Source organism: Mytilus californianus, unplaced genomic scaffold (genome assembly GCF_021869535.1).
Source record: "Mytilus californianus isolate M0D057914Y unplaced genomic scaffold, xbMytCali1.0.p SCAF_3, whole genome shotgun sequence".
Classification (NCBI taxonomy): Eukaryota; Metazoa; Mollusca; class Bivalvia; order Mytilida; family Mytilidae; genus Mytilus; species Mytilus californianus.
In genome coordinates, this window is record NW_026262679.1 from 38,697,373 (window position 1) to 38,833,902 (window position 136,530).

General features: G+C 32.3%; 2 protein-coding genes and 1 long non-coding RNA gene across 4 annotated transcripts in view; all 3 read right to left on the reverse strand.

Annotated features, from left to right (window-relative positions):
• Nucleotides 1-2,044, reverse strand: part of LOC127734530 (uncharacterized) — a 2,831-nt gene extending 787 nt beyond the window's left edge. The window contains exon 1 of the long non-coding RNA XR_007997645.1: nt 1,421-2,044. This is a non-coding gene — a long non-coding RNA (uncharacterized LOC127734530). The remainder of the gene's footprint in view (nt 1-1,420) is intronic.
• Nucleotides 2,045-20,907: 18,863 nt separating this feature from the next.
• Nucleotides 20,908-27,279, reverse strand: LOC127734524 (glycosyl hydrolase YngK-like). Its single transcript, XM_052244440.1, has 2 exons — nt 27,235-27,279; nt 20,908-23,248 (listed from the first exon to the last, which is right to left on the reverse strand). Exons 1-2 carry the CDS (start codon nt 27,275-27,277, stop codon nt 21,834-21,836), a joined length of 1,458 nt encoding a protein of 485 aa, XP_052100400.1. The 5' UTR covers nt 27,278-27,279; the 3' UTR covers nt 20,908-21,833.
• Nucleotides 27,280-39,870: 12,591 nt separating this feature from the next.
• On the reverse strand, nt 39,871-104,455 carry LOC127734531 (nuclear hormone receptor HR96-like). Of its 2 annotated transcripts, none has more exons than XM_052244450.1 (4): nt 104,341-104,455; nt 75,249-75,530; nt 66,489-66,606; nt 39,871-53,651 (listed from the first exon to the last, which is right to left on the reverse strand). In XM_052244450.1, the coding sequence occupies exons 1-4, from the start codon at nt 104,380-104,382 to the stop codon at nt 52,702-52,704; spliced, it is 1,392 nt and encodes a 463-aa protein (XP_052100410.1). In that variant the 5' UTR covers nt 104,383-104,455; the 3' UTR covers nt 39,871-52,701. The 2 variants fall into 2 exon arrangements, with proteins under 2 accessions (XP_052100410.1, XP_052100411.1); XM_052244451.1 differs by lacking the exon at nt 104,341-104,455 and adding an exon at nt 92,856-92,982.
• Nucleotides 104,456-136,530: the final 32,075 nt, after the last annotated feature.

Below are 136,530 nucleotides of genomic sequence, written 5' to 3' on the forward strand. Positions count from 1 at the left end.
CTATTTTATCATATTTATGTACATTTTGATAAAAATTTCATTTGAATATTTAAAATTGTAAGAACTCTTATTTCAGTGCTTTGTGTCTATGGTTTTCATATTAGTTGTTTTTTGTGTCTTGTTGCAGTCTTTCGAGTTAAGCCAATTGCAACAAATGTTTACAGTTTGTTCAAATGTTGTGCTGTTATTAAAACCACTGTCCCAGGTTAGGGGTGGGTTGGGTGTTCACTAAATGTTTATTTTATTAGTTGATATTTGCTTTGAATTAGCTGTCAGTAACTGTGAGTACTAATAGATCTGTATGTTGAGTCTTTTTTGTTAAAGGGAAAGAATAAATTTCCAGCCACATCCGGTCTGTGTTTTTGGTAGCTGTTTTTCTGCTTTGTTGCATTCTAATGAGTTAATAAAATTGAGAATGAAAACGGGAATGTATCAAAATAATTCAATTTTGGATGTAACGCATCTTCTGATTGGCTGACGTTGTTTTGTTTATCAGCTCATAGACATAATTTTGTCATGTGACTGTGACGTCATCAACGTTTTTTCATGGTTTACTCCAGTTTAAAATGGAATTTAGAATTAAATTATTAGAAATGACTGTAATATTTTTTCTGTCTATTCGAAAAAACATAAAAAATGTGGTGCACACTTTAAAATAACCCGCTACGCGGGTTATTCAGTGTGCACCACATTTTTGATTTTATTTCTTCATAGACAGAAAAAATATTATAGTCATTCCTTAAATAACCTGACCCAAGAGCAGAAAAAAACCCTTTTCAACTGATTTTATAGTTTTTATATTGAACTGACACTTACACCACTGTCCTTAATTAGAGGAGGATTTGGCGCCAGCAAACATGTTAAACCATGCCACATTTTGTAAGTGTCTGTCCCAAGTCAGGGGTCTATTATTCAGTGGTTGTAAATTGTTGCTATATATCATATTTGTTTTTTGTTTATTGTTTTGTGCAAAAATCAGGCACTTAGCTTTCACCTTTATGGTGTTTCCCCCAAGCATGTTTAGCATGGAATAGACACCATGCCCTTTTTAAATGACCCATGCCCTTATTGAATTGTTTTACATTTGTTATTTCATGGCATTTTATGGATTACTATGCAGTATAGGGTTTGCTCATTGTCGAAGGCTGTACAGTGAACTAATTTTGTTAAATTTAATGTCATTTGATCTCTATTGGAGAAAAGTCTCATTGGCAATCGTACCGCTTCTTATTTTTATATCAACCCTGCCATATTTTGCCTGTCATTATTTACAGGTCATCATTGGCCTCTAATAAGTAACTGCATTGCTTACATCCACTTAATTGAACTCTGGTGGATAGTTTTCTCATTTATCATACCACATCTTATTTTCATAATAATCATTATTCAAGGGCAATAACTTTTATAGAAGTGGACTTACCATTTAGGCTTTGTTGATGTCTGTGAATCTATTTTTGTTGATAATTTCTTTTGTTTATAGTTTCCCTTTATCTTTAATGTTCTTGCCCTACACATAAAAGGGTAAACATTATCATTTAATGACAATAACTACTATTACATAATGAGTAGGCAACTGACAATTTTGGATCATTTGTATCTTGTCTTGCTCATCATTTTTGCTTGATATTATCAATATTCTATGAAATTGAGGTCACAGTAATATTAAACTTGGCAGACAGACATCTTCTTATTTTTATATGACACCTTGTAGTCATTCCATACACCAACAAGTAGACATATGCTTATAATATCTGATAAAATGAATAAAATGCTCCGCTGGGCGCAGCTTGATACGACCGCAGAGGTCGAACCCTGAACAGTTGGGGCAAGTATGGACACAACATTCAAGCTTGATACAGTACTGAATTTGGATTGTGATTAAATATTTGACACAGCATAGGTTTCTGACACAGAATGAATGTGGTCTAAGAACTTAAAAGTTTTTAATTTACCTATTCAAACCATATCATTATTATTTGCTTTTATATATAAATCAGAAATAACCAATTTAAAATGGAAAATTTTAAAGAAAAAAAAAGGAAAAAAAGGGAACCCCCCCCCCCAATTTTTTGAACCCCCTTATGATTCATCACCCCAAACTCAATCCCAGCCTTCCCTTTGTGGTATGGTACCTTGCAGTACAATTTTAGAGAGATCCATACACTTATACACAAGTTATTGTCTGGAAACTAGAAAAATGCTTGTTTTTTTTGCCCCTTTTTGGCCCCTATTCCTAAAATTTTGAGGCAATTACCCCCAAACTCAAACCCAGCTTTCCCTTTGTGATATGGAACCTTGTAGTACAATTTCATAAAGATCCATACACTTACACACAAGTTATTGTCCTGAAACTAGAAAAATGCTTGTTTTTTGCCCCTTTTTGGCCCCTTATTCCTAAAATTTTGAGGCAATTACCCCCAAAATCAATCCCAGCCTTCCCTTTGTGGTATGGTACCTTGCAGTACAATTTCAGAGAGATCCATACACTTGAACACAAGTTATTGTCTGGAAACTAGAAAAATGCTTATTTTTGGCCCCTTTTTGCTAAACATTTTGGGCAATTACCCCCAAACTCAATTCCAGCTTTCCCTTTGTGATATGGAACCTTGTAGTACAATTTCAGAAAGATCCATACACTTACACACAAGTTATTGTCATGAAACTAGAAAAATGCTTGTTTTTTGCCCCTTTTTTGGCCCCTAATTCCTAATATTTTGAGGCAATTACCCCCAAAATCAATCCCAGCATTCCCTGTGTGATATGGAACCTTGTGGTACAATGTCAGAGAGATCCATACACTAACACACAAGTTTTGTCTGGAAGTTACAAAAATGCTTATTTTTGGCCCCTTTTTGGCCCCTAATTCCTTAACTGTTGGTACCATAACCCCCAAAATCAATCCTTATGGTAAAATTTCATAGAGATCCATTCACTTAAACTAAAGTTAGAGTGCGAAAACCAATGTGTCTTCGGACGACGATAACGCCAACGTCATACCAATATATGACCGTATAAAAAACTAAGAAAACTTAGCATTGACCAAAGAACCATAAATGCGATCATGGTTATATGAATCTGCCAGACAGACATGCACACCTTACAATCGTTACATCCGCCAAATATAATTTACCTGTTGCTTAAAGCATATGATAAACTGACAAAACAATGCATAAACTTTTCATTGACCAATGAACCATGAAAATGAGGTCAAGGTCATATAAAACATGCCAGACAGACTGTGCATCTCACAATCATTCCATTCACCAAATATAGGGGCCTTATTCATGTTATTACCTAGGAATAGTGATGTCATGGACTAGGAAAATTAGTCTGGGGACATAAATTACTGACATCGGACTAAATATACTAGTAAATTCTGTATCCATGGACTTTTTATACTAGTTATATTTGTCTGACCAGACAATTTATCTCTTACACTAGTTCTCAGAGAGACATGTCACCTTACCTTGACACATTATTCTGACTCTGAACAAACCAGTATTTGCTCTTACTCCTTAATAATACTGCATGCTTAAGGGAGAAGCAGCAAATACCAACTTTAAAGTATTTGGTTTTACCCGGTTGGGTTCAAAATAAACAACCTTCTGCACGTGAGGTGAACACGCTACCACGAGACCAGGCAGTATAATATAAGGAGTTTACCCAAGATTTAAAGTTTCCATGTTTTTGCAAAAACTGGATCAAAATCATCATTGAAAAGCAATAACTTTTTAATAAGATTTAAGTTTCTCTTTAATTATTACAGTTTTCAAGATAAAAAGGCAAATTCAAGAAATATGAAGAAAAAAAAATGGTTAAAATCTGTATTTAAGGCAACAACTCCTATGAGTCAGCTGCTAGTTTTGATGCAAATGGACAGTAAATTTTTTTTTCAACATTCTGAACATTTCTACCCTTGTCAGATATTGTCTATCTATTTTAGCCTTTTGTAGCTTATTACGCAGTTTGGCTTTTTAGCCCATTGTTGAAATCTGTACGGTGACCTATATAGTTGTTAACTTCTACGGTTTAAGTTTCTGTTGAAGAGCCGTCACATTGGCAATGATACCATATTTGTATATGTTTTTGTCATGTACCTGTAAGGAGACAACCTTTTGATTTTCTGGTGGGATAAAAAGGGGAGACAGATTTATTATCACCTGGCCTGGTAAGTTTTTCAGGGTTCGTAAGGATAGAAAACCCGGCAAATTGTAACAAACCCCTGTGGTACGACCATATTTGCCAAAAGATTAGTCCAAATAATTATGACGTCTTGCAAGGCTATTTTAACTTTTTTCTGGGCACGTAATAGTCAAAGTTGTGACTGAGTGCGGAAATATGAAGATAGATAGATAGAAAAATTATAAAGGGACATAACTGAAGAACGGTAAAAGTGACGCTACCCAAATTTGAACTTGATCTGAGTTTTGTGGTAATAAGCATTGTGTGTAAGTCTCATAACATTTGGTTGAGGCTAACTTAAGTAGAGAACAGAAACTAAAAATTCAGCAATTTTTCTATTTGTAAACATGCATAACTCTAGAACGGTTGTGTATAAGTTTTATAACATTTGGTTGAGACAAACTAAAGTTAGAGAACGGAAACGAAAAATTCAGCAATTTTTATGTTTATAAAGGGACATTACTCAAGAATGGTAATTTTTCGCCACCTAATTTCGTACTTAATCTGTATTATGTACTAATAAGCATTGTGTATAAGTTTCATTACATTTGGTTGAGGCAAACTAAAGTTAGAAAACGGAAACAAAAAATTTGTACTTGATCTTAGTTTTGTGGTAATGAATATTGGGTATAGGTTTCATAATGATTGGTTGAGGCAAACTTAAGTTACAGAATGGAAACTAAAAATTTGCAATCGTTCAATTTATAAAGGGGCATAACTCAATAATGGTTAAAGTGACACTACCCAAATTCAACTTGATCTGTGTTTTATCAGTGGAAGTCAAAATTAAACATTGCATTGTATAAAGCATTGATTGTAGTTGATTCAACTATAATAATGGACAAAGGGAGATAATTCCAATTTTAAAAATTACTTGATATTTAGAAGAAAATAAAAATTTTGCAATTTTTCCATTTATAAAGGGGCATGACTCTAGAACAGTTTAAAGTGACGCCACAAAAATTCAAACTTGATCTGTGTTTTGTGGTAATAAGCATTGTGTATAAGTTTTATAACATTTGGTTGAGGCAAACTTAAGTTAGAGAACGGAAACTAAAAATTTTGCAATTTTTCCATTTATAAAGGGGCATAACTCTAGAACGGTTAAAGTGACGCCACCAAAATTCAAACTTGATCTGTGTTTTGTGGTAATAAGCATTGTGTATAAGTTTTTACTTTAACATTTGGTTGAGGCTAACTCAAGTTAGAGAACGGAAACCAATTTTGGGACGTACGGACGTATGTACGTACAGACGGACAAGGGTAAAACTTAATGCCCCCACCGCTACGGCGGGGGCATAAAAAAAAAAAAATAGCCTTGCTAGACCGAGTAGACGTCATAATTATTTGGACTACCAAAAGATGTAACCTAATTCTTACTTGTTTGGGGAAGAGGGGATTAACCGAACCACTATTCAATCTAAATCAGTGAACTGAATTATTGTCTTCTGCAGTAGTCCGAGTCGACATCTGTAACTAATCATGCAAATTAATAGTCAACAGTATACCTTCAGAATGTCAGTTCACAAAGAATCACTGGTGATAGGGGAGTGTAACCGATAAATTGATCCTGAATCAGATAAGATTTTCCAAGGACGTATAACTAACACAATACGTCCTTGGATTTTCCCAGTAACGGAGAACCCCTTTCTTTGAGTGAATATAAAAAGTGACGGGGGTCTCACAAATAAATTTAAATCTGAATTACAGGAACATCGATTAGCAAAGTAAACTTACATATTAATCTCGAAGTTATTTACGGTAAAGACAGACTGCTCCTGAATTAAGGTATTATACATTTGTGTATTTTACTCGGGGGGGGGGGGGGGGGGGGGGGCACTTCCTATATACAAGGTGATATGACGTGCCGCTGGAATAGGTCACTTTTTCCAGCTTGAAAATATGGGAATAGGTGGGGAAAACTATCAGAAATATATGATAAGGTCGATAAAGTTCCAATTACTTGTATATGAAAAGCCCTGTCATTTTTTCACAGCCGAAAGTCTCACCGTAAGTAAACATTACATACAGAATCTTAGCCTTAAATATTCCACTTTTCCAACACACCCCACGAAAACCAACCAATATTGGAAAAGGTTACAATTTTACCCTCGCAATATATGAAAAGGTATAATACATTTTTAAGATCTAAATTATATGAATAGGGTGGGGTAACAGAACCCCAGCGACACCCCCTATCAATTAAGTATTGAACGTTTTTTCGGATATTTTTTTAGGACCGTTGTCAACTTGACATTGTCAAATCCGATCGCGACCTGCCACTTTGCAACCTGACCTGCAAAAACATAATTCGACTAAAAACAATGCCAGTCAAAATTGCTTTTTGAGACTGGGCGACTGAAAAAGTTTTAAAATGTGACCTTGTGACCCTACTTGGAATTCTTCATTCATCGGCGTGTGTCGGTTTGGCTAAAAAGGGGGCATTGTTTTTTTTTCTTGGGACAAAAAATTGTTTCTATCTTTATTAAAAAAAAAAAATTAAGACCAATCATAAACTCTTTTTTCAAAACTCAGTGTCGTATTTTATTGTTTTCCCAACAATTTTTAATAAAAGCTTAAAATGTTTGTTTCACTTCCCTCTGACTTCCCTCCTGATTTTTTTTCTCAAGAAATTATAGAATTAGTAAATGGATATATATATATATATGTCTGTGGTCACCGTCATGCAGTTAGATAAGAAATTCCAGCATGCATCATCAAATAATTCATGTGTATTTGTGACATCAACATAACTGAAACATTATATTATTTCCCAGTAATTATATTAATCATTTTGATTTACAATTATATATGTCTGGGACTTATGCATGCATATATCTCACAGGCACTTGTCTCAGAAAAAAAAATCCTATATACTTTAATAAAAGTATATAGGAAAAAAATTCTGATACAAGTGCCTGTGATATATCTGTCAGTCCCAGAATAATAAATATAATTGTATCTTAATCTTTGGGAAAATCCGATTTTTAAATTGTTAAATTCTTTAACGTCATAATTATATCAAAGTTTACTTTTTAAAGTTTTAAATTTTAAAGTTAAAATGAATATTCCGTTTTGATCTGAGGAAAAACTTTTTAAACTGTAATGACATGGTCAGTCAACTGATTTGTTGCATGGCTGATTACAGGTAATTAAAGCATGCAGTAATTTTCCATTACGACAGTGCGTGTACCCTAGGGTGTGTATAACGTATTAGAAATATCATAGTTTTCTAGAGAACATCCTGTCTATGTGTAATACAGATTGATGACATTACACAAATTTTTTTTCGTTAAATGTAGTTAAGTATCTGTGTCCATTCCCTATTGCAACACTACAATTCTTTCGAAGAAAAAAATGTTAAAATTTAAAAAAAAAAAATCATTTATATAAAATAAAGAAGAAAAAAGTAGGAAATAAACTTATGTAACTACGCATTGAGTAAACATAATTTCACTTTACATGTACAAACCCTTGAGAAAACGTATATATAGATGTGTTTAAAAAGGCCAATTCCCAGTGGATTTATTTCACACTAGGACCACAGGCACTTGTCTCAGAATTTTGTTTCCTATATACCTTAATACAGGGACTTTCTATACTAACTTAGTATAGAAAGTCCCTGCTTAATATAACATTAAAAGTATATAGGACATTTTTTTTCTGAGACAAGTGCCTGTGACTAGGAACTAAGATAACTAGAACTAAGTTCATTGGAAATTTTTTTTGTCTGATACATGTATACCTATAGATAATGTACATAATTAAGAAAAGCTTCAAATATATGCCTGTAAATTAACGGTACGTCTATAAACCGCTCAGGACCTCCTGAGTGCAGACAGGACATAAAAAGTCACTCAGGACATGTATATATGTTTTAGTGAGCGTTGAGGGTATACATTCGATAGATAATTTAATATTTGATCTTATAATTTTGGTTTTGATAAAATCAAACCAACATTAAAGAAGTTATTTGGGATACGTCATGCATGACCGATGATCATATTCAATACCAATCATCATTTTGATTACAACGTTTGATCTTTAATAATTAGGACTGATTGGTGATGGTTATAAACACACACAAGTAAACTTTGCAAACAAACAAAAAAAAAACACGTTTCCTTGGAAAAAATATAAAAATACATGAATATTGTTTTTACAAAAAAAGTTAAATAAATTTTTCGTTTTGTATGTAATAATTGAAGCCATTTAGAAATATAAGAAATCTTCACATAGTCGGGAAATTTTCAATTCAAGTTATTTCATTTGAAAACGTTAACAAATATAGATCTTATTCGATGTAAAATGTGGCGTCCTTGGAGATCAAAACCCCGTTTAAATAGGGTTTGTCTACTTTCGTCTATTGCCGAACATTCTATAATATAATGAATCGCGTCGCCAATATCACCACAATTACATAAAGTACAAATACAATCTTCTCCTAAATATTTGGCATCTAACAATTACAATAGGAAATTTTGAGTCGAAACTGAAGTACCAAATCTACAAAAAGAATCACTATTTTTTGTAGTAGTAGGCGTTGAAAACTAAACTGTTTATAATCTTTTTTTTCTCCTAATTTAATTGAAACTCCTGAAATAATTTAACATTATCTATAGACAGCTTACATATGCAAATCTTTTTAGAAGTATGTGAGTGTATAGTAATAATTTGTTCATTAACCCCCCTTTTTCCTTCTATAGAATTATATTGTAATCGATTTTATTTCCAAATTTTTGTTTGCTAGGATTGACACTTAGAACGTACAACAAAAAGTAACAAGTAAAAAGTCACGATTCAGTTTTGGGATATTTTTTTCTTTGAATAAACTTAATTTTAAAAACGTTTCAGTATTTTTCTGAAACATTTTTAAAAGGAAACGGACTTGTAAACAATATTTATTTTTGAATATTAATATGAACAATGATTGTTAAGAAAACAATCTGCAAAAGTGGTTTGGTAATTAACTGAAGTCATGCTGTCAAAAATGTCTCCTTTTTATAAGTTATTGATAAAAAAAAAACTATTTGAAGGCGAATTAATCATTTCCTCAACTAAATACATTTATCTATAAATAAAGTCAATTCATCAAGAACTTTCTCTCATATATTTAAACAATTGTAAAATAATTAATCTAAACCTTTGTCCTGCGACTTTCTGTCCGTTTACCAATACTTATTCCTTGTTAAGTTTTTTCATATCCATTTACGAATACTTATAACGTGATAATTAATTTTTCCGGATGCTTTTTATCCTATTTTCATATCAAACAACCATGTTACCCGTAGAACGGAGTTAAGTACAAATTTAGGAATTTAGTACTTAAAATTTTCAACAACACAATTTTACACTTTCATTTACCTGGATTTTTTTCTACGCTTCGAAGCCGCCACCCTATATCAAACTTATCCAACACCTCGCATGGCGTATTCACGATGTGGAGGGATTGACAATATACAATCAAAGTTAGCAATATACAGCAAGTAAGTAATTGGGTGTTGAATGCCAGTAGATCTGAATTTGTAAATTTTTAAATTGAATTTAACCTGTTTAGAACGTGTATTGTTGAATTGTTCAATAAAATTACACACATAATCTGGGCTGATATGCATAAAACCACTTTAAGTTCAAGGTATCAATAAAACTGGGTCTGCATGAAAAAATGACTTATCACATAATACTAGAACCTATGTTTAGCCGATAAGAAAATATAGCTGTAGGCCTAGTTGAAAATCTTTACAAATTATTTATTCTTTTAATTTCTGTTTGACTGTCTGGGTGCTTCTTATGTGTTTTAAATGCTATAGTCAAGTTTTATATACTGTTGTAAGTCATTTGGTCGTTTTTAAGTTTTTGCCATGGCGTTTGTCAGTATGTCTTCGACTTATAAGTTTTATCAAGGATTTGTATAGTTAGATTGGTTTTACATAATCTGCATCTCTTGTGCTGTATTTTAAAATGTATTACAATTGCTGCATCTTTACACATTCATCAATACACCAAAAAATATGAATAAAGCTTTCGTATATATATATAAATAAGGAGATGTGGTACGATTGGTAATGAAACAATTATCCGCCAGTTCAAGTCAAAAACCTGATATAAGCAAATGTGACTTACTTACTTACTTTTGTCAGAGAGATCTTGAATCTGAATTCAAGGATACGAAGTGGGAAGGGTTTAGAGGTGGATTAAGGTGAGGGCATGGGGGGCCGCCCCTTTTTTGGAAAAAAAATTGGTTGATTATTTGCCCCCTCTTTATGCATGACAGTTAGTGCCTCCTTGTGACATTTTTTGGATCCGCAACTGGTGAGGACTTCATAAAAAAATATTTAGTAAGTTTTTGTTTTGTGGTAAATAATGTATTTAGACAGAAATAGAATAAAATAAACTACCGAAAGCTTAAGTATGGATGGGGGTTAACAGAATAGAGAATAACGGGCAAACAATAAAGATTAAAGAATAATGAAATGCTAAAATATGAGGAAAGAGAGTAATGAGCAAAAAGTGTAAGTTTGAAGAAATATCGCAAAAAAAAAAAAAAAAATAAAGAACACAGAAAAAGAAGACCCCCCCCCCCCCCCCCCAAGGATCCTGACTTCAACTTTGACGCTGCCGGGATATTTTTTAGACAAAGTGCACGTATTAGTAGTCAGCCGAAACCACTAAGCGTTTTGCATCCATACGTTTTTTTTTTCGGGATACTGACTGCATAGTAAACTATCAATGTACTAGTTAATGTTCTCGAGGGATGACCCTATTACAGAGACATATATACACATATGTGTAAATATGTCTCTGCCCTATTACGTGTCAGCAGAGACATATATACACATATATATGTCTCTGGTGTCAGTAACCTCCTCGACTAGGTTCATTTTTACGGCGGCTCAGTTTTGTCTTAAGAATAAACATAATTGATAAGTTTCTTTCCCCTGCATTTCTCGATCGCACTTGTAAATAGCACATTGGTCTCAAGACATTGGTTACAACACTTGCCGTCAGTACTCAAAATTGGAAAAATATTAAATAAGAAGGTATAGAAAATTAAATTAATGCACACACACTTTTATCAACCACAGACATGATGTTTTTCTCAATTTGCCTAAATCGTTATTCCGCAATACTGTGAATACAACGAGGGTGAAAACCCACCACTTTGAACACAGTCACAGGCACCGGCATGCTGTGAACTTGTAAGTTTCCCAAATGAGTAACTATCCATTACTTTTCTAGTGTAAAGTTTTATTTAATACACATTTGATTTGAAATGGCATATCAGAGAGATATATGAACATATATCATAGGCTGATTTGGGGGGGGGGGGGGGTTCTTTGGAAAAATTTGGTTGATTATATAGGGATCACTGAAGCATGACTGGAGCCGGCCCTCCCTTATGAAAAGTTCTGGATCTGCCACTCTATATTCATAAAATAAACCAACAAATTATCCAAAAGATGAATATTACTTAATACTTACGACTAAGATTGATTATAAGTATACTTGAGTCGGTTTTACAAAAAAAAAACTTACAATTTATCGTAAGTATAATGTATTGTACATGACTTAATTACTATCAATATTATTTGTAAGTTTTTTTGTGAAACTGACTGCTGAATTGTTTTTCCATGCTTATGGTACATCTAAGTCGTATGCTTTTTTTAAAACCACCTCCAGGGTATAATGTCTGCTCGCCCATAGAATCTGTTTGTAGATATAGGAAGATGTGGTATGAGTGCCAATGAGACAACTCTCCATCCAAGTCCCACAATTTATAAAAGTAAACCATTATAGGTCAAGGTATGGTCTTCAACACAGAGCCTAGTTTTTATCAAAAATGAAATATATTGATATTAATAGTATACAGGTTAAATAATTTATTCATACATTTTTAATTGACTGACTAGAATTATCATGATTATTGAGGAATTTGAACCATTCCTATTTTTAAAAAGGGACAAAAATAAAATTTATATATAATAACAGGGTGATACAAATGAGAAAAACTCAAGAAATTGTTTTCAATTAAGATAAATACATGGTTTTCAGTTGATTTTTAAAGCAGAGGCAGATTTAGTTTAAAGTTGGAAAAAATTGTTTGTACCAACAAAAATAAATACAGAAAGTTAATCCAGAATTATGTGTTTATCATTTTTTTTTATGTTTAGGTTGCCAGCAAGATGAAAAGAACAATGCAGTTCAAAAGTCAAAATGTGGATAAGCTGCGGTACAAGGTCCTACTTTTGCAGATTTTCATATTTTGCATGAATGAATTTGAAGTTTATATCCTGGAGGGCAGAGAAAGAAAAGAAACACTTCAGTTTTCCTGCTTCTGAAGGATAAATGTAAAACATCTTGTTTGGTAAGTTTTATGCTCTGTTATGATAGTGTTTGTGCATCCATCTGTCTTTCTCTTAATTGTATTCACTTTAAGTTTTTGGTTACAGTTCACCATGAACTTCAGTTTGTAACTTGTGGTTTTATATGTATATACTCAAAATTTAGTACTTTAAAATATTCATGTATTTTTGTCGAGCCTGCAACTTTTGTCGCAGAAAGCTCGACATAGGGATAGTGATCCGGTGGCGGCTACGGCGGTGGCGTTAGCAGTGGGCGTTAGCTAACTTCCTAAAAGCTTTATATTTTAGAAGGTGGAAGACCTGGATGCTTCATACTTTGTATATAGATGCCTCATGATACGAATTCTGTCTGAAACATGTCCATTGTCCTTGACCTCATTTTCATGGTTCAGTGACTACTTGAAAAAAAAGTTCAGATTTTTTGTAGTGTTAATTTCTCCCATATTATGAGTAATAGGATAACTATATTTGGTATGTGCGTACCTTGCAAGGTCCTCATGCTCGTCAGAGAGTTTTCACTTGACCTAGACCTCATTTCATGGATCAGTGAACAAGAACTTAGTCTTAGATGCATGATTTTTTTTATTAGTTGTTAGTGGCTTTGTACTAGCTGTCAGTAACTGCGAGTACTCTCAGATCTGTACTTAGTGTCTTTTTGTTGTTTGGATGTACAAGTACCCGGCCACGTCCACTTGTATTTGTAGTATTTGTATTTTTATCCATCTGATGAGTTAAGCCTCTTTCAACTGATTTTTTTTGCGGTCGTATATTGGTATGATGTTGGCGTCGTCGTCGTCGTCGTCCGAAGACACATTGGTTTTCGCACTCTTACTTTAGTTTAAGTGAATGGATCTCTATGAAATTTTACCATAAGGTTCAATACCACAAAAGAAAGGTTGGGATTGATTTTGGGGGTTATGGTACCAACAGTTAAGGAATTAGGGGCCAAAAAGGGGCCAAAAATAAGCATTTTTGTAACTTCCAGACATAACTTGTGTGTTAGTGTATGGATCTCTGACATTGTACCACAAGGTTCCATATCACAAAGGGAATGCTGGGATTGATTTTGGGGGGTAATTGCCTCAAAATATTAGGAATTAGGGGCCAAAAACAAGCATTTTTCTAGTTTCATGACAATAATTTGTGTGTGAGTGTATGGATCTTTCTGAATTTGTACTACAAGGTTCCATATCACAAAGAGAAAGCTGGAATTGAGTTTGGGGGTAATTGCCCAAAACGTTTAGGAAAAAGGGGCCAAAAATAAGCATTTTTCTAGTTTCCAGACAATAACTTGTGTTCAAGTGTATGGATCTCTCTGAAATTGTACTGCAAGGTACCATACCACTAAGGGAAGGCTGGGATTGATTTTGGGGGTAATTGCCTCAAAATTTTAGGAATTAGGGGCCAAAAAGGGACAAAAAACAAGCATTTTTCTAGTTTCAGGACAATAACTTGTGTGTAAGTGTATGGATCTTTATGACAAGGTTCCATATCACAAAGGGAAAGCTGGGTTTGAGTTTGGGGTTAATTGCCCTAAACGTTTAGGAATTTGGGGCCAAAAAGGGACCAAAAAACAAGCATTTTTCTAGTTTCCAGACAATAACTTGTGTTCAAGTGTATTAATCTCTCTGAAATTGTACTGCAAGGTACCATACCACAAAGGGAAGGCTGTTATTGAGTTTTGGGGTGATGAATCATAAGGGGGTTCAAAAAATTTGGGGGGGAGGATTTTTTTTCCTTTTTTTTTCTTTAAAATTTTCCATTTTAAATTGGTTATTTCTGATTTATATATAAAAGCAAATCATTATGATATGGTTTGAATAGGTAAATTAAAATTTTTTAAGTTCTTAGACCACATTCTTTCTGTGTCAGAAACCTATGCTGTGTCAAATATTTAATCACAATCCAAATTCAGAGCTGTATCAAGCTTGAATGTTGTGTCCATACTTGCCCCAACTGTTCAGGGTTCGACCTCTGCGGTCGTATCAAGCTGCGCCCCAGCGGAGCATTTTATTATTGTTCGTTCTTATGTTGTACTGTCACACCACTGTCCCAGGTTAGGGGGAGGGTTTGGATCCCGCTAACATGTTTAACCCCGCCACATTCTGTATGTATGTGCCTGTCCCAAGTCAGGAGCCTGTAATTCAGTGGTTGTCGTTTGTTTATGTGTTACATATTTGTTTTTCGTTCATTTTTTGTACATGAATTAGGCCGTTAGTTTTTCGTTTGAATTGTTTTACATTGCGATTTCGGGGCCTTTTATAGATGACTGTGCGGTATGGGCATTGCTCATTGTTGAAGGCTGTACGGTGACCTATAGTTGTTAATTTCTGTGTCATTTGGTCTCTTGTGTAGAGTTGTTGTCTCATTGGCAATCATACCACATCTTCTTTTTTATATTTAAGGTTAAGTTTTGGTGGTCAAGTCCATATCTCAGATACTATAAGCAATAGGTCTAGTATATTCGGTGTATGGAAGGACTGTAAGGTGTACATGACCAACTGGCAGGTGTCATCTGACCTTGACCTCATTTTCATGGTTCAGTAGTTATAGTTAAGTTTTTGTGTTTTGGTCTGTTTTTCTTATACTGTATGCAATAGGTCTACTATATTTGGTGTATGGAATGATTGTAAGGTGTACATGTCTAGCTGGCAGGTGTCATCTGACCATGACCTCATTTTCATGGTTCAGTAGTCAAAGTTAAATTTTTGAGTTTTGGTCTTTTTTTATAACACTAAATGCAATAGGTCAACTATATTTGGTGTATGGAAACATTTTATGATGTACATGTCAGTCCCTCAGGTTTAATTTGACCATGACCTTATTTTCACGGTTCATTGCTCAGTGTTAAGTTTTTGTGTTTTGGTCTGTTTTTCTTAATCTATAAGCAATAGGTCAACTATATGTGTTGTATGGAAGGATTGTAAGCTGTACATGTCTGCCTGGCATGGTTCATCTGATGTTCACCTCATTTCCATGGTTCATTGGTCAATGTTTAGTTTTCTTGGTTAAGTCTGCTTCTTAGAAACTATAAGCAATACCGGTAGGTCAACTGTATTTAGTAATTTGAATGATTGTAAGGTGTACATATATTTCTTGTCAGGTTTATATGACCTTGAATTCATTTTCTTGGATCATGTTGAGTTTATGTGATAGTTGTAGTAAAGCTTTATATTTAGGACTATCAACATAATATCAATGATTAGTAAAGAAGGTGCAACATTTCAGTGTGTGCACTCTTGTGTATACATTAAACACCACATTTACTGTTTTTACCCTGATTTTATGGATCACTGAACATAGAAATGTCATAATGTGAAATTATAGTACATTCTTAGGTTAAAGTTTTAGGTTAAGGTACATAGCTTACCATGAAGTTGAATTTCATGCACATGTTCATTATGTGGTGAATTTTTAAATTCAGTGCCAAACTTAAGATTTTGAGCCTGATTACATGATTGACTAGACATTGACACATGCTAGTGTTTGCCAGGCATTGTGTCCTGTACTAGGAATTTGTCCTGTACTAAGAACTTTAATAGTACTCGCTGATTATGGAGTTTTTGTGAAAGTTTAATATTAGTGAGATTTTTGCATGACATCCTGTCAACTGCTTGTTGATCATGTTTATACATGTCTTAAAATTAATATCTGACACATTGGTGTTTTGTGAACTTGGAAATAAGTTATTTGATAGAATAATAATGTTTTGAGTTTATCAAAATAAAAAATATCCCATTTTTACTACATTGTGTATTAATGATTAAGTATATAAAAAAGAAGATTTAGGATATACATGATATATGTATAACCATATATAAAAATGAGACAGCAACCGAACAACACAAAAATAAGAAAAAAAAACCAATATAATTTTTTGTATCAATGTTATAATTTCCATCATGTCCAAAGAGTTCAATGTATTTTCTAATTGAAATATAACACAAGTGGAACTCTTTCAGAACTTCAGAACTTCAGATGCTTAAAGAAGTGCTGTTTCTATTGTTGGCTTTCTGTATAATATATTGCAAATTCTTGTGAAAAATGGAATTTTATTGTAATTGCCTAAAGTATTTACATTGATCTATATATATATAACTGGGGAAAATACCCAAATGTTATAAAGAAGAAAACATAAATTGATTGTTATATAATAATAGAATAGGAAGATGTGGTATAGTGCTAATTTGACAACTCTCCATCAGAGACCAAAGGATGTAGGAGGTTAGCAACTGATGACACTGGACAACCTTCAACAATCAGTAAAATCCATACCGCATAGCTATTTTTATTGAAAATCATATGTTCTTGCTACATGTATGTATACAATTTTTTATTATCCATAACTTCGGATTTTATTGGTTCTTTTTCAGAAGGATTGGAGAATAGAAGGAGAAAACACAGAAACAAGACCAAAATGAATTCAAAGACAAAAGTCAGATCAGTTATTATTTTCATCACTCAGCCAATGAATTGCAGTTCTATTAAATATCTAAAGATATTAAAACCACAATAATGACAATGTTCTGTGCTGAATGGCAAAAAAGTGGACTATACATTACGATCACACAATGCTGGATGATAAGAAACTATTAATTTTTTGGGTGGAGGAATATCCTGAAAAAAAAATAGATTTATGTAAAAAGCTACTAGTATGTTAAGCATATTAATAGAGTTTTCATTGATTTCAAATGGGAAAAAATTGTGTTTCAAAAAAGTGTTCTAGAATTCATAAATAAACATATATTGATACTTACATTATCTGCTTTGTTGTTTAAAAGTTTAGTTTTGAACAGTTATAGAACAATATAATTGCATTAACATTTCCAAGGAACAAAAAAGATATTCAAATAAAAAGATTCATCTTAAAACAATTTACTACCAAACAGAATTCATTGTAACATACACATTTATTTACTGTATATTTATAATTTGAATCATAGGATTTTATTTTGTCCCATGGGATATTAAAAATCCCATGGGATAATTATAGTCCCATGGGATTTTTTTTGTCCCATGGGACAACAAATATCCCATGGGACTACAATTATCCCATGGGACCCAAAAAAATCCCATGGGATTTAACCAAAATCCCATGGGATAATGGTCAATCCCATGGGATTTGCCTTATCCCATGGGATATTGAAAATCCCATGTTTTTCTAAATCAAATTACAAAATATATATAATAATAACAGCAGAAAAGCAATGAAATTATTGAATCCCATGTAATTCCGCACATTTTGGTTATTTACACGACACTGTAGGTCTAAGGAGAGGCGGCGGCGGATTTGCAAATGAGTGTTTTGCAAATTAAAAGTGTCCAGTGTTAATATATGAAACTGTTTTGATCAGGTCAGTCATATTAACAATTCATTTGAATTCTTTAGAATATCACAAGTACAACAGGGTTAACGCAAGTTTAACGATTCTTAATATGTAAAGTCAGGCAACATGAGAATACTTATTGATAAAAGGTATCTAGAGGTCAATATACGGTCAACAGCAATAGACAATGTCAGCTCTTAATCGTCTCCAGTTTAGGAAAGATATGAATTGATTTGATTTAACAAGGAGAATCAAACGTGATCAAAGTTAATTCTGTCATGTTTATCAAATTACAAAAAACTAAAAACACTGCCGCTTAACAAATGCTCGCAGTTATTGAAAGCAAGCTCATAGCACGTAACCTGCTGATATAAAATCATGCCGTTCCTACACTTCAATATAGATGGCTGTATTTAACAAAATGATTTCAGGCAGCAACGCCAGAACCAGTAACCAAGGAATACAAAATCTTGATCAAATGCACAACATTGCAATGCAGTAAAAACATAAAAGACATATTTAATTCTTTTCGAACTATAAATATGCGAATTGAAATTGATAATCATTGAAATCAATATTAGACACAATGATTGCAAACGGTATAATTAAAACCGTTTCCAGTAAGTCTATTTAATCAGAAATGGTGGAATCATTCCTTCACGATAAGATCTATATATGTGATATCCCTCTTGTAAAGGTTATGAAAATATTACGGTCATTGAAATCTCAGACGTCGATGGAAACACGCGCATAAAGAACAAAATAAGAAATGTACATCGCATAAGGAGTTAAGTGAACAGAACGCATTAAGAAATGTACATCCCATTAGAAGGAGCCAACGGAACAGAACTCAATAAGAAAATATACACCCCATAAGGAGCCTTCGGGACAGAACACAATAAGAAATGTGCACCCCATAAGGAGCCTTCTGAACAGAACACAATAAGAAATGTGCCTCTCTGCTGTACTGTGTACATTGTAGTACAGTTCTCTGCTGTACTGTGTACACTGTAGTACAGTGCTCTGCTATACTGTATACATTGTAAAAACTATCAATAACACACTATTTCAACAGAGACAAATATATGAAACTGGTTTGATCAGGTCAGTCATATTAACAATTCATTTGAATTCTTTAGAATATCACAAGTACAACAGGGTTAACGCAAGTTTAACGATTCTTAATATGTAAAGTCAGGCAACATGAGAATACTTATTGATAAAAGGTATCTAGAGGTCAATATACGGTCAACAGCAATAGACAATGTCAGCTCTTAATCGTCTCCTGTTTAGGAAAGATATGAATTGATTTGATTTAACAAGGAGAATCAAACGTGATCAAAGTTAAGTCTGTCATGTTTATCAAATTACAAAAAACTAAAAACACTGCCGCTTAACAAATGCTCGCAGTTATTGAAAGCAAGCTCATAGCACGTAACCTGCTGATATAAAATCATGCCGTTCCTACACTTCAATATAGATGGCTGTATTTAACAAAATGATTTCAGGCAGCAACGCCAGAACCAGTAACCAAGGAATACAAAATCTTGATCAAATGCACAACATTGCAATGCAGTAAAAACATAAAAGACATATTTCATTCTTTTCGAACTATAAATATGCGAATTGAAATTGATAATCATTGAAATCAATATTAGACACAATGATTGCAAACGGTATAATTAAAACCGTTTCCAGTAAGTCTATTTAATCAGAAATGGTGGAATCATTCCTTCACGATAAGGTCTATATATGTGATATCCCTCTTGTAAAGGTTATGAAAATATTACGGTCATTGAAATCTCAGACGTCGATGGAAACACGCGCATAAAGAACAAAATAAGAAATGTACATCGCATAAGGAGTTAAGTGAACAGAACGCATTAAGAAATGTACATCCCATTAGAAGGTGCCAACGGAACAGAACTCAATAAGAAATATACACCCCATAAGGAGCCTTCGGGGCAGAACACAATAAGAAATGTGCACCCCATACGGAGCCTTCTGGACAGAACGCAATAAGAAATGTGCACCCCATAAGGAGGAGCAAACAGAACAGAACTCAATAAGAAATATACACCCCATAAGGAGCCTTCTGGACAGAACACAATAAGAAATGTACACCCCATCAGGAAAAGTCAGCGGAACAGAACACAATAAGAAATGTACATCCCATAAGGAGCCAATGGAACAGAACACAATGTGAAATGTACACACTTTAAGAAGGAGCCAACGGAACAGAACACAATAAGCAATGTACACCCAATAAGGAGCCAATTCAACGGAACAGAACACATACACCCCATAAGGAGCCAACGGAACAAAAGACAATAAGAAATGTACACCCAATAAGGAGGTGCCAACGAAACAGAAAACGATAAGAAATGTGCATCCCATAAGGAGCCATCGGATCAGAACACAATAAGAAATGTACACCCCAAAAGGAGCCAACGGAACAAAACACAATAAGAAATGTGCACCCCATAAGGAGACAGCGGAATACTAGTATCACCAAGAAAAAATAAATAGCAACAAGGAAGGACAAAATGTTCCGTTTGTCTTACATTTTGTTATGAGGATTTTCATTAGATAATCTTATACCAATTAGAAATCGTATTTCAAGATATAGTTTTATTTTAAATGTTTGAATCATCACATTACTTATAATTATGGATCGCCTAATCTCATTCTTACCGATATCTAACGTTTATAGTAATCGTCGTTGTCTATTGTAGATCTTGATATACGATTTCTAATTGATATAATACTATCGAATGATAATCCTATGTTGTTTGACCTTGTTGACTATACGATATGACCATTGTTACTATAATTGAATCTCGGCATCTGGATATAAATGAAAAAAATATAATCCTTAGTTCTTGGAGTAAAACAGACAAAAAGAATCTCGTTTACGAAGAAGATTTCAAAAGATTCTAGTCATCAATCCAAGATTGCAAAGCCAAATATTTTATGAATATTAAATATATATTTATTTTGCAAAATGTAAAAGATACATAAATTGGATTATTTAAACAATGTAAATTTTAAGCAGGGATGCTCCTCATGTTACACCACCTTTGGTGACCAAAAAATCTATCAAAAATGGGTGTCAGTTTAACACAGATCTATCTAAAACACATGAAAATAGACTATGTCAATGAGATGGGAACCCAACGACGCACACATAGCAAAACAATATCTAGTGGTCAGCATGAGATCTTCAACAATAGAAAAGTGCCAAAACAATATCTAGTGGTCAGCATGCGATCTTCAACAATAGAAAAGTGCCAAAACAATATCTAGTGGTCAGCAGGAGATCTTCAACAATAGAAAAGTGCCAAAACAATATCTAGTGGTCAGCATGAGATCTTCAACAATAGAAAAGTGCCAAAACAATAAATTAGGCTCCAAATCATCCAAATTGTAGAAAGTTTTAAATAGATTAAACAGAGACTTTCAAATTAAACATCTACTATCAACACCAAACAAACTATATATTATGCGTGTTACATATGTAATAGCATAAGCTCAAATTAACTTTTATATGAAATAGCGAACAACATGAAACTACTTGACTATAGTCAATTGTGTTATCCTCCTTTTATTTGTATGGTGAATTTTTGAAACTACACCAGCTCGTTCAGTACAGTGGTGATAGCGTTTTGATTTTAAAATCCTGTATTAGAAAAATAGAACCTTTAGTCATTGTGTACTAGTAATTTTTTTTCTTGTTGCTTTCAGTGATATTATTATACGAACATTACATTTCCATCGTGTTTTGTGATTGGTTTTGGTGACCTCTCTCATCCTTTCTGTCAAAATAAATCATTAAACTCTGTTTTCATATCATATGATAAAATGGGCAATTGTCATGAAAATCCTGAAGTATATAAAAGTGGGTCAGAAAGGGGTTTGCAAAATAGAGAACTATGGGCAAAATTAAATTTTATGCAAAGTTTTAACCGATAACCGAAGAGGTACTAAGCCCAATTGTAAAGCTTTCTTCCAGGCTCTGAATTCCGATCCTATTTACTGAAACAATAACATAACTTCCAATTTCAGTAACGGTGAATGATGAAGAATCTTTAGGCAGCACAGTAACAAGACCAAAAACTTCCGCTATGAAATGGAAAATTGCGTACGATCTTACATGACCACTTGTTTCTGGGGTCCAAGAAACATTATATCCATGTGTTTTAACATTTGACGGTTTAGGTGGGTTAGGGCAGGAAAGCCATGACATTTCGGGTGTCAGAGCTGGTGAGGTATATACCTTTGTATGAAAAACGTCACTCATCCCGTGCATATTCTCAACGAAAACTTTTGCACTAAAATGGATATTTCCATAACTTTTCCTGCTATCTTTTGAACGAGATATTTCTACCTGCCTTTCCAGCTCATGCGTAGACCAGTGTTTTGTAAATACAGCGGATGCATAATTTGATATGTAAACATGATGTTGATGTGTGTTTTGTTCTAGCCACCAATCCAAAAGTGCAGGATAGCTTTGGGCAGGAGGGTCTATTTGCCAATACAGTTGTGGTGCAAGATAGTCAAGCCATCCTTCTTTAAACCATTTTCTCGAATCAGCATACAATGATGTAAATGAATTGAATCCATGTATGCCATGAGGGTAACCGGGTTGCCATATACCAAAAGGGCTAATACCGAACTTGACATAAGGTTTGATAGTTTTGATACGCGTCGATAAATTTTGTATTAAAGTATTGATATTGTTACGCCGCCAGTCAGAAAGTCCCAAGTTACCACCATTTGTTTTGTATGATGAATAAGTATGAGAGTCCGGAAAGTCTGTGCCTGAAACTGGGTAAGGATAGAAGTAATCATCTATGTGAACCCCATCAATATCATATCTGGTGACCACATCAAGGAAGACTTTAACAGCGTGATCCTGAATGACGCTGGCACCTGGATCCATCCATAAATCATGGCCATACTTATACACGTACTGTGGATAGATATGAGCAACATGATTTTGTGCTAATCCAACACTAGAAGTACTTCCTGATCGCGCTCTGTACGGATTAAACCAAGCATGGACTTCAATGTTTCTTTTGTGAGCTTCAGTAATGGCAAATTCAAGTGGATCGTAAAACGGAGACGGAGGTTTTCCTTGTTCTCCCGTTAAATAGTAACTCCATGGTTCTAGTTTTGAACTGTATAATGCATCACCAGCCGGACGAACTTGTAGTACAATTGCATTGAAATTAAGTTTTTGTAATTTGTCAAGTAGGTTTATTAGTTCGTTTTTCTGCTGATGTGTCGTTAAATGTCGCGAAGATGGCCAATCAATGTTTGCAACTGTTGCTACAAAGGCACCCCTGAACTCCCTGGCAGGCCATGTAGAATCTTCTGTAAGGATATAAAAGAATTATCTTTTTACCTTCACCTTCATAGAACAAAATTTGCAAGCCCGACCGGGGATACAAATATTTATTGAAATATTAGATTCTTTGAATAAAGCTTAAAGTTTTATGGATTTGTGTATGTTTTTTAATCAAATTTTATTTCAGAAGGGAAGTAAAACAAGAGGCTCATGAGAGCCTGATATCGCTCACCTGTAATTTCAGTATCAGGCAATTGACTTATTTGTAGATCTTACTTTGCTGAACAATTTTGTTATTTACACTTTATCTCTTTCTATAATAATATTAAAGATACTAGTAATACATAACCCAAAACTAAAATTTCCTAAAAATTAACTATTTCTGGACAGTAACCCAACAATAAGTTTCCAATTGGTCTGAAGATTACTTGACAGGTAGATCTAAACCTGTTTAACACTTTCACCTGTGTCAGTTTTGCTCTTACTGCTTTAGTTTTTGATGAAAGCCAAAAACTTCATTTGACCCCTATATTCTATTTTTAGAAACTGCCGCCATGTTTTTGAATGGATCAAATCCCCGAATACAATCTATAAACTAGATACCCTAAAGAACATCAAATTAAAGATTTTAAGTATTTGGCCAAGCATTTTCAGAGAAGAAGATTTTCGAAAAAGTAATATGACTTTCACAAAAAATGTATAAAAAAAAACCGTTTTAAGGGCAATAACTCCATAAGGGGTCAATTGACTATTTTGATCGTGTTGACTTATTTGTAGATCTTACTTAGCTGAACATTTATACTTTCTCTCTACCTATTATAATATTAAAGAAAATAACCGAAAACAGTAAACTTCAATAGAAATAAACTTTTCCCAACAATGGGTTGTCGAACTTGTCTGAAAATTTTATAACATATAGATCATGACCCATTTATCACTTTAAACTCCCTTTCACTTTTGCTCTAACTGCTGTAGTTTTTGAAATGTAAGCCAAAAACTGCTTTTGACCCCTATGTTCTATTTTCAGCCATGGCAGCCATGTTTATTGGTGGATCAAAACTTCGGCTACAATTTATAAACTAGATACACTAAGGAACATCCTTTTAAAGTTTGGAAGTGCTTGGCCAAGTAGTTTCAGAGAAGAAGATTTTTGAAAAAGTAATAGACTTGCACGAAAAAATGTAAAAAATAAACTTTTCAAGGGCAATAAATCAATTGACTATTTTGATCATTTGACTTATTTGTAGATCCTACTTAGCTGAACATTTTTGCTATTTACACTTTCTCTCTATCTATTATAATATTAAAGATAATAACCAAAAACAGTAAAATTTCATAAAAATAAACTATGTCGGACAGTAACCCTACAATGGGTGGTCCAATTGGTCTAAAATTTCATAGCAGATAGATTTTGACTTATTCATCACTTAAGTCCATGTCACTTTTGCTCTAACTGCTATACTGCTATAGTTTTTGAGATAAAAGCCAAAAACTGCATTTGACCCCTATGTTCTATTTTTAGCCATGGCGGCCATGTTTGTTGATGGATCAAAATTTCGGATACAATTTACAAACCAGTTACTCTAAGGAATATTCAGTTAAAGTTTAGAAGTATTAGGTCTAGCAGTTTCTGAGGAGAAGATTTTTAAATGTTAGCATACAAGATGAACAAATTGTGTAAAATTGTCTTTAAAGGGCAATAACTCCTTGAGGGGTCAATTGACAATTTTGGTCATATTAACTTTTTTGTAGATCCTACTTTGTTGAACATTTTTGCTGTTTACAGTTTATCTTTATCTTCAATAATATTCAAGATAATAACCCAAAAACTGCAAAATTTCCTTAAAATTATCATTTTAATGGCAGCAACCCAACAATGAGTTGTTCGGTTCGTCTGAAAATTTAAGGGCTGATAGATCTTGACTTATTGAACATTTTAACATGTTTGTTGATGGATCAAAACTTCGGATACAATTTATAAACTAGATACCCAAAGGAACATTCAGTTAAAGTTTGAAGGTATTTGGCAAGTAGTTTCAGAGGAGAAGATTCTTGAAATAGTTTACGACGACGACAGACGACGACCGACGCCAAGTGATGGCATAAGCTCATATGGCCCTATGGTCCAGGTGAGCTAAAATAGTTAGTTTCATCGAAAAAAAATTGATAAAAGAATACGACACTGTTTGATTGAGGCTTTATCTTTTTAAGATGTATGTGGTCGACTTGGCTAGAGTGGTGGGCTCTATGTAGGCGGTTGTTTTCATTGGTGCTCCAAATAAAGGAGGTAGGGCCGATTTCACCACTCTAAACGATATTATGAATGCATTATTTATGGATACTCATCTCCGTTTCATAGCACTTGATATCAATATACTAGTAACCTTAATATAACAAGATCACAACATTTGCGCTATGCTGGAGTTTAAACACTAATATTCATGCATAATTCGTCGACTAAATTGACAATATCCACCAAGATTAAAGAAACGATGACAAATTTCCAAAGAATTCCATTTGTCTAAGCACTCTTAGACCCTGTTTACACTAACAATCAAGTGTAAACGGGGTCTAAGTTGTAATTTCAGTTATATTTTACAGCTTTTCTATAAAAGCATGCAAAGCAAACCTTTGATCAACTTGCTTGCTATGTTTGTTTGGATGTTTGTAAACAAAAGGTAGGTAGTCTGTTTCAGTATGTTTACTATATACTGGAATTTGATTGGACAATAAACATTAACTTCATTGCATGTCAATTTTTATTGTCTAATCAAATTCCAGTATATACAAAACAGACTGAAACTCCGCCTACCTATTGTTTGCAAACATCCAAGCAAACATAGCAAGCAAGTTGATCAAAGGTTTGCTTTGCATGCTTTTATAGAAGAGCTGTAAACGTCTATTGTGGAAAATATCACAGACATTATCAAGACTATAGGCCTAACATGTTAAAATAATTCATGTAATGTGAATGTTTTTGCTTTGTATTAGGTCGACATGAATAGTCGGTTTTTAAATGTACTAGCCCACATGATAGAAGTCTGCAGAAAAAAAAACATTTCGCCTTACTCTGTCAAATGATTCTGCTATCGAACTGACCCATCTTTGCTTTTACTTATAAATGTCCTAGTGCTAAGCGGAGAGCAGCAAATAATAACTTGAAAAAATCCCGCGCTCGAGACCAATTCAATAAAATAAAATAAAATCTGTTATTGGGCTATGATTTAACTTCGACGAATAAGAGAGTCTAGATGATCCGCATTTTAATTAGACTGACACGAGGCAATCACGCTACATCGAAGGGTTCTGTTTATGTTCAGTATAATAAAAAAACCTAGTTTTAAGTCAAAATGCAGCATTTTGAGATTGAATTGAGGTTTATATGGTCATAGTGTATGTATAAGAAGCCACTAAACATTTCACAAAGTCAATATTTGAGAGTAAATTTGTGCACCTTCTTATTTTAATATTTGATTGCATTGAGTTTTTGGAGACTTTTTCATAGACCAATTATTTACCATGTGGTTAAGAGGTGAGCATATAGCTCAGATAGGCAACTCATCTTTGACCAATTAACAGAAACCAACCAAACTTGAAGTTTCCCTGTTAGTGAAGTTGTGTATTATTGCGGTTCATACGGAGGGGCATAAATATATTTATCTATTCCTCCCCAAAAATCTTAATAGTGCAAACTATTCCTGTGGAAGGGAAGTTTACTGGAATTTACCATTGTCAAACAGACTCACAAAGTCCACCCGAATTATTTCTTGCAAAGACTTCCGCTCAAGCTGGTGATAAGGGCCTTCTTAAACTTGCAGTGAGGTGAGAGTTTTTTGCTCCGCGTTGAAGACCTTACTGTGACTTTGAGATGAAGAACAACAATAAAAGCGCGGTTTCTTTGCTTTTTGTGTATTTTTTGCTGTGCATGTACTAATTTTGTGTCATGGATGGATACCCCATATCCTTTGTTTTTCTATCACATGTACGTTTTCTATATCTTACTGGAACATACCTGAGTATACCAACACTGGTAACAAAAACAACAGTCCAAACATCTGAAAAAACAAATTGAATCAATATTGAAAAAAAAAACATTAAGCCTTTTGCTTAATTGTGTAGTCTATAAATCCTTAAGATTACTGGCAAATTTTAATCATACTCTCAGTTGGTCTCAAACAGCCACTGCGTCTGCTCAGCGCCTTTTTTCATGCAACCATAACCCGGTTGGATAGCTGAATAATAAAGTAACTCTTCTTGTGATTAAGTTAAAAAGTCAACAGTTTGTTTACTACGGTAAAAAATATATTGAAAATCACAATGAAATGGTTTTTAATCTAGTATACCTTCAAATAAATATATATATATATTCAGTTGTATTTCATCATTTATTAGGAAAAATGCATTTAAAGGCCGTACTTTGACCTATAATGGTTTACTTTTACAAATTGTGACTTAGATGGAGAGTTGTCTCATTGGCACTCATACCACATCTTCTTATATCTATTTGAAGCTTGTTATTTTGATATTTCAAATTCTTTGCTGTATTATGAAGAAAATGCATGCCTCTCTGGTATAGCTTAGTATATATATTGTATATGTATAAGGACTATTGGTGTGTTCCTGTGTCATATTTAGCCGGTACAAAAATAAATTAAGCTTAAGGATCCCCTATAAAAAAAAAAAACAAACAAACGAACAAAAAAAAAACAAAAAACAAAAAACAAACAAACAAATAAACTTGTTTCTCCTGATATTTATTTCGTTTGTTATACTTAGAGTAAATTGTTGACAACATATGATAAGTCTGTTTTATTGTTATTTGTTTTCATTATTACTATTTTAAATGGTCCACTTAAAAGCAAATAATACAGTATTGTATTTAACTTGTTAAACAACTGGGCCCAGAACGTTTTCTTATGAACTAATAATCAATAGCGTCCATTCGGATAACGTGCTAACATTGATTGAAGAGTTATATTTGGAAGAAATATAATAGTTTTCACCCGAAAATAAGGCTATCTATTCTGTGTGATCATGTGTAATTAGATATGTGAATCTACTAAACACGATGCACTATTAGCATGATGATCAAATTTTAATAACGTCTTTAACATAAAAAAATATCTATTTATTCGACCACAATCTAGGTTATCTATCATATTATAATTTAAGGGATGACAATGTTTCGTGAAATTACAGTCACATCTAATAAAGTATTGTAAACAAACATCTATCTAAAGCATAGACCCTTGTCTCTGAAAATAAGTACCTATATACTTTAATATAACACGTTATATTAAATTATATAGGTAAATTTTGTTCAGAGACAAGTGCCTGTAGTCTAGAACCTTGAATATAGCTTTTGGAATCAGGGCCGTAACTACTGATGAGGCAGAAACTGCCTCGTCTGAATTTCTGGCAAAAAAAAATAATAACAAGAAGAAAAAAAAAGAAAATGGAGAAAGCTAGGCATGTAGGGGTTGAACACATCCTTGCATTGTCATATCAAGAATTAAGTAATGCATACTTTGAATAGTAATTAATGTTGACGTGTAGCTTCTGTACTTTTATTTCAACTACGTTAGGTATCGAACTCTCTGCCTGATTACCATCGCCAGTAAACCGACATTTGGTTCGGATTAACAGCGACAAACTACCCAAGAGTATGACAAAGTATGCAGAAATTGAAGAAACTTTATAAACAATTAGCATTCTCAGTTACAGTGAAATCACAACGAAGACCTTGTAATATAACCGAAATATATGCTATACAGATTAACATTAGTGCAGCCCTGGCGAGAACTGTAGGATACTGGCCTAAAGTACAAAAACAAAAATTTTGCATTTTTATTTTGCTATTTGTCATTGTTATTGAGTTTTGTTGTAAATATTATACTCTCATTTTGTCGTGTTGTATTAACGAGACCTCTGACTCAAAAACAAGAATGATGATAGGGTATCTGTAAACCGTAGTTAAAGTCGTCTTACCTGTGCCAGTGACTTTCTGTATGTCTTATCTACTATACTTATCATTTTCACGACTTGCTGGAACTAAATAATTGTAAGCTATTTATTTGTCATAGAGACGAGACATGATATTTCTGACACAATGACTGTGCAATTCATAAAACATTTCAACGTCCTCTAACGATTTTCAACGCACCCATCCACCCGGTTCACTCGGCAATTCTCGGGTGATTCCACTACTCTCCTTCTATCAATTTGGTGGAGGAACGGAATCGGCGGAGTTTAGACGAGTGCTACCCGGTTATTACGTTTTCATTTTCCATGCCAAGATCTACGATTCACCATGCTACAAGAAGAAACAATACAACATAATGCAATAAACATGAAGAAAATGACGAACATACAATAACAGATTACAAATAGTGAATGCATATATATAGACTTATCATAGAATTCTAAAGGTATAGAATAAAGCATGACATTTTTTTCAGTACGTGTACATGCCATAAACACATTTACTAGTCTAATAATCCCTTCATTTTCGTTTTGGAATTACACAATGACATTTTGATGTATATTGTGACTGATTTTGTTTTCTAATCCGTGTTGAATTTATGAATAAAACCTCCCTCTGGAAGAAGAGTTTGCTTATCTGATAACCATCTTTGACAGAACTGGTCTAAAATTTACTGCATATTTTCAGATTTAGTTACTTAATGTTGCAGAAACCCAATTAGAATCACAAAAAAAAGCTTCGTACTACTACAAATATTAAAACTTGAGGTGGATTTTTTAATTTTCGTTTACTCATTTTTCAATTAGATTTTAGGCACATGAATTATTTTATTCATGAAAAGTACTAAAAAGACACCGTTCACTAATATAATTTTTACCTAAAGCCCTTGACGGCAGATTTTACTTGTTGATTTTGTTTGTGCATAACTCCCATAAGATTTCATTCTTATCTCTGTGTGTTATTTAGGGTAATAAATCTTCAACCTCTGAATACTTTTAATTTGCCCTTCCAAAAAATATATTAATATATTTTTTATTGTTTTTTTAACTTTCGACACCCCCCCTCCCCACAACCAATCTAACAATAGTTTTAAGTTGACAAAAGGCCTTAAAGTACATTAAATAATGCTTTATAGCTAGAAGATACATTTGTCTTGTAAAATACAACAGTCATGTAAGGATCATATTGATGCCATGTGGCTAAATTTGCCGTTTTTCATGAGCTAAATTGACAGCGCGTCATTCTTGCAATATAAAAATAAGATGTGGTAAGATTGCCAATGAGAAAACTTTCCATGAGAGACCAAATGACGTAGACGTTAACAACAATGACTTCCATTTTCACGAATGAAAAAATTAGGTGGCGTAATGGGGAGATGATTTTGACGAGGTAGAATCCTGACTACACATACACTTCATTTATTTATTTATTTTCTCTCAGCTTTTTTCTTTTTCTAGTTTCTTGTTTTCTTTATTTCCCTAAATTTATATGCCATAATATTATAACTTTTGAAATTATTAGTAAATATTTGCTTACTCTAACATACATATTGTTTTATACGGTACATAAGGAAAAGACATTCTAAGTTCTTATCTTTTTTTGCTTTTCTGTGATGTTTCATTGATTTTTCCCTGGGAAAAAATTATAAGCTGTCGTATTATTAACATGCAAGTAAATTATAAAGCCAAGGTAAAAAATGCAGAAATTCTATAATTCAAAGAAACAACTAATGGCTTCAGCTTTTATCAATAGCATGAAACAAAATGAAATGTAATGGTTAGACAAAGACTATGAATATGGTCAGAATATGTTCATGAGAGCTCTACCCTCCCGGTCTCACCTTGGAAAGTACATGATGTAATAGCAAGAATAGTGTTCACATTAAAATGATTTGTGATGCTTAAAATTCAATTACTAACTTATGAATAACAATCGACACACTTTTGTAATTTCCTTTAGATTAGAATTTAGCTCGCAACGAAGAGAGAGAAAAAAAAACCAATTTCGAAAGAAAAATTAAATAAAACGAAAGGAAAACAAAAAAGAAAATAGGTAAAAGGTGACAAAACAGATATAATAACAATAGCCAGTATATAAAACAATAATTAAAAAAAGAATTACACCCTTAATGAATTGTCCTCTAAATTGAAAAAGACTGCACACTACACGATATGTTTGGCGTACTAATGTGATAAGACATATGTATTGGAGTTTCTAAATAAAACGAAAAGGGTTTAAATGTATACTGAAAGGCTTTTTCTTCTTGTTTTCTATACTAAAAAAATCTTTAAGGAAAAAGAAAACCTTTAAAGTCATATGAAAACATTTTCTTGTAATCTTAATGAAATCATTAAACCAATGCATGTATATATTTCAAACTAAAGTCTTCTATGCACCCTTTTTACATTTATTATGAATCTATAACATATCAAATAATACTAGCTCTCGAGTTTGTTGCCGTAGTGCATCGGATAGTGGCATTGGTAAATAATCAACACAGAATCGTGGAGCACGTGAAAAATTAGAGAATTGATAGAGCAATGTTTCATTTTTTTTATATTTTCCATGCGTTCCCATTTGAAAAGTTAAACTTTTCCATACCAGTTGTTAACTGATTGTTATATTTAACTTGTTTTTTAAGCATAAATTATTACTATTTACCTCCCAGTGCACGTTTGTTTACATTCTTTCATCACGGTTTTCTCCCTCGCATTTGAGCTGTGCGATGACCGAAGTTTTAACAAGAGGCCATGTAGTTAAGGTTACTGCATACGGAAAATTTCGGCGAATTAGAGTGCGGGAAGACAATAATTTAATAGAAGTACATTTCTGAAGATTTTGATAAGATAAAGGATGTTCTTTTACAAGAAAGTCCACGCACACTTGTTATGTAGTAAAACTATTCAAATATATAAAACATATTCAACTTTATTTTTAATTTGAAGTACATGTATCATATGACTAGTATGCATCATATTTGCAATTTAGCATGTTCTCATTTAATATTCTCATATTTTATTATCGAGATAGAGTTCTTAAACATTTTTCAGTGTTCTCCTTAAAATATAATTGACAAGATTACTTCCAATAGAATCATAAAATCATCTAAGTTGTAACTTTATTTTGTCGACATCAGCGGACACCATAGCTCTGAACGGACTCCGGTGCTACATGAATACAATATTACAATATATATATTCTCTTATAAAACACGAAAAGTTTGGATTTTGAGTTTTGCTAAAAAAAAAAGTATTAGATCTCAATTAAATTTTTTTGTGTTCTCAGGTCATACAGATTTTGTTCTCATCAAGCCATATTAGAAGCCCATCCAATGAATCCAGTCTTAGCCATTAGATTTACAGTCCATAAATCCAGCCCATGTTTTCTAATATCCCCCATTTCAGACAGACTTTTTGTTAGTACGCTCGTACTTAAAACATGTTGTAATAAACTACTGATAAACGTTGAACTTACAGTAAAACATGTCATAACGGAAACTTTGAACTGTATTTAAATTGACAAAAATCAAAAATATAAATGTAATTAATGGATTCTACTTAGTTGATATTAAAAATCGACATTACAAATACATACATACGGGCATAGAAAACGCCACTTTTTTCAATCCCTTTCATCTAGGCTAACACACTTTTGTCATGTTTAGAAGTAATATCGACTTATTTATATACCTTTGCAAATCATATATGAGGGCTTAGATGGGGTCTTTATGTCTGTATTCTGTAATATTTAGACCATTGTTTCACTATCCTTTAATTGTGTGCCCATTATCGTCTATTCTATATATTTTAGCACCCCAGTATTCTGTATATTTTTGGTCCGTTTTTCTCTATGCTTTAGTTTTGGGCCCATTATTCTCTATTCTGAAAATCCCATCCATACTCTCCGATATAGATAATTTTGTTTTGAAGGCAGTGCATAAATTATTTATAAAGTATACTATTATATATAATTTTTTCTTGTAATCTTGGATGAAGTCCAACATATACATGTATTATAAAAACTTTTTCTTATGAACAGCTTTCGTAATTTCACGAAGGGCCTTTCAAATGTGAAATGAGCTGGAATCACTATTTTGAAATGATAATCCAGACTTTCAGAATGTTTCAGACTGTATTCAAAGCGAAATCTTTTAGATATTAACAGCTGAAAACTAAGTGTTACCTGTGACATAATATATAAATAGTCCCAGTTAGTATAATAGTCCCAGGTGTGACCAAATCCTGTGGGTTTTCACTAAATAATCGAAGATTTTGCGATTACTTAATTACATGTACATGTACACAAGACTAAATCCATAATTTTTGGACACGACTTTTTATTCAAAATGAAGTGTATAATTTTATCCAAATTTCCAGACATAAGGTTCCTACGATCAAAATCGTAACAGACAACTGATTTTCCTGTACTTACTTTTTCTTTCTGAACTGCAGCTCTTAGCATGTTGTAGTTTTTCTTACAAAAGCTATACATTATAAAAAGTAACTTTTGAACCCATTAAAAAAACTGAAATAACAAGAATATAAAGCAATTAAACTCTCAACTACAACCTGGATGTTTTTACCAGAGTACACAATAGCTTACATACTCAGATTTGACCACAACTCAGATTATACCATAATTATAGTAGCCTCAGACTATAATTAGAGCTGATATGAAATTCCATGAACAGTAGAATCCGTCATGCTAATTGGTTCATATTTTCCCAAGAGAAACATATTTTATAAGTTAAAAATGCGCTCCGCCCGAAGCAGCTGGATACGACCGCAGAGGTCGAACTCTGAACAGTTGGGGCAAGTATGGACACAATACTCAAGCTTGATACAGCTCTGAATTTGGATAGTGATTAAATATTTGACACATTATAGATTTCTGACAAAGAATAAATGTGGTCAGATAACTTAAAAATTTGAAATTGGACATTTAATCTACTTAATGGTCCAATATCCAAAATCTTATTCCATGGTTAGATTCAGCATATAAGGTATAAAACCACTAATTCATAGCCCCATTGCTTTCTATGTTAAATTCTGCAATTTCAAGCATAAATGGCTACTTTGTCTTAAGTTCAAATAAAGTGGCAGTTATTTCATGTCAAAACTGTACCTTATGCTGACTTGTGCTGAAAAAATCAACATACCTTTAATTGCATATTAGAGTGTACTGGTTCCCGGAAGTTTGATAGTACAAAAACAGGAACTTCTGATCTGAACAACAGGCCAAATGAGCCCTCCTATTAAAATTTCATATACTTCTTTATTATTCAAATAAAACTTTCAACAAGGGTTCTACAGTGATCCCAAGTCCCCAAGCTTTCATTTGATACTAAAACTACCCAAATATTCCCACTATTGACAAAGATACAGCTATGCGTAGGAACTATTTTGTTTAAAATATGTACTACTTTCTTGTATGTTCTTTCCGACCGGGCCTGAATTAGTGGTTCTATACCTATAAAAAAAAAAACATGAATTCAAACAAAGTTTAATTTTGGACCCTTTGGACCTTTATATGGACTAATTTGAAAACAGGGCCTAGAATTAATAAACTGTTAACACAGAGATATGTCTCTCCTTTTTGTACTTTTGATAATGCAAATGTTGAAATTAAAATAGCAATACTTTAACATGTAAGTTATGCAGATATTCAAAGTTAATGAACCATGACTGAAGGTACATGGCAAAACAATCTCCATGGAAATGAGATGTGCCAATGTTTATACAACTGCATACCAAATACCATAGACTTATCATAAGTCATTCCCTTTCAACAAACCTAAACACACACATTGACTAGTAAACTATGTAAAAGTTTCAAAGTCAATGAACCATGATGAGGGGGTGGGGCTTTATAATCTCCATGGAAACGAGACTTGCAAATGCCAATAAATTTGCATACCACATATCATTGACTTTACATTAGCGGTTCATCTTAAACTGATCTAATCACAAACTAATACATGTAAACTAAGAAAAAGTTTTAGAGTCAATAGACCGTGACTGAGGGGCAGAGACAAATAATCTCCATGGAAATGAGATATGCCAATGCTTATACAACTGCATACCAAATATCATTGACTTACAACTAGTGGTTCCCCCATAAACTGACCTAATCAAAAACTAATACATGTTAACTAAGCAAAAGTTTCAAAGTCAATAAACCATGACTGAAGGGGCAGGGCCAAATAATCTCCATGGAAATGAGATGTGCCAGTGCTAATACAACTGCATACCAAATATCATTGACCAACCTCTAGTTGTTCACCTTAAACTAGACCTAATCACAAACTAATACATTGTTGACACCTCTGACGCCGTCGCCACTGCAACGCCACTGATGCCGGAAACAGCATACCTTTTTGACTCTGTCAAGGTGAGACAAAAATCTGAATGCACAGTTAGATTCAGCATATCATAGAACCACAAGAATTCAGTTTTTGATGAAATCTAACAAAGTCTAATTTTGGACCCTTTGGACATCAATGTGAACTATTCAAAAATGTCAAAATATCCAATATAGTAATATATGGTAAAAACCTCAAACAATTCAAGACTTTAAATTAATCCTCATTGAAATTGGTTAATAGATTTGTATTTATTTTCAATTGAAGATTTCTTGCTGTTGTGCAATACTTAGTAAATCTGTTTACAAACTAAATATAATAATTTACACACCCTGTTTGGTGTGTATCTCCTGCCATATCAGTATTTGTTGTTTCTTTATATAGGTCAGAAATAATTTATGTTAGAACCAGCTAAGCCAGTATTAGAAAAGTCTTGTTTTTGGCCCCTATTTGGCCTCTAGTTTCTTAACGATTAAAGCCACAACCCACAAAATCGACCCCAACATTCTGTGTGTGGTATGGAACCTTGTGGTACAATTTCAAAGACATCCATTGACTAATACTTAAGTATTTGTCCGGAAACCAGAAAAACCTTGTTCCTCCCTTCCCTTTTGCCCCTTATTCCTGAAAGTCAAACACAACCTTCCTTTTGTGGTATGGAACCTTGTGTTTCAATTTCATAGAGATCCATAGAACAATACTTAAGTAATTGTCCATTAACCAGAAAAACCTTGTTTTTCCCCCCCTTTTTTTTGCCCCTATTTCCTGAACGGTTTGGGCCATAACCCCCAAAGTCAATCCCAACCTTTCTTTTGTGGTATGGAACCTTGTGGTACAATTTCATAGAGATCCATACACTTATACACAAGTCATTGTCCAGAAACTAGAAAAATGCCTTTTTTGGCCCCTTTTTGACCCCAAATTCCTAAACAGTTGAAACCATAAGCCCCAAAATCAATCCCAACCTTCCTTTTGTGCTATTGAACCTTGTGCTTAAATTTCATAGAGATCCATTCACTTATACTAAAGTTATCGTCTGGAAACCAAATGTCTTCGGACAACAATGACGACATGATAGCAATATACGAAAGCAAATTTTTTGGGGTTGTATAAAAACAAATAAATCATTATATTTCTAGAACACAAATTTTAAAAAGAAAGTGTCCTTGAACATAGATGCCCCAGTCCCAATAGATGACAGGATTCAGCAAACTGAGCCATTTCCAAATGGAAAATATGACAGGTTTGAACTTGACCCGTCATTTGTCAGTTTTTCCCTAACATTAAGAGTCAGTGCATGTACTTTTGTGAAATGTTTAAAAGTAATACGACCAATTTCCCATGTATTTATATCAATTACAAGGTCAAAATGAGAAAGCTGTTGAAATGTACAAAAATTACATAAAAGTCTAAATAAGACACTGTATACTTAAATAATTTTTCAATAATTTAAAATGATATTTATAAAATCAATTTGAAATAAAATGCTCCGCAGGGCGCAGCTTGATACGACCGCAGAGGTCGAACCCTGAACAGTTGGGGGAAGTATGGACACAACATTCAAGCTTGATACAGCTTTGGATTTGGATTGTGATTAAATATTTGACACAGCATAGGTTTCTAACACAGATTGAATGTGGTCTAAGAACTTAAAAATTTTAAATTGGACATTCACCTATTATGGTCCAATATCCAAAATCTAAATACATGGTTAGATTCAGCATATCAAAGAACCCCAAGAATTCAATTTTTGATGAAATCAAACAAAGTTTAATTTCGGACCCTTTTGACCTCAATGTGGACAAAGTTGATAACGGGGCCCAAAAATCAAAAATCTAAATATATGGTTAGATTCAGCATATCAAAGAACCCCATATATTCAATTTTTGTTGAAATCAAACAAAGTTTAATTTTGGACCCCGATTTGGACCAACTTGAAAACTGGGCCCATAATCAAAAATCTAAATACATGTTTAGATTCAGCATATCAAAGAACCCTAAGAATTCAATTTTGTTAAAATCAAACTAAGTTTAATTTTGGACCCTTTGGACCTTAATGTAGACCAATTTGAAAACGGAACCAAAAATTAAGAATCTAAATACACGGTTAGATTCGGCATATCAAAGAACCCCAATAATTCAATTTTTGATGAAATCAAACAAAGTTTAATTTTGGACCCTTTTGACCTCAATGTGGACAAAGTTGATAACGGGGCCCAAAAATCAAAAATCTAAATACATGGTTAGATTCAGCATATCAAAGAACCCCATATATTCAATTTTTGTTGAAATCAAACAAAGTTTAATTTTGGACCCCGATTTGGACCAACTTGAAAACTGGGCCCATAATCAAAAATCTAAATACATGTTTAGATTCAGCATATCAAAGAACCCTAAGAATTCAATTTTTGTTAAAGTCAAACTAAGTTTAATTTTGGACCCTTTGGACCTTAATGTAGACCAATTTGAAAACGGAACCAAAATTTAAGAATCTAAATACACAGTTAGATTCGGCATATCAAAGAACCCCAATAATTCAATTTTTGATGAAATCAAACAAAGTTTAATTTTGGACCCTTTGGACCTCAATGTGGACCAATTTAAAAACGGGGCCCAAAATCCAAAAACTAAATACACGGTTATATTCAGCATATTAAAGAACCCCATGAAATCAAGAATAAAACCCCATTGAAATTGGTCAAGAAATAAGCAATTTATAGGAAGTATCTTCTTTTGCACAATCCTGTGCTATTAAATATTTCTTGCTATTGCGCAATACTGTACAATTGACAATTTCTTGCTATTGCGCAATATTGTGCTATTGGATATTTCTTGCTATTGCGCAATACTGTGCAATTGAAGATTTCTTGCTATTGCGCAATACTGTGCAATTGAAGATTTCTTGCTATTGCGCAATACTGTGCAATTGAAGATTTCTTGCTATTGCACAATACTTATTATATAATAATTTACACATCCTGTTTGGTGTGTATCTCCTACCATATCATTATTATTTGATTTTAAATATAAATCAGAAATAACCAACTTAAAATGGAAAATTTTAAAAGAAACAAAAAAGGAAAAAAAGAAAAAAAAGGAAAAAAAAATAAATCCCCCCCCAAAATTTTTTGAACCCCCATTATGATTCATCACCCCCAAACTCAATCCCAGCCTTCCCTTTGTGGTATGGTACCTTGCAGTACAATTTCAGAGAGATCCATACACTTGAACACAAGTTATTGTCTGGAAACTAGAAAAAAATGTGTTTTTTGGCCCCTTTTTGGCCCCAAATTCCTAAACGTTTAGGGCAATTACCCCCAAACTCAAACCCAGCTTTCCCTTTGTGATATGGAACCTTGTAGTACAATTTCAGAAAGATCCATACACTTACACACAAGTTATTGTCATGAAACTAGAAAAATGCTTGTTTTTTTCCCCTTTTTTGGCCCCTAATTCCTAAAATTTGGAGGCAATTACCCCCAAAATCAATCCCAGCATTCCTTTAGTGATATGGAACCTTGTGGTACAATGTCAGAGAGATCCATACACTAACACACAAGTTATGTCTGGAAGTTACAAAAATGCTTATTTTTGGCCCCTAATTCCTTTACTGTTATTACCATAACCCCCAAAATCAATCCCAACCTTCCTTTTGTGGTATTGAACCTTGTGGTAAAATTTCATAAAGATCCATTCACTTAAACTAAAGTTAGAGTGCGAAAACCAATGTGTCTTCGGACGACGCCGGACGACGACGACGACGACGACGCCGGAGACGCCAACGTCATACCAATATACGACCACAAAAATTTTTTTGCGGTCGTATAAAAAATATAGATTTGAACTTGACACAAATCAAATTTTGAATAAATGGGGAATGTGTCCATGGGACACAGATGATGCCCCCGCTTGCATATAACATTATAAAGGGACATAACTCAAGAACGGGTAAAAGTGACGCTACCAAAATTCGTATATGATCTGAGTTTTGTGGTAACAAGCATTGTGTATAAGTTTCATAGCATTTGGTTGAGGCAAACTTAAGTTAGAGAATGGAAATAAAAAATTCAGCAATTTTTCCATTTGAAAAGGGACATAACTCTAGAACGGTAAAAGTACAATTGTTTGTGCTTGTCTGTAGGAAGAAAAACATTCTGAAAGTAGAATAAATTCATTGATTTCTTGTTGCAGAACATCCAGCAGTGAGACAAAATGTTGGTTGAGATGATGTATTACTCTTTGTGGATAAAATAATCAGAATCAAGACATAAAATGAGACATTTGCCATGAATAATAACAATAACTGTGTTAACAATATTTATTTCCATTTCACTAATAACAAACAAAATTTATGATATTACAATAAAGGCACATGTCTATGAATTCACAGATAATTCTACATATACATACAATAAATCCATTATGTTCTCCAAATGATATGTCAGCAACTAATGTCCGTATTCATCTGAGCATTTATATATGATTTAATGAAAATTAAAAAAAAATTATATAAGTTAGTCATTTACAAAATTCTTTTTTATTTCATTTATTTTTGTTGAGTTTCAATTTTTGTGGATTCATGAAAAATTATGTTTCGTTAATACTTGTTTTTGGCGTTTTTACAATTTCTATATACAAGCTTTTTAGAAATTTGTATTTAGAAGAACGCTTTTATTGGTAAGTCACATTTACCCATAAAACCCATAAAAGTTAGTACTCCACTTCTAATGACTTCACATTATAATTTCTCAAATAAAAATTGATCTCCATGTTTATGATGAATTATAGTACAATTTGACGAATGAAAAAAACTGGAAATTTCAAATATCTTTTTAATCAAATAAGATATTTAAAAAACTCTAGTTCAGTCTTTTTTACAATTTTAAATTTGGTAAATGTTTATTTCTCATCCTTTTAAATCAATATTGCATACAGAAGAAAAAATCTGCAATAAATATTTGCACATTTTTACAGGTAAATTTATATCTCAGATTTGATCTTCTGATCCTTAACAAGTATTACTTCTCCTTATAAGGAGAGAAACATAAAACGTCTGAACAGTTGCCTGATACATTAACTTAAAATATGAAGAAAAAAACAATATTGGTCATAGTAGTTAAAGGGTCTAAAATATGATACACCCTACCATTCATTTCAACAGAATTCTTTCTGACAATTTCACAAGAACATCAATAATTACCACTATAATTCTATGTTATAAACTTAATGTACACATTTAGAGGAGCTATCATGACTCTTAATTAACTTTCCCTTTATTAATCAAAAGAAATCAGTCTATCTGAAATTAATTCAATTGTTTTAGGTGGAATAATAATATGTCAGACGTTCTTTTATTTAGAACTAGGCTACCGTTAAAATTTTGTACATAAAAAAAATACCAAAATCACAGTTAAAATTGAGGTAGCCTTAATGACAAATTTTAGCTGCCACTTTACACTTTACATATCAATGATAGGCCTTCACATACATTAAACATAATTTCAAGGAGAACTCAATCCTATGGTAATAAGCAAAGGTCTATTTCATAAACTAGAAGCTGTAATACAAATTGAACAGATAGAATACCCTATCATACAATAAGTCACTAAAAACAACTTCAGCAAAAAATCATCCAATTTCGACTATAAAACTTTACTACATGTACATCCCATCAGTGCCTACTAGTAAAGCAGTGATTAATAACTGTTTCCCCTCTCAGAGATCTACATCTAATTCAGTTCACTTTGCCATGAAGACAATTTATCCCATTTAATGAATATGTATATTAATAAATATTTTTTATCTTCAATTGTAGCACTATTGTCTCTGGTCAAAACAGTGAACCCTTTTACCATTATTGATGAACAAAGAATTGACCAACACCCTCTCCATTATAAATACATAGCATTAAGAATATTAAAAGCACAATGAATATATACATGTTAAGTGTATTCTAATTATTATTTTCATCCAATGATTATCATGCAGTTATTTTGAATAATTATAAAAAAGAGGATGCAGTATGATTGCAAATGAGACAACTCTTCACAAGAGACCAAATGACACAGAAATGAACAACTATAGGTCACTGTATGGCCTTCAACAATGAGCAAAACCTATACCGCATAGTCAGCTATAAAAGGCCCTGAAATGACAAATGTAAAACAATTCAAACGAGAAAACTAAGGCTATTCATGTACTAGCATATGACATTATGTTGTTTTTAGTTGCAAATGATATTCAATATACTTTTGCGATAGCTATTTAAGAAAAAAAATTGACCACCCTTTACTTTGCTACAAGAATCTTATATTTTCCCCCTTATGTCTAAATTTTCATTTTGATACGACTATATAGATCACAATGGTCTTGGATAGCAGCAGGTTTAGAATAAAGGTGCTGATACTTTAATAAACTCGAATGAAGTGTAACCTTCATGTTTAATGATTCATGGCTTTTACAAGGAAAAATAACCTGCTACAAAAAGGATTCCAACAGGCACCATCTTACAATGAAACAAAAGATAATTAGCCAACAGTCTGTCAATTGTAAGATGCATACAGAAAGGAGGGAGGGATGTAGGTAATTAGGGTTGGCAATAGCTCCACTTCTCTTAATCCAATGGTCAGGATTCCATACTAACACCCATTAAAATTAAAGAACCTTTGTGAGCACGCTCACATACCCCATGCCCCAACATTGTCACTGGACACACAAAATCTCACCAGGTTCCTAAGTTCAAAGACTCATAACTCAACAAAAAACAACTGATAAAAATTTTCTTGTGGATATGCACATTAACATATTATATTCTCATTAACTACAAAGTTTCATGAAATTCTGTTGTGTGGTTTCAGAGGAGTTGTGATTACAAACTGTTGCAGTAGTATATTTAGGCCAAAATTCTAAGTTCAAAGGGGCATAACTCCTAGAAAAATAATTGAATCATAATTTCCTGTCGATATACACATCTACATAGTATTTCCTTATTATCTACAAAGTTTCATGAAATTCTGTTGTGTGGTTTCAGAGGAGTTGCGATGACAAACTGTGCAGTAGTATATTGAGGCCAATAAGTGCAAAGGGGCATAACACCTAGAAAAAAAATTGAATCATAATTTCCTGTCGATATGCACATCTACATAGTATATCCTTGTTATCTACAAAGTTTCATGAATTTCTGTTGTGTGGTTTCAGAGGAATTGCGATGACAAGAACAGGACTGACGGAGGGTATAATTAGTCCAATAGCATTTCGTTCTCTATATGACATATCATGATTGAAAGAACTATGTTCTTTGTGGTAAAGTATTCTGTATTCAATGTTTCCTATGAAAATGAATGATGTGAACAATGTATTATAGACATATGCTTTCTTACAGTTGCAGTGCTAAATTGTGACCAAACAATGAAACTTTACATTAAAAAATACAACCTTCTTTAACTTTTGGTGAAGCTAATTATATTAAGTGGTGACACTATTTCTATCTGTTTTCTTTGATATACCTCTAACAAATGCTATTTCTTATAGCAGCCTTCATCCACACTAAACCTACCCAAACTAAAATCGTACCAATTCCAAAGTCCAACCCTAACTAAAAATCCAATCCTGTGTTACATAAAGTTAAAGAAGGCCATTTATACATGTGTATGGTGAGCAATATAATCAATGTATTTGAGCAACTAATCACATTTTGGGACATTTCATAATTGACAAAAATTCTACAATATATTTATTAACAATTACAAAGAATTTTTTTATTATTTTAATTTGATAGAAAAATACATAAAATGAAACCATTTAACAAGCATGATTACAAAATGAATATTAAAACAATAGATTGACAATGTGTTGGCCACAGTAAAAAAAATCTCCTGTTTAACCTAAAATTGGAGTGGTATACTGGTCATATTTTTGTTCTGTATTAAATATTTTTATATTGTTAAATTTTTTTTTTTAATATCACCAAATAAAAAAGAGGAGACGGGAGATGTCAGGTGAAGGTCAATGAGAAAACAACACAACAATAAATGTTAAAAAAATTACATTTAAAAGTGATGTCCTCATACAGCCTCCACAAAAGGACAAGCAGAATCATGCTACTGATAATTCTGAAATTTTTTTGTTGTTTTATTATTGCGAAAAAAACTGCTACTGTATAGGTGTCGAAAAAATAAAAAAACTTGCATTTCAAATATTGATAGCATCGTTTGTATGCTGCAGTTCCTGAAATCGCAATAATTAATCAGCATTTGTGTCCATTTTCCAGCTATCTTCATAATAAATGCATGCCAAAATTTCTGAATTAACAGTAACTCTTTTCATGTGACACTGTTTTTTTCAGCGTTTAAAAGGTCGTTTATTTACTTCAGGAATAACCAAGGTAATCTTATAATTTATTCTTTAAATATGTTTTCAAGCTTAGTCACTTTATAAGTTCAAAGGGCATGAAGATAAAAGAATCTCTATATATTTATGCATATATGCTTTTCATATTTATTTTCATGATAATATTCATTATCAAACAATGGAGGTGTACCTACTTCCATTTGAAAAAAAAATCACATTTGTGGAGACTGTATTTGTCATACACCTGCACTACCAGAGTTATATAAAATATTGTAGATTTGTATATGGATCATTAAATTTATAGTTAAACTTGTCTAAACCAAACAAAAAAAACACCCAAAAAAACAAAACTCTAGTAATTTAAAATTTAAATTTATTAAGGCATTTGGAATATTAAATTGGCAATATGCATGCAAGCATTTAAAATAAGTTTTTTGAAAGGGACAAAATTTTGTTTTCGTGGTTTAGCTAAGAAAAAGCTGCAGTTCGTGTTATCGACCGCAGTTCTTGGTAGAATCATAAAGGCATCATTTAACCCAACTTCAGGCCAGTTAGACAAACTATTTTTACATGTAAGTTTAATGAAAAATCTTTCCAAAGGAAATTGATTTATTTGTTGCACAAAAGAAATTTTAAGCTCATTACATTCTTTCCCTGGGTAAAAAATGTCAGTATTGTAATATCTGGGGCATAGGAAACCAGGTTGCAAAAGGGAGGGGGGGGGGGGGCAACATATGTTTTTATCTTACCTCCTTTACCTCCTATACATTTCTAGGAATATGATTGGTTAAAAGCAACCGTGTGGAGACCGTGTATATTCCATATTGGGTTAGTAGGCGGGGCTCATTTCAATACACGGTTAGTAGTGGTGTCACGTCCCTTTTTAAAAACAACACGGTGTTGAGGAAAAATCTTAAAGATTTCAACAGACGAAGAAATTGATGATGAACGATTGAAATAAATTCATAAAACACATTTAAAGCTAACAAGTTGTTATTGTTGGCATTTGTTTTTGTAATGGAAGTAGGTTCTTAATTCTAACGGTATTGAAGACTTGATCACTATGATAGGCCACTAGTCTAAATACCACATGTTAAGATAGTCGGTAAGATAAATTCGTTACATAGTGTGCTAGTGACCTAATACGATATATATGGGGTCTGTAAATTCCATATGGGGATTCAAGCTTCGCTCTCACCCCATATGGAATTTACTGACCCCATATATATCGTATAAGGTCACTAGCAAACTATGTAACTAATATTATCTCCCTCCCACTCTTTGGAGAGAAAAAATGAAAACGAAAAATGAAAGTGGACAATGATAACTTCTAAACTAAGACTATAGAAGTTTATTTTTTGTGCTCATCACTTTCAGAAGCCCCCTCCCCCTTTCCACTCTATTTCTACACCTCATATATTATGACAACACATTGAACAAGCACAACAATGTAAATAAAATCAAAACACAAAGCTATTTGTGAGGGCCTGGATGGGGGGTTCTTCATTTCTGTAATCTTTAATTTTTTAGGCCATTTTTCTCTATTCTTTATACTTTTTGCCCATTATTCTCTATTCTTTATATTTAGCACCTCATTATTCTCTATTCTTTATTTTTTGGGTCCATTTTTCTCTATTTATATTATTGGCCCATTATTCTCTATTCTGTAAACCCCCATCCACACCCTCATTTGTTTGTATAAATATATATATATATATGTACATTTAAGCACTACTTTTGAATTTGAATGAAAATACTTTTGAATTTGAATGGAAAAAAAATGAAAAAAGTTTACCTTGATAAGCCTTGATTAAAAAGAAAATAAAATCTCAAAAAATGGCTTAAAATAATATTCAAATTAATCAAAATGAAGATGGCACTGAACATTATGCTGCCTTTGCATCATGTTTTATATAATATAATACCTGGTTCTGCATGCAAGATTGGTTTCCTAATAAATTTGTGCTTATGAAAATTGATTCTATTGGCTGGAAAGATTTTTTTCATCATGATCATTGGGAACACATTACAAAAAGGAGAAAAATAGGATTCCCTGTGGGCTATTGCCCCACTAATTATATTCTGCCTCACAATGCTATTGACTCTATTTTGCAGGAAATACAATTAAATCATATACATTTTTGTACTGTAAACCAACTTATTTTTGGATATATTTTATTTCGTGTTAAGTGCTTTCTAGCCAACTTCTATGCCAAAATCTCGAAAATAAGTTGCTTCAAAAATTAGTTGGTTTAGAGTATATATAAGTTTAATTTTTTAAAGATGTAAGTTACTGACATACAGAAAGTAGAATCAAATGAACTAAAAACATGTCAAAGAGTATGACATGGCATCATGAAGCTTGGTGCTGTACATCAAGACTTGCTCAGAAAATGGTGATGATAATTTCTTATTTGTATTGCAATTTTAAAATGTGGTGGTTTTTTTTGGCAAAAGGTAGTAGAACATCTCTGAAACATGGTTAAAGGTCAAGGACAAAATATGACCTTGGTAAACAGAAAGGTATCTACTTAATTGGATCTAAGATAAAATCCATTACCATGTCAAGCAATTGAGTTATAATATATACTTAGATATTCATGTTACAAAAAATTAAATAGTGAGTATGCATATGTGAAGATATAGATATAGAAATAAAGTATTCATATTAGTTTTCGTATTTGTATACAAAATATGGATTTTCTGGAACTATTTCAAGCACAACCTTTAATCAAAGTGCTTGTGAGCACTGAAGGGTAAAGATTGCTGTCATTTTGGATGAGGATTTAAACTAAACACTGAAAAAAAATTGCAATGAAACACATTTAGGAAATATTATGAATTGGAGCTATCTTGCTTTGTTTTTTTTTTGTAGATGAACTTGATTTTTTTTTTAGAAAAGATAGATTCAATACACCATGCACATTTTTTTTTAATAAAACTTAATGCCCCGTGGGCATAATAAAATAGTTTTCTAGACAAGTAAAGTTATACACATACGCATACTAACTATTTTGTAACTTGAATTTCTAAGTATATATTATAACTCAATTGTTTGACATGGGAATGGATTTGATCTTAATGCACTTTATTGTTTTAGCTCTCAAAGGTATAAATGAAGCTGGGAAGATATAGCTAACAAGCCAGAGAAATAACGGTTTTGGATGCATTTCATGTAATCTTTATCCCAAAAACAGCATGATATCCCAACATGTTGACAGTAGAAACACCATGTTTTGTTCAGTTTCAAGTTAGATAGTCTCAACCAATCAAATATCCACATAGTTATCTATAGGAATGACAAATTTTGTACATCTAATTTACTAGGTTGCCAGAACAACATAACTATCATATACCTATAGTATAGACTTCAGGTACAATGCTTGCAAATGAGACTAAAACATAACAATTTTGAAATATCTCTTGCTTAGACATTGATGGTTGTCTTCATTTCTAGAAAGCAATAATTAAATCATTTATGTTTTGGGAGTGTTAAGTATTTACAAAGATGGGCATATAATGCATTCATTCACTTACACATGTATGGGATATTACCTACAATTAAACCAATGAAGCAATGAACCTTTAGTTTATCTGTGTTTATTGGACACTAAAAACAAATGTTTCTGCCTAAAAATTGTTAATTTAAATAGAAAATAATTTAGACTGAAATAAAAATTGATAACATAGAGATAAACAAGTTTCCAGCCCATTAATTTAAAATTCAAACAAGTTAAATGACATGTGAAGAAACTGACTTGAGTAAAGAAAATGACTGGTTGATCTTTATGTAACTAAACTGCAAGGTAGAAAAAAATAATCACCTAAATTATTTCCTAAAAAATTTACAATTGATACCTCATATCTATATTTAAAATATGGCAGTATTTAATCATTAAGATTTTAAACCAAAATATATAACTTAAATTTTCTTTATACTTGCATTCATATTTCTATAATTTTTTTTATTGGGGAAGGGAAGGGTGGACAGAGGAATACAAACTCTCTGCTCCTCTTAATCCATTCATTAACCCTAATGGATTACTGCAAATTCAGAAATTATTGCCTGCATTTATAATTGCAATTTTTGAAGAATTAACATAAATGTGAGTTCAATTATTGTGACTTTAGGAAAAGCTTCATACATATATATGTATCATATATCAGAATGCAAGATCTTATTATTGCGATTACTGAAGGAGTAGCATTATTTGCATTAATCATGTTTATAAAAATCTCACATTAGTTTCTGAATTTACAGTATCTTTTTCCTTTCCTTTAAAATTTCTTAATAGGAGAAAAGAATACATATTAGAAAATCATCCCATGACAAGAAACAAACTAGCACTTTAATTTCTGTTCTATATCTATATCTAGACATTCACTGTACATATTACTCAGTTTCACTTCTACATTGTATTAAAATACAATTTGTTTAAAAACACCGGGATTTCCACATAATTGTCAAAAAGCTGATTATCCTCTATAAAACATGTCTAATAAATAATATCTATAAATAGTAACAAAGTTGATAAAATTCAAAGACAATTAACAAAGTAATTCTCCATCGTTATTCTATATATAAATAATTAAAAATCTGTAATATATGGTCAATTCTTTCATAATATGACCAAAAAAAAACGTACAACAAAAATGGAGAGAAGCATATAAAGCAATCACCATGGAAATAATAAACTTGATAACAGATATCATTTTTTATTTTTATCTTTTATCCAACTAAAGACGGGTCTGGTGTAATGATTTCAGGATACAAGCGTCGTATATCACAAATAATCAGGAACTCCCGTCTACATTACATCATAAAATAAACACCTTTAAAAGTACATTACTGTTTTCAGGAAAGTGATTAGACTTCAAGACAGCCTTAATTGATTTTTTTCTGTTGTCCTTTTAGCAAATTGATTTGTATAACAGCTGAAGGTAAGTTTTGAAAGTTTGACCTTTAGCATTTTTTCTTTGGTCTTATCAATATCTCCCAAATAACTTTATAAAAAAAAAAAGATTTTAGAGAAATAGTGAGAAAATAGAGAGCTTTATAACACCTAAAGTAAAGAACTGTGTGTTAACCAACTACATATTCTTTCTAGTTTGCTTTCTTTTAATTGCAGGTATAAACAATATTCAAACATTTTAGTAATATCAAATTTATTTGTACTTGTCTAGCTATGCTTTTCTCCCTGTTTCATATCTCTTACAAATAAATTTCATATTTTCCTTCAATATATGAATATTGTATATATCCTTCAATATTTTCAGTCTCTGATCTTTTCGATAGCCTATCAAATGATGCATGCTTTGTTGGAATGTTAGAAAAAAAACCTCCGAAGTAATCTCCCGAACAGTACATCGATGAGTGACTATTGGCCAGCAATTGTCTAATTTTTCTTTAAAATGTCCCTTAAAAAAAATCACAAATAATCTTAAGAGAAAGGCCCATTAAAAATGATGAGCTTCTGAAAAAATTCTAAAAATAACATATTGATAAGATTCCTTCAGTCACTGTATACAGTTTATACCTATATCATATACATGATATATGATGCAAAATATAATTTTAAATGCAAGTCGATAAGTCTTGAGAGCTTATTTATGCCTCTCAGGGTGGTTACCATGGTTTTAGTGTTAATCTATTGATAGCAATAAAAAATAAGACAATACCAAGTATGTGATCATGATTGTGAGTAAATGAGGATCTACTACACTCTACCCACAAGCAAACCCCAAAAACAATAAAGAGAAGATATTTGGCATCATGACACCAACTAAATACTCGAAGTGAGCTCTCGTATGTTGAAGGGGAAGCAGCTTCTGTTAGGTGTGGATCTAGGATTTATTTTCCTGATTTGAGAGAGGTGTGTGCCTGCTGCATCGCCTTGAATCCTGCCTCTGTCTGTTGAGCTACTTGTCACATTTACAGGATTTAATCTTATCAATGGATATTGGTGTAAGGAGTCTTAAACATCTGTCAGTTCCATTATCTCATTACTTAGTTATTTTGGACAACCATATGAAATTTTTCCCTTTCTTTTGTTTCTAGCTGGTAATGCATGGTGAAAGTTTTTAAGAGATTCAACACTAATACTTGCATAACTAAATGATATTATTGAATATACATGATATATGATATATTGCACTTAAAAAAAAAAAAAACTTTAATCCCCAACTAAGATTTTCATGATCAAAATATGAAAAAAGATAAATTTATTAGAATTGATATATAGACATGGGCGAATTTTATATTGCTTCAATGTAAAGTACAAGCTCCATTGATTTTACATAAACTACAAACCCACTCAATGCTTTTAATTTTTATGCACTCAAAATGACATAGTACAACAATAAAAATAAAACCTATGATTCACTTCAATGAGCAAGATAAAAATCCTCATGATGTACTTTTTCCTGTGATCAAATATTAATGTAGATACAATCTGAGTGGGTTAGAACAAATAAAAATGTAAATGTTTTTATCAGTTTGAGTACAGATGTACTTCAGATATAAATATTTACAATGGCTATATCTAAAGCATGACAAGTACATTCTATAATGTGCAAACAGTGTCACCTACACAAATGAACTGATAAGGGTCAAACGTAAACTAACCGACCTAAACAAATTCCTAATTCTTAAAATGTTCAATGAAATAAAGCCTCAAGGGAATATTACATTTTTTAAATTGACATCAGTTGCTAACATTAAATAAAAACAAAACTCAAAACTTCCTGAACTAGTACTTTTAAGTGACTTTAAAGTACACCAGAAGTTACTGATTTAAGCAGATATAAGTCTGTGAAATAAAAATTTGCATTTGAAAACATTGCATACATGTATTAGATTCCATATAAAGTATACACTTAGTGAGTGTTTAACATTTTTACCAATATGGTAGCTAAACTTGTTAAATCTTAAACAATTCAAAAGTATCAATTATAAAATGAAAACAAAAAAACATTCCCCCTGTTTTAGCATTTAGAAACTGGCAAATGGCAAGTCTAATTCTTCTTAACACAGTCTACTACGATGGACTACACTGCCAGGTTATCAAGTGTTGAGAGTTTCAATAAGTTAGTTGTCTTTAATTATATGGATTGTCAAAGTACATTATGAGCAAAATGGAACAAAGATGCATAAACATTGTTTCAATGGTAAGAATTGGTCAGTATAAAGGTATCTTCTAAAATTGTTCAGAATTGATGTGACCATAACTTTATGGTAAAATTCTTTAAACCAGTCATTTAACCTGATATATGACAGGTGAAATCTGGGTCAAACCCTAATTTGGCATATCATTTTTAAAAGTTTACATCATAATGAATGCATTTCAAGTTGATGTGCCCACAAGTTCATGGTAAACCTTTTTAAACCTATTAATCTAACCTGTTATGTGACAGACGGTTTGACAGACAAGCGGTGGAATGGACAGATTGACAGACACACAGACTGGAAAACATAATGCCCACTTACCATCATATTACATACATAGTATGTGGGGCATAAAAACATGTCATTAGTTTCTGTATTTATAGAGTATACTTATGATAAATAACTAAGGAATGATTATAACATCAATAACAAAGAACATATAAATTTAGTCAATAACTTCATTTAAAGGAATGATTAAAAAATAGACTCAAAATATCAATTAAACATGTTAAATAGACTTAAAATAAACAGCTGCGCCATGAGCATGATACGCCCGTCGCTTTTTCAAAGAATAAAGTTCAATAACTTCTCAATGTCATATCAGAAATTCATGAAAAACTAAAGGGAGGTTATCTTAATAGATATAAACCAGTCACCAAAGTTTCATGATAACTGCTCAGAGCATTGACGGAAAACTGAAAAATACCCCCTTTTTTATAAATACAATCACAGAACTCTGAAACGTAAAATCTAAAATTTATAAAAATTGAAAGGGAGCTTACGTCAATAGATATAAACAATTCACCAAAGTTTCATGAAAACTGCTGAAAGCATTTTTGAGTTATTGTCCGAAAACTGGAAAACCCCCCTTTTTTTAATGAATAAAACCCCATAACTAGGAAACGTAAAATCTAAAATTTATAAAAATCAAAAGGGAGCTCATGGCAATAGATATAAGCAATTCACCAAAGTTTCTTGCAAATTGGTGAAAGCGTTTTTGAGTTATTGTCCGAAAACTGGAAAATCCCCCTTTTCTAATGAAAAAAAACCCCAAAACTCGGAAACTTAAAATTTTAAATTTATAAAAAACTAAAGGGAGCTCACGTCGATAGATATTACAATTCACCAAAGTTTCGTTCGAATTGGTTCAAGGGTTTTTGAGTTATTGTCCGACAGGTTGACAACGGACGGACAACGGTATACCATAATACGTCCCGTAAACAGGCGTATAAAAATGAATTTTCACATCCAAGGTAGGCTTTACTTTATCACTCATTGTGGTGTATATTTGTAAAGAAAAGAATTAATCAAAGTACAACAAAGCTTAACGCTAACTGTAGATAAAATGCACTGGTGCATGACATCATGTGTGATAAAATTTCAGTTTCAACAGGCTCTTAGTTTAAAAATTTGCAAGAATATATTTCATTCAGAACTCTGTTAAAAAAATCTATTTACATGCACCAATAATAAAAAAGGGGATGTGGTATGATTGCCAATTAGACAACTATCCATAAAGACAACCTTATATACATAGATATCTGGGACTTTTAAATCAATAATTAGGCATCTTATTGTCATTAATATTCTATGACCCTTAATACATACAGCGTACAACAGCTCAGGACAGGTTCAGAATTTCTAGCATTAATGGTTCTATCTTTGATGTCTGAACCTGAAGAATAATTTTGGCATGGTCACTGCCAATCTTCTTTAATTCTTGAATTTTACGTAGAAACACGGGAAAATAAATTTGAGCATACTCAAAAGAGATCTTATACTCAAGATAGCTCTTAAGTAATACAATGTATCTGTTTTGTATATCAGAGACCAATTGTAAATTCTTTAATCCTACACTCTCAGGATTAAAAACAATAATGGACTGGATTATTGCAAACACAGTAATGTCTTCTTTACATGTTTTCTTCATCTCACGGCTAAAGTTTGTGTGAGTTTCGTACAGGTCAGAATAGCCTGTAATATCTTTCAAAACTTTGGCAGGTATAAGTCCTGTCAGTGTCCGCCATCCTTCTTGTTCCACATCAAAGAAGTAAACAGAGCGTAACATTAACGACTGTAAAACACAGGATTTCAGACCAGTTATCTGATCTTCTTGACTCAACTCTTTAAAATCCTCAATTAATTTAACAAACTGTATCAACCTTCTAACAGCTTGTTCTGATGTATTGACAAGATCATTTGAATCTGTATAACTCTCGGATGTTAAATTTTCACAGTGATAATTTGCCATTGTTGAAGCATATCCGTTCGTTAAGTGCTCACACAGTTCTGCTTCCCTCTTTGACAAAACGCGACATAACTTTTTATCAATATCAAGTGCATCTATATTTATAGCAGGTGTGACCACTGTACTTGTTATGTCAATCATACCGTCTGGTGAGGGGGAATTAATACAATGACCTGAGGTACTAGTAGCATACTGACATGATTGATCTGGTTCTTGGTCCATTGGTTCTGTTTTTATTAATGTTGTCAGTGATTCAACACTTTCTTTCCTCTTTTGGCGATTATGCATCACTTTTGCCATTCTCATCTTTCTTTCATTATCATCTACAAAAATCAAAATATCAAATTAATATAAAAGATAAGTTTCAAAGTTTTCACCCCCCCCCCCCCCCCAAAAAAAAATCCCAATCAAATTTTTGTCCCGTTATTATACATGTATTAATTATTTAAATGACAAACTTACTTTATCATGAATACTGGAATAACTTAATTCCTAAAAACTCAAAAAGGGGCTAAGATTAAGACTCAGACTGCAGAGCATGCTTTATAATTTTCAAACATCAATACACTATATCCCTATTTGGGAAACTGCGACACTTGACCCGAATATTTGCGACACTTGAACTACTGACGTTGTACAACAAGCACTTTCCTTTATGGTGTCAAGACATTTTCTCTTGTGACATTGAAACTTTATGAGGGTGAGGCCATATAATCTCTGTCTAAAATGAGACATGCAAATGCTAATACAACTGCATATCAAATATCATTGACTTACCAGTAGTGTTTCATCTTAAATTGAGGTCTGAGGGGGTGTGGTCAAATAATCTCCATGGATATGAGATGTGCACATGCTAATTCAACTGCAAACCAAAAATCACTGACTTACCATAGGTGGTTTCCTTAAACTGACCCAATTAGTAATCTATACTAAAGATTTAAAGTCAATGACTGAGGGGCAAGGTCATTTAATCTTTATGTAAAATCATTATCACACATGCATATTAATGCTAATACAACTGCATACCAAAAACATGAAATATCACTGACTTAATTACCACTAGTGGTTCATCTTAAATGGATTAAGGGGAGTTGTTCATTGCTCAAGGCCGTACAGTGACCTATAATTGCTAACATCTACAGCATTTGGTCTCATGTGCATAGTTGGCAATCATATCACTTCTTCTTATTTTTTATTAATCAAACTTTTAACATGTAAACTATGCAAAAGTCATTATTGACATCACAGATGCTGGAAACAGTAGTACTAAATGAGATACCAAAGGGACATCATTCAACCTCATAAGTCCAATATAAACATAAACTGACAAAGTCATGGTAAACAAGGAAAAAGACCAAAAGACGAACAACAGTATACAAAATACAACATAGAAAACTAAAGACTGAGCAATAGGAATCACACCGAAAACTAAAGTTTTTCCTTTGTGACATCCTCAAGGTGAGACAAAAATCAATGACTTCAATTAATAAACTAGTAAATACAATGATAAACTTCTGATTGACAATATGTCAAAGTATGGCATTTAAATGTCCTATGATTTCTGTTGATGAAAGTGTGAAGATGACCATTAATGACCAAGTGGACAACAAAAACACATGCTGAACTATATATGTAAACTCTTCAAGCACCACATAAATACAGTCTTATACAGGATTATACAGTAAGATTTTGTCTATATATATATATATATATATATATATATAGACAAATCTTACTGTTGTTTTCAATTTAGACTTGTTTATATTTTTTCGTTTGGGCTTGTATTATATTTGCCTTCGGGTTTATATGATCCGTTCATCCTATTTTGACTCTTTCAAAATTCAAGAGTTTATCCTAAAGTGAGGTAAATTATATAACCTTCCAAATACCGTTTCGATTCCTAACATCACTGAAGAGACATTAATTGTCGAAATCCGGATATGGTGTACAAATTTTTGCACCTCATGTTTGCGGTATACTATCTTTTCCGCAATTTTGTTGTTTTCTGTTTGGTAATGGATTGATAATAAGATCTATTTTGTTACATCTTATGAACCGTTTATTTGGCAATCGCCAATGGCAGTCAGCAGGGTTTAAGAACATCAGTTGTTCGACCAGCTAGTCAAATGCGTTTTGTTAAAATATACTTTTTCACTCATTTGGTCTTTTGGGAAATGTTGTTTGTGCTGTATTTAGATCCCTCTACCAAGAAATTTGTTTTGCATGCACACGTATAAAAATTGTGGTTTTTATCCAACGCAATCATAGGTTTGAAAGTTGTTTTCAATTTAGACATGTTTATATTTTTTCGTTTGGGCTTGTATTATATTTGCCTTTTGGTTTATATGATCCGTTCATACTATTTTGACTCTTTCAAAATTCAAGAGTCTATCCTAAATTGAGGTAAATTATATAACCTTCCAAATACCGTTTCGATTCCTAACATCACTGAAGAGACATTAATTGTCGAAATCCGGATATGGTGTACAAATTTTTGCACCTCATGTTTGAGGTATACTATCTTTTCCGCAAGTTTGTTGTTTTCTGTTTGGTAATGGATTGATAATAAGATCTATTTTGTAACATCTTGTGATCCATTTATTTGGCAATCGCCAATGGCAGTCAGCAGGGTTTAAGAACATCAGTTGTTCGACCTGCTAGTCAAATGCGTTTTGTTAAAATATACTTTTTCACTCATTTGGTCTTTTGGGAAATGTTGTTTGTGCTGTATTTAGACCCCTCTACCAAGAAATTTGTTTTGCATGCACACGTATAAAAATTGTGGTTTTTATCCAACGCAATCATAGGTTTGAACGTTGTTTTCAATTTAGACTTGTTTATATATATATATATATATATATTATGTATACATATCTATATGAAAATAAGAAGATGTGGTATGATTGCCAATGAGACAACTCTCCACAAGATACCAAATGCGTAACGGCACAACATAAGAACAAACTATGCAAAACAATAAACAAATAAATGTGGATAGTGTCCACATGTGGACACAGATGATGCCCCTGCTTGCATATTATATAGTTATAAAGGGACATAACTGAAGAACTGTAAAAGTGACGCTACCCAAATTTGAACTTGATCTGAGTTTTGTGGTAATAAGCATTGTGTGTAAGTCTCATAACATTTGGTCGAGGCTAACTTAAGAAGAGAACAGAAACTAAAAATTCAGCAATTTTTCTATCTGTAAACACGCATAACTCTAGAAAGGTTGTGTATAAGTTTTATAACATTTGGTTGAGACAAACTAAAGTTAGAGAACGGAAACGAAAAATTCAGCAATTTTTATGTTTATAAAGGGACATAAGTTCACATAACTCAAGAATGGTAAAAGTGTCGCCACCAAATTTCATACTTAATCTGTATTATGTAGTAGTAAGCATTGTGTATAATTTTCATAACATTTGGTTGAGGCAAACTAAAGTTAGAAAATGGAAACAAAAAATTTGTACTTGATCTTAGTTTTGTGGTAATGAATATTGTGTAAAGGTTTCAAAATGTTTGGTTGGGGCAAACTTAAGTTACAGAATGGAAACTAAAAATTTTGCAATCTTTCTATTTATAAAGGGCATAACTCAATAATGGTTAAAGTGACACTACCCAAATTCAACTTGATCTGTGTTTATCAGAGGAAGTCAAAATTAAACATTGCATTGTATAAAGCATTGATTGTAATTGATTCAACTATAATCATGGACAAAGGAAGATAACTCCAATTTAAAAAATTACTTGATATTTAGAAGAAAATTAAAATTTTGCAATTTTCCCATTCATAAAGGGGCATAACTCTAGAACGGTTGAAGTGATGCCACCAAAATTCAAACTTGATCTGTGTTTTGTAGTAATAAGCATTGTGTATAAGTTTCATAACATTTGGATGAGGCAAACTAAAATTAGAGAACGGAAACGAAAAATTCAGCAATTTTTCCATTTGTAAAGGGGCATAACTCTAGAATGATAAAAGTGATGCCACCAAAATTCAAACTTGATCTGTGTTTTGTGGTAATAAGCATTGTGTATAAGTTTCATAACATTTGGTTGAGGCAAACTAAAGTTAGAGAACAGAAACAATAAATTCAGCAATTTTTCCATTTGTAAAGAGGCATAACTCTAGAACGGTAAAAGTGACGCCACCAAAATTGAAACTTGATCTGTGTTTTGTGGTAATAAGCATTGTGTATAAGTTTCATAACATTTGGTTGAGGCAAACTAAAGTTAGAGAACGGAAACCAATTATGGGACGTACGTACGTATGTTCGTACGTACAGACGGACAAGGGTAAAACTTAAAGCCCCCTTCGCTACGGCGGGGGCATAAAAACCAATATGAAAAACAGCTTAAAACGACAACCACTCAATCACAGGCTTCTGAATTAGGACAGGCAAATATAGAATGTGGCAGGGTTAAACTAGTTTGAAGGCACCAAACCTCGCCCGAACCTGGGACAGTTGAGTAACAGTACAACATAAGAACAAACTACAATGTTTTTTGTTCTTCAGCACATCAATGAATTTATGTGCAGTATGCGGAATGAATTTGAAAGATTGCGCATTAATTTTATAATGGGGATTTTGTATAAGTTGTATAACTATTGCCGTTAACCGGTTTGGCGGTCAGTATAAAAGGTAATTGCACGGGCTTTTTAGTTATCGAGGACTGGGTAGTGACCACACAATCGCACGTCATATATATAGGTAGAAGTTTGTTTTTTTTGTTTTGTTTTTTTTGTATACAAAATATTTGTATTTAAGTTTTATATAGAACAGTATTTAAATGTGTTGTATATATTTTGTAGATTATTTTGTTGCAGAACATGATATTGTCCAAGATTCTGTCAGGCAGTGTATCTTGTGTTTTTGATGGACTTTATTATTTTAGTTTGATGGACTTAACCAGATCAGATACATATTGTATTAGGAAAATAAAATTTAGGTGGTCACTGCGCCATTCAGTATCCAAACTTGTGTTTGTTCTATTGTATTTAGAAAGTAAAGGCTAATGTTGAAGTGTACATAATTGCATGTGCTCAATTATGTACACATATGTTCAAAATAGATGGAGCATTTTAGCACATAAATACTTTATGTTTGGTTAAACAACGTGCATTAAAACATAAACTCTATATATCCTTGTTAGGTCTGATGCATTCTTGTCAGAAACAACAGGCAAAAAGTACATTTACATTTCATGATTGAATTTATGTTGAAAGTCTGAAAAATGAATGTTTTACTATAAGTATAACATCAACAACATAATTATATTACATTACATTGCTCATAAATGGTTTCATATAGATCAAGGGTATCACCTTTAATCATAGTTTTATTGACCTGAATCAATCAATAAATGTGAACACGATTGAATAATTTACACCATTCAATTATTTACACCTAGATGGAAGTCACTTTTATCTTTGTTCTTAAATATAGTAACAAGCTGAAATATTTATACAATGACAATTACTGTTGTCAACCACCTTCCTTCACAATCAGAGACTCATTTAGGAACTGATAACAAGTTGTTTTAAAGGCTTTTTTTTCTGTTGTATAAAAACAATATTAAATCAATGTCTTAAAATATTAACTTTTTTGTATTTACACATAACTGTTACAAAGCCTCATAAAAAAATGTTGATATTTTTCTGAAATTTGATTTTATATTGGAAATGTATAATCTTGAACTGGAAGAAAAAAGAAGTAGCAAGTTCCACTAATCTAGTTTAAAAAGAGGAGGGTTGAGATCATGCTGAAATGTCTCACCTGCTATACATTTCATGATTGAATTTATGTTGAAAGTCTGTCATACTACAAGTATAACATAACATTGTCAATGATCCATATAAAGGAAGTTAGATTAGATGACCAATCAAACATAAAAAAAAGGTCAAGGTCATATGAACCCTACCAGACAGATATGTGCACCTTACAATCATACCATACACCAAATACAGTTGAAATATTGCTTAAAGTATCTGAGATACAGACTTTGCCACGAAAACTTAATCTTCATCGTTGAACCATGACATGACATTGAGGTCACATGAACCTTGTGTGACTGACAAGTAGACCTTGCAGGGATACCAAACATAGTTATCTATTATATTTTTTTCAAGGAGTTGCTGAACCATGAAAATGAGGTCAAGGTCAATAGACATATAAAAAACAGAAACTTCACAACATATGGCATCTGCATACCTTGAATGCAGCATCCAGGTCTTCTACCTTCTGAAATAAAAAGCTGTATACAAATAGTTTTCACTGTCGCAGCCCGATATTAATCCCTTAAATAGGCGAGACAAAGAAACTGATTTAACTCTGTCACATGTTAATGTTCCTGAAGTCTGAAACCTTGCTAATGGTTGTCTTCAGTTATATCTTTATGCTTTTTAGTTATTTGGGTAGATCTTTGATAGTCCCTGATCAATTCATTCACAACTCAACTTCAGGTGATTTACAACTTGACATAATGTATAGATACTTGTCCATTGTTGAATATGTTGACCTTTTTTGATTTTTGGAGTTGTTGGACTTGTCTCATTAAGTCATTGATGAACTGTAAGTTCAGAAATTATTGTGAGATTTTTATTACTGTGAATACTGTGACTGGGTGAGTATCCCAGTAATAAGAACTCACATTTCGAGATCTAAAACAAGATATATGTATGCAGATTTTCCTTAAAACACAATTATTAATCTTGTCCATTCTTCAAAAATCGCAGTAATAAATAATGTAATTTATAGGAAGTTACAGATGTTGCTACCCTATACATTTTCAGCACTTACATCACGAATGTAAAGCTGTTACTACAACAGCATGACACTGACATACTACGGAGGTCACTGGTAATAATGTATGTCATACTACGGAGGTCACTGGCAATTTAAATCTGATCATCAAGATTTATATCAGAAACATTAATTTGCATATATCCAATTTATGCTACCTAATAAAATGAATGCTATTATGATTTTAATGATGAATAAACTGAACAGTTGTTGCCAGATTATAAAGTACAAGTGTGTGTGTCTATATGATACCATCACATCCTACTATTATTGGAACTTCATCGTAACTTTGTATTTTATGTTTAAGTCTGGGTTGTAAAATATTTGATATTGGAAATTTATACTACTTATAAAAATTTGATGCATCAAAGAAACATGTACTTTAATTCATGACATGATTCTATAGCTACGCCTACACACTATGATGACTGTACTAAGATAACTCTTAATTGATTCTAAATTCAAAGGAGGACGTTATCCAAAATCTAAACCATTAAACAAGTAAAAGATTTTGAAATATAAATATAAAAGAAGACAGGGATAAAGCATCAATGAGACTGAAACATATTACATTCATTGAAATCTGGAATGTCACTGCAAACATGTGCATATCTAACATGTCTAACCAATTCCTAGAAATTTTCATTATCCATATCAAAAGAAGTTAATCCAACATCAAGCAAGGAAAGGAACAGTCCTTCCATTTCTCATAATTGGTACTGTTTATGTTTTTAGTAAGATTACCATGAGAAATTTTTACATGAAAATCAATGTTTGAAATGGCAATACATTTCATTTGTATACCTGCATGTATACTGTTAATTCAAAAAATATTGTGTGCATTTATTAGTGCGATTTTTGAAGAAGGGACAAAATTCGAGATTATAATTGTTATTTCAGAAAAATATGTATATCGATATAAGTATCTGATATCAGAATGTGAGTCATTATCACTGTGATACTCGCCCAGTCGCATTATTTGCATTAATAAAAACCTCACAATATTTTCTGAATATACAGTATTTAGAAGAAGCTAGATTGTTTACAGACCATAAATGATTTAAAGATCTGCAGGTATATTTTTGTTAAAAATATGTATCAAATAATGTTTCATTGGGTTTTTATGAATTTTTAATAAATTGGCTAGTCATAACAGTAAAGGAATAAACATTTAACTAGAGTTTCACAGTTAGTCCCATCTGAAATCAATCACTTGACAGTAGCAACAATGTTATCTTCAAGTCATACAAAAATAATATTCTTATCAAGCAAAAAATTATTGATTTGAAGCATTTTTTTGCATGTCCTATTAATCAATGTATTTATTACTGAGAAATGAATTGTAAAGACTATAACAGATATTGTAACACCACATTTCACAAAGTGAGACTGTTCTTTCACAGAAAAATATCTGTTAGATAAGATTATGGGGTACTGTAGTATAATAAGAAGAGAAATTTTAACTGTCAAGCTTCTGACAAAGAAATATAGCTTAACACTACATCAATTAACACAACTGTTAACATAAACTTTGTCACAATATTTCAAAACATGTTCTTTTGCATGTTTAAGAGCACAAAACATGTTCTTTTGCATGTAAAAGAGCACAAAACACATTCTTTTGCATGTTTAAAAGCACAAAACATGTTCTTTTGCATGTCTAAGAGCACAAAACACATTCTTTTACATGTTTAAGAGCACAAAACATGTTCTTTAGCATGTTTTAAAGCACAAAACATGTTCTTTTGCATGTTTAAGAGCACAAAACATGTTCTTTTGCATGTTTAATAGCACCTTAGTCAGAAGAACAGAAGTATGCCTAGTAGGACATTTACTGGATACATAGGAGTTGACAGTAAATTTAACAGTGATAAATGACCACAAACAAGTTTGTTGTTTTCAGGCATCAAATAGATAGATTTGGGAATATTCACATGTTTTTCTGTTTTAAATAAATTGGGAATATTCACATGTTTTTCTGTTTTAAATAAAGTTGGGAATATTCACATGTTTTTCTGTTATAAATAAAGTTGGGAATATTCACATGTTTTTCTGTTTTAAATAAAGTTGGGAATATTCACATGTTTTTCTGTTTTAAATAAAGTTGGGAATATTCACATGTTTTTCTGTTTTAAATAAAGTCGGAAGACACGTTCTTATTTTCTATGCATCTCTTAATGTTTACCTGGTAATACAGTGATGTTGTTTAATTTACAAAATTTATATCATAAGCACTCACATGACTCATTTGAAGTTTGAATGTAAAGTTAATGTTGAATTGATTGGTTGATTGTTGCATGGTTAAAGTCAGTGGCAAATATTTCATGCATATTCAGGATTCTGCAAGTTAGTATGACTGGGATGATGGTGGGAAATTTGGACAGCTACTGGAGAGTGTGGGACTCACCCTACAGCATGGACAGGGCATCATATTTAATGGTACACTCCTGAACAGACATGGCTGCTTATTTATACATTACTCACAGCCACACTGATGCTTTACTTCAGCAAGTGCTTTACTGTTGGACAGACGAATACAGTGATGACAATATTTCTATACCACCAAGCAACCCTAGGGGTTATTAATAAAGAATTATTTTTTGTATGACAGATAGATATCTATAAAATTAAAGTTATTGGATATATTTTTTATTTCTTACTGTGTTTATTCAGACCAATTACAGTTTGAATTCACCTCTACAAACTGATGAACTGGTAAAGCATTTTAGCTCATTACTTCAGTGAAAGAGAGGCAAAAGATACCAAAGGGATATTCAAACTCATAATGTTGTTAGTATGAAGTGAGTGCAGTGAAACAAAAATAATGCTTATCATTCAATTCAAGTTATTTATTATTTAATAAAACAGACAATAAAGACCTTGATTTGGATGGTAAGCACTACTACTTTTCACTTAAGCAATGGGCTAAAATGAGCATAAAAACTGAAGGAATATTTTATGTGCCATACAGAAAACTATCATGCCCACTAGAATAGCTTAATTATGCTCTTTCATCCTGTAGGGAATACTGACTTTGCTTATCCAGAAATATGACTATGTTTTCAAGATCATTTGTAACACTATACAAAACTCCTTAATCATAAATTATCAACAGAAATTTGAAAAAAATAGATAGTACAAAAAATAAATACATGTGGAAGTAATTTAACTTCTTTTATATAAAACTCTAAAACAAAATGATAAAATAGAACCATATCTAAATTCTACTATACTTGAAAACAGATGTAATATCACCAAGTTTAGATTAAGTGATCTTAGACCCCTTTCACACTAGCATTTTTTTTTAATCGATCTAATATGAATTGATCTAAATAAAACCAGTTAGCGTTCACATTATCTTTAATCATAACGATCTCTATTGGTCTAATCTGAACCACTGCGTTCACACTACAATTAAAAATGCAAACGATCTGACCTAATTACCTGTAAAACTGCAAACATTGTGTATAAATAGAAATAATCAATCAAATTTATGTGTTGGTACACTGATGTGTACAACAATGGATGAAGTTATTGTTTCTCTTGAATCACAAGTTCAAATTTTGATACTGGTGTTCTTGCAGTTTTCATTAATTTTGAAACAAAAAACTGTAGCAAGAAAGTTACAACATTAAAAAATGCTGTGGTTCCTGAAAAGAAAAAAACAAAAACAACAGAAGAAAAGAAGACACAGATTTCGCAAATTTATGCTATGGCGAAGACAACCTTTTCTGTTTGTTTTTACTTGCATGTACACAAAGGTCTGTTAACAGAGAAATATGGGTTAAACAACGAACCACTGATATATACAGGGATGTTATGTTATTATACGTGTAGTTTTGCCACTATACATGCGCATAAATTATTTTCGATTCAATCGTACTAGTTTAAACCGATCTTTGCATTCACATTTAAAGTTAGATCGGTTCACTTTAGATCGATTCAAACTAAACTACCTCTTTTGGTGTTTTAGTTTAGACCGATTAAAGATCTATTCAAAGCGTTCACATTAGCCCTTAAACCGATCTAAAGTGAACCGATCTAGTTTAAATGGATCTAAATGTCCTAGTGTGAACGGGGTCATAACTTACTGATTGAAAAAGGGAGACACCTAAATTTTCAAAGGGAAAACCAGTTGTGTCAGTCCTGCAATATAAATGAGGATGAGAAACCTTTTTCTTTTGTATTGCAGGAAAAACTCCACATAGGACCAGCTTTTATCATAAAATTGATTGAGGCAAATTGTATTAAAAAATAACAATGACTTAAATCATGATGCTAAAATGAAATGTATTCTCTGCCTATCAACACAAAAACAAGTAGAAAGCATAGGTTCCTTTATAAAGCAGTCATCAGTACTAAGGGGACTCAAAATTGAATTATAAGCTATCAAACTATATATATATATATATATATGTATTAATTAGTTTATTATAATTACACATGCTTTCTTCTTGCCATTTATATCATACTATGTTTTGTTTGTTTTAATCACTATCAGCATATAAGTTGATCATGATTTATATGACAATAAAGTGTAAAAATTTGAATTTGAACTACATGTATATGAAAGACTGAAATCAGGTGAAAGCCAGTCCTATTATTTTAAACAAATATGCTGTAATTTTTTATGGTTTTTAAGAGATCAGAAATTTCATCCAAAACATTACTGTATCTATTCTAACCTTTAATAAATATTTTTTAAACCTTTCGATTTTCAGCATGTGGCAGTCACATCATTCTACATCCTACATAAAAATGTAGTCCCCCTTTTTAGAATAAATCCATAAAGAAGTGCACCCACAAGTTGAACTGTGAGGTATTGCTAACTTATAATACCCCGCAATAAATATTATATGTAAATTTATAAAAATTAAACTGTCATATTTGTAAAGCTTATGTTATTATTTTCACAATGAAATATTGTTAACACTAACAATCTGGTTTAAAGAGGAAAAAAGAGATATAGCTTTCACAACTGTTGGCATATCGATAGCCACCATAATAAAATGCTCAGCTGGGCGCAGCTTGATACGACAGCAGAGGTCGAACCCTGAACAGTTGGGGCAAGTATGGACACAACATTCAAGCTTGATACAGCACTGAATTTGGATTGTGATTCAATATTTGACACAGCATAGGTTTCTGACACAGAATGAATGTGGTCTAAGAACTTAAAAAATTTTAATTTACCTATTCAAACCATATCATTATTATTTGCTTTCATATATAAATAAAAAATAACCTATTTAAAACGGAAAATTTTAAAGAAAAAAAAAGGAAAATAAAAAGGAAAAAAAAATCCCTCCCCCAAATTTTTTGAACCCCCTCATGATTCATCACCCCCAAACTCAATCCCAGCCTTCCCTTTGTGGTATGGTAACTTGCAGTACAATTTCAGAGAGATCCATACACTTGAACACAAGTTATTGTCTGGAAACTAGAAAAATGCTTGTTTTTAGGTCCCTTTTTGGCCCCAAATTCCTAAACGTTTAGGGCAATAAAACCCAAACTCAAACCGAGCTTTCCCTTTGTGATATGGAACCTTGTAGTACAATTTCATAAAGATCCATACACTTACACACAAGTTATTGTCATGAAACTAGAAAAATGCTTGTTTTTTGCCCCTTTTTTGGCCCTTAATTCCTAAAATTTTGAGGCAATTACCCCCAAAATCAATCCCAGCCTTCCCTTTGTGGTATGGTACCTTGCGTACAATTTCAGAGAGATCCATACACTTGAACACAAGTTATTGTCTGGAAACTAGAAAAATGCTTATTTTTGGCCCCTTTTTGGCCCCTTATTCCTAAACATTTTGGGCAATTACCTCCAAACTCAATTCCAGCTTTCTCTTTGTGATATGGAACCTTGTAGTACAATTTCAGAAAGATCCATACACTTACACACAAGTTATTATCATGAAACTAGAAAAATGCTTGTTTTTTGCCCCTTTATTGGCCCCTAATTCCTAAAATTTTGAGGCAATTACCCCCAAAATCAATCCCAGCATTCCCTTTGTGATATGGAACCTTGTGGTACAATGTCAGAGAGATCCATACACTAACACACAAGTTTGTTTGGAAGTTACAAAAATGTTTATTTTTGGCCCCTAATTCCTTAACTGTTGGTACCATAACCCCCAAAATCAATCCCAACATTCCTTTTGTGGTATTGAACCTTATGGAAAATTTCATAGAGATCCATTTACTTTAACTAAAGTTAGAGTGCGATAACCAATGTGTCTTCGGACGACGACGATGACACCAACGTCATACCAATATACGACCGCTATAAAAAGCACCTAAATGCCTTGCAATTTGTAACTTCAACTGCAGTTTAGACAAAAATACTTACCAAGAATCATTTCTTTTCTCATTCCAATGTCAAAACATTTCTTCAATCGACAGTGTGGACAGAATCGTCGTGTTCTTATATCAATAAAACAGTTCCCTTGAAACAAACATTTGGTGGTCTGAAAGGTTAAAATAAGCATTGATTAAAATCGTTTTCCTTGGATATTTCTTGATTACTGTGGATTCATTCTTATTCTAGGGATACCAATTTTTGAGCATTTCGAAGGTTAATCACATATTTAAAAGTTCAACAAATTACATATTTTCTGTAGTGTTGTATGCAGACTTTGGCAAACCACAATTTTAAATATCGCTGAATTACAATTTTTCCTAAATCCCTGAAAATTGGTTTCCACAAAAATAAACGAATCCACAGTAGTTAATATTAAAATAAGGAAATGTGGCATGATTACCAATGAAACTATTATCTACACAGACCAAAGGGACAAGGTGGATGTGATCAACTACTGGTGACAGTACAACCTTCAACAATAAGCAAACAACTCACTGAGGTTTTCAGTCACCCATTTTATATTATACTTGTAACCCCTGAATCATGTTTATTACATTTTTGTATTAAGTTCAACATCAAACAATCAATTCTTAATTCAATTTAGTGTCCTGAAAAACATGCACAGTGAACATTTTGGGAAGTTGTGATATTAATAAATTTTCTCTATAGCTCAACATGCCTTTTATAACTTTCTAAAATTTTGACTCAAGTATTTTGGCTAAAGGTAAGCCCAGAAAGCACTTCAAACACAGCAAATTATGTATATTTACTTGGCATTTTAGCATTATAGTAGCAGTATGTCCATTTGTAAACTAGACTTAGACAGTTCTGTTGATCCTACTTATTGCAAACAAATGCAATTACATAGTAATGATACAAGCTTTCCTTGTCACATGGTAAATTTTCTTAAAAGCCCACTGCTCCAATAAAGTCTACGAATCTTCTGTCCTATTTCAATGTAGACCTTATATATATATATAATAAGCAAGTCTAAAAGGGTACAACATCACCAAAAAAAATAAAATCATAAACAAATGTTAAATATTTCGGATAACTAATATCCTTCATCAGTAAGATGTCAAATTGAGGTAAATTGTATGGCTTTCCAAATACCGTTTCGATTCCTAACATCACTGAAAAGACATTAATTGTCGAAATCTGGATATGGTGTACAAAAACCATTGCACCTTTTGTTTGCAGTATACCATCTTTTCCGCAAGTTTATTGTTTTCTGTTTAGTATTAAATCTATAATTAAGATCCATTTATTACATCGGTGATCTGTTTATTTGGCAATCGCCAATGGCAGTCAGCAGGGTTTAAGAACATTTGTTGTTCGACCTGTTAGTCAAATGCATTTTGTTAAAATATACTTTTTCACTTTTTGGACTTTTGGAAAATGTTGTTTGTGCTGTTTTTAGACCCCTCTAACAAGAAATTTGTTTTGCATGCACACGTATAAAAATTGCGAATTTTATCCAACGCAATCATAGGTTTGAACGTTGTTTTCAATTTAGACTTATATATATATATATATATATATACAGCTCCAGGAGCATACCTTACAGTCAAGCCATCAGACTAAAGCGAATTTGCTCCTCGGAATCCAAACTCAACTATCGTTTGGGACAACTAAAAAAAAATCAAGAGGATACAAAACCAAAAACATCACAGACGTTTTTTTGATAAAGCCCAAGAAAAAGATCGAGATATCCTCATGGAATACAAAGATAAGACGACCCATGCAGATAGAATTCCGTTTGTTGTCACCTTCCATCCCGATTTGACAAATATTTCATCTACTATCCGCAAGCACAGGCGTCTTATCGAAAATGACTCTTCTTTAAAAGAAATTTTTCCATTACCTCCTGTTATTGCCTATCGCAGACCCAAAAATCTCAAAGACATACTTGTCACATCTGAAGTAAAGAAACAAGAGACTTCTAAAATTGGGTGTTACAAACAATGCGGAAGAACCAATTGTTAGTGCTGTAAAGTCGCCAACACTGACCACTCTTTCAGCAGCACAGTAACAAAGCAGCGATACAACATCTATGTTACATCTAATTGCAAAACGGAAAATAGTATTTATATTCTTACTTGTGGAACTTGCAAGCTGCAGTATGTTGGTGAAACAGAAACGAAATTCAACATCAGACTTAACAATCACCGGTCTTTTTATACAAAAGGAAGAAACTGTCCAATTACGAGACACCTCTTAAGAACAGGGCATACTTTTGAAAATATCACCTTTCAAATAATTGAGGTAAACCAAAATTGGTACTCCCAAAGGAGAAAACAGAGAGAAAGGTTCTGAATGCATCAGCTACGTACTCTTGAACCTGATGGACTTAATGAGAGAGATGAAAAACAGTTCTACCCAAAACCAAAGGAATAAATCCTGAACTTCATTCTATTTAACTAAAACAACTATTTGTTTTGATTTAAGAATTGCTATGTACAATAAGCGGCAAAAATATTTTTTCTAGACATTTAACATTGAGCTGCAAAAATTTCTTTACAGCCTCTAACTTTTACCTGGATGGCTGCACACGCCTGATGAAGCTAATTTGTTTAGCGAATAGCGTGAATAATATAAAATATAACAACTAATTTTATAACACTCATTAGTGTGTTAAAGTTACATTCTTAGGCACTTATATAATCTAATGTAGTAACTGCATCAGTTTATTTACAAACTGATCCACGCCTAGATAGATTGAATGTTGATTGTTGCTATTTTTAGACACTATATATATATATACATGTATATAACTACTTCCTAAATGATCAATTGATATATGCAATCACTCATGAAGACAAAAAAACTAGAGGCTCTAAATAGTCTGTGTTGCTCACCTAGGTCTAAGTGCATCTTCAACAATGGACATACCTAAACATTGTAGACTAGAATAGAATTCAAGACAAAAATCTCTTTTTTGATGATCTTGTATTGCTGATCATATTCTGTTTACAGTTCTCCTTATCTTCTTTAGCAGTGTTCAGTATTTGCCCAAAACCCAAAATTGTCATTTAAGGACAATTAATCACTCTTATACAACGTATTAAAGAATCTATTTACAATTTCGGTTAAATTTGACCTATTGGCAGATAATGGGCAATAAACAGCTGCACCATGAGCGCATAATACGCCCGTCGCTTTTTCAAAGAATAAAGAATCAGAAATTCATGAAAAACTAAAGGGAGGTTATCTTATTAGATATAAACCAGTCATCAAAGTTTCATGATAACTGCTCAAAGCATTGACCGAAAACTGAAAAATACCCCCTTTTTTATGAATACAATCACATAACTTCGAAACGTAAAATCTAAAATTTATAAAAATTGAAAGGGAGCTTACGTCAATAGATATAAACAATTCACCAAAGTTTCATGAAAACTGCTGAAAGTATTTTTGAGTTATTGTCCGAAAACTGGAAAACCCCAACTTTTTTTAATGAATAAAACCCCATAACTCGGAAATGCAAAATCTTAAATTTATAAAAATTGAAAGGGAGCTCAAGGCAATACATATAAACAATTCACCAAAGTTTCTTGCAAATTGGTGAAAATGTTTTTGAGTTATTGTCAGAAAATTGGAAAATCCCCCTTTTTTAATGAAAAAAAACCCCAAAACTCTGAAACTTAAAATCTTAAATTTATAAAAAAAGAAAGGGAGCTCACGTCAATAGATATAAACAATTCACCAAAGTTTCATGCGAATTGCTTCAAGCGTTTTTGAGTTATTGTCTGACATGTTGACGACGGACAGACGGATGGACGGACGGACTGATGGGCAACAGTTTACCATAATACGTCCCGTAAACGGACGTATAAAAACGCCAAAAAAATGGTAAAATCGTCTTTTAGAGCAAGAACTCCAATAAGGTCAACTGACTATTTCACCAACATTAACTTATTTGTAGATCTTGTCTTGCTGATCATTTTTGACATTTTAAGTTTGTCTCTATCTATTATAGTTTCAAAATATTTATAAGCAAAATTAAAAAAACGTTGGTAAAATTCTTCATTTAAGGGCAATAACTCCTGTAAGAAGTTGCCTGACAGTTTTGATGTAAACGGAAAGTAGGTAGATCTTAACACATTTTATTTGTTTCTAACAGGTCGTATGACCTGGACTATAAAAACAACACATTTTTCACATTTTTCTGTGATAAACTATTTTTCTCTAGACACAATTCTTGATATAAGCCTAGAAACACAAATATCAAAAGATGAAAACCTGCCAGATAGAAAGTCAGCATGCCACTTGGGAATAACAATGGAAACGGCTTAAAAATTAAAATAAAATACCAAAAAAGAACATATTTACAGCATTTCTATCAAATAAAAGTGTTAATCCTCTACTTTCATGCAGTTTGATAAATTAATGCCATTATTAACCCATACAGGGTAGTTGCCAAAGTACAGATTCTGTTTTAACTGAATTCATCTCTTAGGCCCAATAACACAATTAATTTTAGTGCATTTCTTTTGAACAATATATGCAAATTAAAAAAATCTCATCAGTGCTTTAATTCACGATAATATTTTTACAGTGTGCTGTACTACTTTTGGGACAAAATATATCAGAATTATAGAAAACTTCACCAGCTCAAACTCAAACTATGAACAATGTTATGTTGAGGGGGTCTTGAATTCAGTTTAATTGACAGCTTCAGATATATTAATTTTTCCCTTTTTCAACTGGACCAAATCACTACTTTACCTTCAAAAATTTTAGTTTGAAATTTCATCCCTCTACTAGTACTTGCTATTTGAGACATCAAACATAATGAAATGAATTGGAAAGTTGTATGAAAATATCGGCAAGTAATGCATTGTCCACACAAGGGACTATATTTGTAGACACTGGAAATCAAAGGGTGATATTTGTGTCATCGGGGCATAAGTTAAGGCCAAAACAAATAATTATGTTTCATGCCTTCCGACTGACCCTATAAGCACATTATATTGCATTGCCAAAAGAATTATTCTAAGAAAAAGCATTTTAGGGTAAAAGGTTTATGAACGTGCAAAACTTCTTTATTGGATGATCATGATGATGCTGTCCCACAGATACGGAGGGGAGTCCAAGCTGCCTGTGCTCCCTTTATGGAGCTACATATATGATAAATGCATAGACTGTTTACTAGTATCACTCCAACTGGCTTTCTAGGGTCCCCTTTTTCAAAATCCTGCATCCGCACCTGGCTGACTAAGTTAATGCTATCAAGGGGATAAAAATCTTGGATGTAAAAAACAGCATGCAGCCTGGGTATATAATTTGGACAATATCAATAAAGTAAATAATGAAGATCTTCATTTACAATTAATAGTAATCTTTTTTTCGAAACTAGATTGCTGGAGGTGAGGGGTATAATGATCTCATACTCTAGTTTAAAAAAAAAGGAAAGAGAAAAAAAGGGAAAAAACATTAAGAGAAGAAATTTTTATTTAAAAACAATGTAAACTCAGGTACTATTCAGCAATTGGAAGACAAAAAACTGAATTAGAAATGTTGACACAGGAGAAAAATGCATGGTGAAATTGTTCTATCCAAAGAATAATGGATAGATGACGGAAAAAAAAACATCCAAGTTTGTCTGTAGACTAGAATCTAGGAATTTTACTTGCAAGATTATTTAAAAGGTTGAAAAAGAAAATAGTGATATTGTTACTAACCAGAATGAGATACTTAACCAGGTAAGAATATTTTATGAAAATTTGTAAACAAACATAAGTGTGAAAAGTTGTAAACTTGAAGATATTGAAAATAGTCTACAAAATGTTAAGATATTTATCCATAGATGATAAAAATAAGTTTAGAAGGTGAAATATCAGCAACTGAAGCTAGTAAAACTTTAAAAAGTAAGAAAAGCAATAAAAAGCCTGGATCAGATAGGTTTTCAAGTAATTTAAAAAAAAATGTTCTAGTCTGACTTAATAATATTTTGTTGTAAGATCTTTGAGCACAGGTTATGATAAGGGGAACTTTCTGTTACTCAGAAACAAATCTTTCAAACAGTAACAAGGTTAGACACTTTAATAAAAAAAGACTGGTGCCCTATATCTTTGTGAATACTATATATGAATTTGGCTCTGAGGTAATAACCTAGAAGATTTAGAACAGTTTTGACTAAACTTATTGATACATGTACTGACCAGACAGGTTTTATAAATGGAAGATATATTGGGGAAAATCTAAGATTGATACTGTAAATTCAGAAATTATTGCAAGATTTTTGTCCATTTTTTGTAAATGTCAATAGTGCGATTGTGTGAGCATCGCAAAAATAAGATGTATTCTGAATTCGATACATATATTTGTATGCAGATTTTCCTGAAATCCCAATTAATATTCTTGCATTTTTGTCAATTCTTCAAAAATCGCAATAATAAATGAACGCAATAATTTCTTAATTTACAGTATATGATATCATGGAATATACTGAAGATAAAGATACTCCATGCCTTATATTGTTGATAGAATTTGAAAAAGCCTTTGTTCCATTTCATGGGAGTATACTGAAGATTTTCAATTTTGGTCATTCCATATTATCATGATTATAAATTAGATAAAAGTGCTCTATAAAACATTAATTCAACAGTCAGTCAGTTGGTCTAGACCTAATGTAACGGTTACTGGTAGAATCACTATTATGAAGACACTGATGTTGCCAATTCTAAATCATTTGATATTGTCATTTCCTCATCCAAGTGAAGATATTGCTAAGCAGATAAATGAACTTTTGTATAAATTAATTTGGAACTCACCATGCCATAGAGTGAAAAAAGATGTATATGTACATGTACTACAAAAAGATAATTGTAATGGATGCCTTAAATTGATTAATTTAAATTTTTTTATAAATGCACTGAAATGTACTTAGATCAAGAGGATTTTTTGAAATGATTGTAAATGGCGAAATACATTTTTGTCATATGTTGATAAAGATAGATTTTTAGGTTCTGGTAAAACAGCTCTATATAAATTGATTGATTGGTGGTTGCTTTACGCTGCCTCAACACAAACAGGCTGTATAGCGACAAAGCTCTGTATAAAGTAACTACACCAAAGTATAAAGAACAAATTTTGGAAAGATGTTACTATTGTACTGGGTACTTGGCAAATGGTAACTGACAAAGAAATGAATTTACAAAACTGGGAATATTTTCTTTCCAGTCCAATTTGCATGATTTGGATGAATAATCTGCAAATATGCATTTTTCAAAGACGGGCATAGTAAAGGTATTCTACATGTAAATGATATTGTAGATGAGAAAGGTACATTGCTAAACATTTATCAGTTTCAGGAATGTTTTCAAATGAATTTAGACAACATCATAATCATGAAATATTATAGCACAATTTCTATTTAGTACGGGAAATTATAAATTAGTATCTCCTTTCATTCCATCAGCTATAAAGACCATTCTCAAAAGCCAAAGGATATCTAAAGAACTCTATGTTGTGCTTAACAAAAACAACACTATTTCCTCAGGAGTAAAAAGATGGGAGGCAATATAAGCTTGGCAATAAGATGATCAAAACTGGAAAAAGATTTTTCAATTACTATTTGTCATAACAAAAAACACAAAATATAAGCTACAATGGCTTCCGTATAGGATAAATCATAGAATTCGAGCAACAAAAAAGTTTTCAAACAAACTAGGGATAGTTCAAAACCTATATTGTACTTTTTATGAGACTGAATTGGAAACAATTGAGCATATATTCTGGGAATGTGATTATGTGTACAACAATTCATTGAGCAAACTGAAAACTGGTTTCTGCAGAATGGTATTTGCAGACCTTTTATACAAGATATTTTTGTTTGGAAATTTAAAGGTGACCCTCAAAGCAATATATTTCTCTGGATTAAACAGTATATGTTATAAAAGATATTTTGAAGGAAAATTGAGTTTAACAGCATTGAAAAAATAAAGCATCATTGTTATTTGGAGAAGAAGATAGCTTTTAACAATAAAGGTGCTTTGATAAAAATTGAAATTTACAAGAGCTGCTTCCCTTCAATTTGTTTGTATAATTGTCTGAAGTAGGTTTATTACCAACATTAATGTTTTAGTTTTCCTACAAGTGATATTTTAAATATATGTATATACCCGGTACATGTAATACTTATCATGAAACACACCATAACTTGTGATTAATATCATATCAATTTAATGTGATTTCTTACATTGTCTTACCTGAATGAATTGATCAAAAGCATGCAAGCTAACTTTTTTTAAATGAAACATTAACAAGCAAGGGAATACATAATCTGTCCATGGTTGCTTAGCTTTGGGGTGTTCAAATAAACTTGACATCTAGGCATCCGATCATTGCTAGATGACTTTGGTGATTTCAGATGAGGTGGTCAGTTTTTTAAGGTGATCCAAAACAAATAATGCCTAATATCCAGTTTTAAGGGGTGTCCATATTATAAGGTTAATATTTGTTTAAAGACAGATGGGCAAACTTTATGATTTGTCCAGTATATATATAAAAGGACATGACAACTAGGAGAAGGGTCTGTTATAGAGATAGTTTTACTGTTAAACTTTACAATAGGCAAAAATGCTGAAATTGGCAAAAAATTATTATTTCCATTTTGTTAAAAAAAAAAGAAAGTCCACTAATTTGTCTTTCATGGCTTCAACAATGTTCAGAAGACTATAAAAGCAAGTTCAGACCATAGGATATTATTACATACCATTTTATATATATATATATTAACTATACCTGGTCTTTTAAAGCATTTCTTCTAAAAAATGCTTTACAGCTTTCACAAGTAACAGCATTGAAATTGTAACCCAAGGCTTTGTCACCACAGACACGACAGCTTTTGTCATCTTTTGCTCTTCTGCCCCGTCCTTTACCAGGGGAAGTTTCTGATTTGACACTTCCGGGTGATGTGTATTCTCCGGCATTAGAATTATCCTCGGAAGTGTCATCCTGTCCACAATTCAAATGTGGTTTTATATCTGGTGGTGAATTCAAAGAATCTCCATTGTCAGACATCATCTACAAATAAAAAAAATTGCATGATTTCTAAAGCTTAACTTGCACATTATATATAACGGACATTTATATCTTATATACAACAGTTGCTGCCATGTCTAATAAAAGCTTTTCCACTATTTTGTGCACTGCATGAGCCCTATAACATTTCATTAATGTTGATCTACATACATGTATTATGAAATAATATCAAAAATATCACAATTATATCAAAATTTTTTTCATTGTTTATAACAGAAAGTTAACATACTGTGAACTAGAAAATTGTAGCCCTGTCTTTATTTCGCGATTTACCAACTGATTCTTAATTCCCACCGTTTTGAATTCGCAATTGATGGGGTTCTACACAAATTTTGATAAAGGATTTTGAAACAGAACAGTTGTATATGTATCATAAATTAACTGTTGAAAATTGATCAGAAATCCTTTTTATCTGAACAAAGTGAATGTTATCCTCGGTTCATTTATGCACATGTAGATTCAAAGTGATTTGACTTAAGTTTATTTAAATCACTACATTTATGTTTGCTTTTAAAAACACATAAACAATATTAATCAACATATAAGAATTGCGGAAAAAAGAGTGAATTAGAAGCTGCAAGAATAACAGCCAATTAATCTTTTGGTGCATCAGAAACAATGTGGTAAATATCTAAAACTTATTGACTGGTGTCATTTACCTAGCTGTTACCAGTGTTGTTTATATAACAATATCAATTATTCATGCTTGCTTGAGATGCCTTTCATTTTAATTCGACTGTTATGACTTAAAGGTTTTGATTTTTAACACTACATTTATTTAGAAATAAAGTATTAATTTGTGATATAGATCTGTTGTGCGTAAAACTGTTGTTATAGATGAGGGTCTGGATGGGGTTTACAGAATAGAGAATAATGGACCATTGCTACAGAATGTGCAGAAAAATAAAATAGAGAAAAATGGGCCAAAAAAATAAAGAATAGAGAATATGGGTTGCTAAAATATTAAGAAAAGAATAATGGGCAAAATATATGAAAAATGGAGAAAAATGACGTAAAAAATTAAAGAATACAGAAATGAAGGACCCCCATCCAGACCCTCATAAATTGCCCCGGTAATATTCTCTGGTGTTCATGCAATGGTATTCATGCTTTGAATTGGTTTTCCTTGAAAAATTTGCGAAAGTTTAATTTTCGCGTTTCAACTCTCAATGCGAAAATAAAACTGATACAAAAATTTCCCTGTTTACAGTGGCCACAAAAAGATCCTCTCTTCCAAAAAAAAATTTTTTAATTTGTTCATTAATTTTTTTTATAAATATCTTATAAGAGACATGAATATATATTCGAAAGCTTGAGAGCAAATGCAATTCAATTTCCCATATTATGATATTTCCAAGGGCCATAACTCTTTAAAAAAAAAACAGACATCTAAGACATTACTGATTTAAACTTTTGATATAAATTTGATAAAAATCTGGCAAAAATTGTACATGTTAGATTGATTGATTGATTGTTGGTTGCTTAATGTCCAGTGGCAAATATTTCATGCATATTCAGGACGAGAACAAATTAACAATAAATACAATAGGTATAGGTTCTGTAAGAGGGGCATCCGGGATTAAGGTCGGAGAAATTTAGACTGCCAAGGGAATTGAGGGTATATTGGATAGGGACAGAAATTTTGCCTTGCAACAGGTCGCCTACGGACCCCTCAAAGAGTTGTTGCAAGGGTTCTTAACGTGCAAAGAGCGTGGCACTCTCTCTACACGAGGCATCTGATTTAACATCCCCATTCTGACCGGACGTGGCTGCAAATTTGTACATCCTGCACAGCCAAACGGACACCCCACTTTAGCAAGGGTTTTACTGCCGGCCAGAGGAAGACCAATGGTGACCATACTTCTATTCCCCAGTCACCCTTGGGGGGAGTACATGTTAGAGCACTTACAATGAGATTTTTAATAAAATATAATTTCCAAGGGGCATAACTCTTTTAAAAATAATAGATCGGCACTGATTTTCAAACTTGTCTGAGATATTGCTGATATAAACCTATGATATAAGTTTCATAAACATCTGGGAAGAATTGTATACATAAAAAATTAAGTGCTAACAATGCAATTTTCCATTTTAATTTATATTTCCAAAAGGCATAAAAACTCTTTTAAGAGTTGTTGATTGGCACTGATTTTCAAACTTGTTCAAGACAATGATGATATAGACCTATGATATAAGTTTAATAAAAATCTAGCAAGTGTTGTACATGTGAGAGCGCTAACAAGACAGGAAAAAAGGACACCTGATATTTCTAATGTCCCCCACAACGCATTGTGCTGTGGTCAATAAGGTCCATTTCAACCTGGATATAACATGACAAGTGATACCCAAAGCATTTGTCTCATGCACCAGACTGTCAGGAAAGGCTAATTTTTTTCAGAATTTGAATGCCTAAATGTTATAAGCATCCTTAACTTGTTGACAATTAATCTTCATCTGTACTGATGAACTATCATGTGATCTTGTCATCATGGTGATAAGACTGGCCTTCAATCTTAAGGTAGCACTATAAGCATCCTTTACTTGTTCACAATTAATCTTCATCTGTACTGATGAACTTTCATGTGATCTTGTAATCATGTTGATAAGACTGGCCTTCAATCTTAAGGTAGCACTACAGTCAGAATTTTCTGACTCCAACCAACAGTCTTTAAAGATTAATTTCTCCAAAACTACTCAATGGATTTTTAAAATCTTTAATTCATTTTAAAGCTGAAATATTACTCTTTATTAATCTATAGATAAATTTATTTTTGGTATGATTAATTTAAAAATATAGCTCATTAATTGCCAAAAAAGTGGTCTTCCAACTTTTCAAATAAATCTGTCACTCCAATGATATTATATGCTAAGATATAACCCGGATCTAATTAATAATTAATAATTAATAATGTAAAAATGTCTAATAATATAGCTTATAATCATTACCACTTAGGAAATAGATAATTTTCAAATAAATCTGTCACTCCAATTTTTATTGTGAGATAAGACATTATGCTTAGTCATAAAAAAGATAACAAGAGTAAAATATTTAAAAATTCCACTTTTGGATATTAAAAATGGCGATAACTCACAAAGGAGATATACTAATATCTTGAAAATTGAACTAGACCTTCATTAAGTCCCAGGAAACAACATATTTAAATTTGAAAAAAATTTGTTTAAGCGTTTTCATGTTATTGTGCTGACACTGTTTGGCAGCCGCCCGTAGAACCACCCAGCCGCCCGCTTACATCACCATTTTAATAACCAATATTTCCTTCGAAAATCCGGTTAAAACTTCCACTGGGAACACCCCAGGAGTGTTCTGACACAATTATTTAAACAATAGAACCACACAGTTTGTGTCTTTGATACTCTTAGACTGTAAATTTTGCATTATGTGTGCACTGTCCAACACTAACTTGGCATTTGGCGGGAGTTTTACGTCACAGATTTGACCAACATCTGTAATGTAGTAATGAAATATAGACAAAGCTCCGCCTCTGTCCAGACAGTCTAAGATAAGAGAATAACAGGTCAGTATTTAATATCATCACACTATAAAGAATAATTTTCTTTAGTATTTTAAAAAGAAATATACTATGAAATTAGCAAGAACATTAAAATTATGCAATAAAAGATATGTTCATAAAAAGATCAAGCCCTTCCTGAAAATAGAATGTCCCAGATGACTTTTTAGTTTTACGGAATTGAAAAAATTCACATAAACTTAAAATTGGTTAAAATGCCTAAAACTCCTAACAGAAGACACGCTCATCATTTAAATGTAGAAGATTCAGAGACATATTCTTCTTGTTTGTAGTAAGAACCTTTGTCAGAGGCTTTCAAAGATACTTTCACACTCTTATCCATAGTTTTTTTCATTTTTGTAGATTTTTTCCTTCTAGATTTTTTCCTTTTCATATCTTTTTCCTTTTCTCTGTTTACTTCCAGGGTTATATAAATTACTTTTGTTGCAATACAATGACATAAGACCACAATATTTATCTTGTGGTCAGGGATTAACAGCTGGACACTATTATCAACAGATGATTGACATAGTAGCCCCTCCCAAATGCCCATATATTTAGAATAATTATCATGTGCTTTTATTTACATAAGTTCATTATCAATTTACTCCCTGTTGTGATATGATAATGACTTTGGGATTTTTACAAAATGTGCAGGATGATACTTACTTTAAAATTATGTGATAAAAAAAATATCTCCAAAAAATCATTGTTAGACTGTACATGTAGTGCTACCTTAAAGCAGAAGTAATTAAGCTACATTTTTAATAAGATCACATCAAGACAATATCCAATAATGCAATAATTAAATTAGTAAAAATTTCCTAAAAGGATATGTTATAACTCCTACAAGGATATGTTTTAACTCCTACAAGGATATGTTATAACTCCTACAAGGAGTTAATTGATGATGTTGGTCATGTGGACTTATTTATAGATCTTATTTGCTGACCATTTTGGAGAAAATAGCCAAACAGGGATAACAAACATATATTGTTGGCAATAATTCTGATCAGGTGTAGATTGACAGTTTGTAGATCTTATCTTGCTGACACTATTTGCTGTTTACAGTATCTATTCTTTTATCAAGAAATTTGCCATAAATGCAAAAAAATGACAAACTTGTGTTTCAAGGGCTATAACTCCTATACAGAGTCAATTGACAATTTCATGCATGTTGAGTTGACTTATTTGTAGATCTTGTTTTGCTGGTCATTTTTACTGTTTGCAGTTTCTGTTTCTATTATAGTTTCAAGATAATTGCAACACACTCTTAAAATGGTCAAACATTGTCATTCAAGGACAATAACTCCTATTAGGAGTTGATTGAAAATTTCTGTCATGTTTCACTTTAATTTTTGTAGATCTTTTCTTGCTGATAATTTTCTCTCTGTCTATTGTAGTTTTCAAGATAAACTCCTAAAGGCAAAAATACTGATAAAAATTCAACATTATAGGCATAAACTCTTATAGGCCTGATAAGGAGTCATCTGTTATGGAAAAGAAGGTACATGCTTATGTAGATCTTAATATTCTATCATGGTTTTCAAGATATTAGACAATTATTTGCATTTTTTTCTTATGTTTTATTTTTTTGCTAAGGTGGCTGTGTTGACAGGGGGAAAAACACAAACTTTTTCTAGATATCCTACATTCCAAGGATCATTCAGATTATATTTGGTTTAAATTGGTCGTGTAGTTTCAGAGATTAATTTTTTTTTTGAAGTTTACGACTACCACGAAAACAGACACCAAGTGATGGCAAGACTGTATCTGAATATTAACTGTGAAAAAAACTATGTTCATTTATCTATAAAATACAGAAAAAAACTTGCTCTGGATACTGTCTTTTGATCATAAAAAAAACTTCTATCAAAATTCTATAAAATTTCATGAAGGTTTGATAAGATTATTAATGTCTAAAAAAACTTTAATCACAGACTGAACCTAAATGTTACCAACAATGACGAGGGAATCTGGGATCACTATGTCTTGATTCTTTGACATAAACAGTCTGCACCAACTTCTAGTTTGAAGTCCAATAACCATGCAATTTTCTTATAAGTGTAAACAAAATTATGTTTATATTTACTAGTCCGAAAAATTATGTTTATATTTACTAGTCCGAATAAATTTTACAAGTCTGGGGCATCGTAATAGTGGCAAATGGTGCAGACGCCATAAATATCACAGGCTCGACAAATAAAATGCAGAGTCAGTAAGTTATCTTTATTCAGTAGTCCCTCATTTGAAATGTTCTCTCATTAAGAGTTTGTTAACAACCTGTTGTGTGTGCAGGCTTTAATACATGATATCCCTCCTCAACACCTCATCCAATAATAAAGTGTTACCAATATGTGACATTTGACATAGAAATTAAATTATTTTCCTTTATTTCTATATTTTTATGGTAGAATATTATTGTAGTGTGTATTTTTCAATTTTTAAAAGATAGTTCAATGTTCGGAAAATTACTTTTTTCCTAGAAATGTAAGCCGTGTCAAGTGTTGTGTCGAACGAACTTGGACTTTAAAATTTTACAGGTCGTTACTAGCCTGTAGAATAAGATATTCATCTCTAACACGTGAAGCCTTTGGCTTCCTTACAGAATGTCCATCATCCATCACATCCTATGGATGCTTGGATGATGGACCATTTTGTTTCAAGGCTAGCTTTACTAATTTCCCAAGTAATCAAAATACATAAAATATTTTGAAATTTAATTTCCAATAAAAATCTGAATAAAAAAATTTAAAATGAATTGTCAATTTGAAAAAAGGCCTTGAAAATCTAAATATTTTTATATGTTTATCAAGGGGACAAAACGTAAACTGTCGGACTGTCGGACGTAACACTTGGACAGACAGGTCCTCAAATATTTTTGAACAGAAAAATTAAGTGGTAAAAAGGGATTGATTGGTATGAAGTAAAGACAATAAAGCAGAAAAGTATCCTAAATATTTATAACTTTTAGCTAAAAAAATTTAATAAACTAAACTAATTGCCCTAAAAATTAGTTTTTCTAGGGAGACAAATTTGGACAGACATTGTTTAGTCTGACATACATAATTTTAGAAACTAATTGAAGTTGTTTTTTCATGTAATTTAAGCCTATAAATTACTCAATAACCTTTTCCAACCTTTTCTTTTGATGTGAATATCATCTTATTTTAGTGATTGGTTATTCAGAAATGCAACAAACCTTTCTTGAAAACGTGGTTATCAAGGGTTATGCAATGTCACAAATCAAATAGGGAAAATTTTTTTAAACATATTTTATATTGATTTGTTCTAAAATAAATCAAATTACACAAAGTTGTCTTTTTTATCTCCTTATCCAATTGCAATTTTATTGATGTAATTTGAGAATAAATATAAAATGAAAAGATGTTAAAAAATTAATTTTTTATAGTGGTAACACCTTGGTGAAGACTTAGCCTTTTATCAAAATGTTTATGCAGTCATTGACAGTAATGAGAATTGATTGCCCTATTCATGCACAATTCCATGCCATCATGGCCAAGTTACATTTTTTATCTCACAAATATTTAAATGTGCCTCATGGCTGAATAAAAGTAAGTATTATTTCTGCATTTTACAGTGATACAACCAGGCAAATTATGACAGTACTAAGTACTTGTTTCATGTTTGTCATTTGCTGATATCTCTCCCCCCCCCCCCCTTTACATATATGTGTTCTTCAATTCACAAATGTAGCCTTAATCAATGTCTAGCACAAATTTCACTCCACCAATTCTAGGGGCGGCTCTTGAACTTGCAGTGATGTTTTTCTCTATATGTTAGCATGGTTAGAGACCTCACTGTGAACATGTGACAAAGAACAGCAATGAAAGCATTGTCCATTTACTTGTTTTGTCGAGTGCCTGTAGGGATTTTGTGTCATGAATTAAATCAAGATATCAACATGTACAGGCACCAAGAAGAAATGAGCTTGCTTTTACAGGAAGCTAGGTAAGTTAGGTGTTCAACTCAAGGGTAAAACTGTCTGTCTTAAAAAAACAATTTAATTAAGAGCAGTAATTAAAAGTCATCTTATTATTACATCAGAGCAGTCACAAGGGTATCTGGGATATTTATTGACTTCTAATTATATAATGGTAGCTACTGAGGAATTCAAGATTGTCATGATACTCCTATATATATTGTCTATACTACAAAGAAGGTACAAGGAGCAGGACATAGATATATAAAAGTTGTATGCAATTGCATTGTGTGTATCAGAAATTTTCTATTTTTAGAATTTGTTCAAGTTTCTAGTTATATTATGATTTGTGTGATTTTGAGAATTGTTGAAGTTCAAGATCACTTCTTTGAAAAATTATAAAATTAAACATAGGTTACCATGCTTGTTCTTCAGATCAAAAGGCTTTTATAAAATTAAGAGTCTTTTTCGCTCATCTAAATGTAGGTCTATATTATTGAACGTGAATCTTCAACAATGGACACTCTCCAACATTGTAGACTAGAATATAATTCATGACTTAAATCTCTTTTTTGTTTATCTTATATTGCTGATCTTTTTTTTCTGTTACAGTTTCTCTCTATCTTTTATAGTTTAAGCCCAAAACACAAAAATGAATAAAATTCTTCGCTGAGCTCAGCTTGATACAACCGCAGAGGTCCAACCCTGAACAGATGGGGCAAAAATTGACACAATATTCGCGCTTGATACAGGTCTGAATTTGGATTGTAATTAAATATTTGACACATAATAGGTTTCTGACACCGAATAACTGTAGTCAAAGAACTTAGAATTGGTTATATGATTTGAATTTATATTCAATTTTTTGCTTTTGTGCAATACACTATGCTGTTGAGAAATTGACCCCCCCCCCCCCCCCCCCAAAAAAAATTTTACCCCTTCGTGATATGGAACCTTGTGGTACAATGTCAGAGAGATCCATACACTAGCACACAAGTTATTGTCTGGAAGTTACAAAAATGCTTATTTTTGGCCCCTAATTCCTTAACTGTTGGTACCATAACCCCCCAAATCAATCCCAACCTTCCTTTTGTGGTATTGAACCTTAGGGTAAAATTTCATAGAGATCCATTCACTTAAACTAAAGTTATTGTGCGAAGACCAATGTGTCTTTGGACGACGACAACGCCAACGTCATACCAATATACGACTGCAAAAATTTTTTGCGGTCGTATAAAAAGGGCAAACATTTTCATTTAAGGGTAATAACTCCTACAAGAAGAAAATTGACAATTTTGTCTATGCAGATCTTGTCTTACTGATAATTTTTTCTTTTAAATTCTCTATCTATTACAGTTTTAAAGATAATAGGCAAATATGCAAAACAAATTGTCATTTAAGGGCACAAACTCCTCTAAAGAGTTGACCAACCATCTCAGCAATATCTACTTATTTGTATATATTGTCTTTCTGATCATTTTTGAAATTTAATATTTCTATCTATCTATTACCATGATTACAGTTACAAAATAATTGTCAATATCACAAAAAATTGGTAAAAAATGACCAATTAAGGGATATAACTTCTATAAGGAGTCTACTTTTGATTTTGGCCATGTTTAATTATTTAAAGATCTAGTTTTGCTGATCATTTTTGCTTTTTCAAGTTTCTATATATCTATCTATTAAAATTTTCAAGATAAAAATCTTCATTGAAGGACAATAACTCCAATATTATGTCGACTAACAACTTCAGCCATAAAGGTATTTGTAGATCTCGTCTTGCTGATCATATTTGCTATTTAAAGTTTCAAGATAATAGGCAAAAACGCAAAAAAATGGTAAAAAGCATCACTAAAGGGCAATTACTTCAATAAGGAGTTGATTGACAATTTTGTTGTAAATAAGCAGTGGGTAGATTTCAACAATCTGAACGTCTCTGCTCCTGTAAGATTTTTCTATCTGTAGCCTTTTCAAGATAATAAACAAAACTTGCATCTCACCCCTATGTTCTACATTAATCGATGTCAGCAATGTTGGTTGGGAGGCAGGGTCATCCCACACATTTTTTAACTAGATATCCCAATGATGTTAGTTGCTAAGTTTGTTTAAATTTGGCCCAGTTGTTTCAGAGGAGAAGATTCTGTAAAAGTTAACAGGCAGACACCAAGTGTTGAGAATAGCTCATTTAGCTCTGTGGGCCAAGTGAGCTAAAATTGAGATTGAAAATATGGAGTTTTGGTGATTTTGTTGAAATTTTCTGTTACATTTCAGATGGTCTACTCTTAATCATAGAGGAATTGTTTTATTCAAAAGCTACATGTCCTATAATCATATGTAAAAATTGTTTATACTTAATAAAAGATAAACTGTTGCAACTGTTTGCCCATTAAATATAATTTTTTTTATATTCCATAATCATGATTATGCATATGTTTATATTCCATATGATACACATTGTCCAAGCTTCAATGTAGCTATGATATCCTGTCCTTTCTAATGATTTTTCCTTCTTTTTTTTTCTTGCGGGTTTTCTTTCAGTTTGGCTGTTAATTTTATGAGTTTGATACATTAGTGACAACTAATTTGGACCCTAAAGAGGCTTAAATTGGCAGTCACAGTTTGAGTTACGAGTACAAAACATAAGACTCAATGGCAGATCCAGGGGGTGTTCCGGGGGTTGGAACCCTATTTTTGTTTGACAACTAAGGCTTTTGTATGGGGACATATGGTTCTAGCCTTTTAATATGACTTGCATGTGTTGGAAACCCCCCCCCCCCCCTTTTAAAAATGGCTGGATCTTCACCTGGTACTGTTCTATCATTTCACCCAAAAGATGTGATGAGTATGAAAACGGCAAAAAATTGTTTTTCTTATCAAATTCATAAAGAGTTACTCCCCTTATTTTTGCCTATTATAAAATTCTAGTTTAAATATTTAAAAGTAAATAAAATGCTCCCCTGGGCGCAGCTTGATACGACCGCAGAGGTTGAACCCTGAACTGTTGGGGCAAGTATGGACACAACATTCAAGCTTGAAAAAACACTGAATTTGGATTGTGATTAAATATTTGACACAGCATAGGTTTCTGACACAGAATGAATGTGGTCTAAGAACTTAAAAAAATTTTAATTTACCTATTCAAACCATATCATTATTATTTGCTTTTATATATAAATCAGAAATAACCAATTTAAAATGGAAAATTTTAAAGAAAAAAAAGGAAAAAAAAAATCCCCCCTCAAATTTTTTGAACCCCCTTATGATTCATCACCCCCAAACTCAATCCCAGCCTTCCCTTTGTGTTACAATGCATGGTGCCTTTCAGTACAATTTCAGAGAGATCCCTACACTTGAACACAAGTTATTGTCTGGAAACTAGAAAAATGCTTGTTTTTTTGCCCCTTTTTGGCCCCAAATTCCTAAAATTTTGAGGCAATTACCCCCAAAATCAATCCCAGTCTTTCCTTTAGTGGTATGGTACCTTGCAGTACAATTTCAGAGAGATCCATACACTTGAACACAAGTTATTGTCTGGAAACTAGAAAAATGCTAATTTTTGGCCCCCTTTTGGCCCCTTATTCCTAAACCTTTTGGGCAATTACCCCCAAACTCAATTCCAGCTTTCCCTTTGTGATATGGAACCTTGAAGTACAATTTCAGAAAGATCCATACACTTACACACAAGTTATTGTCATGAAACTAGAAAAATGCTTGTTTTTTGCCCCTTTTTTGGCCCCTAATTCCTAAAATTTTGAGGCAATTACCCCCAAAATCAATCCCAGCATTCCTTTAGTGATATGGAACCTTGTGGTACAATGTCAGAGAGATCCATACACTAACACACAAGTTATGTCTGGAAGTTACAAAAATGCTTATTTTTGGCCCCTTTTTGGCCCCTAATTCCTTAACTGTTGGTACCATAACCCCCAAAATCAATCCCAACCTTCCTTTTGTGGTATTGAACCTTGTGGTAAAATTTCATAGAGATCCATTCACTTAAACTAAAGTTAGAGTGCGAAAACCAATGTGTCTTCGGACGACGACGACGATGCCAACGTCATACCAATATACGACCACAAAAATTTGTTTGCGGTCGTATAAAAATTGATTACAGAATATTAAAATGGAATGTAATTTATCATAAGATAAAACATACAGAAATAAAATATTGTAAATGAGAGATAATATCTTCAAAACTTCTAATGAAATCAAACCAGTATTACTCAATCATGTACTTGTATATAAGTATATAGGAATTCAGTAAATAAATAGATGCTAAAACATCATGAACTATATAAAACAGCAGTTAAAAAGTTCAAGCGTTTTACCGATATTGCAAAAACCAAGTACTGGCAAAATTTCTGTGCCAAATTTAATTATAAAACTTCAGAACACATAAAATAAAAACCCGAAATAGAAAATCCAATATATAGGAACGATGACGAGCAACACAACAGGACAACGTTTAATATACCATTCAACAAAACCTTTATAAGGTGCTTAAGACCAAAAAGACAACAGCACCCAGTGATGACAATATAACATACAAAATGTTCAAACAAATGCCAGATACCATGAACGATATTGTGTTGCAATTAATAAAAAAAAGCTTGGGTAACTGTTCAACTACCACACAGCTGGAAACATGCAAATGTAGTCCTTATAAAAATAAATCTTACCCTAAATCCTACAGACCTATTGTCTTTAAACGTCTTATTTTTGCAAACTAATGGAAAGCATGGTTAATGTTAGGCTGAAACATCTATTTTATATATATTATATTATGAAAGAAACACAAAGTGGGTTTCATGAAGGTCGCTCTACAATTGCGAATTTATTGTGACTCAAAACAGACATAAAAAAGCCAAATACATAACAATTCCTACTGGCCATATTCCTCGATATTGAAAAAGCATTTGATCTAGTATGGCATTTTGGTTTTTCAAAAAAATGTAAATATTATGGTATCAATGGTAGGTTATTTAACTTCATCAATTACAAAGACTTCCTGCAAGGTAGAAAAATACAAGTTAAAGTAAATCAAGAAGTCTCAGACGAATATGACATCATCAATGGTATCCCACATAAAGGTAGTGTCATCAGCCTCACATTATTTAACATCATGATTGATGATTTTGTAAGTCAAGCAAAAAACACCTGCAGTCATGTCACAACTTGCTGATGACAGTGCCATGAGGTATAGAGGTATCTCACCAATAAAATGCAAGAAACACTTATATATATAATTAATAACATCAGAGCATGGTCCAAAAAGAGGGGTTTTAAAATCTCTAAAACAAAAACAGAAGATGTTATATTTGGGGATAGTAAAATTTCTTCAGTCAACCTAATGTTAGATAATTAACCAATCAAATTTCAATCGCATGTCAAATTCCTTGGTCTCATATTTGATTGAAAGTCGAAATGCAATTAACACATAAACTATTTAGAAATAAATGGGGAATGTGTCCATGGGACACAGATGATGCCCCCGCTTGCATATAACGTGATAAAGGGACATAACTCAAGAAGGGTAAAAGTGACGCTACCCAAATTCAAAATGGATCTGTGTTTTGTGGTAATAAGCATTGTGTATACGTTTCATAACATTTGGTTGAGGCAAACTAAAGTTAGAGAACAGAAACGAAAAATTCAGCAATTTTTCCATTTGTAAAGGGGCATAACTCTAGAACGGTAAAAGTGACGCCACCAAAATTAAAACTTGATCTGTGTTTTGTGGTAATAAGCATTGCGTTTAACTTTCATAACATTTGGTGGAGGCAAACTAAAGTTAGAGAAGGGAAACCAATTTTGGGACGTACATATGCACGGACGGACAAGGATAAAACTTAATGCCCCCTCTGCTACGGCGGGGGCAAAAAAAGATATAAAGTAATATTTAACCTACTCAGGTATGTTCAAGCAAACAATTTTGGCATGGGTACTGATTCACTTCTTATCTATATAAATCACATCTAAGATCGATACTGGACTATGGATGCCAAGCATCATTATCCGTAAAAACTAAACTAGATAAAATACAAGCCCAAGGTCTTTGCATAGTACTGGGGGCCCACAAGTCAGCCCCCTAAGAAACAATACTAGCTGAGTCAGGTGAGATGCCATTACAATTAAGAAGAGACCACCTTTCACTTAAATATTATGCTCGTAGTAAACAAAATCAAACAAATCCAGCTAATCAATTAGTAGAATACAACATTATAAAGGGACATAACTCACGAACGGTAAAAGTGACACTACCCAAATTCATCTTGATCTGAGTTTTGTGGTAATAAGCATTGTGTATAAGTTTCATAACATTTGGTTAAGGCAAACTTTAGTTAGAGAACGGAAACCAAAAATTCAGCAATTTTTCCATTTGTAAAGGGGCATAACTCTAGAATGTTAAAAGTAACGCCACCAAAAAACAATTGGTTGAGGCAAACTAAAGTTAGAGAACGGAAACCAATTTTGGGACATATGGACAGACGGGCGGACGTACAGACGGACAAGGGTAGAACTTAATGCCCCCTCCGCTACGGCGGGGACATAAAAATCCACATATCATTAAGTCAAAAGCGCTAGTCACAATACCGTACATTGACACTGCATATAAAGTTCATTTCAAAATATACACCAATGGCTCAAAAGATCCAGCCTCAGGTAAAACTGGATACACCTTTATTATACCATCAAAAAAGGTTGCAAGATATAAACGTATATATCTGAAAATCTTTCAGTGTACACTACAGAGATGACGGCCATTTATCAATCATTAAATTGGTTAATTTTTCAATCAAAAGTCAGAGCAAAAAGTTGTTATCCTCACCGATTCATATAGTGCTTATGATCCATTCCACATGATCCATTCTATACAAAATGATTTATCAAGTATACCCGACATTCTAGAACCAATTCAATTACTAACTTGCAGACTCAAACAGAAAAATATAGAAGTGATCACCATAGAATGAATCCCAGCTCATTTTGGTATCCTAGGTAATGAATAGATTGATAAACTAGCAAAATTAGCCTTAACTAAAGATAAAATAGATATTAACATTAATGTTAGTGCAAACGAATTCATTGCAATAACAACATCATTATATATATATAAGAAAAAATGGCAAGATACTTGTGACAACTCATGCTTTTCATGGAGTTGTTCTATAAATCATAGTTTAAAAAAAGCCTACTTTCAACAAAGGTAATCCATACCACGCAAAAACAATAACTAGGCTTAGGTTGGGACAATACCACTTTAAATTCATGCGGCACTAAAGAAGATATAGAACAAGTACTAATGACCTGTACTAAACACTCAAAAGCTAGACAAAATTTGCAATAAGACTTAAATATGGTTCATATGCAAAACCTCAATATCAAAATATTACTAGACCCTCCAAAAAGAAAATCAACAGTATGTCTGGTCGTGCTTAGCTCAATATATTACAGAAAACGGTTACCACAAATTTATGTTTAACAGTACTATAAATAAGTTTCTCTAAACTAACCAAGCCTATTGCAAGAGTTCCTGGTCAGTGACCATTATACGAACCCAAAAAAATTTTTTGCGGTCGTATAAAAAATGGACCCAAGTGAGCTTCCCCAATTTACAACAGCTTTTTTTTCTTCAGGAAAATCACTTTCCAAAATTCAGAAAAGATTAACGAGGTATCCCTTAAAATTTTAAATGCAGAGCAAAAAATACCCAACAATTATGGCAAACACAAATATTGGCCTTGTGTCATGTGTAGTTTCATTTCAAAACCACATAAAATTTCTTTTGTAACTCTTGCAATGGGGAATTTTTGCACAATTTTTTTTTTTTAAATTTGAAGCCCAGAGATAAAATTCAATCTCAATAAACAAAACTTGTAAGAGTTGCGGAAGAACCTTTTTCTGAGAAGTTGGGATTACGCTTTATTCTAGCAGCAATTCGTCATTGGGCCCTTATTTTCACAGTGGTTCAGGATTAAACAGGCGTGTATCAACCTGTACACAAAATTGCAGTTGTGTACACATCGAACATTTGACAAAAATAAAAATATGGTAAATCTAGTAAGAATAAAACTAAAGTAATAAACTAAATTAAATAATAAACATTGCTCAACTTCCTATATCTGTTGGAGACACAATCTTTGATGAATATGTAGATGATGCCCATGTTACAAAAAGAATTTCGATTGGAAATTCAGAGATGGTTAGCAAAACGGACTGGAGATTTTGATGATATTCCTAACAACTTACAGGAAACATTAAATGTTATAAACAAGGATTTATACCCGGGATTCTTTTAATATACTTAAAATATTTGCATGTATACCAGTCTCATCAGCAACATTGGCTAGAGGTATAGGGGAAGGATCGAGATCTCACTAAACATGTTTAACCCTGCCCTATTTTTGCGCCTGCCCCAAGTCAGGAACTTTGTTCGTCTTGTATGTTTTTTTTTTAAATTTTGGTTCATTAATATGTTTCGGAGTTTAGTGTGACGTCCATTTTCGCTGAACCAGTATACATTATTGCTTAGGGGCCAGTTGAAGCCTGCCCCTGGGTGCAGGATTTCTCGCTGTGTTGAAGACCCATTGTTGGCCTTGGGCAGTTTTCTGCTCTTTGGTCAGGTTGCTCTCTTTTTGACACATTCCCCATTTCCATTCTCAATTTTATTTCAGTATGATGAGAGTAAAGACCTATTTGAGAAATAGAACATGTAGAATGAAAACCAATCGTTTATCTGGGCTTGGTCTATTGAACATACACATGTACCGTGAAAAACAAATTTCAGCAGACACAGTTTTGCACATCTCCAGTAGAAGAAAGGGAAAAAAATGGTCCTTGATTTTTCAGAATTAACTTTAGAAATTTGTTTTTTCTTATGTATAGTGGGTTGAGCCTGATTAGGTAACAATTAAAATATATGGTGGTGGCACCATATATTTTAAATGTACTTAATACCTTATCAAGCTCAACCCACTACACATTAGAAAAAGCAAATTTCTAAGCCAACAGTACTTGTTTGTTTTTCTCTAAGTATTCTTTTTTTTCCAAATTTTTTTCAAAAGTTGACTTGTAAATCATGAAAACAAAATTTCTGTGATGTCATTTTAAGTCACAGGAAATTGCAAGAATGCAGGATTTTGCACCATTTACCCCAGAGCTTCCCCATTCCCCCTGGCGTATGACTTTCTCCGCATTGATCATGCAGTACACATCATGTTGGCCTAGCTACGACCCTATTAAACTCTTATCATGCTTATCAGGACTTGGTAATTAATGATTAAATTTTCTGGATCTGGGAAAGAATACTTTATTTTTTATGGAATTCAGGATGACCTCCCCTCCTACTGCCCTTCTTGTACATTGTTTTAACAACATTCATTATCAGGTTAGTAATTATCTCCCCTAAAACCGTATCTTCCCCCTAAATTATCAGGCATCCAACATAAAGGTGGGTTCTAGTATGGGGACACCTGAAATTTTGTCATAATTCATTATAAAAAGTGTCCATAAAAATTTTGGGATAGGCATGTTGAGACATAAACAATAGGATTGTTAGTCATGATACTGTTAGCGATACCCTGTAAAAACAAAAGTATATTTTCATTTTGGTCACATTACTATCGTCTTGTCATGACAGATTATATTAAAAACAAAAAGTTTGCGACATGACACCATTTTTTACCGTTTGAAATGTATTTATAGATATAAAAAATGTACTGTTACTGTACATGTATGCAACTGTTTACAATAAGAAATCGTGATGTACTGAATAACCCAGTTTTAAAATTGTCTTTTTTTATATAACATCATTACAATATAAAACTTTACCTGTTCTAGGTTAAAGATAACAAAAATTATACTCAAAATATCCTTAATTCATTGATATTCGAGAGTGAACATACTAGATTTATCAAATCATTGCTACCACACTGGACTGAGATAACCTTGACACAGATAAAACAACAACAGTGCTCTCCCTTATTTTTAACCGGATTTTCGTCATTACAGAAAAGCTCGTAGGAACTGGACGGACTTGCTTTAAATATCTGTCTGGTCTTTCGGCGTTTTTTTTTCATCAAATGAATCAAATTCGGTACAAAATAATCAAATTATATCAAATTTGACAAAACAACGATATTAAACAACACAAGAATACACAAAAGTGCAGTATGAAACCAGAATGAGAGACTCTGCATGACGATATTGTGGAAATTAAAAGAGAGATATAGTGAGAAAGAGACAGGACCATTGGAAAGACTGACATAACTGCATCTCAGAGGCGGATTAAAGGTGGGCAGGGGGCTGCGATCCCGGATTCCCTTATGGAGCGGTATCGGGTCCGTTCACCCACAGAGTGCGGTTTGCCCTATTTTTATAAAAAAATATATATTACATATGATTTGTATAATGGTTTATTAAACATATTTAGATATTTATATGGTAAATATGAAAGAAAATATATAAATTTATCAAAATTCATAAAAAAAAAATTGGAAATTTTTAAAAAATGATTAAATTTCTTGGCTTCATTGTTACATATGGACCCTGGGACATAATATATTTTTGGTATAATAATCCCAGATTGACCTGGATTCTTATGGAGGCTGAGACTCCGAGCTACATTTAAGGTTAATACAGACTTTTCCCGGTTCCACTCAAACTTTGGTCTAGTTTGGGTCCCGGGGAACCCCTTTTTCAAACTCCTGGTTCCGCATCTGCATCTGTATTTTTTGTGTAGACGTCCACAAATGTACAATATAATATACATTACAACTGTACAATATAACGGTACATTGTCGGAAAAATAAAATTTATTTGTATGAACTTTAGAAAGAGGACGAAAAGCGAGGCTCGCCGAGCTTTTCTCATGTTTCGTAGCGAGTACTGTAACAAATAAATTTCATATTTCAGACAATGTATATATATATTGTTTTATCCTGCAATTTACACCAGGCACTTTTTAAAATGTTTAGTTGTTTAAATCCAACTAGTCTAAAAAAAAAAATCATAAAAATCGACAGGTACCAATCAGGTCAACATCCAGGAATTGATGATTGCTTATATAATTAATTGCGGACCGCGAAGAGGCCTGACCACAAAATGGAATGTTACGCAAAAAGAAATATTCATACTACCGTTCGCTCAACATCGGAGTAGGATAACAGGAGACTGTATTTGTACAAGTACAAGTACAAATACAAATAACGTAAAAAAATATATGTACCTGTGTTATTTATACAATACTTAGCTGATTGCAGGATAAAGAAAACGGATGATTAAGTACCGGTAGTATAAATTGAAGATTTATACATGCATTGAGAACTTGCTAAAACTGTCCAATGTTATATGTCAGCTGGTCATATTTTATTGGGGAGCGCCGTTCATCGAAAGAAAAAGTGTATAATACATCATCGACATGTATAGAGATGCAAATAAACTCATCATAGTGGAGTGATTGCCACTGAGACAACTATCCACACGAGTTTATATGAAATGGAAGTTATATGGTATATAATTTATAAAGGACACTGTAGAAAAGAGGCGAAAGATACCAAAGGGACATTCAAACTCAAACTGTAGATTGTGAAAGCAAATAATTGTTAAGATTTCAACAAAGAAGAAGAAAAACGAAATTTTGATATCAAGTATTTCGATATATCATATAAAAAACTACATCTTCAGATGCAAGTTAAGAAATATAGCTCCTAGTGAAACAGGACTAAAATCCAGAATAAAACAATACCAATCTAATGAATTTTAGATTGCAAACCAAAATAATAGAGCAAATGCTTATGAATTATTCTGGTCCGGCCATCGCATAACATATTTTCGTGATTTATTATTTATCATTCTTGATACTTTTAAATAATACTGTGTTTAACCAATATGTATAGACACGCGTATGCATACTAATGGTAAGAATGCATGGTGATTGTGTGTTAGTAGTGAGTGAAAGTGTGGGTAGCTTTTTTCTCTCCGGTAAATTCTTGTATAATATATATGAATTAAAAAAAATGGATAGTCTTGTACATTTTATTCAATGTTTACCCCACAAATCATAGTCAAAGAGTCATTGTAGGGGTATTGTAAAATCCTACTGAAAACAAATAAAAGGTAAAAAAGAAAAAAAAAACTATCCACAGGAGATCAAAGGACGAGGGTGCAAAGAACCATAGGTCGACCCCGATAAGAATGAGCAAAACTCATGCAAGGCCATGGCATGACAAAATGCAATAGAATAGAAGATAAAACCAGAAAATCATGGGTCTAATCCATACTAAAACTATAAACGAAAATCGAATTTGGCAGACAGCAAAACACATATATATGACAGAAAGCAAACCCGTTTCACGACGTTATGAATATGAATTGCTGCATAAGTGAAATTATAAATAGTTCTGGCAGTGTTGATGAATATCAATTATTTGTAACCTGCACATAATTTACACAGGCCTAGGGACTAAGGTATCATATAAAGAAATGAAATTTGCCCCAGTGACTGTGTACATGTATTCAAACACTCACGAGTTTCCCAAACGTTTGGCTCTGAGTCTTCCTGTTGCAGTCAAATTCAGAAATGCCAGTACGCAAAGAAGATGGCGAATTCGTCAAGTTATATTTTGATTTAACATCATTATACCAATCGCCTTTCGAATTGTATGAAAATGAGCATGCAGTAACCCGATTTTTAGTCATCTGTTTATATATTGTGCTTAGGTGCACATCTTACACGGAGGTAACACTAATTTGGGTAGAGATTCGCACAAAACCAACAATATTAAGTGTTTAGTTAGTGTTTAATTACACATAGGTGAATGATACATAACATGTGTTTTGGTGTTAACACTCAAACACGCCGTTTTTCTGGAATAGTTGTCATAAATGTGGTGTAACTTTTGGTGTAACTTTTCGTCCTTTTTTTACAGTGTGTAGAATTTAATTGTGTTATGATTTATTACTTGTATGATATGAGATTTGTTTCAGTTTACCAACTTTTGACTTCATTTATATGGGAATCAAACATACAAAAATCAATTTACCTCCGTTGTAGGCAAATAGATATATAACTGATAATATAAAAGATACATATATGTAGTTAGTATTTACAGACCATAAACAATTTTTTTTTTATTTGGCAACTTTAATCTTTATGCGTGGGCCATTGGCCTTTTTTCATGAAATGTCTGTAATCATTAGCAGCACCCTATCGACGCACCCGGTCACTTCACGTATATTTATGCGATGATTTTTTTCAATGTTGGTATATTCCAAATAGAGTTTACGAGTTTAGAACACCAGTTAACGTCCTATTGTTTATTTTACCGATAGGAAGAATTAAATTTTGCAAAGCCGGATTGATTTATGTATTTTCAAATAAATCTACATTTGACTTAATTTATTGCGATCATTGAACTTGGTTGATCAAAATGACTTATATTTTATCGAACAAAAACGGCTCAATTAAAGTTATGAGGAAGAACGACTGAAATTGACACTGCCGTAGCTTTTACGCCGGCCGTGTCACCGTCACGAATGAACTGGTTTACCGATACGATGTGTCGGTGTCACAACTGAATAGCGACATGTTTTCGAGGTCTTACATCTTTAGATATCAGTATACTTGTCTGATCTGTAATATTTATCGCTTTCGTCCTATATTGACATTTTGACTGATTGTGGATTCGCCATGGCGGGAGATTGCATGCAAAACAGGAGACGTTTACCATGTCGACGTATCCGGTCTCGCTCCTTTTGGATTTCATGCGACTCCCTCATTTTTTGTTTGATACTTTGATTTGTATCTTCTTAATCGATTTACGAGATTTGGACATCGGAAAACTACTGTCACCTTAATTCAGACATGTCTTGTATTTTTTTAGTTTTAGTTCATTTATATGTTTTGGAGTTTAGTGTGACGTCCATTTTCACTGAACTAGTACACATTTTTATTTAGGGGCCGGCTGAGGCCCGCTTCCGGGTGCGGGATTTTCTCGCTGTGTTGGAGACCCATTGGTGGCCTTCGGCTGTTTTCTGCTCTTTGGTCGGGTTGTTGTCTCTTTGACACATTCCCCATTTCCATTCTCAATTTTATGCCAGTATCGATCATCGACTCCGATTTTTTGGTACGTATTTGTGTTATGAGATGTAACATAATGAAATTCCGTAAACTCAGCTGGCCTAATTATACCGAGGGTGGTAAAAAAAGTGTCATTCAGATCTCATGAGAGTTAAACTTAGCTAGCCGAATAATAATGAGGATAATGTCAGTCAGATCCATGAAAGTTAAAGTTAGCTAGCCGAATGATAATGAGGATAATGTCAGTCAGGTCCCGTGAAAGTTGAACTTAGCTAGCCGAATAATAATGAGGATAATGTCAGTCAGATCCCATGAAAGTTTAAGTTAGCTAGCCTAATAATAATGAGGATAATGTCAGTCAGATCCCATTAAAGTTGAAGTTAGCTAGCCGAATGATAATGAGGATAATGTCAGTCATATCCCATGAAAGGTGAAGTTAGCTAGTCGAATAATAATGAGGATAATGTCAGTCAGATCCCATGAAAGTTGAACTTATATTTAGCCGAATAATACGGTGAGGATAATGTCAGTCAGATCCCATGAAAGTTGAAGTTAGCTAGCCGAATAATAATGAGGATAATGTCAGTCAGATCCCATGGAAGTTGAAGTTAGCTAGCCGAATAATAATGAGGATAATCACGGTCAGTCAGATCCAATGAATTGACCGTCTTTTTACCTATTATACAATTACTTGTTAGACTGGAAATGATGAACCTTGTGTAAAATTGTCATGATAATGTTCTATTGTTTTTTTTTAAAATTTTATTGCAACAATAAATATCTCATATTCATTTTCACTATTATTATTGGATGAATTCCTCACTCACAAGCGGAAACGGAAACTCCAACCAAAAGTGTTACGTCTGAACGGGATCTAGCTATTGCGTTAATGGACAATAAAACAGTACGATGTTAAAAAATAATTTTATATGAAATAGGACGATTAGTAGAATCATATATATTCATTTGTACAGTGAGAGCATATAAAACACATCAAAAGTATAATGATCGTATGACGTCTTGGCTGTGCTGTTTATGATGAACATGGCCTGGTCAAAGGTAAAATAAATTGATAAAAAAAAAATCGATTGCCCGATTTTGTAATTCAGTGATTTGTCTTTGAATGTTTCAATTTAGACGACTTTGTTTGATGACGAACTAATTGAACTATATTTCACTTTATAAAACAAACACAATAAGAAACTTACACAAGTTTATGTTTTGATATAAAAAGTCAATAATTTCATGCAGGATTCGAACTATGGTACAAAGTCAAAGTGTTGTTTTTTAAATCATTGAATACGGTAAAGAAATCTAGGCCTAAGAACACACCAGTCAAATCACTGTTGTTATGTTTATCTTTTTAATACTGGTTAATGAAATCATTACAGTGTGTACTGGCTGGTCATTATCGCGTATGATACGATTTTGACACGCCTACATAGCTTATGAATATGCATGACTATAGATAAGAACAGCACGTGTAGCCATAAACTGGGAGTCGTAGATTTGTAGCATAACTGTACATATGTAGTTTTGAGAATATAGAATAGATACAAAAATATTGTTTTTAATATTAATAATCCGAGCAAGTAAAACACGGATCTATCATGGTGGAGGACCTAAACTAAGTTATATTTTGAATTGTCAAGTATTGTATATTAATATTCCGATCGATGAACTTTAATTGTTTAGAAAAACACTATGCACAACGGTAAGATACAACTTTGATTTCGTAGCAGTTGCTGAAATCAGTTCACAATGGCTTGTTTTTCTCCAGGATGTATTAACGTTTTTTCTTTTGATTTACATGGATTTTTGCTGATTGTATAACATTTCGGAATCTGTTAATTAATATCGGAGGTGCTATCGTCGGACCAGCACGATGATTAAAACAATTACGTGAGACATATTTGCTAACCATAAATTTTTAACATATATATATATTGGGAACTATATTAATAAAGCAGTGGGATTTCAATATTATCATGGAAGTGCATCTAAACAAGTGAGACATATTAGCTAACCATATCATTTCAGGAACTTTATATACAGCAACGGAATTTTCAATAGTATTATGGACATGTATCTTTATTATTTCTAAACTTTACATTTAACGATGGATTTGCATCTTCATATTAGAAGTAGAACGGCTTACCAAACACTCTGGAATTTTGCGCTTTACTACTAGTGCCAAATTATTTCTAAATGTGAAAAAACGATAACCGCTCAGCTGTTTAATATTGGATCAAGTGTATATGTTTTTTTATAACCCGTTTGCTCCGATGATAATGTGATTTTATTTTTGTGTGTGAAAATTGTTTCGCCACAACCAACATTGTTTCATATGTTTCTTACTGATCTGTGTGTGAGAATTGCCTCGCCACAGCTAGTCAAGATGAAAAGTTTATACTTGTGTGTGAGAATTGCCTCGCCACAGCTAGTCAAGATGAAAAGTTTATTCTTGTGTGTGAGAATTGCCTCGCCACAAGATTCTGAAATTGAGTGTGTGAAAATTGTCTCGCCACTCTCTATAGATGTACCTTAAATTAATACCAAACCACGGATACCACAGATGACGATGGAAGAATATTTTTGTGATAATATTAAATAACTTTGACATTTTGTTGATATCATTTGTGTTAATTGATTTACATTGAACTGTTAGTGACATTTACTTCATTTGTGTGTTATATTTGATCTTATTGAAATTGTTTTTGCATGCTTATATATAATTATATAGGGCTACACGTGACTGCATTTAGAAGTACTATTATATTTGTTGTTAATACTGAAAGCGTGCTGATAAGGTTATATTTAAAAGTTATTTTTTGCTATTTGAGTGTCTAATTGTATTAGGAATTTTCGGGTGGAATCAAATGATTCAAGAGATATAAAATTAAAAGTGGCCAAAAATTGGTGGTCGGTATTTTATTAAAGGGGCCAAAAATTGGTGGCCGGGATTTGTGAATTGTTTGAACGTTGAACAACAGATGTAGTAGCGCAAAAGATGTTATGCCAGAAATAACCTTTGTTTTCATATATTAATATCTATTTTGACTGAATGTTGTGTGAATCTTTAATCTACTGATCATAGATTATAATATTGAGTATGTGAGCGAGTGAGAATAGACTAGTTATTATTATTTGAAATCTATTAAGAGTCACGGGTCTCTGCTAGTGTCATCACTTTGAAACATGTATGTTTATTTTCAAAGCTACATTTTTATGCATCGCAAGTGTTCACTTGAGCAAAGTTGACAGCTGTAATCTGTCGTGCTCTTGGAAGTATCCGTAAGATAAACAAGTGAGAGTTTAATGGTCAAGATTTTACGACCTATGGTATCGAACATCTGTGTCTGGGATTTCACAGAGAGATATTTATGATTTACATAATGAGTTCTAATGAGATTTAGGGGTTAGATTAGTTGATTTGTAACTATAAAATTTATGTACACTTGTCATTTTGACAGATCAGATAAACAGGATTTCCGTTTCAAGACTGCAATTTAAATACACTGGGAACTAAGTTTAAACCATGATCATTGATTCTTATTGAAAAATGTTTTATTGTTTTCTGTTTTCATATACATTTTGACATAATTATTTTTTTTTACTGCATATTTTAACGAAGAAAAAGAAACCTTTTATTCTAATTCTTTTATATTTATTTTTTTATATTTTTGATTACCTAATTTCGCAGTTATTAAATTTAAAACATAGTATTTTAATGAGAACTTATGATTTTTTTTTAATTGGGTGTATATTAAAGTACAATTAGTATTTACTTAGAGATTGTTTCAGATTTTTTTTTTATTTTGTTATTAATAATTTTTATATATAAAGATTTCATTTACCAGTAAGAAATTTTTAGAAATTTCTAATTTGTGGGCGGGGATGTTATGTTTATCTTTTTAATACTGGTTAATGAAATCATTACAGTGTGTACTGGCTGGTCATTATCGCGTATGATACGATTTTGACACGCCTACATAGCTTATGAATATGCATGACTATAGATAAGAACAGCACGTGTAGCCATAAACTGGGAGTCGTAGATTTGTAGCATAACTGTACATATGTAGTTTTGAGAATATAGAATAGATACAAAAATATTGTTTTTAATATTAATAATCCGAGCAAGTAAAACACGGATCTATCACTGTACATATACTTTATTAGATTTTTTTCGCATTACTTTGCGCCTGCTGTATGTCTGTCCGTCGTAAAAATTAAAATTAAACTCCTATTCGAAAACATAATTAAAATATAACTGTGATTATACATTTCTTCATGGGTGTTTTATTTATTCGTTTTTTGTTAGCGGCTTTGTCATTTTGCACTTTATCAACATTAACTTCGAGATTAGTACTTTTGTTATTCGCTTGTCTCAAATTTACCAAACACTCACTTTTCCAATTCTGTAAATAATATACCTCATCATAAATACCACGATTAACGTCGCGCGTTTCGTCTACAAAAGACTCATTAGTGACGCTAGAATCACAAAAGTTAAAAGGCCAAATATAGTACGAAGTTGTAAAGCACGTGTGTAATACTGGAAAACAAAGGTTTGAGATGTATGCACATTTGCATGCGAGTTAATCTCATGAAATTTTCAGAAAAGATTAAAATACAAAAGGTGTTTTCATTTTAAATGTGATATATGAAGATCTGCAACGTTGAACTAAACAAAGAAAACTTGTAACAATGATTTCCTTTTTAAGCTCTTCTGGTCTAAAGCCAATGTGAGCCATTCTCATCACTTTGCGTCCGTCGTTCATTCGATCACCACCGGTCTAAAAATTTTACAAAAATCTTCTTTGAAACCACTAGGCCAATTGAAATCAAACTTGGCAACAATCGTCCTAATAGTGTCTAGTGTTCATATTTGGTGTTCCGGTCGACCAATCAACATGATCACCGTAAAAAAATTGAATATAAGGATAAAATGCAAGTAACGGTCTAATATCAAGACTTGAACAATTTGATAGCTGGAGAAAATTAGAAATGTCAAGGTCTGCCTACATTCCATTTACACCATAATTACCAGACGACTCCTTATAGGAATTATTTCCCTTAAATGGCGATTTTTGATACGTTTTCATGTTTTAACATATAATTTTGAAAATAATAATAGATGCATAGAAACTGAAACAGCAAAATTTACCAACAAAACAAGATCTACAAATGTCACTGAAACCATTGATTGGCTCCTAGAGGAGGCATTGTCCTTAATTGAAATCGTTTGACCAATCTTAGTTTTTTGCACAATATCTCGAAAACTATAATAAAAAGACAAAAATTATGAACAGAAAAAATTCCGGCAGATCAATATTTACAAAAATGATTACATGACTGAAACTATCAAATGACTCTTCGAAATGTGCATCTTGGATTTATTGACCTTGAAGGACGATATTTGACCAATGTTTGGGTTTCGGCATATTATCTTGAAATGATGATTAATAAGAAGCTCCATGCAGCATATATTTTCCCCAATACAAGATTTGCAAAGGAAAAAGACGACTGAAACCATCAATTGGTATTTTTCATTTTTTTTACCGTCATTGATGAGTCTTTTGTAGACCAAACGCGAGTCTGGCGTACACATTTTTATCCTGGTATCTATAATGAGTTTATTGGAAACTAAAAGAAGTCATTGCCATTTAATAATAACGTTACCGTTTTTCCTAATTTAAGGTGGATCATTGGTATATATTTCCTCAAATAGAATTTTCTTAAACTTTGCCATAATGGAGATTTTTCCATGCTTTTTTTCAAAAATATAATAAAAAGTATGGGTCACTGTGCTATTTTTCAAGCTACAAGTCGTGCAAAATTGCCAAATTTGCATAGATTGTTCATGAGAAAAACACTTTTTTGTGAATGAAAAGAAATCTATGAGATAGAATTTTGAAATAAAATATGAGAAAATATATTTTAAAATATGCTTTAAGAAAATAAAAATAAAAAATGATGTCACCGACTTTGTTTTCTTGCTACAAGTAAAAATTGAAAATTCCTCTATCATCCTTCATAAAAAAATATTATTTGAGTTATCTCCCCTTAAATGGCTAAGTTGACAATTTGATTCGAACAAACACACATATTTGGTATTTGATAAATCAGTGTGAATAATGCAGTAAATCACGTATTTTTCTTTATTCCATTAAACAGTCTAACCCATTTATTGCCAATATGTCTCAAAGTTTGCAGATTTAAGCAAAGAACTAGACCTATTGTGAACTGCTATTTTACAATCCAAGATGGCGGTATACAGTTTATCTACCTTAAGGATGTTCGCTACTCTGTTTCAAAATAACAAGTTTTTTGAAAGACTGTTATGAATTGATAGAATATAAATAAAGGAACTAAAAAAGCAGAAAAAAATGATGGGTCCGTGTGCTTATTTTCGAGATATAAGCCATTGAAAATCTGGCGGGAAATGATTCTCTCTAGATTTTTCTTACATTTAACATTGACACCTTTTGTCTTTCAAAAACAATGAAAAAATAACAAGGATTTTATAAGATTTTCAAATATGGCTCCTTAAACTATATGTAATAAAATGATGAAAAGAAAAGTAGGGGTTAGTGGGCAAATTTTTTTAATGGCACTAAATGGATAAAACCAGAGGATTCCGAAAATCTGGCAAAATTCAAAAACAAGAGGAGCGAACATCCTTATACGTTTTGTCTGTTATCTTAGTAACTATTATAGTTAGACAGAAACCGTAATAGTAAAACATATCAACAATACTTAGTAGATACATTGAAATGACAAAATGACTGAAACCACTACATGACTTCTTATAAAAGTGCTATTTTTTCCCTTTAATGACAATAATTGGTCAATTTGAATGTTTTTTTTCTTCTGCCTTTAATCTTGAAAGCCATTATAGATAGGACAATACCGTACGATACACAGAGAAGTCACATTACTGAAACTATCAACAATTATTAGCTGTTTATTAGAGTTATTGGCCTTAGATGACTATTTTTACCCATTATTTGCATCTTATTTTAAAGATCGCTTTCTCGGAAACTATTAAAAAAATTTGTTTTATTAAACTTGACATGAATGATCCTCATTATCTGTAAATTTTAGTTTGTTTCTTATATTCCAGTCTATCGACCAACATGGCAGTCACGACTAGATAGAACAGAGGTGTAAATGATTGTTTTATATTATTTGAAGAGTGAACTTTTATATACAAAATGTATTTGTACTTACGTCACTGTATTCTAATATCCGTATTCTTCGTTTGTCATACATGATGACAAGACAAATATTCTATGAGAAACACTTACACACCAAGTGCAAGTTTTTCAAACTTGAAAATGAAACATACTTTTTGAATACTAGTACATTAATAAACATAATTTTTTACCACTGCTTTGTGGGCGTTTAATGGTTGTAAAACGGTTCGTCTGTTTTTCAGTTTTTAAAGTTTAACATCCTTGTGTATTTTAATGATAAACGAACAGACTATCGATTAACCAAGCATACTTTCAAGTGCATGCAGTGTCAATGTCAAAGTCACTATAATTTAATTACTGTTTTTTTTTATATACTAAACCAAAGTATTTTCCCCAGAGTAGAACATATAAGGTATGTATAAGTATACAATATCCATCGATGTTAATTAGTTTTCAAACTCTGTATATGTTTTGATTACTTAAGCTTCTGTTTCTTTCATTATTGATATTAAAGAAAAATGTGTTGATCAATTTATCAATTCCACAGTCAATGTGCTAACTAAGCGTCTCTGACTTGCTAAAACCCATATTTTCTCATAAAGACTGTCATTTAATTAAGTCTGGTAATCAGCAAACGAAAAGACTAACATAGACCGCAAGCAGACCTTTAGCTTGATACCGGTCTTTTTTCTAACCCGAATAATTCAGTCGTTATATTCCACTGCTCTACGATGGCTACAGGGAAAACGGTACTATTTATTCTGCCATAGGCGACAATACTAACATTTTCTAAATTTACCACTTTTTATAATAAAAACCTGGACAAAACAGTATGGTATTAGTACTTTATCATTCTGTTTTAAAAATTGAAGCCAAATAGTATCATGACCAACTTCCAACGGAGCTTGTTTATGTTATCCATGCCCACCGTCATTTTACACCAAATTTATGAAATTTTGGAAGTCTTTTCGAATAATTCTCTAGAAAATATTTCAATGGTTTTCAAAATTTATATTGTAAATATACACACTGCAGTTATTCATAGATAAATAAAAACAAATATTGTACCCTTACATCCAATCACAGCGCTCCTAAGTTGACTTCCTTCACCTGCCTTGGGTACACAAAAGGCCAACCTAATGCTGGGAAAATGTAATAGTACTATTTTCCCTACATTAACTCGCGAGTGGGAGAGTCGATCACGGGGAGGGACTGAATTATTCGGGTTATCTTTTTTCTGGGGGTAAATGCGTATTATTAAATAAAAAGAGAAAGGTTCAACAAAATATTTTAGAAGTATCAAATTAATGGTAATGTCTAAACCAAATCCCACCAATGACGAATCTATCAAGTAAGAAAGCAGAAGATATCGAGATGTGGTGTGAAAAACCAGAGGATGTTTAGCGTCTGCCTTGTAAAATCTGTAATTTTACACCGGCATTATACTAATTTGATTAATACTTCCAGTTGATAAAATATATACACATATCTAGTAATAATGGCATTTGAATGGCATGCTTATTCAACATTGTATTCGCTTTTATTTCGAGGGTTTCAACAACTTCATTTGAACAAAAGAGATTTGGGTATACATGAGTAGGTTCAATAAAGTTAATGTTGAAGATCATGGTTTTGCATTTTTTAATTTTGTATGAAAGCATATTAGCACCACACACACTCTTTTTTTAATATTTTTTCCTAATATATTATAATTAATTATAACGTTTTAACGCTTACCTTTGCGAGAAAAAGCAAACCTTTGCGAGATAACGCAAACTTTTGTGTTATCTTCGCTTCCGTATGTTTCCCTAAATTAAGGTGATTTTTGTTTCGGACGACATTTGTAACATAGAGCAACATAAATATTCGGTAGAGTGTGTATCACACCAAAAAGCTTATTCATTACACATTTATTTCCTTCAAAAGATGGTGATCAGTAAAAAAATGAATAAAAAGCGAATATGTATTCTATCTAGTTGATTTGTTTGAATTGTTCATAGATCTAGATTACGTCAATGATTTTAATAGTACACTTTGTATCATTGTTCGATTTCTGATTGATTTTAAAATATGTTACCATGTACTTTGCACGTTTTATTTTATGTATCTCTCACATTAATTGTCACTCGTCGCGATATAGCCTTTTTGTGCTGATGCGGCGTAAAGCAATCACCAATCAATCAATCATTAATAAATAAAAAATAAAATAAATAAATAAAATTAGTACCGTTTATGTTACTATTGGTAGAATAGAATATTGTGCTAATTTCAACTAGTTCGTGACAAAAAGTAACGTGGATTCAAATTTCCATAAGACAAAGCAAAAAACAAAGAAGACAGTTTGACCAAATTATTCGGCTCCGCTAATTATTATAAACAACAGACAATGTCATAAGTTTATTTACATGCATAATACATTTTAAAGTTTTTATGATCCTTTTGACGTACAAAGGAGAAAAAAAAACATTTATCTAGTATCTCGTATGAAATTATTTGAAACATCCTCCCATCGTATAAATAACGTATTGAAAATATTAGTTAGGCTCCCAAATCGAGAAATATTCATGTTCAAGAGCCTGACTACAAGCATGTACAAGGGAAACCTCAAGTGTACACATTTATATTATTTATTTATTGAAAATAATGTCCTATTATACCCCAATGGGGTTGATGGCATACATGAAAACAAAATAACACATTACATAATACATCACAAAAATAATAAAAAAAGACATGAATTTATAATATATGTACATATCATGCAGTTGTTGAATCCACTCTCCTCAGTGACCAGGACTTTTTGATAAATAGAGCCGCATACCGAATTATGCCCATAAGTGATGGAAATGAAAAACATAAAATCAATTTATCCAATTTATCCATCTCATCTATACTGAATAGATATTTTTTCTTTTACTTAAGAATTCAAGTCTCAAGTTTTCATTTTGTTTACATCTAAAAAAGAAATGATATTCATCATCTATTTTATTTAAGGAACAATATTGACAGAAGCGTTCTTCTCTTTTTATGATTCTGTACATCCCCCTTTCAATTTCCAAAATACTTACCCTTAATTTAGTAGAGCATTTCCTGGTTTCAAAGTTATTTTCCTTAAGTAAATATGGTTCAATTTCATAAATCTTTTAACTTTCCTATAAATATATAATTTATTATTTTCCGTTAAAGAGTTTAATTTCTTAAATATATATGAAGTTAAACTTGACAAATAAAAATCCTTGATATCCTTTAAGTTAATTAGAACCAGTATCGCTTGCTCTAGCATCTTTAGATACACGCGAAGAATGGTCATGTTCAACATCTTTAAAAGAGTTTTTTTAGATGTGTTTATAGCATATATTTATAGATTATCGTTGATCATCTCAACGAGATTGATTTTCTCGCTTGAGCCGGTACGGCGGAAGTGAGAAAAGCAATCGAGTTGAAATGACCAATGATAATCTGTTTATCGCTATTTAACCTATGGTGACGTTGTTAATTTCATTGACACAACGGGCACGTGCTCCTTTAGTTTCTAGCGATAATTTTTCATATCACTCGACTCCGCTGAGAAAGGAAATTATCAGTCAGCAAGATAAAAGGAAAATTTCGTAAAATAGAGAGAAATATAAATATCAAAACATTAAAAAATAAAAACTTTGGTCAGGGGTTTCTGTTTCGAGTTTAACCCACTTGGAAATTGGGCATTATCCAATCATTACACAATTAAATCCTATATGTTATTATATAAATAACACATAGCTGGGAGGGTGATAGAGAAGATTGTTACCCTGAGAAAACATTGTCAACTGAGGCGAAGCCAAGGTTGACAATGTTTTTCGAGGGGTTACAATCTGCTCTATCACCCTCTCAGATATGTGTTATTTAATTTATTATACTGAAAGTTCTGTTATTACTGTCTACTAAATTTCAAATTCAAAGTAATAAACGATGTCGTCTTGTACATAACAATCATCCGTATTTATTAAAGCGCACACTTGAGCAAGCGTCTCCGTGAAGGGTAATAGAGTATTTGCCATAGGATAGAGTAAATTATCTCCCTCGTATTAACCAATCAAAATCTGGCATTTTGACGTGAAGTATAATTAGCCTAGTCAATTTCGCTCTAAAATCGCTCAACCTGCAACTAATTTCAACACAAGGATTTTTAGTGCAAATTATAATATAGACATGTACTAACAACATACTAAAACTATACATTGATATAATTTGCGGAAAAGGTTATTTTGGGGTGAAATATGTGGTTTTTAGAGAAAAAATGCTGAAAACTGGAAAAGAAGAAAAATTGTTATTTATGGTTACATTTTTAAACCTAAAGCTTCTTGAAGACAGGAAACCTTATCTTAATAGAGTATTATGTAGTCCTCTAGTTATTATTATTCATATTGAAGTAATTTTGAGGTGAAATGAGTGATTTTTAGTGAAAAAACGCTGAAAACTGGAAACGTAGAAAATCTCCGTTGTTAATGTTTAATATTTTTGAAATTTGATCTATATAGAAAAAAGAACATACTATTTTATGTTTCATTTGTGAAGTCCTTTAGTTATCAATATTAATATTTGGGTAATTTTGGTTGAATATATGTTTTAAGAGCGAAAACCCGGAAAACTGGAGATGAAAATATCTCGGTTATTGATGGTTTAAACTTCCAAATTGGGATCTTAACAGAAAATAGAGAATACTATCTGATGTTTATCTTAAGAAGTCCTATAATTATTAGTATTTGAAAAATTGTAATTCTTGTGTAAAATGTAATTTGAAAAAAATGTGAAAAATGGAAATAAAAAACTCGATTATTCATGGTTAAAACTTTTAACATAGGATCTTTATAGACAGACTATATTATCTTATGTTTATCGCATATGTATTCCTCTTGTTATCGATATCAATAATAATCAATTTGTTGTGTGAAATATTCTGTTTTACACACTAACTACAAAACAAGAATATATCCATAGTACACGGATGCCCCACCCACCCGCACTATCATTTTCTATGTTCAGTGGACTGTGAAATTGGGTCAAAACTCTAATTTGGCATTAAAGTTGAAAAGATCTTATCATAGGGAACATTTGTACTAAGTTTCAATATGATTGGACTTCAACTTCATCAAAAAATACCTTGACCAAAAACTTTAACAAAAAACTTTAATCTGAAGCAGGACAGACGGACGAACGAACAGACGCACAGACAGAAAAACATTATGCCCCTAAGTGAGGGGCATATAAAATGAAAATGTTAAAATCTTGGTTATTTCTAGTTTGATTTTTAAAAACGAAAAAATTGGAGAATGGAAACAGGGAATGTGTCAAAGAGAAAACAAGGCCACTAATGGGTCTTTAATATAGCAAGTAAATCCGGCACATGGAGGTGGGCTTCAGGTGACCCCTTAATTATTTTTTACACTAGTTCAGCAAAATGGACACCACCCTAAACTCCAGTACATACAAATGAACCAAAATTATCACCAAAAAAAAAAACACACACACACACACACACACACAAGACAAACAAAAGCTAGAGGTTCCTGATTTGGGATAGGTGCAATAATGTGGCAGGGGTAACACATATTGTGTGAGAACTCAACCCTCCCCTAGTTTATCTAGACAATATATAGAATAAACAAACACACAGAAAAACTCAGTTTTAAATATGTGCATTTTGTGGAAGTTTGAAATTTTATCTTATGTTTCGGTTATGTATTTATAGTAATTATACGTGTAGATATAATAAACAAAAAATGATTGTGTTCAAAAATAACTGTAAATCAGTTTGGTTACTGACTTTGATTTTGTCATGTTAATTGCTGGAAAAGTCATTTTTCTAGTGTCCTTGCATCGTCATTGACTGTAGTCCTTTTTGTGTATTTTTTCATTAGCTACTTTTACAATATTTGAATTGCATAAAGTCACAGTTAAACACAGACGATGTGATTGAAGATTTCTCTTAATGTGTTGCTAATTTTATTAAGCAAGCTCTATGAATATCCACGTTTAATTTCAGATATACGATCAATACGATTATAAGTGTACCTCAAGAGCTTGAATTTAAATAGTAATTGTACTAAAGTGGCACAATTTTGGATGTTGAAAATGAGATAAGCACTGTTGAATGAATTAATGGGATCACTTCTTGGAGGAAGTGTTAATAGCAACAGCGCCTTATGTGTGTACCCTATAAACCTGCATGTATGTGGTGGTCTGAAACATCAACCAAATGGTAATGACAAAGAACTAACATGGGTTGTCTGCTATATGAAAATATTATGGTCAAAGATATATATATATACTTACTAGTATATAAAGAAAAGCATTACCAAGTTCTTTATTTAATATATCCCATTGAATTAATTTAATAAAAGGTAATCAGCTTTAGCCTAAGACCTGTAAAAAAATGATCATGCATCATCTGTGTATGAATTAAAGTTTGTAGTGTCTGTGGGCGACTTTGATGGCCAGAGATAGTGTTTAGATAGTCATGTCTAATCTGAAAGTATGTCTGTTGGGTTTTGTTAGTCGTTTCGGTTGCTTTCTCGTTGACTTTAAAAACCTCAAATCTCTCTTTATTCATTAATATACTCTATTACAGATATATCAATGTTAAAGACACTGTTTTCTGCTTCCGGAATGCTAACCTGTATTCAACTCATTTGAACGAAACTATAAAAATATTTTAAAAAATACACCTCATGCCAAAAGAATATAAATGTTTAGCTTTTAAGGTCCACTAAACTCTATCAGTGATCTCTTGGTAGTAAGTTTGATCGCTTGCCAATGAAACCATCACTTATTATCAAATCTCCCCACTTTAAAAACATAAGAAGATGTTGTATGATTGCCAATGAGAAAACTTTCCACAAGAGATATCAATGATGTGGGTGTGGATGTAAATAACTATAGTTCATCGTCAAAATATAAAGCAAGTCAAACGAGAAACTCAAAGTCCTGATTAATGTTAAAGCAATAAACGGAAAAACAAATATGAGACAGCAAACAATAACAACCAAGTAATAAAGGGCCACTGACTTGTGATAATCATATTCATAGTGTGCAGGGTTAACCCTGTTTGCGAGCACTCAACCCTCTAATAATCAGTTTTTATTTAGGGGCCGGCTGAGGATCACCTCCTGGTGCGGGATTTTCTCGTTGCGTTGAAGACCCATGGTGGCCTTCGATTGTTATCTGCTCTTGATCTGGTCGGGTTGTTGTCTCTGACATACAGTATTCCCCATTTCCATTCTCAATTTTATTTAAATAGCAAACAACGTAAGAACAAATTGTAAAACCCAGTTGGAAAGGGCTCAACTCAAAAAGATCAGCACGGAGTTTATAACCAATTAACAAAAAGACACTGAGTTCTCATAGCTAGTTCAAAGCTTAGTAATTACAGTTGATGAATAAATAATGTTGGCACCGACTAAAATATAAATAAGTACACATCCGATTAGTAACCAAAGTGAAACGTGGATTCAGTGTTACAGTCAAAGCTTTATTTATATGGTGTGTGTGTACTGAGATCGTCGCAAATTACATGAGTAGCTATTTGCTTCGAGGAGCCTGAAATTTTCATTTGTGAAAAAATATTTAACATAAAATCATTTAATACTCATCATTTTTATTTTTTTATGAAACATTGTTGGATTCTAAATCTTAACATGTTTGTTCCAGAAGGTAAATGAAAAAAAATATTGTTTTCTTTCGAAAGTTGTGGAGAAAAAATACATTAAAGACTTTGAATCTTGCAATAACCTTTTTTAATAAAGAACAAAACATGTGTTTCTGGAACCCCTCCCCCAACAAAAAAATAAACTGTCTGTGCCTTTAACACAGGGGCAGAATTCTTTCAAATACCAAGTAAGAGTGTGACTAAGTTGGTTACTCTAATTCAGTTCAGCTTTCCATTTATAGGTTACTTACCAACACTATTTTGGAGAATCAGATTCTCGGATTGTAAAATAGCAGAACACAATCTCGGTCTATATCTTTATTCAAATATACAAATTTTGAGACAGGAAAGTGATTCATTTGTAATATTATTCTTTTAAATTGAAATAATCATGTATTGTATTGTATTATATCAACTGTTTTAAAAATTCAGAACATTTTTTGTATAATTTTATTTTTTTCAACTTTGGCAAATAAGGGGAAGCAACTCATATAACCTTACTTTTACTACAAAACATTTTTTATAAATTACACCACTTTCCGCAAAATATATTTTTGTATAGTTTTAGTATGTTGTTCATAGATAGTAACAGACAAAAACTTTGTGTTGCAATTAGTTGCAGGTTGTTCACTTAATTGACTAGACTATAAATAAAACAATATAAAAAAGATGACTGGAAACGGAGAAGTAACTGTCAAGTTTATGTTAATATCTTCGAAACTAATTTAAGTAGCTGTAGTTAAGTCAAATCAAAATTAAACGTACCGGATTTGCCATCTGCGATGATTACTAGTTTTATCTGGATTTAACTTTGTAAACGCTCAAAGTAAGTTGGAAACGCTGCTTATTTAAGTGTCGTTAAAATATTAAGAACAGTAAGATGTTGTTGTCCCCGTAAACAAAGCTTAAAACCATATCGTTTTAGGTGTAAATCACATAATAGAGATCTATTATTGGAGGATTCAGTTTTTCAGCAAAATATAACATTTATATTATCATCCAATAATGATGAATGGGCTCTAATCATTCCTTTGCATTTACATTAGTTTATCTATTGCAAGTTTAATTACTGGAAAAACAACAACGTTAAGAATACTCCAAATACATTGATTTCAATATTTATCGAAAGATCATTAAATTACAAAAACAGATTTTCATTGAATTGGAAACCCTCTATATAATACGAGCATGGTAAAATGTTATAATTAAGATCAGAGATATACTGTTGTCCCCGCAGACGAAGCCCCAAACAAATGGCAATTATGAATCGGCAATTGACTTGCTAACTTAGGGAGCTGCCATTTGATTTTTATGGGTGGGGGGTGCTAGGATGAAGATTTGAGTTAAAAAAAGCAGGATGAGCAACTTTTCAAAAAAAAAAAGGCAGGATGACAATTTATGTAAAAAAAGTAAGGATAAACTAATAAAAAAAGGCAGGACAGAGATTACAACTACAAAAAAATGCAGGACAAAATTTTTCATCCTAGAACACCCCCCCCCCCCCCACCCCCATAAAAATCAAATGGTACCTCCCTTAACATAAACTCCAACGAAACTTACTAAAAAAGCTATCTTGAGCATTGACCGGTCTGTTTCAAGTTTCTTTTGAATTTCAACCAAGAGGAAGAACCTGATTCAAATTTCCACTCTGATCTCGCCGAAATGCCAAATACTCCATGGTACTTCTATACAATTAACTAAGATCTATTCAATCTGCAAATTAAAACCGGACTCTAGAGTTTCTGTGGAATTGTCTATAATCAAGGACTTGTAATTGAGATATGAAGACTATAAAAAAATAGTAGGGTCAGTTAGTTTATAACACGCAATTCTCTCTCTTCATGCATCAGTATTCAACATTTAACTTCTGCCAAGTTTTTCTCATTCTAAACGAAAATTCAAGTTGAAAGAACAATCGCAACGTCGTTTCATACATTATGAAGATTCTTATTTTTTTGTATTGCGAACCAAATGAAAATTTTCGACAGAGTCAACTGCTCTTGGTCAAGGTATTTAAACTTTTGTCTGTTCTATTGTCCCATTGAATAAATACAATAGCTATTGTTCTCTGTGTAGTTTATTTACTGGGACCTTTAAATTTCTTTTAAGAGAAATCCATCACTCATTGATTAATTTACCTGAGTAAAAAAATTATCTTTTAAGTTGATGAAAATACATATATATTAACTCACAAACTGCATATGATGTTGTATTCATTCAATAATGTTTCTGACAAAATTTTCAATATTTGAAATTTTTCATTTTGTGTGTTTGACAAATAAAAACTCGAAAATGACGATGTTTGAATTAAGGCCTTCTTATATAAATGTATTCTATAACTAAACAAACACAAACAAAATTGTAAATTTCAATAAGAACAATGGTAATTTTTTTTACAGAAATCAAGTTTTTATGATTAATTCAGTGTTATATTTAACAAATTGAAAATATATTATTTATATTGAATAAATACAACATCACATGCAGTTTTTATGAGTTGATACATGTATTTTCATCAACTTAGAAGTTGACAATAGAACAGACAAAAGTTTAAATACCTTGACAAAGAGCAGATGACTCTGTGGAAAACTTTCATTTGGTTAGCAATAAAATAATTCCCTTTTCTAAATTGATGTACTGTTTTAGCAACGTATCCAATGCAAAATTTTGCACTTTGCACGAATCTTGTGTTGACTGTAAGCTTAACACAAACAGTTTTATTATTCATTTTATAATAACATGTCTGTTATCAGGACTTCTTGCAATTTGGAGACAACCTATGTTCGATTAAAAAGAACTGCATAATAAATGAACACACTCAACAATAACCAGGGGAGATAATTACTATTTTTTGCAAGCAATTTTGTGTCTTTTATTATAAGAGTAAAAATAAATTGTTGTGAATATGTTAATTTTTGGTCTTTCCTTATATAAATACAGCAACAAAATTAGAAAACTATGAAAATACATTGCTGAGAAGTCAACTGAAAAGGGATAAGTTTACATGAATAACTATCTGTGAAAATAAGTTGGTTTACAGTACTTAAAAAAATAAAACAAAAAACACACAAATACACATTACTGGAGAATATATTGTATTGATTTATTCCCTGTTGGCTGTTTCTATTATTTTTTTAACATTCACTACTGACATCCCTCAAAGAAGATAAAGAAGTGCTCTGTTTTGAAAAAGGAAAAAAAAAACCAGGGAATTAAAAATTGAATTTCATGTTTGATAAAGTTATATAAGAATAATAATATTTCAATAGTTTCTAATCCAAAATTATAGGATATTTTCCATAAGCACACAAATACATATCTATTTGTATTAACACTTATATATGTAAATAAAGTGAATAAGCCACTGAATTGATATCATAGTATATAAGCTGAAAGATTCGCAAAATTTTTCTGTATCCTTGTAATGTGATAAAAACTCTCCTGGATATTATAAAATCCTAGAAAGAATTACAAAAAGGGAATAACTGGAATCAAGGAATGGTGCAAATATGTTAAGAATATGCACAAAAAAATCATATACTTACATGTACTGACCATGTAATGAAAATTTGTACTTCAGTAGTGTACTGACATAATTTTTAAATTATTATCTCCAGCTCTGCCAATATATGTCATTATCAGTATTGGAACATGCATTTTCATCACCAGGAGTACAATTTTTTGTTCAGGTAAATTAATCAATGAACGATGGATTTCACTTAGAAAAAATTCAAAAGTCCTATTGAACAAACTCCACAAAGAACAATAGCTATTGTATTTATTCAAAGGGACAAAAGAACTTACAAAAGTTTAAATCGACAGGTACCCTTCAAATGAATCTGTGGAAAAGTATCATTTCTTTCCCAATAATTAAAAACACAATTGTTATTACGTATTTAAGATGTGTAATTCAACAAACAGTCGTTATTCCTATGGAAACCCGATGTGTTCGTCCTCTCGTCTATTTGTTCCTTAATTCGGATGATGCATACTTCATGCTGCTGAAGTAACTACTGTTAACTAGACGTCTCTATGAAATGTGTTTTCTAAAAGGCAGAAATACCGTGAGCATTAATCCATTAAACGGAACCATAAGTTTAAAATACTAATCGATCCTGTCAAGGGAAAAAACAGTCAGTAGAAAAAACGTCAAAATCGGAAGTCCACATTTGTAACTTTCGTTGATTTGTAGAAAGCTTTTGACTTTGTCGATCGCAACTTACTACACTAAAAACTTAGATTGAATGGAATAGATGGTTACATGTACAACGCTATATCCAGTTTATATGTTAACACTTAGTCTTGTGTGCGTATTAACGGATTCCAAACGAACTGGTTCTCTTGTGTAAACGGTGTCCGACAGGGAGACAACCTTTCACCTACGCCTTTTTCGATCTTCATTAATGACTTAGCTGTTGAGATTAAAAATTTGAACAAAGGTATCCCAGTAGAAAACAAAAAAAAATCAGTATATTGTTATACGCCGATGATATTGCTTTATTGACTGAAAACGAACCTGATATGCAAGTTGTTCTTGACGTACTTAATAAATAGTTCGAGAAATAGAGATTGAACGTAAATAGTGCAAATCTAGTGTTATTCACTTCCGGAAAGGTCGAATTCCACGGACCAGTTCAACATTCAAAATAGAAATGAACAGCTACAAATAGTTGAGCAATACAAGTACCTGGGCGTTATTTTTAGCGAAAAACTTAAATATACTGTTGCAGCGGATGCATTTGCCAAAGCAGGTGGGAGAGCAATTTGTGTTGCTATTTCTGAAATACATTCGAACAAAGAAATTGGACCTTTGAAACTGTGTTTAACTTCTGTATCCCCCCTGTTTTAGATTATTGTTCTGGTGTTCGGGCTACAATATTTGTCATGTCATTGATATGATACAAAATAGAGCAGTGTGTTATTTCTGTGGTTTACATCGGTTTGCACCCACTATAGCCTTGAACAGCGAAGTTGGCTGGTTACCACCAGCGCAGAGACATTGGTTGAATATGGAACGACTACGGAACCATCTTATTCTTATGGACGACGAGAGGCTCACGAAAAAAGTTTTTCAGTGGGAGTATAAAATGGATTATGGTACACACAAGTTATGGGCATCTTTTATAAACTTGGAATAAGTAACCTCTATGAAACCCAACAAACAGTGAACATACAAGAAGCTTAAGGAAAACTTTTAAGATATACTGAGAGTGTTTGGAAAGACAACGCCGCTTTATCACCGAAACTAAGAACGTTTGTGACCTTCAAAGAAAATTACGAACATGAACAGTATATCACGTCAAATCTGTCTAAACAAGAACGATCGGCTCTTGCCCAATTGAGATGTGGGATTCTTCCAATATGCATTGAGACTGCAAGGTTTCGTAACGAGGTGCTACCGGACCGAATATGTGAATTGTGGGAAAAACATGAGCTCGAAGATGAAAAACATTTTTCTATTAAACTTTCCATGCTATGATAAACTAAGACACAAATATGTACCTATGGCCGCATTAGACAATTTTAGTGACGATAGCGAAAGACTTATTTATTTACTGAAACATTATCAAATTCCAACTGCAAAATTTGTATATTCAGCATTCATTCATAGAAAAAAAACAACTTTACGTCTAATTCTATTTTTCTATTCTTTTACGTTTTTCGGATAGAATATTGCTAAAGTGACATATAGGTCCAATGGACCGGGTGTAAATATCAATTTGCTCTGTATATACTTGTATAAATGTATGTAATGATACACATGTCACTATAATAAATAATAACTTACTTACTTACTTACTGTTTTGCTATTGATTTTCTCTACTTTTTCATAAGTGACTTTTCTATTTTTTTTTCGCGTTATCGGTTTTTCCACTGGATATAGCATGCTTAAATGAATCCTGATAACATATTATAGGAAGCTCTTATTTGCAGTTTCCAAGAAAAGTGCAACGAAAATTTCAAACATGTTCATTATGTTAACAATATACAAGTACTAGTATTCTGTAAACAGGAATTTAATGAGCCATGAATCTGAAACTGCGTCACACGATAGAGCATGTTCACATGAAGCCTGATAAAAAAATTCAGGAAGCTTTGATTTGTAGTTCCAAAAGTCCAACTTTTCATAGGACGGGCAGACATACGGACAAAGAGACAGAGGTTAAACAGTATACCCGCTCCTGAACTGCAGTTTTATGCTGTAAGAAATAGGTTCAAACATTATTTATAGAAAACTACCGGCTTAATGAATGATTTCTAACTGCATGCATACAACATTATTGAACGAACTACTTTGAGAGAAAAGTTTACAAAACGATACTCACCTCTGCATTTAATTTACTAGCAAAGTTTTTCTTTCTCAATTGTAACCTTCCAAAATCGACTTTCAAATTACACAAAGACCACCTCTTGTTTGCAAAAGCCATGTTTATTAAATGTCGGTTACATTCCAAAAATCGTTGAAAAACTCTGAGCCGGGCATGATTTAAAATTGTGGTATTTTCTGGAAAAAGGGAAAAACTACATATAATTATCTGTATATATATATATATCTGTTCACATATTAAAGATATTATATATATTTCATAAACATATCCTGATAAGAAAGCATCACTAAACAATTTGAAATGGATTGGTTGGATTTAAATTAATATAGTCAGGTTTTGTTTAATGCAGTTCCTGCTTTTACAGACCTAATTACCGAATATGTAATTTAAAGTTGTCTGTTGAATTAGATTTGATAACCTGTTATGAGTAAATTTTCTGAAAAATTTTGTTGACACATTAATTGCAAATTTTAAGTCTCATTCTATATCTATTGGTAAACTAAACTTGACATCTTATTTGAACATTTTTAAGTGCTTAGCTTTACACTATCTGGTATTTGTTGTTGAATGACATACGGGACAAAACTCTGGGAATATAGAAACTTGATACTTATTATAACTTTTGCAGACACGTGTCAATGAGCGCTTACATCTCATATATTTCAGTGAACATGTGATTAAGGATACAACCGATAGTAGAAGGTCTGATTAATATCTTGATCTTTTCCTCGATGTTTTTTCAAACCAGAATCTACTAGTATTACAAACGTGATAATTTCAACTTTCCAATTGTCAACTTCCCATTCTCAGCAGTAACATATCCTCTGTTCATTCGTATTGTGTTTACATATCTCAGTTGATACATTACGCTCGTGCATATTCACACTATACGGACTTCATATAACAGTGGTGTGCTCCGTACACAAACTGACCCAACACAGTTATGAGAAAAACTATTGAAATCGACACTACATAAGTTTTATGGTCATCATCACGAACTGGTAGACAAATATTCGGTGTCTGAACTCACTAGTGTCATCTTTAGATGACAGTATAGTCAACCGATCTGTAATTTTATCAATTGTCCTATTCCCGGTTTGACTGCGTGTGAATTTGTATGGCGGGTTATACATGCAGCATGCATAGCAGGAGACGTTAACCTTAGCTGTTAACGAACCCGGTCTCGCTCCTTTTGGCGTTCATGCAATTCCTTGTGTTTTGTTTGTTACCATGATTTGCCTCTTCCAAATCGATTTCAGATTGAACATCAGTGAAATGATGCCTCTTTAATTTAGGGGTTTACTGCCTTGTAACATATTTCGTGACCAGCGGTGTGGAAAAGAATTGTGTTTAATTCGAACTCAATGTGCTCCATACTTATTTCATTTGGATTTACTAGTGGTAAAAATGCATTCTTAAAGCATTAACTTCAGCCAACTTGTCAAATGAAAAGATATAAATAATAACCAGAAGTGGCTACTCAAGTACGATATGTGATCACATTCGTTGATGATTATACAGGAGCGAGTAAAGAGGAAGAAACACAATAAAATGCAATGGGACCACCTACGAAATCACCAGGAAGGAATAGAATAACAAGTAAAGAACAAGAAACCGACATTCAATTGGAACATTCTAGAATTATTTATACAATTAGAAAAACAGAGATTACGAAGAACGTGAAATAAGAGTGAAATAATTGGAACTTGAGATTGCTCGTGTGAAAGATTAATCAAAAGATGACAAAATTATCTCCAATGCATTGCAATTCAACTTTAAGAAGCAAACCTACCTTCATAAATTCAAGAAATTTCTTGGTTCTTTATCTGTTTTGAGGCATTGCAACTAAAGCTCATTGGATACTAGTAGGTGAAATCAAGATATAACAAATAAACGAACATTTTTAACGATAATGCACAAAAATCAAATAAAAAATATATATTTACGGATTAAAGATAGCGTTGATTGGCAGATTTGGAGCAAAACCGTATGAATACTTCTCAAAACCCATGAACACAAGTAAAAAAAAATATACATAGACATACCGTGTATTATGGGCGAGGATCGAACAGTATATTACCTGATATGAAGATAGTCGAAACCCGCCAAGTGCTTTTAAGAGAATTTCTTCCTTCGAACGTGTATTATCAACAGATCAGGCAAAGTGGGTTCGTAGGGATAGAGGATTAAGTAGTGTGAGGGATGATTATATTCAATCAAAATAGGAAACGAGGACTGGAAACAATCAGGGAAATACTGACTTCAAACAGGCTAATCAAGGGGAGTCAAATGTAAATACTGTATATTATCACGCATGCTATAAAATTGGACAGTATGCTCGTGATTGTCAAAATCAACAAATAAAAAGGAAACCTTCCTTCCTGTCTTATACAGCCCTTATAAGGAACGCGACTGAGTGATATTAGTTACTGGCGAAATCAATGGTATCAAAATTTAATGCTGATATTATACTTATATATAAGAGAAGATTGGTTGATAAATCAAGCGTTATCGACGGACAGAACTTAATAGTATACACTACCATTGGACAACATTTAAACGCAAAAACGATTGTTGTTAAGATGGACTCCCCTTTCTTTAATGGATATAAAAGGTTCGATATATTTTCGAACCTTGGAGCTGAAAGATCAATTGGAATGAACATTTTGAATCAGCATTTAATTCAAGACGAGATCAAAAGCTAGACAACAGGAAATGGAAGAAATGAAGGAATCAAAAGAGAGGCGAAAGATACCAAAAGGAGCATTCAAACTCACAAGTCAAAAATAAACTGACAACGCCATGGCTAAAAAGAAAAAGACCAACAAACAACAGTACACAAAACACAACATAGAAAACTAAAGATGAGGTTAAAAAAACGATCATGTTGAAAATAGTATCATGCAGCGAACAGTGATAATCTGGTTAGATTGCAACATTTAGACGGAACGTTATCGAATGCCGTCCACAGAGGCTACTGAAAACAACGATGAGGAATTATTATACAACGGGATATTAAAAAAGAGAAGGGAAAACCATGCTGGAGGAAAATCTGGTTCTCAAGAGGTATTTTCGTCGAAATTTTTAAACAAGATTACAAAGTTAGGACCTGCGTATTCATTTGCAGGTCATCTTTGAATACAAACAAAACCCCAAAGGACAGGTAATAAGAATCTTCCATGGACATCCAAAAATATTGTACAACAAGCGATACATGTCGTAAAACGAAGGCCTGGCGATGAAAAACACCCTCTAGTATCACCATCTATTGTTGGGAAATCATTCAACCCAATTTTACATTTGATTTTACTGTAGTCGACGAGACAACACGATATCCTGATTCAGTGAAGTTTTTCCATTGCAAAATATCTGTGGCTAATATCAATTGCTTATTAAGTCATGTGGGAATACAACATACTTACTGTTTTTTTACCGATCAAGGTGCGAATAATTTTAACAGCCATTAAAAGACTTGTACACTATTCCTGATGCTCATGAATGTACAACTTCGTCATATCGCCTTCAAGCAAATGACTATTGTGTGCATGTATATGTCACACTGAAAAAATGCTGAAAAATGTATATACAGAGAATCAAGAGGACTTGGACAGTTAATAATGTATACGTTATTTGCATATCATGGGGTGCTGCATGAGAAAACTGGGGTTTCACCCTTTACGTTATTGTATGAATGGCCGGTTCGAGGACAATTACAGTTTTTGTAGTTTGGTTACTGGAGGAGAAGAAGCAGTTTGATCGGTGGTGGTACATATCGTCAAAATGAGGAAATGGCTTGTCATCGCGACTAAGGACAAAACACTGTTCGGGACAAGTTTTCCATTCCGCTGGTCGTTGGTACCCTCCAGGCACTCCGGTTTCCTCCACCAACAAAAACTGACCGCTACGAAATTGCGCTATAGTGCTGAAAGTAACGTTAAACACCAGTCAATCAATAAATCAATGGTTCCTGATATTTATCTTCAAATGTTATAGAGTTTAACACCACTGAAGAGTAATGCCCCCCCCCCTTTTTTTACACAAATTTCCTCTGAGGAAAAACTTATTTCTTGCAATACTTTTTTCTCGGAGAAAATTGATTGCTTCAAAATATCCTTCAAGGAAATCTGGTACAATAAAATTTCCACTGAAGAAATTTCTTACAAACCATTTCCTCAAAGTAAATTTCTTGTACATCACTTTTTTCTCCAAGGAAATTTTACAGTATCAAATTTCCACCAAGGATATTCAAAGAGCTAAAATTGAGGAAATTAACAGAATTTAATTTTCCTTTAAGAAAATCTACAGGGAAAATTGAGATTTTTTTAGTTAACGGGCCAAATCAAATACGAGGTTGAAGAGCATTAAGAACAAAAATTTCCCTCTATTTCACCCTATTTGTCCGCTATAAACGAAGTTGCATACGGCCTGCCTACAATGCATGCTAGCCTACGATGTTTTTTTTTAATTATTGATACCGCATATTTTTATATCTGGAACAGCAGTTAAACGCTTGTATGTCTGTAGTTCGTTTTGATTGGCAGTAACCGAATAATTCGTTGAAAGCATATTTAACTTTTTGGTGTTGCGACCAATATCAATCTAATTAAAATATAGATATATCGTAACTTGCGTCGAAGAATGAGTATAACGAAATCAGAGATCTATATTTTAATTAGATTGGACCAATATTTCATGTTAAGCTGACCTCGTTATTCTAAATCTTGATTAATTGTTTTATTTTTAAGTTTTATTAACTTGATTAGTGTTAAACTAATACATTCAAAAGATTTTTATTCAATTAAATAAATACACTAGGTCTTAAATTGAAGCTGTTAACTTTCATGGCTATGTGGAAAAAACATGATTAAAAAAAAACCCATAAATTAATTTACAATGATTTACAAAAAAAACACAATAAAGACTGAGATTATCCCACTAAGCACTACTAGTCTAATAAGCTGTTGCCCAGAAAGGAGAGCGTCTTGTTTGTGTTCGGCAAGTCGAAATCTTTAGTTTACTTTGATATGATACTGGCATGCAAGGTATCATGATGTGATAGGTGCCAATTGTTATGTGATTAAACAGGAACATATCTGTGGAAGCCAGTCGTTGTATGGCGCGCATAAAATTTCGAAGTGACAACACCAATTTTACCAATGGGAAGAAGCCTTATCTGCAGCAACCCTTTATCAAGAAAATGACGACGAAAAAGACAGGTTAATGCACTACTTCAATATATGCACGACAAGGAATCACCGTATAAAATATCAGTTGTAGGTACGTGTGTGCCAATTTACAAACCAGATTACATAATAACTCAATATGATTTATATTTTCTAGCTTAATAATTTAATTACACATTTACTCAAATTACTGCAATTTAACTGTTTCCTCCTGTACAAACTAATAAGCAGACATAATGTTTTAAAATTCAACACCCTTTTTAACTCCAAAAAATCAAAGACACTCAGACAGCTTTGCAATTTCATAAGATGTATCAAAAGTAAAATTACTCCTTCTTCTCAACCATAACTTCAACATATTTAAACACTAAAACTATTTCTTTAAACATGTTTATTTACTTTATTTCTGTGTGTATATATTTTCATATTTTTATTTATTTTTATCTATTTTTATCTATTTTATTTTTTAATATTTTATTTTTTATGTTATCACATCTAATATTTTGTATGCATGTTTCAACTTCTCTGTAACCTTTGTACTTGCATGGCTTTATGAGAATAAACTATCTATCTATCTACTAGTGTAATTTTATAAACATAAATATAAATGTATTCGTTCAAATTTGTTTTAGTTACAGTCTGCATCTGTACAAATATAAAAATAAGGAGATGTGGTATGATTGTCAACGAGACAACTATTCACTATCCTGGTTCCCGGTACTACGTTCCAGGTATTAGCTGATAGCCATACGCTGTCACGAGGTATATGTGTAACATACTGAATATTGCGATCGGGAACCAGTCTAACTATTCACCAAAGTTCAAATGAAGTGGAGGTTAGCAATTATAGGCAACCGTTAGGCCTTCAACAATTAGAAAAAAAACAACATACCGTATAGTCGGCTATAAAAGGCCCCGACATGAAAAGAAACAATTCAATTGAGAAAACTAACGGCCTTATTTATATTAAAACAATTTACGAAAAACAAATATGACAGACATGAACCAACGACAACCACTGAACTACAGGCTCCTAACTTGGGACAGGCACATAAACAATGTGGCGATGTTTAACATGTTTGAAGGCGCCAACCCTCCCCCTTATCTGGGACAGTGTTGTAACAGATACAATATAAGAACAAACTATAAAAATAAGATGAAAAGAGCTTAACTCATCAGATCAATACAAAGCAGAAAAACATCCAACAAAACCACACACGGCGTGGTAGGGATGTTACGATATCATTGTAAGATGCTAATTTATCATAATTCCGTAGCTACTACTACATATAAATAAGAAGATGTGGTATGAGTGCCAATGAGACAACTCTCCATCCAATGTTTATTGTAAGACTACATGATATAAAACTACACATGTTATAAACCCCAGTGTGTTATATATAGAGAAAGTCAACGAACTTTAAGAAAAAAAAAAAGGAGTCTCAATAAATGTAAACAGATTGGGAATTTATACATCCGTCACAAAAAAAAATACAAAAAAGTACAAATTTGAGAGTAAAAATGTTTATTTTCGGTAAGCTACATTGAATATAAAAATAAGGAGATGTATTATGATTGCCAATGAGACAACTATCTTCCAAAGTTCACGTGAAGTGGGTGTAAGCAATTATAGGCAACCTTACGGCCTTCTTCAAAAGTCTACATCTGAACAAATGTTTAAGTTTCGGTATGTTACAACGAAGTATACATCTGTACAAATGTTTAGGTTTCAATACTAAAGTTACAACGAATTCTACAATTGTACAAATGTTTAGGTTTCGATAAGTTACAACGAAGTCTACAACTGCACAAATGTTTACGTTTCGGTAAGTTACAACGAAGTTGACATCTGTTCAAATGTTAAGTTTCGATAAGTTACAACGAGGTCTACATCTGTACAAATGTTTAGGTTTCGGTAAGTTACAACGAAGTCGACATCTGTACAAATGTTTAGGTTTCGATAAGTTATAACGAGGTCTACATCTGTACAAATGTTTAGGTTTCGGTAAGTTACAAAGAAGTCTACAACTGTACAAATGTTTAGGTTTCGGTAAGTTACAACGAAGTTAAATTACATCTGTACAAATGTTTAGGTTTCGGTAAGTTACAACGAAGTTAAATTACATCTGTACAAATGTTTAAGTTTCGATAAGTTACAACGAAGTCTACATCTGTAAAAATGTGTAGGTTTCGATAAGTTACAACGAAGTGTACATCTGTACAAATGTTTAGGTTTCGATAAGTTACAACAAAGTCTACATCTGTACAAATGTTTAGTTTTCGGTAAGTTACAACGAAGTCTACATCTGTACAAATGTTTAGGTTTCGATAAGTTACAACAAAGTCTACATCTGTACAAATGTTTAGGTTTCGGTACGTTTCGGCAAGTTACAACGCATGGAACTTGTCTCGAATTTTGTTCAGCATAAATTCAAGCGCTTATTTAGAAAGTATCAGAAAACTGAATCTTTATTTCATATTCACCTTTAACATCAATAAAAGAGCCTTGTTCATAAATATTTTCAATAAATATATTTCCAGGCACAAGTTTTTGCCTTTCCCTACAATCTAAGTATGCCTTATTACACAATACTCCAGTTCGATTACAGACAGTAAAACTAAGTGGAATACCTCCTGATAATTGGCTACGGTGTGGAATGCCTCCAGATAATTGGTTATGGTGTGGATTGCCTCCACATAATTGACTATGGTGTTGAATGCCTCCAGATAATTGCCTATGGTTTGGAATCCGTCCTCCAGATAATTGGCTACGGTGCTGACTTTTACTACTACATAGTTCATTCCCACAGTCCATGTCCATAGGTACTTCTTCGCTTGCGTTTTTCCAGAGAAATGTTAATTTGAATTGTACTAACAATATTCCATTCAATTTTACAGATTCTAATGTTACTAATGTACGTCCTGGTTTTATTGTTATAACACTAGGAATCGAAATCCATTGACCCATACTATTACCAAACCATTTCCATGACTGTCTGTTGTTGATGACCACGGGTAATCTTTCAAATGTATCGCTAGCTGTTTTCATCATGACAGAAAGTCGATATTAGCCGATTGATTGATTGATTGTTGTTTATTGTACGCCACACCAGCTAAAAAAGTTTCAATATTATTGGGTTTTTCCAATACACCTATGTGCACATAGCACATGTAATGTTCACGATACATCCGGGAGCTTTTGTTTCAATTATTTTTATTATTTTCATGTGTTGAAGTTTGAAATATTAACGTTTATAGTTTTATTTAGGTAGCGTTAAAGTTATAAGTTCAAGTGGATTGAGAAGAAGGTTGAAAATAAAACATATTCAATTATTTTTTTAATAATAAATGTAATTATGACAGGAAAATTGTATACAGTGTGTGTAGGTCAGTATTATGAAATTGACCACATATCATTTTCTTAAACAAACTAAGGAGACGACAGTCACATAGTTACACGTGCTTTTATTTAAACATGCGATACACAATTGTGCAAAGTAATAATTTCATATTTGATTTAGGATTGGCCTCATCGCAGTAGACAATAAACGCCTTTCAGTCGAATCCTATTATAATTATGTATAAACCGAAATTTAAAAAAAAGTCCTCATCATTCCAGCTTATTATTCTTTGTTTAGCGTGTTCTTGTTATTAACAATCCAATTCTAAATCCAGGAAGCTATTAATATGTGACAGCCCTCGAATCTTATTTCCAACCTGAAAATGTTCAATAAAGGAAATTAAGCTGTCAGAATATTCAGTAAGAAAGGAAAAGGTACCCATTTTGGGACAAATTGGCCCTAAAATCAAATGTATTTGAATCAATTTCTAAATTGCAGAATTTTGTTGTATCTTTGTACTTTAATAGAAAATTGCAGTTTTGGTTTGAAATATGTTCCCGATTCGTGGGTTTCATGGTCATAGAATGACAGAAAATACATCAAAATTGCGAAATTACACCATCAGTTACCATTTGATTTGCCAAAGCCCCAAAAAGATATAAAAAAATACAATGTAAGTGTATTTTGTATTTATCTAATGATTCACTGGCAAAAAATAATTTTGGGCGACGCTTCTGTTATGTTGATTTAGCCAAAATTAACCAAACTATTCCACAATCATCATTTGCAATTGGGTATCTATAGTTTTAAAAATGTGTCAAATGACCCCGCCTGCAAACCAACATGGAATAAATGCACAGGCGCTTTTAGGGACAAGCGCCTGTGCATAAATGGCTAAACATATAACATTTGGGTAAAATGCAAGTTTTGTCTATTATCTTGAAAACCGCTATAGATAGAGAACATGGCAAAAATGTTTACGGTTGTTGAGACATTTATGTCAAAACGGTAAGACGACTTCTTATAGGAGTTATTGCTCTTAAATAATGAATTTTACCACTTTTTAAATATAGTTTCCTGTTAATAATAAGTGTTATCTTAAAAACTATAAAAGATAGACAGAACTTATAATAGGAAAAAAGACCAGCAAGATAGATTTATAAATAAGTCAACGTGACCGAAATCTTGATTCGTCTCCTTATTCATGTGTTATTGAAGTTATTACTTTTTTATCATGATTTTTTTACCAATTTTTGCGTTTTTGCCTATCATCCTGAAAACTTTAATAGATAGATAGAAACTTTTTATTGCAAAAAATGGACAACATGGCCAAAATTGTCAGTCGACTCCTTATTGGAGATATTACCCTTCAATGACGATTTTTCCTCATTTTATTTGTGTTTTTGCCAATTATCTTGAAAACTATACGAGATGACCAGCAAAGCAAGATCTACAAATAAGTCGATATAGCAGAAATTGGCAGTTGACGTTTTATATGAGTTGTTGCCTTTAAATAACAATTTTTATGCCCCACCTAGGGGCATTATGTTTTTCGGTCTGTTCGTCCGTTCGTTCGTCCGTTCGTCTGTCCCGCTTCAGTTAAAGTTTTTGGTCAAGGTAGTTTTTGATGAAGTTGAAGTCCAATCAACTTGAAACTTAGTACATATGTTCCCAATGATATGATATGATCTTTCTAATTTTAATGCCAAATTACAGTTTTGACCCCAATTTCAAGGTCCACTGAACATAGAAAATGATAGTGCGAGTGGTCAGGTTAAAGTTTTTGGTCAAGGTAGTTTTTGATGAAGTTGAAGTACAATCAACTTGAAACTTAGTACACATGTTCCCTATGATATGATCTTTCTAATTTAAATGCTAAATTAGAGTTTTTACCCGAATTTCACGGTCCACGTAACATAGAAAATGATAGTGCGAGTGGGGCATCCGTGTACTATGGACACATTCTTGTTACCTATTGTTTTGTGATATTGTCTATTATCTTGAAACAATAACAGATAAAGAAAAACTTTAAAGAGTAAAAATGATTCACAAGGAAAGACCTACCAATGAGTCGATATTGCTTTAATTGTAGGTCAACTCTTTATAGGAATTATTAGTGTGCTAATTTGCAATTTTGCCTGGCTATATTCTAGAAAACTATAATAGAAAGATAGAAAATGTAAAACCGAAAAATGATCAACAAGACAATATCTGCAAATAGCTCAAAATATAGATGAAATTGTTGTCTTCTAGGAGTTATATATAGAGCCTCTAGTATTTGAACGTAAAGAATTTGATTTAAAAAGACTATAATTTCATTTTTTTCTGTGAGTTAACAGGATCAAATAAGCACCAATATGTACCTGGTCTAGTATATATATTCATAACAAATTCAAGAGTCAATCCCAAATTGAGGTAAATTATATGGCCTTCCAAATACCTTTTCGATTCCTAACATCACTGAAGAGACATTAATTGTCGAAATCCGGATATGGTGTACAAATGTTTGAACCTCATGTTTGCGGTATACCATCTTTTCCGCAATTTATTGTTTTCTGTTTGGTATTAAATTAATATAATTAAGATCCATTGTGTTACATCTGTGATCCGTTTATTTGGCAATCGCCATGACAGTCAGCAGGATTTAAGAACATCCGTTGTTCGACCTGCTAGTCAAATGCGTTTTGTTAAAATATAATTTTTCACTTTTTACAGAGGATGACCTTGAGGTCACTCCGATGTATTGCTATCGCCTAAATTTCCATTATGCAAATTAGTTTTGGGATTTCAACCGATCTATAAAAATTATAGATCCGCGGTCATTACAAGGGAAAAAAGTGCATTTTTATACCTGCGATTCCGTTCTCCGTTCGTACGATGTTTCATCAAAAAATGGAATCATTTCAGTTGTTGATTTAGTACTGAAAATTTGACTGAATTATCTCCTTATTAAATACGGTTTTATATGTTTAATAGGTGTTTAAGAAAGAGGTCAGGTGCTCATGTTCATTCATAAAATTATCGTTCATTCATGAATTTATCGTAAAATCAAAATCACTACACAGGTCACACAGGTTGTATACGTAGTGTCAAAAGATTACCTGTATAGTATCTAAAAATAGACAAACTTAACTGACTCCCCTTACTGTAGTGTGTGATAACATTTTGTGAGGGAATTCGATGTTTGCTATACCACTGTTCATTTCAACGCACTTTATGACGATACCACTTTATCAATATGAATGAAATTTTTTGCAGTGTTTTAAGAAATAATTTTACTTTAAAATCGCGTATCATTTGTGAACTATTAAATGTTTTACAAGGACGAATTTTCTGTATAAAGTCAATAATTGTGTGAACTTTTGAAGCCCAAACTTTTTATAGCCTTCAATACGCTAATGAAAGATCCGAAAACTATACCCATACAGAACGACATGTTTTTGAAATTGTAGCAAAACGTTTGGTTGACAAATTTTAATTCGTTATTGCATAAATATTAACTTGAAATATCTGTCATTTTCTCCCTACCCAGTTTACCTCTATTACTCATTATGATGTGGACTTGACATTGTTATTGAATCTTATGCAATTTGATTGGATTTTAAGTTATTATTAGATTACCTTCAAACTGTTCATGCTTTTTCGTACGAGTTGATTAAATCAGAGCGTGCATGAATGTGTACAGAAAATTAAATGACCTGCAAACTGGACACTGGACCAGTCCATATTACGTTTTATCAATGAATAGATTTTTTTTTTATTTCCCAAATTACAGGGCCCATAAAGGGCATAAAATCAGATACAATTGATTTACATAATTGGTAACAACAACAATAATAGCGGCATATAAATAGATATTTAGTATATAAGCATTGGTCAGAATCAGATGAACGAAACTTAAGGTATGAAAGGTAACAATTGCCACTTTTTATCTTTTCACATAATTTTCCACATACACATTAGATAAATTATTTTTGATAGCCTATTGCGGAGAAAAAAGAGAAAGTTTACTGTATTAACGTTCTATTCCATTAAATACGCCATTTTTCGAAGATAAATGCAGAAAAACATTTATAAACGGCTACGCCAGGTAAAATTGTTGTTTATCCTAAAAAAAAAAATACAATTTTCAGTTTCATTAGAATATTATAATAATAATAAATCCCAAATTTATGTAGTCATTAGATAAAGTCCTTATATGTCCGATCTGCCTATTTTTGGACATCAAAAGACAATACGATCGTTTTAAGGTCAATTTCGTCTACCTCACGCAATCTTGTTAGGCACTATAATGAAATGGACCTGAAATTTATTTCACATGTTTCCTGAAAATTGATAAATATCAAAGCAACATAGAGCTGTTTGTTCTAGTTCGTATAATGACAATTTAATGTCATGTTTGTTTGTGATGACCCCCCTTTTCAGGATTGCATCAGAATTATAGTTATCTCGTATCGCATGAGGATGACACATGTCAACTGAGCAATTATGTTTGGGACTTAGTTTTAAGGAATGATGTCAAAGTAACATTATGAAAATATTTTTAGTAAGCTGAAATATATATTTATTTTTTACATGTTTATGTCTTGTAAGATATTTTATGTCCCGTTTTTCAACATTTGCGTCTGGAAAGTTGAAATGTTTTAACTGAATGGTTAATTTAAATTAATTATGAAAATGGTTAAAATTAAATCAATAAAGGAAATTATTGCCCAGTTACAAACACTACCAGGGGATAATCCATAATGATTTTTTTTCCAGTTATATGTTTCAGCACATGTATAATTAACCCCAACTTTAGCCTGGTAAACTTGTTGTCTCCTTGTAAAATATAAAACATATTTAAAATGATTTCCTGCTAAAGTCTTATATTGATATAAAGTTAAAACCGTCTTGCTTCTCACTAGTCAACACTCCTGTCCTGTCAGGTTTAATTCTTATATATATGGATGAAAAATAAAAGTCCACAAAACATTAACATGGCAGCAATTGCTTTTACAGCCTTTAAGACTTTGATTTTTTTTTACAGAAGAGTGTCCACCATGCACTTGCATTACACTATAATAATAGTAGAATAGTATGATATACATATAGATGAAAATTATATATACATGCAACCGTAATATTAATATAATATATAACAACAAACCAGTATATTCTCTGGAACTATTATTATATTAGTATAATAGTCTAAGGTATACTGATTTGTATCACTACAATATAATAGTTATTACGGTGAGGTTGAATTTCCTGTCATTTATTCATCATCCAAGCACGAACTTGTATAAGAAAAAAAAAATCTCTGTAAATTAACCTCAGTTTCAGGTATAGAGATGTGATCTGTTTCTGTGACATGTGCTTTTGACCATCCACAAGAACCTGCGGTCATCCGATGTTCAGTACTTCAGTACTTTGATTTGGTCTTTTGGAAAATGTTGTTTGTGCTGTATTTAGACCCCTCTACAAAGAAATTTGTTTTGCATGCACACGTATGAAAATTGCGGTTTTTATCCAACGCAATCATAGGTTTGAACGTTGTTTTCAATTAAGACTTGTTTATATTCATAACACATGTACACACATAGATGATCTAAACGTAACTAATCGGGATTATTCAACCCCTTCTATTTTTTGTTGAATGACCCTCTCCTAAGCATGCATCAAATTAGTAATGACAAACGAAATGATTTGTAGATCTCAAATTTAAATGTATGCTTTAACAATTTTGCTGTTTATACGCATTCTCTCTTTCCATTATTTTTTTCAGGATAATATCCAAAATCGCTAAAAATTCATAAAAAACATAATTGTTATTACCATTTTCGCTGTTTACAGTTTCTACACGTCTCTATCTTTAATGATATATAATGGTTTTCAGAATGATAGGCGGAAGTGCAAAAATTGATAGGAAAAATCGTCATTTAAAAGCTATAACTTCTATAGGCTTAAGGTATTATTTGATGGTTTCAATCATATCATTTACATTTTCTGTAGATCTTGCCCCGCTGATCAGTTCAGTTGTTGACAGTTGCTGTCTATCTATTATAGTTTTCAAGATGATAGCCAAAATTCTTAAATTAATAAAATTCATTTTAGGTAAATAACTCCAATAAGGGTCAATTGATTGTTTCACTGTTTTTAACATTTCTGTAAATCTTGTATTATTAGTCATTTTAATTGTATACAGTTTCTATTTATTTATAACGAAAATAACACTTTATTAATTGGTTCCAATTTCAAAGACAAAAACGCAGTCGATTTTTCGCTTGTTGGTACTGGTTTGCCTACTAACTTTTCGCCCAAAAACAAAACTGAATCCGACTCATTTCCAAAAATAACACAATTCATTTGTTTTGAGTACGGACAGTATGTATTCGGTTTCAGATTCCGAGAAAAATATGCTTTCAATCTAGTTTGTGCAACTTTTATGGGTGTTCATATTGCAACGGGGTTCATTAATGTATGAACTTTTCTTTTGCATTTGAACATGACCTTAGATGCTAGTTGTCTTTTCTTTTGTTGTCTTGAACTGTTATTGTTACATGTAATTTGATTTTCTTTGTTGCAGTCTTAACACTGAGAAAAATACAAGGAAATGCCACCCATCCACACAAACACAAAGTCACAAACAAAAACAAAACCCCAGAAAATCTAGAAGTCAACAAACGATCTTCCACATACTACACATGTATGCATAATCAACACATGTATACATTATGTCAAATTCTACATCGCCTCTATTCTCATAGTATAAGTTGAGTGAATAAAATGTAACAAAGATCTTATATTATATCAAGGATCTGCTATCAACACGTTACCAAAGTCACTAGAAGACAATACAACATTGAGACATAAGTACAGACAAACACTAACGAAGATCCTGAACTATGATTGATTGATCCAACTAAACCATGTCATTTGTGTTCATTTCAGTTTATATAACACTCGAATTCAAACTGAAAAAACGAAGTTTTTGGTACGTGATACATAAATATATGTTTTACTTTTATATATAATATAACAGCATTTACCACAAAGAAAATAACATTACTAAAACTATTTAATTTTTCATTTTGCAACTATCTTCCGTGGACTCATGTAAAGTCGTATTTAACAAATCTCATTTCTTGAATATCATCTGATTGTTTGAATTTAACAGACTTCAGCTAATATCGACAAGGTCTTAATTAATTTGAGGCATTCAATAATGTGTCCATAATGCTTGGACCAAATTTAAACTCAAATTCATAATCAGTTTTGACGTCCGTAATTGTGCCACTTTCCCGTGTTCCTTCAATGATGAGATTGTTTGCAACAAGTTTCCGTCGTTCTCTGCAGTGTAAAGATGTAGTGTGCCACGAAATGCCAGTTTTATCAGAAATTGCAAAATCAAGTACAATGTTGTCTCTAAATTCGCGGTTTTGCTGCATGTATATTTCATTGTCCAAGTCCATTATATCAATATCCTCTTGTAGTTGGTCTAGTGAATCGTCTGTTAATTCCGTAGATGACTTTTTATGTGCACTTTCCCATATACATTTGATTTTAAATTCTCTGATAAACTTTCCATTTTCTTTTACGGATATTAAAGATACTGGAGTACTTCCGGGTCCAAGTAAAATTTCTTTCCCAGGAATAAAAATCCACATACCTGAACCGTTATCAAAATATTTCCACTTCTTTCTGTTACTAATTATCACATGTTGTCCTTCAAAAGTGTCGATCATTGTTTTATTTCTCGCCATTCGTTTCTGGGCCATGTTAGATGCTAATGGGAGACAACCCAATTTCCTAACAACACGCTTCACTTCAAAACATTATTAAATGATATTGCAAACCTTTATTGATCGATTCTGAATTTTTAAACGTTCGTTTTAATAGTTTTAATAGTTATGGTTAAAAACAAATTCAAACAATTTCATTCCATAAGTTCCGTTCAATAAACAAACAACAATACACCATTGAAATGTGTAGGAGATCGTGTTGTAAAGAAAATTGATTGAATAACTAGTCGTTGTTGGCTTTTAGTTGTATAAACATAGGTTTAAATATAAAATATACAATAAAGAATTTCGATGGATTATTAACATTAACATTGTGCATTAATAAACTTTTTAAAAAGATCAAAATAAGTTATAGATTAAATGTGTATTATTAAATGGATTGCAATAAGATGAATTCTTGACCAAATATTATACGCGCTTTATATCGTGCTGTGATCCCCTTTATTTTGTTCAGTAGAAGATTTAAAGGTTGTGCTATCATTTAAGGTCCATAGAGAACGTCTTTTCTATTTTTGATTTGCAAATGTTATCCATTCATGCCTTACATGTCATCCATTGCCATATACATGTGTAAAAACATTTATCAGCGGCATTGAACTCAGTAAAGTAACATGAATGATGATGAGTTGCCACATGACATCTTCTTGTCAGATAAGAATTTGGATCTTCCAAAGGTTTCAAGATGAAAAGCAGCAATTAATTATAGTCATATTATTTTCATAAATTAAGACGGATACTGTCATGTATCTATATCCAATGGTTCTCTTCTTTTAAACCTCACCGCCCCCAATGTCGGATTCAGGAGGGGGTGTACCTCCACCTTTGGTCAGATAAAATATCCCTTTTAACATAAAACTCGTCCAAAAACTTGTTTTGCCTCGCTCCGCTCGGAAGTTAACGTGGGGAATGTTCAGTTTTATAGAAATATCCGCCCCCAAGTTAAAAAAAAATCTGGATCCGCCCCTGGCCGCGGTGGTCTCGCGCTCAATTTTTAAGTAAACTTCGAGACTGTTTGTCTATAGGTAACAAGCCATTCTATAGTTTTCATTGGTAAACAGTTGAACCAGGAAAGCGAAATGATCTCTTTATAATCCAATTACACTCTGTGATGTAATATACTCTGATTTTAAACCGTTTATGAATATTATGGCAAAATGCCTTGGATAAATACACTGATAATAAAATTCAAATAATTCAACCAGAAATTGGTCATGTTTTACATTCTATAATTTAATTCATATCTAGATGCCGTACTGTTTATATTAAAATGACAAATGAATATTTATTGAACCTTTGATATGTTGATCAGATTGTTTGTAGATCTTGTACTTGCACGTTTTATTTTTTTAGAACGTGTGATTAATTTTTGAATAGTCCCAGCGCAAATCATTTTATTTTTTAAGAGAAATTGGAGGTAACTACAAAACCAGAAACATAATAATACATGTACTACTATTATACCGGGTATATCTCTGATGAATCTAAAATGCGTTACATCATATTTTCCTATGAAAAATGTAAAATATCTGGCCCAGTGTGTCAGTCTTGGTACAAAGCAGAGTTATATAACATCAACATGTTCTCTTCCTGATATGCATGTTATTTGCCACTGGACGTTAACACCAGACGTCAACCAAAATTCCTCTTAGATTCTCTTCAAAATTCGTCCGGGATGTGTATTGTTCCCTATTGTGTACGTGTCATTTGGTCTTTTGGTGGATAGTTGTCTCATTGGCAATCATACCACATCGCAATCTTATTTTCATATTTATGTAATATTGTTGAAAGCTTAATTAAGGACAAGAAACTTGTATGTAGTAATAAAACTAATGTTCAGTAAAGAGTGCAAGATAATATTATCCATAGGAGTATGAGGCGCGGGTATAGTAAAAATTATTGTATT

Excerpts from the sequence above, each read along its gene's own strand:
- LOC127734524 (XM_052244440.1), bottom strand. The coding sequence starts at position 27,277 with ATGTTTGGACTGTTGTTTTTGTTACCAGTGTTGGTATACTCAG. Across the intron at positions 23,249-27,234 it reads ACCAGTGTTGGTATACTCAG|AAGATTCTACATGGCCTGCC; the intron begins GTATGTTCCAGT and ends ATATCCTTACAG.
- LOC127734531 (XM_052244450.1), bottom strand. The coding sequence starts at position 104,382 with ATGTATGACAAACGAAGAATACGGATATTAGAATACAGTGAC. Across the intron at positions 66,607-75,248 it reads GAAATGCTTTAAAAGACCAG|ACCACCAAATGTTTGTTTCA; the intron begins GTATAGTTAATA and ends TTAACCTTTCAG. Across the intron at positions 53,652-66,488 it reads GAGAAAAGAAATGATTCTTG|ATGATAATGAAAGAAAGATG; the intron begins GTAAGTATTTTT and ends TGATTTTTGTAG.